Source organism: Trifolium pratense, linkage group LG5 (assembly GCF_020283565.1).
Source record: "Trifolium pratense cultivar HEN17-A07 linkage group LG5, ARS_RC_1.1, whole genome shotgun sequence".
NCBI lineage: Eukaryota > Viridiplantae > Streptophyta > Magnoliopsida > Fabales > Fabaceae > Trifolium > Trifolium pratense.
The window spans coordinates 7,215,110-7,359,288 of NC_060063.1; the positions used below are offsets into that span (position 1 = coordinate 7,215,110).

General features: G+C 33.4%; 11 protein-coding genes and 1 pseudogene across 22 annotated transcripts; 7 read left to right on the forward strand and 5 right to left on the reverse strand.

Moving 5' to 3' along the window:
- The first annotated feature begins 3,346 nt into the window (after positions 1 to 3,346).
- Positions 3,347 to 4,108, forward strand: LOC123885960 (transcription factor DIVARICATA-like). The gene is made up of 2 exons (XM_045935298.1): positions 3,347 to 3,746; positions 4,015 to 4,108. The coding sequence occupies exons 1-2, from the start codon at positions 3,385 to 3,387 to the stop codon at positions 4,106 to 4,108; spliced, it is 456 nt and encodes a 151-aa protein (XP_045791254.1). The 5' UTR covers positions 3,347 to 3,384.
- Positions 4,109 to 19,123: 15,015 nt separating this feature from the next.
- LOC123882959 (pentatricopeptide repeat-containing protein At4g13650-like) lies at positions 19,124 to 109,381 on the forward strand. Of its 4 annotated transcripts, XM_045931624.1 has the most exons (6): positions 19,410 to 19,559; positions 19,649 to 22,858; positions 23,673 to 23,914; positions 106,747 to 106,814; positions 107,044 to 107,157; positions 108,996 to 109,381. In XM_045931624.1, exons 1-2 carry the CDS (start codon positions 19,413 to 19,415, stop codon positions 22,742 to 22,744), a joined length of 3,243 nt encoding a protein of 1,080 aa, XP_045787580.1. In that variant the 5' UTR covers positions 19,410 to 19,412; the 3' UTR covers positions 22,745 to 22,858; positions 23,673 to 23,914; positions 106,747 to 106,814; positions 107,044 to 107,157; positions 108,996 to 109,381. The 4 variants fall into 4 exon arrangements, with proteins under 4 accessions (XP_045787578.1, XP_045787577.1, XP_045787580.1 ...); XM_045931622.1 differs by lacking the exons at positions 106,747 to 106,814; positions 107,044 to 107,157; positions 108,996 to 109,381 and adding exons at positions 24,673 to 24,740; positions 25,363 to 25,439 and having other exon boundaries at positions 19,124 to 19,559; positions 23,673 to 23,859; XM_045931621.1 differs by lacking the exons at positions 106,747 to 106,814; positions 107,044 to 107,157; positions 108,996 to 109,381 and adding exons at positions 24,673 to 24,740; positions 25,363 to 25,439 and having other exon boundaries at positions 19,368 to 19,559.
- LOC123882962 (receptor-like protein kinase THESEUS 1) lies at positions 36,741 to 39,225 on the reverse strand. Its single transcript, XM_045931635.1, has one exon. The coding sequence runs from the start codon at positions 38,685 to 38,687 to the stop codon at positions 37,029 to 37,031; it is 1,659 nt and encodes a 552-aa protein (XP_045787591.1). The 5' UTR covers positions 38,688 to 39,225; the 3' UTR covers positions 36,741 to 37,028.
- LOC123882963 (phytohormone-binding protein CSBP-like) lies at positions 44,337 to 45,447 on the forward strand. Its single transcript, XM_045931636.1, has 2 exons — positions 44,337 to 44,567; positions 45,031 to 45,447. The coding sequence occupies exons 1-2, from the start codon at positions 44,387 to 44,389 to the stop codon at positions 45,321 to 45,323; spliced, it is 474 nt and encodes a 157-aa protein (XP_045787592.1). The 5' UTR covers positions 44,337 to 44,386; the 3' UTR covers positions 45,324 to 45,447.
- LOC123882964 (phytohormone-binding protein) lies at positions 45,692 to 46,744 on the forward strand. Its single transcript, XM_045931637.1, has 2 exons — positions 45,692 to 46,035; positions 46,224 to 46,744. The coding sequence occupies exons 1-2, from the start codon at positions 45,855 to 45,857 to the stop codon at positions 46,508 to 46,510; spliced, it is 468 nt and encodes a 155-aa protein (XP_045787593.1). The 5' UTR covers positions 45,692 to 45,854; the 3' UTR covers positions 46,511 to 46,744.
- LOC123885961 (protein FAR1-RELATED SEQUENCE 6-like) lies at positions 58,091 to 62,245 on the reverse strand. Its single transcript, XM_045935299.1, has 6 exons — positions 62,206 to 62,245; positions 58,727 to 60,894; positions 58,583 to 58,654; positions 58,396 to 58,491; positions 58,256 to 58,312; positions 58,091 to 58,162 (listed from the first exon to the last, which is right to left on the reverse strand). Exons 1-6 carry the CDS (start codon positions 62,243 to 62,245, stop codon positions 58,091 to 58,093), a joined length of 2,505 nt encoding a protein of 834 aa, XP_045791255.1.
- Positions 87,078 to 93,101, reverse strand: LOC123885962 (annotated as a pseudogene).
- Positions 94,803 to 96,911, reverse strand: LOC123885964 (replication protein A 70 kDa DNA-binding subunit-like). The gene is made up of 8 exons (XM_045935300.1): positions 96,753 to 96,911; positions 96,363 to 96,630; positions 96,159 to 96,255; positions 95,931 to 96,052; positions 95,773 to 95,857; positions 95,402 to 95,689; positions 95,192 to 95,354; positions 94,803 to 95,081 (listed from the first exon to the last, which is right to left on the reverse strand). The coding sequence occupies exons 1-8, from the start codon at positions 96,909 to 96,911 to the stop codon at positions 94,818 to 94,820; spliced, it is 1,446 nt and encodes a 481-aa protein (XP_045791256.1). The 3' UTR covers positions 94,803 to 94,817.
- On the forward strand, positions 101,400 to 109,381 carry LOC123882960 (pentatricopeptide repeat-containing protein At4g13650-like). 9 transcript variants are annotated; one of them, XM_045931628.1, is made up of 6 exons: positions 101,400 to 101,625; positions 101,722 to 104,930; positions 105,745 to 105,986; positions 106,747 to 106,814; positions 107,044 to 107,528; positions 108,996 to 109,381. In XM_045931628.1, the coding sequence occupies exons 1-2, from the start codon at positions 101,479 to 101,481 to the stop codon at positions 104,815 to 104,817; spliced, it is 3,243 nt and encodes a 1,080-aa protein (XP_045787584.1). In that variant the 5' UTR covers positions 101,400 to 101,478; the 3' UTR covers positions 104,818 to 104,930; positions 105,745 to 105,986; positions 106,747 to 106,814; positions 107,044 to 107,528; positions 108,996 to 109,381. The 9 variants fall into 9 exon arrangements, with proteins under 9 accessions (XP_045787584.1, XP_045787590.1, XP_045787585.1 ...); XM_045931629.1 differs by having other exon boundaries at positions 101,440 to 101,625; positions 107,044 to 107,161; XM_045931625.1 differs by having other exon boundaries at positions 101,440 to 101,625; positions 107,044 to 107,157.
- A 3,318-nt stretch (positions 109,382 to 112,699) lies between these two features.
- On the forward strand, positions 112,700 to 114,281 carry LOC123882965 (NADPH-dependent aldehyde reductase-like protein, chloroplastic). The gene is made up of 2 exons (XM_045931638.1): positions 112,700 to 113,623; positions 114,082 to 114,281. Exons 1-2 carry the CDS (start codon positions 112,831 to 112,833, stop codon positions 114,147 to 114,149), a joined length of 861 nt encoding a protein of 286 aa, XP_045787594.1. The 5' UTR covers positions 112,700 to 112,830; the 3' UTR covers positions 114,150 to 114,281.
- Positions 114,282 to 122,400: 8,119 nt separating this feature from the next.
- LOC123887217 (GATA transcription factor 9-like) lies at positions 122,401 to 124,456 on the forward strand. The gene is made up of 2 exons (XM_045936499.1): positions 122,401 to 122,628; positions 123,644 to 124,456. The coding sequence occupies exons 1-2, from the start codon at positions 122,542 to 122,544 to the stop codon at positions 124,355 to 124,357; spliced, it is 801 nt and encodes a 266-aa protein (XP_045792455.1). The 5' UTR covers positions 122,401 to 122,541; the 3' UTR covers positions 124,358 to 124,456.
- A 7,575-nt stretch (positions 124,457 to 132,031) lies between these two features.
- Positions 132,032 to 136,451, reverse strand: LOC123884842 (glucan endo-1,3-beta-glucosidase 8-like). The gene is made up of 2 exons (XM_045934076.1): positions 135,220 to 136,451; positions 132,032 to 133,272 (listed from the first exon to the last, which is right to left on the reverse strand). Exons 1-2 carry the CDS (start codon positions 135,558 to 135,560, stop codon positions 132,168 to 132,170), a joined length of 1,446 nt encoding a protein of 481 aa, XP_045790032.1. The 5' UTR covers positions 135,561 to 136,451; the 3' UTR covers positions 132,032 to 132,167.
- Positions 136,452 to 144,179: the final 7,728 nt, after the last annotated feature.

Below are 144,179 nucleotides of genomic sequence, written 5' to 3' on the forward strand. Positions count from 1 at the left end.
GATATAGTGCGTTTAAGTGAAATGCAGTGCACCATAAGATATGACGCGTGCCAGTGAGTCTATAAAAAAGATTCATTAGGGTGCTGAAATTTCAAGTCATAAAATTTGGAAACCCTGGTCACTCTCTAAATCCTATCTTATCCTATTCTCTCTAAAGCTCCGCTCGATTTGACTAGCATCAGTCATTGGAGAAATTTTATTTGTGTGGACGAGTAGAGACATCCCTACACTTTCTTTGCTCGTGGTCAATCAAATCATTCAGACATCTCCTCAACACTTCAAGAGGTAAACACATGAATCCTTTAGTGAAACTTTGTGCTTACGAGGTTCATGTTAACAAGCTTATCTCGCTCTAGAGTATGATGTTTTTTTTAAGCAAAAGTATGATGTTAAAATAGTTTTAATAGTCCATCTCTAAAAAAACTGAGTTAGTATGTTTTAGGCAAAATTACAATAGACGCCATTTATCCTCTTTATATGGAACACAATAGTCATTTATCTTATTTTTTTTTTTTCCAATTAGATCTTTTATCTATCTGTAACATAAAAAAAAAGGATCTTTTATCTATCAAAATGGACACAAATTAAACTCACTTGGGTTCGCCTAATGGTATTTGCTTAGGCCCTTAGAGTATGTTCCTCTCATGATTTTGGGTTCGATTCCCAAAGTCTAATTTTAAGACTTGTTTACTACTCCCTCCGTCCCAAAAAGAATGACCCAGTTGACCGAAACACGCATGCCAATGCATAACTTTGGCGACTAATATCTTTAATTGTATAATAGTAAAAATTATAAAAAATTGATATTTTGAAAATACTCATCGAGACGAATCTAACAACATCTTATATGTTAATATTTATTTTTATTTATTAGTAGAAAAATATGGTCAAAACAATATATATGAATAGTGCATATATTCAAAATGGGTCATTCTTTTTGGGACGGAGGGAGTATATTTAGTTCTTTAACCGGTGTCTTAAAATATTACTCCCTCCGGTTCTATATATAAGGAACACAGTGAGAAAAACATACATACCAATTAAGCTTATTTTTTTATTAAATTCTAAAATGTTAGTTATTCCAAAACTAACCTTTGGGAATGTGTCTGTGTAATTAATATATAACATTGAAATATGTTGCATTTTATACAATTTAATAAGAGTAGACAAGGAATTATCTATTTAATAGAGAATAAATTTAAAGAGTGTTTCTTATAAAAAAAACCAATTTTTTTTCCAAAGTGTTCATTATATATAGGACCGGAGAAAGTATTTCACATTTTTCTTAACTATAAATCAGTTTAACGTGCTTGCTAAGTGACCTTAATTATACATATCCTTACTTGGTTTTTTTTTACCGCTCTTTGGTTCGGAAGCGGTTTCCCTCCTTTGTAAGATTTGGTTTTAAGATTTGAATTTTGAAACATAAGAAACAAAATGTTACTGTACCATTGGGATTGCGACATGCATGTGACATAGAGATATGGGAGGTCATAAATATTTTGTCTTGGCCTTAAATAAATGCATTGTTTATTTCTTTCTATTCACAATTCTTTCTATTCAAATACATTAGAAACTCAATAAATTAGGAATGACAATTTGACACATATTCAGAGAATATCCGTAAAAATTGCCCACAACGAGTAGGTAAAAACCCGCATTTTTGGTACGGGCACGGATATGCGTAATTACCCGCAAAAATAAAAGGGTATGAGTGCGGGTACGAGTACCTTATTACCATACCCGCATAATATATATTTATTTATTTTATTTATATTAGTATATTATAATATATGTAAATCAATTTTAAAACAATACAACTCTACTAAATTATGACATATTTTTAAGGCTAAATTGTAGTTTTGGTCGCCCACGTTTCCTAATTGTGCGATTTTAGTCCCCCTAGTTTCAAACGAGCGATTTTAGTCCCCACGTTTGCCCCCTTTTGCATTTCTTGGTCCCTTTGACTATTTTGACCAAAAAATTGACGACATGGAATTTTGGTGACACAGTAGGTTTGTTAACACAGTTCAGTGTAAATACACCTACTTTGAGGGATACCAATCCAGGAGGAATCCACTATGATAGCCCTAGTTCTAAGCCCTCATCAAACTTCCAAGTTTACGACTTATCAACTAGCAAATACCCGTGATATATTATACCTAGGAACTCCAAGATATGAGACCCCGTCTCACTCCCTTTCACTACCACACAACCTGTGATAGTATACAAACAGTAACGATGGCGGAGTCACCCTTCAAGACACAAACGATCTATACCCGTACTTAGAAGCTTAAGGTAATGATCACAAACTACCTAACATCCTTGCTTAAAAGCTTTGGAGTTAGTACACAACTTACAACTCAAACCCTAGTCCTAAGCTTGCATCAACGTGACACAAGAAAGACTCACAATTAAGAATAAACACTCTAAACCCTAAAACTCACGCTTTGGTAAACACGATTTAGATTACATGAATAAAACAAGGTTTAGACCTTCGTATTTATAGCCTTGAATAATCTTGATGCCTAAGTTAGGTCTTAAGAATAATTTGCTTAAATCTTCAATGGACATCTCACAAGATTTGTATTAAAATAATTTTTCAACAAACTCTTTATTCCCAAAAATATTTCTTTGAGAAAAGATTTACTCCAATTTTTTTTTCTTCAACAAAAAGATTTGATACAAAAATATTGAAACAAAAAATTTTCTTCAACAAAAAGATTTGATACAAAAATTTCAAAAATATTGAAACAAAATTTTTTCTTCAAAAAAAATATTTGATACAAAAAATTTTCTTCAACAAAAGATTTGATACAAAAATTATGATTTTAACTATGTTTTGATCTTCAATAATGTGTGTTTATGTTATATGATTTCAAAATTAGTATTTGAATTTAGAAAAAATAAATATAAAAAAACTTGTAATATTTTGAAAAACGATTTTAAAAAATCTATTTTCAAAAATAAAAGAAAAAATCTATATTTTTAAAGATGAAACAAACAGCCCTTTATCAACACTCAATAGAAATCTACCAAAAAAAAATTAATCTACCAAAAACACTCAATAGAATCAATGATTCTCAAAAGAAATAAAAACACTCAATAGAATCAATGATTAATTGTAAATTATTTTCCAAAAATAGGTGAAACCGTGTGTTCCAAATCACCATGCACCGTACTGGACACTACAACTTCACAGAGTATACAAGATACACCAAATATGCTTCAAAAAAAAAAAAAAAATACACCAAATATTTTGTTTGTTTTTAATTTTTTTTCTCTCTCCTATAAATATAAATATTAGGCGTGTTATTCTTCAAATCATTCACCAAAAGTCCAAAAGCATAAGCAAAAAAAAATTCCTACAAAGCGACAACAACAATGTATCAGAATACAATTGATATGGCTACCGCTGCCACAACGCGGTCTCCAACTCAATGGAGTCGTGAAGACGCAAAGATTTTCGAAAGAGCTCTTTTGATGGTACCGGAGAATTCACCTAACCGGTGGGAGAAGATGGCTGAAAAAGTTCCCGGTAAGTCGGCTGCAGAAGTGAAGGATTACTATCAAGATTTGGTTCATGAAATTTCGGAAATTGAATCGGGTCGGGTTGAGATTCCGATTTATCCTGATGACTTGGATGAAAGTGATGACTTGGATGAAAGTGATGACTTGGCTGAAAGTGGTGGCAGTGGATTGTTTGATTCGATGAAAGAAACACCATGGACCGAAGAAGAACAAAGGTATCTTCTGGTACTCTTTATTTTATTTTTTTGAAATTTCTCTTGTATTATTTTCGTTTCAATTTTATATATAATATATTTGCCCTAAAAATCAAAAAGAAAAGAGGAACACAGGCACTCCCTCAACATATTATGGACCAGATACATTAAATATACAATGAATGTATTTTTGCTTATAAAATATTATAAAATATTACGGAGGGAGTATCTCAAAATGTGATTGAACATACTGATCGGGAAGTTTTTGTTTCATGGTTTCTGATCTTAGGTTGTTTCTTGCTGAGCTTGAGAAATATGAGAAAGAAGATTGGTTCAAGAAGCGTATCAAGATATTATCTTGGGACAAGAACACACACGGGTAGCAAGTCATATATGCTCAGAATTACTTTAATCACCTGAAAGAAAAGAAGAATAAAGATAGAAAAATATCAAGTATTCATGACATTACATTTTAGGAATTTATTTATTGAGTTTATGATGTTCGATAATTGAATTATTAGTGGTTCTAGTTACTTTTTTAGGAATTTATATGTCTGATTCGATTAACTACTTTGTTCTTATTTAACTTAGGGGTGTATTGGATTGAGATTTTATGAGACAATTTTGGCAAAAAAAGTCTTGATGATTTTATGAGATTTTGTTGGACTATATTGATTTTGTGAGATTTTAAAGATTTTTTTAGAAAGACTTTTTTACAATCAAGATTTTTAACACATGATTTGAAGAGAAATTCTTAGGTGAGTCTACACCTAAACATTAATGATTAGACACAACCAATTAAATTATTACAAGTCATTAATAATTAAAAATAAGTAATAGAATATTAATAAAACAAATCTTTACAAAATCTGAAAAATAAGGAAATAAATTCTCTTGTATAGTTTTGTTAAGGCTTAATTAGTCTATTGGTCCCTTAAAGACATATATGTTTGCCATATTGGTCATTTTCGTTAAATTTTAACTCCAAATATAACAAAAAATTCCACTAGTTAAAATTTTAAAAATTAATAAGGTTTTTGGTGGACCACTTACACTTAATGACATCCACAATTCAATCAACTAAAACTAACGTTTTTTATAAAAAATTGACGGAAATGACCAATTGAGAAACATATGTGTCTTTAAGGGACCAATCCAAACTTTTTTTTCTTTAAGGGACCATTGCGAAACCTAAAATATCTTTAAGAACCAAAAGACTAATTAGGCCTTTTGTTAAAAAAAGAAATGTATTGTTTTTACGTGCAAATTTTTTGCTTATAGCATATTATTTTTCCTCCCAAATTTTTATTTGAAAAAAATTAAATACGAATTAATTATATTTTATTTTTATGTCATTTCATATTTATAAACTAATTCAATCGTTAATTTTATTTTATTTTTGACAGAATCATTCGTTAATTTTATTAAACACTACAAATTGAATCAAATATATATAAGTTCATCCGTTATAAGCTAACTTATCAAAACTATCCGCTATTTTTTTTTATCAAATCGAACCACTTTCTATAAAAAAAATCAAATTCAACCATAATAGTTTCAATAGCCCCAACGTTTCAAGAAATATAAGACTGAAAAAAATTATTGATTTTCTAAAAAGAAATATCAGCGTTTGCAACACATTGAAAAAATTGGGAGGGAACATAAATTAATAACTGAAGTAGCAAAGTTTTTTCACAAGGAAGGGGGGGTTTGAATTGTGAACCTTTTAAAATTAAACTTAAGTCACAAAATAAATGGTTAGTAATAAAATTAATTTTGTGCTCAGTGAGATCGTTCTAAGAATGATTTGTGTTGTGTAAAAACAGATGCAGAAAATAAAAGTTAAAGGGAAAGAAGATAAACACAAAGAGTTATCCTGGTTCACCCCTAATCTTTGGGTTACGTCCAATCCCCACCACCTGTGAGTTTGTCCACTAGAATCACTTAAATGTTACAGATCCAAGACTTACACATTCACCTTGATCTTGACCTAAGATCAACAACTTACTAAAGCTCCTAGAGCTTTGAACTTTCCTAGTCAACTTGACCAATCAACACTCAATCAATAGTCACGTATTGACTTGAACAATTACAATATGGATAATTTGTTTCTAAGCTTAATTTCAGTCTCACTATAAAAGAGAAGCTTAGATGAAAGCACTCTAAAGAGGTTTGTACTCAGATTTACAAAAGAGTGACTTAAAAAGGACTTTGAGCTAAAGAGATTGAATGAGATTTATATCACTTGAATTGCTTGAAAACTCTTGCTCTTTCCCTTGGACTTGATTGCCTTTTATAGATGCTTGCTTGAGATTGAAGCTTTGCCTTCAAGTATATCAGTTAGAGAGTAAAATAGAGCTGTTACTCAGTGCTCTATATGCAGCAGACAACTTCTGCATAATGTGCAGATTCTCTGTTCAGTCTTGGAACAGTCTTGATTTCCTTTTGCCTTTGATCCATAAGATCCAAATATGTGTGAGCTGTTACCAAGTACATATGAGTTGTTTCTTACTTCCTTCCACTGTCATGTATCAGATATAACCGTTTGGATGCTCAGAAAAGGACTCATGACAGTTGGGAATGGTTTTGAAAAACTGTGTGCAAGATCAGTCTTGCATCAGTCTTGAAACAGTCTTGACTGCACCAGCAAATAAGATGAACCTTCATCCTTCCTCTCTTGTGGTATGCAGCTGTAATATAGCTCTAAGGGCTGATCAGTAGTAGCCTTAGCTTGAGAATAAAACCAGCTGGAATAGTACATGAGCATATGAGACAAAAAGTACTTCTATGACACCACATTGAAGAATGTTCCCAAAATGGTCCTTTAGCAAGTACATCACAACTCATACTTAAAAATGTGTTGTTGCATTCTGATTGGTCTAGGATATGTGATCAGATGTTTTTATTGGATGATCAATACCATAAAAGATCATGAGAGATCAATGCTTGTGATTCATCACATGACTAGGAAAGCATATACTTAAATTCCATCACATGTTGTTGATCCCAAAAGAGATTATCTCCTGTAGTGATTTGGTCCATAAGTCCATTGTAAAGTGCTTATTTGTTTTGTTCTTAGTTGACTTGAAAAACCAGAAAGCACTTATTCCAAAACGTGCTTGTTGTCAAAACTGCAGCCTGTCTGCTAAGAATGTTCTTAGAATGGTCTTGAAACAGCTTTGCAGGATTTTTACTTTGCAAGTGGTTTGTTAGAATCTATTTAATCTTATGCCACTCAAAAGCACTTGTTAGATAACAAAATGATCAGAATCATTTAAAATATAATTAAAGATGTTTGTAATCTTTAAAACATCAAAAGTGGATTTTGCCTCAACAATCTCCCCCTTTTTGATGATGACAAACTTCTTTAATTTAGATTTTTAAAAATGATTTCTGATTTAATCAAATGATAAATGTACTAGTGTTTTTATCAAAAAGCTCCCCCTCAATTTATGCATTCAATTTCAAATTATCAAGATAAAATTGAGCAAGATAAAAGTTCTTGAATCATAACACATCCTTAATCATTTAAACTTCAAATAAGCATTACAAATCATGTGTTCAGCAGGATTAGGACCAAAAGATGATTCAGAACAACAAGAAACAAACACCTAAGACTTAGATTACATAATGCTAGAAGTTCTATCCTAAGATTAAAACTTCCTACAATATCTAGTCATCAAAAGTTTTCAAAATATAAACACAGTACACAAAACAAACACAATACATAAGCAGAAATATTAAAAATCCTAGCATTCTTGAAACAAGCTTCTTCTTCTTTTTCTCCCCCTTTTGTCATCACAAAAAGTGGAGGGACTGCAAAGGTTTTTAAGGAGACACAGTAGGGCTGGAAGCATCAGATGATGAATCATTCTCTGGCTGAGGAAATTCAGGGATGTGTGGAGGAGGATGAGCTGGAGGATGAGGAATATTGAGAAGAGGACAAACATGGTCACAGAGCCAGGTGCGATAGTTTTGTTGTTCAAGCATGATATGCATAAGCAGATTGTTCTGCTGCATCATAGCTTCCAAAATCTTGGTGGTTTCTCTCTTGGTTTTGGAAACATCCTTCTCCATTTTGGTTCTCTTAGGTCTGGTGCTAGGACCAGCAGCAGCAGGATTATCAGCATGTGGAGCAGCATCTTTAATGTTTTGACCAGAGGAGCAAAAGGATTTTAGTGAGCCAAAGTGTGGTGGAAAGGAGGGTAATGAATTACCAGCAGAGTACAAGGGAATTTGAAGTTGGGGAGGTTCAGGACTTGGAATTTTAAGCAGGCTCTTAAGAAAATCAGAGCTGGATTGAGAATCATAGAATGGTGGAGAGAAAAGAGCTTTGTTGGTGAACCTTGGATTGATGGATAATCCTTCAAGGACATGTGCAGCATTTTGGGAAAGAGTGGGTTGGTTGCTTAATCCAAAGCTTGAGTCAAAGCCAAGTGAGACATCAAGATTAACAAAAGGAACAGAAATTGTTGGAGTAGGTTCCAAGCTGTGATTTGCAGAGGAAGCAAGGTTGAGAACGTTCTCAGACTGTTCTACAATACCAGTAGCAGTTAAATTTTTGTCAGCTTCAAAAACTTCTCTCTTTCTTTTCTCACCTACAGTAGGTTCATCAGCTGCTTTCTTCATGTGAGATAAGTTTTTCAAATCAAACACTTTAGAGTTGTTAAAACTCTTTTCCTTCTTGAGCTCTACCTTGCATTCTCTAAAAACCTTAGTCAGATGCATTCCATAGGGTAGAGTGATTTTCTTAGAACCAGAAGATGTAGCCTCTATCATGTTGTGAATGATAACATAGGGTAGGTTCAACTTTTTCCCAGTTCCCAGATGATGCATAACCATTAAATCTCCATCATAAACTTTCTCTCGTGTACCTATTCTTGGAAAGATATGGTTTTGGACCATATTGAATAGCACCTTGTATTCAGTCTTTAGGTAAGAAGCAGGTGGTTGAGGTAATTTTGTACCTTCAGCAACAAACATCTCCTGAATTAAATCCTCCTTTTTAACTTGAGCTTCAGAGTACCAAGTGTCTCCAATCAACTTGGCTCCATCAATGGGTAGATTGAGATACTTTCCTAAGATCTCAGGGGTTAGTTTGATTTCAACATTCCTAAGGGTTGACTTAATTAGATCATTCTCAGGATCAACTTTGGCATTGAAATAGAAAGCTTGAACTACTCTAGGGTATACAGTTTCTCTCATTCTAAACAGGTGAGTCCAACCCTGTGATTCGGTAAGCTTCATCACATCAATACCCCCACTAGCTAGGTTTGCAAAGTCATAATACCTACAGCTAGGGACAGGTTTCCCATTCCAGAATAAATCAAAATCTTCTCTTTCAGAGTAGTGAATGAGAGGGATTACCATGTTCTTGGGTAGCAGTTGAGTTAGAGTTGGTTCTTCAAATTCTGGAGATTTCCCTTTTTCTCCATCATCAACTGAGTTCTTCTCAGCTTCTTCTTCTTCAGAGCTTGATGTTTTTCCCTTTTCAGCAACATACTTCTCCAAATGATCAAGGAAAGCTTTGCTTGGAGTTCTTGTTTTGACAGGAGCAGATTTGGTGGTTTGAGTTGATTTTGAAGGTTCAACAATCTGGGAAAGAGGTTTGGTGTGTCGAGTGAGAGAAGTGGTTTCCATTTCTTCAGAGTCACTGTCATTGACTTCATAAATAGTGTTGTCTATGACAGGTTTTTTGGTTCCAGTACCAGATAGGAGTCTAGCAGATCTTCTTACTTGAGGAAATTTGGTTGATTTGGATTTGGATTTTGTGTAAACCATGAAGGGTTTTGGAACAAGATTAGAGGGTTGAGGAAAAGATTTTGACACATCTTCCTGAGAAAGTTTCATGATTGTTTCAGCAATAATCTTTTCAGTGTTTCCTAATTCTACTGAGGAATTTGTTGGATTTTGTTGGTTAATCTCTGTATCAGAGTTGGGAGCGGTTGTGAATCGTTCAAAGATGTTTTCAGAGGTTGGAGAAGGCGGTGGAACAGGTGGTAGAGATGGTGATTGATTTTCAGCAGTTGGTGGAGGAATGGGAGTTGGGATACGGCCGGTGTTCTTGGTTCTTGCCATTGAGAATGAAGGAAGAGCGACGGTTTTGGGAGGAAGGATGAGAAAGAATGAGCAGTTATTGATTTGATTTAAAGAGGGAAGATAAGAAGAGTTTTGTCCAATGAAAAAGAAGTAGGTGTACTTGAATGTACTATTTGTCTTGGAACTCTAAACTACAACTTACTTAATCTATTTTAAAAGTACTCATCTATTAATATATGCATAATAACCTAGGCCTTAATAGGATAGACAACTTATTTAAGATTACTTAATTTTTTGAAAAGTATGTTTTTAAGTACAGAGAAGGTCGTGACTTCTGACTGATTTCAAGAACGTTCTAAGACTGTTCTTTAAACAGGGTTTTTTATTACTTTTAATTTTTCTTTAATAAAATTAAAACGTTCTTCTACCAATGGCTTAGTGAAAATGTCTGCTAATTGATTCTCAGTATCCACAAAGGTTAATTCAACTTCCTTTTTATTAACATGATCTCTAATGAAATGGTGTTTTATTTCAATATGTTTTGATCTTGAATGCTGAATAGGGTTTTTTGATAAATTGATAGCACTAGTATTATCACATAAAATTTTAATATTTGTGTACCTTAATGAGAAGTCTTCAAGTTGGTTTTTGATCCAAATCACTTGAGAGCAACAATTTGCAGCAGACACATATTCTGCTTCAGTTGTTGAAAGTGCTATGGTATTTTGTTTTCTGCAACACCAACTTACAAGTGCTTCTCCAAGAAATTGACATGCTCCACTTGTGCTTTTTCTTTCTAGTTTATCCCCAGCATAGTCAGCATCACAATATGCTATAAGATCAAAATGTGAACCCTTTTTGTACCATAAACCAGTATCAGGTGTTCCCACCAAGTATCTAAAAATTCTCTTGACAGCAGTAAGATGTGATTCTTTTGGAGATGATTGAAACCTTGCACATAATCCTACTGAGAAGACAATGTCTGGTCTACTTGCAGTCAAATAAAGGAGTGATCCAATCATTCCTCTATATTCCTTTTCAGATACATCCTTTCCTTTTTCATCTTTGTCCAAGCTTGTTGATGGATGCATTGGTGTAGGCATAATCTTAGCCTCATTCATTTTAAACTTTTTGAGGAGATCTTTGACATATTTTTCTTGACTTATAAAGATTCCTTCTTCAAGTTGTTTGATTTGAAGACCCAAAAAGAACCTAAGTTCTCCCATCATACTCATCTCAAATTCACTTTTCATGAGGGTTGAGAATTCTTCACACATTTTCTTCATTTGTAGCTCCAAAGATGATATCATCAACATAAACTTGAACTACTAAAAGATCATTTTGGTTTTCCTTTCTAAAAAGTGTGGTATCTATTTTTCCTCTAGAAAAACCATTGTTTAAAAGGAAAGTGCTTAATCTTTCATACCATGCTCTTGGAGCTTGCTTAAGCCCATAAAGAGCTTTAGTTAGCTTAAAAACATGATCTGGTCTATGTTGGTTAATAAAACCAGGTGGTTGATGAACATAGACTTCTTCATTTAAAAATCCATTTAGAAAAGCACTTTTGACATCCATTTGAAAAAGTTTTAAACATTTATGAGATGCATATGCAAGTAGTATTCTAATTGCTTCTAACCTGGCCACTGGTGCAAAAGTTTCATCATAGTCAATACCTTCTTGTTGATTATATCCTTGAGCCACAAGTCTTGCCTTGTTTCTTATGACTTTTCCTTCTTCATCAAGTTTATTCCTAAAAACCCATTTAGTACCAATGATTGAACTCTCTTGAGGTTTAGGTACTAGCTTCCAAACTTCATTTCTCTCAAATTGCAGAAGCTCTTCTTTCATAGCTTCAATCCATGATTCATCTATGATTGCTTCATTTATGGATTTTGGTTCAATTTGAGAAATCATAGCTAAATTATTTTCTTTGTTTTGAGAGGCTCTTCTTGTTCTTACACCATCTGCTGTACTTCCAATGATTTGATCTTGTGGATGATAATTTACCATTTTCCATGTTCTTGGAGGAGCTTGTGAGGATTCTTCTAGTTCATCAGTTTTCTTTTTCTGATTTGTATTTTCTTCTTCCTCATCAACAATTATGGTTGTTTGTTCTTCAAACTCATCAAACTTTACATGCATACTTTCTTCTATGGTTTGAATTCTTAAGTTATAGATTCTATATGCTTTAGAAGTTAAAGAATATACTAAGAATATTCCTTTGTCTGATTTTGAATCAAACTTTCCCAGATTATCTCTAATGTTAAGAATGTAACAGTAACAACCAAAGATATGAAAATATGATATGTTAGGTTTTTTGTTCTTCCAGATTTCATAAGGTGTTTTATTCAAAACTTTCCTAATAGTTACTCTATTCAAAATATAGCAAGCAGTGTTTATGGCTTCAGCCCAAAAATACTTTTCCACATTTGATTCATTTATCATAGTTCTTGCCATTTCCTGTAAAGTTCTATTTTTTCTTTCTACAACTCCATTTTGTTGTGGAGTTCTAGGACAAGAAAAATTATGAGAGATACCATTTTCATTAAAAAATGTTTCAAACAAAGAATTTTCAAATTCACCTCCATGATCACTTCTTATGGAGATAATTTTTGTTTCTCTTTCATTTTGAACTTTTAAGCAAAATTTTTTGAAAGCTTCAAAAGAGTCATCTTTATGTTTTAAAAATAACACCCATGTAAATCTGGAATAATCATCTACAATAACAAAACCATAATTCTTACCTCCAAGACTTGTGGTTCTGACTGGTCCAAACAAGTCTATGTGAAGTAGTTCAAGAGGTCTTTTGGTTGAAATAAATTCCTTTAGTTTAAAACTACTTTTTACCTGTTTTCCTCTTGCACATGATTCACATAACTTATCATTATCAAAGCTTATTTTTGGTAATCCTCTTACTAGATCAAGTTTAGAAAGTTTTGAAATGGTTTTCATACTTATATGTCCTGCCCTTTTGTGCCAAATCCACTTGTCTTTTTCAAGAGACACAAAACATGATTCATCAGGGAGTTCATCTAAGTATATGATATAAACATTTTTCTTTCTTGATCCATTGAAAAGAATTTTGTCAGAAGATGAGTGTTTGATTTCACATGTATCAGGTTTAAATATAACCTCAAAACCATTGTCACATAATTGACTAATGCTTATTAAGTTATGTTTAAGACCTTCTACATAATGGACATTTTCAATTTTAGCAGAGTTTATCTTACCAATTGTACCTTTACCTTTGATGGTAGCTGTCTCATTATTGCCAAAAGTAACTGATCCTCCTTCTTTCTTTTCAAAGGAAAGAAAGCTTTGTCTATCTCCAGTCATATGTCTGGAGCAACCACTGTCCAAGTACCATGGCTTCTTCTTGACTGTGAGAAGACATTCCTGCATTTATTTTTAGCATGTTTTTAGGTACCCATATTTTTCTGGGTCCTTGATGGTTAGTGTTATAATGATTTTTCTTCTGTTGGTAAGAAGAATTCCTATATGTTTGTTTAAGGGTTGATTTTTTAAGATTGTTCTGAGAACGTTCTAAAAAATATTTCCTATGATAATTTTGTTGTCTAGATTTTCTAAAACAAAAGGGTTCAAGATGTCCTTCCTTATGACAGTATGAACATTTGTATATGGGTTTATTTGGAACAAAAAGTTTCTTGTATAATTTTTGATTGTTGTAATTTTCAAAACCTAGGCCTGTTTTGCTAGAACTGCATTTTTGGGATCCTAGAATATTTTCAAAGGTTTTAGTAGACTTTACAAATTTGTTTATGTCATTTTCAAGTTTTGAAATATTTTCCTTTAGTATTCTATTTTCTATTTGTATGTTAGGGTTGATTTGTTCCTTCTGATTTTCTCTAAGTTCTTCTAATTTTCTATTATGAGCAATTTCCATGTTTTTGATTATCTCTTTTAATGTCTCATTTTCAGTTTTATATTCATCCTTTTCTTTGGAAATTTTGGTTACTTCTTCCTGAAGCTGATCATATTTTTTATTTAGACTTAAGCTATCATAAAATAAATTATCAAACAGATGTTCAGTTTTTTGACAAGAAGAACAAGTTTCAGCATTTACCTCGTGTGTTTCTGATCTTGTCATAAGGCATACATTTGCTTCTTGTTCCTTTTCTTCTTCTGGGAGTTCATCTAATTCATCCCAGGTTGCCATCATTGATTTCTTTGCAAAAGGTTTTTTGAGTTTTGGACAATCACTTTTGTAGTGTCCAAATTGATTGTATTCATAGCATTGAATTTTGCTCATGTCAACTTCAGATTTTGCACTATTTCTCTTATTTGGAAATGTTCTTCTCATTTGATTTCTTCTCATCATGAGTCTTTGAATTCTCCTTGAGAGTAGAGCAAATTCTTCTTCATTATCTTCATCAAGCAAGTCTTTGCTGAAAAGAATTTCTTTCTGCTGAAGACATTCTTTTGTTTGAGAGTCCAGAGCAATCATCTTTTTCTTTGGAGATCTATCCTCTTGAAGTATTGCTTCATGAGCTTTAAGAGAACCAATTAAGTCCTCCATTTTAACTTCAGAGAGAGTTTTTGACTCTGTGATGGCTGTTACTATATGCCTCCATTCTTTAGGTAGACATCTTAGTACCTTCCTTACTCTTTCATGTGTGGTATATGTTTTTCCAAGAGAGTTGAGTTCATTTATGATGATGGTGAATCGTCCATACATCTGATCAATGGACTCATCTTCTTTCATCTCAAATAACTCAAACTTTCTTACACCAATATCAATTCTTGTCTCCTTGACACGACTGGTTCCTTCATGGTGAGTTTTGAGAGTTTCCCACATTTCTTTAGCATTTTTGCATTGCATGATTCTATCATATTCTTCCCTGCACAAAGCACTTTTAATAAATAATTGAGCTTTAGTATTTAAGAGTACCCTATCTGCTTCAGTGGTTGTCCATTCAGCTTGAGGCTTTGGAGTGATTGAGTCTTTTGCCAAAGGTGTGTATTCTCCATTTTCAACCACTGACCACATGTAATTGTCTTGTGATCTTAGGAACAGCTCCATTTTGTCTTTCCAATAGTAGTAGTCATTCCCTTCAAATAGTGGTGGCCTAGTTGATGATCCACCTTCTGAAATAAACTTTGCAGGTTTTGACATACTTCCTTCCTGAATCTTTTTCCTCTAAGCACTTGTTAGATGCTCAACCTTTAGAGGCAGAGCTCTGATGCCAATTGAAGTAGCAAAGTTTTTTCACAAGGAAGGGGGGGTTTGAATTGTGAACCTTTTAAAATTAAACTTAAGTCACAAAATAAATGGTTAGTAATAAAATTAATTTTGTGCTCAGTGAGATCGTTCTAAGAATGATCTGTGCTGTGTAAAAACAGATGCAGAAAATAAAAGTTAAAGGGAAAGAAGATAAACACAAAGAGTTATCCTGGTTCACCCCTAATCTTTGGGTTACGTCCAGTCCCCACCACCTGTGAGTTTGTCCACTAGAATCACTTAAATGTTACAGATCCAAGACTTACACATTCACCTTGATCTTGACCTAAGATCAACAACTTACTAAAGCTCCTAGAGCTTTGAACTTTCCTAGTCAACTTGACCAATCAACACTCAATCAATAGTCACGTATTGACTTGAGCAATTACAATATGGATAATTTGTTTCTAAGCTTAATTTCAGTCTCACTATAAAAGAGAAGCTTAGATGAAAGCACTCTAAAGAGGTTTGTACTCAGATTTACAAAAGAGTGACTTAAAAAGGACTTTGAGCTAAAGAGATTGAATGAGATTTATATCACTTGAATTGCTTGAAAACTCTTGCTCTTTCCCTTGGACTTGATTGCCTTTTATAGATGCTTGCTTGAGATTGAAGCTTTGCCTTCAAGTATATCAGTTAGAGAGTAAAATAGAGCTGTTACTCAGTGCTCTATATGCAGCAGACAACTTCTGCATAATGTGCAGATTCTCTGTTCAGTCTTGGAACAGTCTTGATTTCCTTTTGGCTTTGATCCATAAGATCCAAATATGTGTGAGCTGTTACCAAGTACATATGAGTTGTTTCTTACTTCCTTCCACTGTCATGTATCAGATATAGCCGTTTGGATGCTCAGAAAAGGACTCATGACAGTTGGGAATGGTTTTGAAAAACTGTGTGCAGGATCAGTCTTGCATCAGTCTTGAAACAGTCTTGACTGCACCAGCAAATAAGATGAACCTTCATCCTTCCTCTCTTGTGGTATGCAGCTGTAATATAGCTCTAAGGGCTGATCAGTAGTAGCCTTAGCTTGAGAATAAAACCAGCTGGAATAGTACATGAGCATATGAGACAAAAAGTACTTCTATGACACCACATTGAAGAATGTTCCCAAAATGGTCCTTTAGCAAGTACATCACAACTCATACTTAAAAATGTGTTGTTGCATTCTGATTGGTCTAGGATATGTGATCAGATGTTTTTATTGGATGATCAATACCATAAAAGATCATGAGAGATCAATGCTTGTGATTCATCACATGACTAGGAAAGCATATACTTAAATTCCATCACATGTTGTTGATCCCAAAAGAGATTATCTCCTGTAGTGATTTGGTCCATAAGTCCATTGTAAAGTGCTTATTTGTTTTGTTCTTAGTTGACTTGAAAAACCAGAAAGCACTTATTCCAAAACGTGCTTGTTGTCAAAACTGCAGTCTGTCTGCTAAGAATGTTCTTAGAATGGTCTTGAAACAGCTTTGCAGGATTTTTACTTTGCAAGTGGTTTGTTAGAATCTATTTAATCTTATGCCACTCAAAAGCACTTGTTAGATAACAAAATGATCAGAATCATTTAAAATATAATTAAAGATGTTTGTAATCTTTAAAACATCAAAAGTGGATTTTGCCTCAACAATAACAATCTGGAAGAAGAAAAAAAATATATAACACATGACTTTTTTTTCTTCCTATTTTTCTAGATTTGGTTTAGATTTTGTTTTATTAATATTCAATTAATTATTTTTAATTATTTAATATGTTAATGAGTTGTAATGATTTAATTGGTTGTGCCCAATCATTAATGGATAGGTGAAGACTCACCTAAGAATTTCTCTGATTGGAATGAATTTTGAAAGATTTTTTTAAAAAAACTTTTAATAATCAAGATTTCATAATACTTTATATATTAGGAAACTTTTGTATATTAGGAAAATTTTAAAAGAATCAATAAATTTTAATAAAAGAAATTATATTTTTTTTGGAATAAAAACAACAACAATAATAATCAAAATAATTTTTTTTTGAATCAAAATAATAATAACACAATAACAATTAACAAAAAAAATTGAAGAAAAAACAACAACAATATGAATCGATTTTATAAAAACCATATGAATCAGCCATATACACAGAAAAAATTACTATGAATCATTTTGTAAATTGCAGAATCGTGTTGCTATAAGCTTGTTGCATATAGTCTTCAACCCTATATTCATCCTATATATGTGATTCAAATAAAAAAAATCAGCATATCATATATATATATATATATATGAATGGTGTTGCTGCATATCCTAATTTTGTTTGAATTGTGTGGCTATATAGCATAAACAATATAATATTGATTCAAGTTAGATGAGAGCAGTTCTCTACGTGGCCAATATACATAAAAAAATCGATTGAAATTGTAAGAAAGAACATGAGGGTAGTCCTACAGGCAAAAGAAAAAAGTCTTGAAAGTATTGAGGGTTTGATTGAGATTGTTAGATGAGTGTTTTGTGTATTTTTAATTAAAAAGTCTCTCAAAATCCACTATGCAAAAGAATCCATCAAAATTTGTGGATTTTTGAATACCAAGAGCCATTTCATAAGTTTAGAGAAATCTCAATTGAATACCTACGGATTTTGTTTCCTTGAAAAAAAATCTTTGTCTCAATTAAATACCATAAGACTTATTTAGATTTCATAAAAGTCTTGATTGAATACCACAAGATTTTTTAATCATAAAAAAGTTTTTTAAAATCCATCCAAATCCCAATTGAGTTTAATTTAGTATTTAACCATTGTTGGCTCAATGAAACTATGAAAGTAAAGTACTGCATGCCACTTTAGTTTCACTGATCGAGTTTGCCCACGCTGTATATCTTGAATTTATAATTTTTATATCTCTCGTTAATTCTTTCTTCTCATATTAAGCATGTTAATTAAGTAATTAATCAAAGATTTTTTATGGGAATAATTTTTTACCTGACTTTTTTAATTTCACGGCCGAACTCTGGATTGTCGGGACTCTTTGTCCATGAAAATATCTTAACACAATGTTCGTCAGCTTTTGATGAAGGTACTCTCAAGCTTTGTTGGAATTTTGTTGCATTTGATCTTACTTGGACTCGAATCATGAGACATAGAATTTTGAGTTAAGATAGACCTATCAATTATCATATATTTTCTTCAATTTGGAGTGACATTAAAAACTTTCAACGTGGTTACAATAAATGATATAAAATTTGCAACGTCGTTAAATATACTAAAGATAAATTAATAAATTTGGTGGTAAGGTAATCAATTTTAATATATTAGTAATAGATATCAAGAGTATCCCAAAAACATTTGTTAACATTCCTGGTATTTAAAAAATGTTTTATAAGCACGACGCTTCAACATTTTTAAATAGTTAGCTCCCACTAAGAGCTAATAAAAAAAATCTAGTTCTTAGCTAGAATTCAGAAAACAATTTCTAACATATCAATCTCAACAACTAATCGCTGAAATACAATTTAAGAAACCTAATTCCTTATAGAAATGTTAAGTCTCAATTAAGAAATTAGTTTTTTTTCAATTTAAATGGTATGTCTCACCTAATTGACAATTTTCAAGAAAAGAGATGTTATCGAGTTCGATTTGAGAACAATTTTTAATCTGATTTTACTTAGGAACACTTAATTTTTCATAATGTGTAGTAGGGTTGATCACAGACCCGTGACCCGGCTCGAAACTGATATAACTGATAACACATTGAAGTATTTGGTCGGGTGTGAGTCGGGTTTCGGGTCAACAATTGCTGAAAATTGGACATGAATAGTTGCATATGGCGAGTGCGGGTATCTATAATTCTTTCTCTTCGTAACCGAAACCGACAAAACAATCATTAAGATGCAAATTAATTTTTTTCCTTCTCTTCCTCTCTCTCAATCCCGTATATCCTTCGTTTTGTTGTTTTTATCCATCTTTGATATATGAAAGAAATGTTATATTTTACTAGCTTATAATATGTTGATGATTGAGATGCAAAATATATATTTATTCTTCTCTTCTACTTGATCAATTATCGTCCGTAGATTACAAATTTGAAATAATGTAACATCATCTCACCCTCTTTATTTTTTTGATTTAGTTCTTCTATACTTTGTTACATTTTGTACAAAATTTTGAACTATTTAAAAATTAAGAATTTTTGGATAGTGACGTTTTAGATGTAAACAAAATTTCAATCTAACATGTAATAACCGATCTGTTCTATCCGCCATCTGTATAGGCTGCCACCCAAACAAACCAAAGATATAGACGGTCAAAATTTTATTAAAATTAAATGATTGCAGTTTTTATCGATTATGTTATTTTCGACTTCGACCTGAACCCGGCCAAACCTAAGGTTTAGAACAGCACGAACTAACGGTTTCCACACAAATGAGATGTTATCCCGCCACCAACCTATGCTTTATTTTTCTCCATTTTCTCTTCGTCCATTCTTCTCCATATTTCCCAATTTCTACTCTCAACTACCATGCAAATTCAACCATCTCAATTTCCTCACCAAACCCATTTTCAACAATCACAAGGTAATTCTAAACAACAACATACTATGTTATCTTCATGCTTCTTGTTCTGTTCCACTAACAAAACAACTTTGTGTTTTTTCTCTGTGCAGTTACTTTCTGCAAATTTGAGTTTTTCTGCATTACACTATGCACACAGTAATGATGAACTTCCGGAGAAGGCGAATGAAAGGGATGATGCAAATGCAAGTGGATTTAGTTTCTTGTATCTCATGGAACAACGCGGTGTTCGTGCAAATTCTCAAACTTTTTTGTGGTTATTAGATGACTGTTTGAATTCCGGGTCGTCGTTTTCTGATGGTTTGAAGCTTCATGGGAAGATTCTTAAGATGGGTTTTGTTGATGAAGTGGTTTTGTGTGAACGTCTTATGGAATTTTATCTTGCATTTGGTGATTTGAATTGTGCAGTTAAGGTGTTTGATGAAATGCCTGTTAGAACTTTGTCTTGTTGGAATAGGATTTTAGAGAGGTTGGTTGTGGAGAGGTTGATGGGTCGTGTTCCGGGTTTGTTTCAGCGGATGATTAAGGAAAAGGTGGAGCCTAATGAGAAGATTTTTTCTGTGGTTTTGAGGGGTTGTAGTGGTAATGTAGTTCCTTTTCACTTTGTGGAGCAAATTCATGCTATGATTGTAACTCGTGGTTTTGAAAGTAGTCCTTTTATATGTAATCCTTTGATTGATCTCTATTTTAAAAATGGTTTCCTGAATTCTGCTAAGAAGGTTTTTGGAAATTTAAGGGCGAGGGATAGTGTTTCTTGGGTGGCTATGATATCTGGCTTATCGCAAAATGGGTATCAAGAAGAAGCAATGCTTCTGTTTTGTCAGATGCACACGTCAGGAATCTGCCCCACCCCGTATATTTTTTCGAGTGTGCTAAGTGCCTGTACAAAAGTAGAGTTTTTTAAGCTTGGGAAGCAGCTCCATGGACTTATTTTGAAGCAGGGATTCTCTTCCGAAACATATTCAGTTTACAATGCACTTGTGACATTATATTCACGTTCGGGTAATTTGGTATCTGCAGTGCAGGTTTTTAATTCAATGTCGCAGAGGGATAGCGTTTCCTATAACTCACTCATTTCGGGTCTAGCTCAACAAGGATATAGTGATAGAGCTTTAGCGTTGTTTAAGAAAATGCATCTTGATTGCCAAAAGCCTGACTGTGTTACGATTGCAAGTCTTTTGAGTGCCTGTGCATCAGCTACAGCTCTTCTGAGTGGAAAGCAATTTCACTCGTATGCAATAAAGGCCGGAATGACTTCAGACATCGTCGTTGAAGGTTCACTTCTTGATCTTTATGTAAAATGCTCGGATATAAAAGCCGCCCATGATTTTTTCCTTGCATCTGAAACTGAAAATGTGGTGATGTGGAATATGATGCTTGTAGCTTATGGTCAGTTAGACAATTTAGACAAATTATTTGAAATATTTACACAGATGCAGATTGAAGGAATTGTACCTAATCAATTCACCTATCCACGTATTTTGAAAACTTGCACTACTTTGGGAGCTCTTGATCTAGGAGAACAGATTCATACTCAAGTACTGAAAACTGGATTTCAGTTCAATGTGTATGTCTCTAGTGTGCTTATTGACATGTATGCTAAACATGGAAAACTAGATACTGCCCTGAAAATTTTTAGAAGACTAAAAGAAAATGATGTTGTTTCGTGGACAGCTATGATTGCTGGGTATACACTACATGATAAGTTTGCTGAAGCTCTTAACCTCTTTAAAGAAATGCAAGATCAAGGGATACAATCTGATAATATAGGATTCGCAAGTGCAATAAGTGCATGCGCAGGTATCCAAGCACTTGATCAAGGACGGCAGATTCACGCACAGTCATATCTATCTGGTTATTCAGATGATCTTTCAATTGGTAATGCACTTGTTAGTCTTTATGCTAGGTGCGGGAATGTACGAGAAGCATACTTTGCTTTTGATCAAATATTTGCCAAAGATAATATATCATGGAACTCATTGATATCTGGTTTTGCACAAAGTGGACATTTTGAGGAAGCACTGAATATATTCTCTCAAATGAATAAAGCTGGAATAGAAGTTAATTCATTCACTTTTGGCTCTGCTGTTAGTGCTGCTGCCAATGCTGCTAATGTTAGACTAGGGAAGCAGATTCATGCCATGATTAGAAAAACTGGCTATGATTACGAAACCGAGGTTTCTAATGCTTTGATCACTCTATACGCAAAATGTGGTTGTATTGATGATGCCGAGAGACAATTCTTTGAAATGCCTGACAAAAATGAAATTTCTTGGAATGCCATGATTACTGGTTATTCCCAGCACGGTCGTGGATTTGAAGCACTAAGGCTTTTTGAGGATATGAAACAGCTTGGTTTATTGCCAAACCATGTCACATTTGTGGGAGTTTTATCAGCATGTAGCCATGTCGGTTTGGTGGATGAGGGAATTAGCTACTTCCAATCAATGACTGAAGCTCATAACTTGGTGCCAAAACCTGAACATTATGCATGCGTTGTGGATCTTCTTGGACGGTCCGGTCTTTTAAGTCGTGCAAGGAGATTTGTTGAGGAAATGCCAATTCAACCAGATGCAATGGTGTGGAGGACCCTTTTAAGTGCTTGTAATGTTCATAAGAATCTTGATATTGGAGAGTTTGCTGCAAGTCATCTTCTGGAACTGGAACCAAAAGATTCAGCAACATATGTTCTGCTTTCAAATATGTATGCAGTGTCTGGAAAATGGGGTTGTAGGGATCGGACGAGGCAAATGATGAGAGATCAAGGTGTTAAGAAAGAGCCTGGCCGTAGCTGGATTGAGGTTAATAATTCAGTTCATGCTTTTTTTGCTGGTGATCAAAATCATCCATGCGCGGATATGATATATGAATATATCAGAGATCTGGATTTTCGGGCAGCTGAAAAAGGTTATGTACCACAGTTCAACAGCCTTCTCAGTGATGCAGAAATACGTCAGAAGGATCCAAAAGAGACCATTCATAGTGAGAAACTGGCTATTGCTTTTGGGTTGCTCAGTTTGTCTAGCTCAACTCCTATTTATGTTTTTAAAAATCTTCGTGTTTGTGGGGATTGCCACAACTGGATTAAGCATGTCTCTGAGATATCAAATCGAGCAATCATAGTGAGAGATTCATATCGCTTTCATCATTTCAAAGTCGGTATTTGTTCGTGTAAAGATTATTGGTAAGATGGAAGAAGGTTGGCCAAAATGAATGGATCCCTCAAGACTTGTGGAGTGGATCATAATTTGTGACAAGCGTGGAAGATGGTTTTTATTGGTCGGCCATGCCTGTGCCCCACGGTAAGATCTCTAACATGAAGTTATTGGATACATTTTTGGATAGGATAGTGTCATGATGCTTATGCAATAATGTTAATCAAAATGTATGTACATGGTAATATGTCCTACCTTGACTTTTCTGCAAGGTGTCGTCTATGGTTTGACACCAAACACGTGATACACCAATGTGCCATATTTATTATTCATTAGATATATTACTAACAACTTGTTTGTTTCCACGGTTACAATATTTTAGACGTGTGTTGTATCAAAAGCTACAATTTGTAGTTTTCAGAAACCATTGTGCAAATTGTCTTGGAATGCAAGAATTGAAAGTTGAACGCAGTTCCAAACATAAGCTAAAATAATGAGTAACTGAGATTACTGACTGTGACCTGGTAATGTTAGTGATTGCAAAAATTGCTTTGGGGTCTACTAAAGTTTGAAATTTTCAAAATTGCATATGGAAACTGTTAAGTTACTCTGAACAGCCACATGCAGAAAGAGAATTATTTGTCCGAGTTTATTGTTAACAGAAAAGAAAGATTATACAAATGAGCTATTCTCCCCTCACACTGGATAAATCAGTTAAAACTCAACGAATGATTATAAAAGAGATCCTAAAACAGAATTAGGGACTTCTATATATGGATCCCCCAAAACTGAAAGATAGCCGAAATAACAACCTAACCCACTAACCTTGCAACTACCGCTGCCTCTCATTCTATACATCCAGAGGCCTAATTTTTATTTCTAAACTTCTTCCTATAGTAAACTCTTAAAACCTTTTCAGTGGTTACAGTAACATCTTGTCTAACATAAACCATCATTCCAGTGAACATAGATGAGCACCGGCTTTCAAGGGAGTTACAATGTCACCATTAACATGCAACAGCTTGACGCAGTCTGGTTTGGTGTTGGTTAGTGCGAGGGAGTCTAAAGGTGACAAGATGGACAGTGCAATTCGGAAGGAACGGCAAGAATGATGGATTTGTGCTACCTTGTAACGAGAGTAACCTCTGGTAGCTCATTTTTGTAAAGCTTCAATGGGTCTTTTTCAGCATGCCTATGTATAATGTATCTTTCTACTCAATTGCTAGAATTTATTTTCATTTTGGTTTGAGTTGGAATATTATTTTCTTTATAGCTTTTTAGTTCCATAGAAGTTTCAAACTGGTCATTAATAACTTATTTTGGTACAGAGTAAGCAAGGTTCTACAACACAAGAATCTATGAGAACAGTTTAATTTTAGTTGCATCTGGGGATGAGCAGATCTAATAGAATGAAATGTTTGATTTCCTTTATGTCATATGTGTGCATTATTTGACTCCACTTATCTTATTGCATTACCAATATTAAACTCACTGGCCTCTGCATGAAAGACATGATCTGTCAATTGATGTTTGAAGGTCATGTGCACGTTGTGTTTTGTTTTCTTTATAAGCAGCAGCGGTATGGATTAATGTTTTTCGGTCATATGAAAGAAATGTGCTCAGAACATCCAATCAAGGGATTGCAAGAAATTGAGTATAATCAAGTTTTGTATAGTTTTGACTTTTGTCCTATACACTTGCCTAACCTTTTAAAATCTTTGGTTGAACACATGTGGGGTGCTTTTACATTTTAGAAATTTTACATATTCTTAATCCTTACAAAACCTCATAAAAAATGTTATGTATTTTTCCTGTGGATGCCTAATATGGTTACCATATATAGATTTGTTTTATCAACTATTATATCTTTTTTTTCTTTAATGAAAAAATATATATTCTCTGCTATTTCCTTGTAGATATATGGTATAGATAACATTTACTTTGACATTTATGTTTTGCAGCCATGATATTATACGTTTTCCTGTGTTATGGTTGAAGACAATGGTGGTTGGTGAAAAGACAGAGAAAGGTGGGAATCTATTCCTGAGTTTTTTATATTGGGAGGAATACATGCATGGTCACCAACATTTGGATACTCAATTTGATCACGCACACATAATTGAGAAAAAGTAGAAAGAGAAATGAATTAAATAATAAGTATTTTAAAAACAATTAAATATGTATTGTTTTTTTATTGGTCAAGTAGCCTAGTGATTAGAAATTCCACCCTTAAGGTGCATAAGTGGGGTGTCCGGGGTTCGAACCCTGGCCCCTGCGTATATAATGCAATGTCTCTACCAACTGAGCTAAGCGGCTGACGGGGACAATGATATGTATTGTTATGTCTGTGTCTAAATTAAATGTCCAAATATTTGTGACCAAGCAAGTATTTTTCTGGTGCATAAATTTCATATACAATACTATAACTATCTTTCCCCAAACTTCAATTAAATATAAGACCTAATTTCATTTTTAGTTCTTCTACTATAACTAATGTATAAACATGGTAAATTAGTAAAGCTCCAGATATGAACTAAATATGTGCTAAGCGTCAAGATGCTTCATTGTTGCATTAGAGAAGCTGCAATGAGGCTTCTTTTGGTTTTATAATTTTAATTTAATATTAATAGTATGGTTTGATGATTTTTTAGGAAAGTTTCAAGCTTGTACATGTGATGCGTTTTCATTCTAAAGGATCCCAACAACAGCAGCAGAAGAATGAACAAAATGGAAAAAAAGTAAAAACGGGTAATGTTAATACAATAGTGTTTGACTTGCTGAAGATATATGTTTGTGGTTTGATTTCGACCGGATCATTTTCTTATGTTCTTTCATGATTTATGTAACTAGGGATGATATGGGAGACCTTTTCATTTTTCACGGGGCTGAAAACAGATAGACATCTCTTAATTGACCTCCAGATTGCTGCCGAGTATTTTGGTGATTCCTGTGAAGAGTTGATTTGTAAGTAAGGAAAAGCTTATAAAATATCTGACAAGTATTTTCCATTCTCAAATGTATTTTGGTCACAGAGATCAGAGATAAAAGAGAGAGCTACATAGGTGACTTCTTTCCAAATGTACTGAAAATTAATTAATTAATAATTCTCTTATACAACTGAATTAACATACAAGCTATTTAAACTGTGTAAAAGTTACCTAACTAACCAACTAACATAGTCATAATTATGATCCTTTATCCAGTAATGAATCATGATGTAGATTTATCCATGTCTTTTGATGTTTATCTTATTAATGAAGTTATTTTCTTCATGTGTTTTTCTTAACGAGTTATTTTCTTCATGTTTTGATGCTGTAAATTTCGTGTTTCTGCATTGCAATGCAGAGGCAAGCAGACATTGAAATGGTAAGATAAACTGTTTTTCTTGTTAATGAAATCGTGTATTCATTTTTTGGCTATGAATTTCAAGAGCAACACATATGACCCAAACCACATTTCTAATTTGGAAGATGAGCCTTTGCTGATATAAAAAGTTTGCTAAATTAATATGCAATCTTTTTCCTTCTTCAAAAAAAATATGCAATCTTTTTCTTGATGGAATTTTATAGTATTTTGAAGAGTGAAGTCTCATTCTCTGTCTTGTAGAAAAAACACAGGAATTTAGGTTAGCCTTTTTTAGTAAAAATACAATTTTTAGTCTATGACAAAAATTAACCTGAGTTTTGTTAGTCCCTCCGTCATCCGTCATGTTTTCAACACAATTTTTTTGTTGAGATTTTCTTCACTGAGTTTTCATTAAGATATTTTATAAGTGCATTTCATTTTGTTTTTACCTTATTTTATATAGCCCATGTTGTAAAATTAAACCATTGAAATAGGAAGTCAAAGGGGAGTATTAAGATGTACACTTAGTGAATAGGGTTTTCCAATTAAAAATTAGTTAAGTTAGAGCTATCAAAATGGGCTAGCTCGCATGGGCTGGCCCGCCAAGCCCATGAAAACGTAGGACTTGGGCCTTAAAATTTCCAACCAAATTTTTTGGGGTTTTTTACCCAGCCCGTTTAAAATATGGGATCACCAAGTCCAACAAGCAACACAATTACACAAACAACACATTTGGAAAGGAGAACACAATCATGATGCAAAAGAACATGGAATCGAAAACCTAAGTCCTCTGTTGGTCTCCGTCGCGCTGCCGACATCCTCCGTTCGTCGTTCTGATTCCTCGTCCGTTCGCTGTTCTATTATCTAACATCATTTGAAACTCTGTCACAAGAAGAACAATGGAGGTCTGTCTGCTGTTGACAATAGTGTTCATTTGCAATATAATCCTTTATTTGTTGACAAAATTGTAATGGCTGGATCTGGAAACCAGACCTGCCAGCAGAAATGAATATCATAAGTTGGAACTGTCGCAGAATAGGTAGTCCGCGTACAGTTCCTAGTTTAAGTTACCTCGTTCTGCAAAAGCAGCGGTTGAGGCGATGACGAAGATTCTGGCGAAGGAGTTGAAGGGAACAGGGATTACGGCGAATTGTGTGGCTCCGGGACCGATTGCGACGGAGCTGTTTTTCGGAGGGAGGACGGAGGAGCAAGTGAAGAAGATTATCGATGAGTCGCCGTTGGGGAGATTGGGTGAGACTAAGGATGTTGCTCCTTTGGTAGGGTTTTTGGCTTCTGATGCTGGTGAATGGGTTAACGGTCAGATTATTCGGATTAACGGCGGTTACGTTTAGTAAGATTTTAAATTGTAGTTACGATTACTATATGATCTTTGGAATAGTGTGAAATTGCATATAAATTGATTGATGCAGTCATGATACCGTGTGAAACTTGATGCTTGACACCATAGCCATAGGCTCAAAACATGCTTAAGCAAGAAACGGTTAAGCAAGAAGAAGAAAAGGAAATTTTACTATGCACAAATCTAATTGAGTTTCTGATACAAGTATCACTTATATACAAACTATATATCTCTAAGATAGAATTCTATAACCAACTAACAGAATCCTAACCAACTCAGTTAGTTACAAAACCAAAATTCTAACTAACTTGTAATAATAGCAACTGTTTCCTTCACTTGGCTTTTTATCATTAACAGGGGTTTTGTTAGAAAACTTAACAAGTTTCTACTAAGTGAGAAATATCAGATGATTATTCCTTAGGCTATTGCCAATTACATACAAGTTACTGTACAAGCTAATCACAGGACCTAAATTATAGCTCCCTGGGTGTGGTGTTAGCTAGTTTCATTCCATTCCTTTATATTTAATTATTTTTATTTTTATTTTTAATAATTAGGTGGCAAAAGAAGTTGACGTGACAGCTAAATCACTTAAGTGATCTGTCACATCAACATTAACTTGGTCGAAATCGAGCTTTTGCAAAATGAGGTAAAGATAGGGACCAAAAGTGCTATTTTAAAATTAGGGTGTCAAAATTACAACTTTATGAAACTTAGAGAGCCAAAAATGCAATTTAGTCAAAAATTAAAGGAAAAAAATGCATTTTTTGTGTTTGATTTGGTTTCATTTTTGAAAAACACCAAAAACCGAAACAATTGAGACTTTATTTGTTCGGACACATTTTTAATCAAAATCTGATCCAAACTCGTGCAATCACACCCTTGGAAATACCAAGCTTCATAGTATGTGTTTGGTTCTGTGACGGATAGAATTGATTTTGATAGAATTGAGTTTGACATAATTGAGTTTGATTAAAAGTGAGTTGAACAAAATTGATTTATGTTTGGTTACATTAATGTAGAAGTGATTCTCAAAATTTGATGTTGTTTAGACAATTTGAACCAAAATTGCTTTTGTATGTATAATTATCATATTGGGTTTTAATATCTATATTTTCATAAAACATAAAACTAAATTACTAATAGTTAAATATTTAAATATAATCAGACCCTTATAAATAATAAGTAGAGACATATCTTCGTAAGTATAGCTCAATTGACAAGGGACATTGCAAATTATTACAGGGACTAGAGTTCGAATCATGATATTCCTACTAATTCACCTTAAAAGGTAAAATTCTAGCCACAAGACAAATTAATAAAAAAAAAATAAAGACATCGAAGCGGTCCACAAAAATTACATATTGTACAAAATTATGCAACACTTATTTTTGGCGTTCCGTATATATACGGCGCCCTATTATATATTTAATTTTATACCGGTCTCTGTTTATCTTGTGCAGAGATCTCATTAATATATATTTTTTTTGACGAACTCATTAATAATATATTTTTCGTTAAAAAAAATTATACAAAACTTATTTTTCTTTTGAAAATAATTATGCAACACTTATTAATCCACAAATATTACGTAAAAAAAAATTAATAATGCATTAATAGTCATACTAATTATTGTAAAAAAGTACTCATTTATTCAAGCTATATATAACACATCAAAGGTCAACAAATACTTTAGGAGAAATAAGCAATATGCATTGAAGATATTGAGGATAATTACGGAATAAAGGAAATATAGATGTCCCACACACCAATAAATTTATTGGAATCGATTGTAAATGATGCAGAAGCTCCATATTCCAGCTTCACTAAGAATCACGTTTTGAGCTATAGAATTGCTTTAAATTTTGCAAACCAAACAACTTTATAAATGAGTAAAATCACGTTAAGCCCGTAGACGCACGTTTGATGTGTTCAAAAGCTCATCCAAACAAGCACATAGAGTACCTATGTATATGATTGGGTGATTATGTGAGAAAAGTAACGGTAAATAACTTAATTTAATTTTTAAAAATGTTAAAGAGTGCCCCGAGACAATAGTTAAGAAAGTAAAAATAGTAATATAATATTAAAAATAGTGTATTTAATGTCCTGAAATTTTAAAAAAGAACATTTTTTATTCAAAACTTTTGTTTTTATTTCTATTGTAGTTTCCTTAACTATTGCCCCAGGTAGAATCGAGTATATAGGACAAGGTCCACGGACCGACCCGTTTAACTCGCAGCCTGCATGAACTTAAGACCAATTATTTTTGGCCCGTTTATATCTTTGCTCGTGTGGATTGGACATTAAAAACAGATTCGTGAGTTGTACCGTTTAACATGACCCTTTAATTTTTTATAAAGAACCTATATTTGTTTTTTGGTGGTAGGAAATAAGTAACAATTTTGGAAATTCAAATAAAATCTCATAAGGTTGATCTCACACTTCAGTAGCTGTTAAAACACTATTCTTCTCTCTCTCTCTCTCTCTCTCTCTCTAACCATCAAGAACCACTACAACAACAAATATCATAGTTTCTTCGTAATCTTCTTTTCCACTTCCATACAAATCTTCTTCCAATTTCATCCTTCCGTAAACCCATTTCTTCAAACCCAAAGTCCAATCTTCAAAACATTCACCCAATCCATTCAATCAAACCCTAAAACCCCATTAATCACTGCAACAAATTTTGTACTTTGCGACACCAGATCTGTGACGGTTCGCTCAAGAACTTAAGGTATATAAAACCTCTATTTCTCTCTAAATCTTGTTTACAAATAATTTAGAAATTTAGTTCAAATAGAAAACGGATTTATATGTTTTTCGTTGATTGTTGTTTTGATTGTTTGCTCATATCAATGTTTTTGGATTTTGTTGGGATTGGTAGTGGTTGAGAAAACCTCGGATAAGTTGTGTTATTGATAGATAGGATAGGATGTAATTAGGACTTGTTTAATCTTTTCCATTGAAAATATAATTATTTATTTTTGCAAGAAATAATATGCAAGGTTTAAATAATTATTAATTAGGATATAATCAACCTGCCATTGAATTTACAAACTTGGTGCAGTGCAGGCAGTCATTCACTACACATCTGCTACAACTAATGACATTTCGGGCTGTTGTTGATGATGTTTGGTACTTAGAGCCGCAAAATCTAAAGCCATGATAGACACCTTTATGGACTTAGTTTACAAATGTAGACCCCACACCAGGGAATGAATTGAGAACTGATAAAGGGATCATATAACTTTGCATGCATCCAACGAGGCTACGTACACAGATCAGATCAGATGGTTGAGGATGCAAATACTGTCATTTTCACATTTGATTCTTTAAATGGTAGTATGGAACCTATAGTGAATGTTCAATATTCTTTTAAAGTATCACTGTATAATGGTCATTTTTATAACTTTAAATATTCTTTTTTCTGCATTTGTTTATATTCTAATTTGTATCTTTATCACTCTAACTCTGCAGGGTGATATAAATGATCATGAATCTATTGTTAAGGCAATTAAATAAGTTGATATTGTGATATGTTCTGCTGGTAGACTACTAATTGAGGATCAGGTCAATATTATTAAAGCAATTAAAGAAGCTGGAAACATTAAGGTCAGCAAATATGTCCCTTTTAAATAATAACAACTTGTTCAAAATTAGACATGGTTTATGTAGAGTATTAATCAATATAATTAAGTACTTAAATTCATAGTTATATTTAAGTAGAAATTTCTTGAAAATGAAAGTTACAGGGTACTTTGATATTTATATCCAATGCGATAAGGTGGTGCTAAACCTACACCCCTGTAACTAACTCTATTAGCTGTATAACAGTCTCCTATTACCAAATGCCATCTGGCAACACAAGGAATATTCTAGAATAGTAAAGCAGAAATACACTTTAGATAAATTCAGAGATGATTATATGATATCTCGATAGCTCTTCACTTTTAAATCCAATTGCTATTGAATCTATAAATTCCGAGATGGTTAAGTTTTGAACAAGTTATTATTGGATTAAAGGGCCATCGAGGCAACAATGTTGACCTTCTTTCCCCTTCCATTCATATGGTAGGATTGAATCAAATTTTATCAAGGACATTGTTGAAGATGTTCTTAAAAAATTGAGTCCTAAACTCCCATTTGAAGTTAATAAGGAAATTGTTGGAATTGTGAAAAAGTATAAAGAGATTGAATTGTTACTGAAAATTGGGTCAGCTGATGTTAGAATCCTTGGCTTGGCTTATGGGGCATGGGTGGCATAGGAAATACCACTCTAACTGAATATGCATATTCTAAACTGACGTTTCAATTTGAACGTCGTTGTTTGCTGGAAAATGTAAGAGAAGTATCTAACAAGTGCGGACTGTCAGCTGTACATAAACTTTGTCTTTCTAAATTGTTTGAGCTTCCACTTAATGCACCTTATGTAGAAACCCCTATTTTAGAAATAAGACTTGCATGTGAAAAAAGTTTAATTGTGTTGGATGATGTGGCAACTTTACAGCAAGCAGAAAATCTTAACATAGTTAATAAGTGCTTGGGACCGGGTAATAGAATCATTGTCACAACTAGAGACAAGCAAATATGTTGTCAGTTTGATGAATGTAAAATTTATGAGGAAGAAATATGTGATTGCTATATATAAATATAATAACAATTTAATCCAATTGTTATTGCTATATATAAATACTAAGATAGATATATGTTGCCTTCAATGACCCTTAAATCAAATCGTGAGATGTTATATGTTGCCTTCGATGACTCTTAAATCAAATTGTTATCGGATATATAAATGTAGATATGGTTAATTATTGTTTCGATGACACTTTAAGTCCAATTGCTATTGGCTATATAAATACTGAGATGGATATATGTTGCCTTCCATGACCCTTAAATTAAATTGTTATTTGATATATAAATTCAGAGATGGTTAACTGTTGCCTCAATGATTCTTAAGTCCAATTGTTATTGGCTATATATACTGAGATGGATATATAATGTCTTCCATGACCTTTAAATTCTGAGATGGTTATATGTTGCATTCGATGACCTTAAATCAAATTGTTATCGGATTTATAAATTCAGAGATGGTTAACTGTTGCCTCAATGACCCTTAAATCCAATTGTTATTGGCTATATAAACATTGAGATGGATATATGTTGCCTTCGATTAACCATAGATTAAATTGTTATTGGATATATAAATTCACATATGCTTAATTATTGCCTCGATAACCCATAACTCCAATTGTTATTGGCTATATAAATACTGAGATGGATATATGATGCCTTCGGTGACCCTTAAATCAAATTCTGAGATGGTTATATGTTGCCTTCGATGAACCTTAAATCAAATTGTTATTGGACATATAAAATTCAAAGATTCTTAACTGTTGCCTCGATGACGATGGATATGTTCTGCCTTCGATGACCCTTAAATCAACTTATTATTGGATATATAAATTCAGAGATGGTTAATTTTTGTCTCGATGACCCTTAAGTCCAATTGTCATTGGCTATATAAATACTGAAATGGATATATGATGCCTTCGATGACCGTTAAATTTTGAGATGGTTGTATGTTGTCTTCGATGACCCTTAAATCAAAATGTAATTGGATATATAAATTCAGAGATGGTTAACTGTTGCCTCGATGATCCTTAATTAAGTCCAATTGTCATTGGCTATATAAACATTGAGATGGATATATGTTGCCTTCTATTACCCGTAAATTAAATTATTTTTGGATATATAAACACAAAGATGCTTAATTGTTGCCTCGATGACCCTTAAGTCCAATTGTTATTGACTATATAAATATTGAGATGGATATATGATGCCTTCGTTGACCCTTAAATCAAATTCTGAGATGGTTATATGTTGCCTTCGATGACCTTTAAATTATGAGATGGTTATATGTTGCACTCGGTGACCTTCTGATCAAATTGTTATTGGATATATAAATTCAGAGATTGTTAACGGTTGCGTCAATGACCCTTAAATCCAATTGTTATTGGCTATATAAACATTGAGATGGATATATGTTGCCTTCGATGACCCGTATATTAAATTTTTATTGGATATATAAATTCGAAGATGCTTAATTGTTGTCTCGATGACCCATAAGTCCAATTGTTATTGGCTATATAAATACTGAGATGGATATATGATGCCTTAGATGACCCTTAAAACAAATTCTGAGATGGTTAAATGTTGCCTTCGATGAACCTTAAACCAAATTGTTATTGGATATATAAATTCAAAAGGTTTAACTGTTGTCTCGATGACGAATGGATATATGCTCCCTTCGGTGACCCTTAAATCAAATCCTGAGATGTTATATGTTTCCTCGATTACCCTTAAATCAAATTGTTATTGGATATATAAATTCAGAGGATGTTAATTGTTGTCTCGATGACCCTTAAATCCAATTGTCATTGGCTATAAATACTGAGATGGATATATGATGCCTTCAATGATCCTTAAATTCTGAGATGGTTATATGTTGCCTTCGATGACCCTTAAATCAAAATGTTATTGGATATATAGATTCAGAGATGGTTAACCATTGCCTCGATGATCCTTAATTAAGTCCAATTGTTATTGGCTATATAAACACTGAGATGGATATATGTTGCATTCGATTACCCGTAAATTAAATTGTTTTTGGATATATAAATTCAAAGATGCTTAATTGTTGCCTCGATGACCCTTAAGTCCAATTGTTATTGGCTATATAAATACTGAGATGGATATATGATGCCTTCATTGACCCTTAAATCAAATTCTGAGATGGTTATATGTTGCCTTCGATGACTCTTAAATTGCTATTGATGACCTTCCACCTAAATGCTATTGCAACGTGAATTCTTTATTCATAATTGAGATTGTAAAGTATAGCCCCAATGATCCCAAAATACAATATCTATTCAAAATATAATTTTTCTTGGGATGGCACTGCTTTGATGAAATGCAATTCATAATGCAAAATTGAGATATGCTTGAGCTTGTTCATCTGCAATATGGATTATTTATATGTAGCCCTTTAAAAGGAAGGATTGTTAAACACTTTGGTTTTCAACGATTTGATGGGAACATAAACATAAGAATACAGTCTTTTAAAATCATGTAGAAAATAGCTTGCAGAACGGAGATGCTGAAATTAAATTTATTGCACTAGATCATTGTGTCGTCTTGGTTTATCAATTTGATTCTATGACATGACAATAATTAGATGCTATTGTTTACTTCTTGAAGATTAACTTTTTGGAAGAACCATCATATTCTGACATGACTATAAATGAATCATCTGTTTGTTGGTTAAATTAATGACATTATGGTTGTTTATCAAATTGGTTTGGTGATAGTTGAGATGCTTGCTTTCCTTAAGTCTGGTTGTTAGTTAACTTAATGGTTTCCATTATTTGGTATAGCCAATTTTCTTTCCCATTTTACCCTCAACTACACAGTTGTTTTCAAAAATAAGAAAGTGGCAGTTTTTTTTTTCTTTTAATTATGCCGTTTGATTGTTTCAAATGTTGCCGGTTGAACAGTTTTTGTTGGATTGGCCATATTCTAAGGACAAAAAATGGAAACACAAATTATCTAGACACCATTCTCTCTACAATCTGCATATTCTTCTAATAACATTCACGAAGGTAACTAATTTGGCCAGATTTTAATTTGCTTACCATTCTGCTTTGACCTTTCATTTCATCTATGCCATTATAGATCTTGTTTCCAGAGCTTCAAGATTACAATCGCTGCCAAGAAGTGAGTTCGGTTCTCATCAGTCTGTTGGTTGGTTCCATCTCAATTTCCATTTTTAAAATTTCTACATTCTGAATTGATCAAGTAAGCGTTTCTCATTACTTTTGATAATGAAGTTTTGCTTTGTTCTAATACAAAAATGCACATATTGATGTTTTTTATTATTGTTCTCAATAATTAAAATTACAATATAATGCAAAGTTGTTTGATTTTGTACTGATGTTACAATTTAGTTGAAGTGTTTGAATTGAATTCATTGGTTCTTTTGTTAGGATAACTTTAGAAAAATTGATGTTGAATAAGTTTGTTTGTATATCAAATCTGATGTCAATCTTTGTTGAGTGTGATTTTGTGGCTGCTTGATGTTTGAATTGCTGGGTCAATTGTCTGAATTTTTTCATGTGGGTTAATTTAATAAGTGTTAGATAAAATTAAACTTAACGAAGTAAAGTACCAAATATTTCTAGAAACCAATCTGAAAACAAAAGAAAATATAACCCGACGTACCATTGGCTGCTTGATCATTTGGTACTGATGTTGAAAAAAATGTGTTTGGATTACATGCAAAATTAGGTCTTTGGTTATTGAAAAATCAAATCTAATAAATCATCTTTGCTGAGTGTGATTTTCTAATTGTGTTGTTGTTTGTTTGAATTGCTGAATCAATGTTTGGATTTTTTCATGTTGGTTTGTTTAATATTAAGAGTCATATAAAAAAGATGACACCGTCCAAAATTATCACATATTTCAAGATGTAGTAATTAAAACCAAACTGAAAACAAAAGAAAATATAATCCAACCGACCGGATGTCACTTGTCTCAGAGCTTTTCTCACCAGCTGGCTTCTAAGCAGGTGGTGACATTTAGCATTGGGAAGTGAAGTCTTTTCCCACCACCATGGACAAATTAGTTTTTAACAGTTAGATCAACTATGGTACACAGCTTTAAAGACTTCAATTCCCCATGCTAAATGCCACCCACTAAGCAAGACAAAACATACTCTGTAATCTCCCTCTTCATATCCGGCCAACTAAACACTTTCAAATTTGGATACATCTTGGTGGCTCCCGGATGAAAACTCTTTTTTGTTTCACCTTCCTCGATCAGGAACATATAACTTGCCTCCAAATCTCAACACTATTACGGTCGTTGACCATTGTGAACTTATAAATAGTGCCTCAAAAATTAATCATCAAAGAAAATATCATTGCTGCCAACTCTAGGTCATGATGAGTAGTGTAGTTCCTCTCATAGATCCTCAACTATTTCGAAGCATAGGCTACTACGTGGCCTCCCAGAAGTAAGACACATCCCACCCAAACCCTAATAAGATGAGTCGCAGTACACCTTAAATTGATCTAAAATATAAGACAAGATCAATACTGGCAATGTGGCAATCCTCCTCTTCAACTCCAGTAAACTTGTCTCAGATTCATCTAACCACACAAAAAGATCTCCACTTACTCGTCAATGTGTACTATTTGACAAACACTCTTCAACCTCTTATATTCTCCTACCAAACTAAGGTAGGAAACTACATATCTAACCTACTGTGTTAGGGATCTTCCACATCAAAACTGCTTCGACTTTAAACGAATCTCTATCTATATTGATCACGTGCCCCAATAATTAAAATTCACAAAAATAGTTCTAAAATGCTTCATAAATATTTGTTACACATTCATATTTTGGTCAAAATTTCAATCCTAAAAGTTTATATATTATATTATATTATAAATAGATAAATAGATTTACTCTAAAAACTTTTTGGTTCCTACAATACAAAACACTTATGAGACCTTTATAATAACCACAAGGAGTCTATGGTTTCAAATTTCAAACAACAGCTTCTATATCATCACTAAATTCAATGTCATTGTCATTCAAAACATGTGAAGCCAACTCAAGATGGAGAGCCTCTTCTAGTTGACATAATACATACCCCATTGATGGTCTGTTAACCCGACGCTCCTCCAAACACTTCCATGCCAACTCTAAAACCTTGTTTAGAGAATCCATATTAACTTTTCCAATCAAATATGGATCTACCATTTCATTGAAAGTACCTTTTTTATGGCAGCTTAATGCCCACAGTGCCAAATTCATCTCCTGTGTCGTACGGGTATCATCTAAAGCAGGCTTCCCACATATAACTTCAATCAACACCACCCCAAATGAGTAAACATCTGATTTCTTAGTGAGATACTTAGTCCAAAAATATTCTGGATCAACATAGCCAAAACTACCCTTTACATTGGTTGTAACATGGCTTTTATCAAGAAGAGGACCCCTTTTTGATATGCCAAAATCAGCAACTTTTGGCACAAACTTTTCATCCAAGAGAATGTTTGTTGTCTTGACATCACAGTGAATTATGCTCTGTTTAGCTCCAGTGTGAAGATATAAAAGCCCCTTTGTAGCCCCTAAACATATCACAAGGCGTTGTTTCCAAGACAGAGGAACAAAGTCCCTCCCATATAAATGACTACTGAGAGATCCATTTGCCATGTAGTTGTACACCACAATCAGTTTAGAGTCTTCATTACAACAACCTACAAGGGAGACAAGGTTTTGATGACGAAGACCATACAACAACTCAATCTCGTTATAGAATTCATCGAGACCTTGTCTAGATTCAGGAATGGCTACTTTTATGGCTACTATTTTCCCATTATCAAGTGTTCCTTTGTACACCTTTCCAAATCCTCCTACTCCAATAAGCAGCTCAGCATCAAAACCATTTGTTGCGTGTTGGATCTCATGTAAAGTAAAATGCCTCAGAAATTCGCAAGCATTTACTGAATTTTTCTTCAACCTGCAGGATTTTAAGTAACAAAATGATAGTCCAAGAAATGCTAGAAATATTACAACAAAGACGCCACATCCAATTATAATGACCAATTTTGATGTCTTGCTTAGTTCTGAAGTTTTTGTTAGAACATTGTTAACTCTGTTTTCTTTTTTTGACGCATCAACTTTGTTAATGAACTTCATTATCTCTATCCCATTCATCGTTGCATTTCGTATACTAGACATTGTAGCAGGACCAACACTTACTGTGAGTGTTTCCTCTGTGTTTTTCAACACAAAGTCTTTGTAATACGGCTCAGCAAGGTCACCAGAAACTCTTAACAGGTCAAGACTTTGAAAAGCAATGTATCCATTCATAAATAGATCCAAAACCATAGAGTTAGTAGAGCTGCTAATCATGTCACAAAAATGCACACGAACAAAGTACAAAAAATTTGGGCTTACACGGAATTCCCAGCTTAAATTGTAACCCCCTGAGAGACTTCCCAAGGATTTAGCAATAATATAAACCATTGGTGGAGCTGTAAATTCTATGAAATCAGGATGCTTGATAGTAGAAATGTTTGTTGAAATATTCATACCAGTGGTGGTGGACTGAAAGTAAGTTTCATCGCTCTCCCAATTCCTACTGAGTGTATCATTTTGAGCACTGATATCTGCGCCTCCCACATTCAATCGATACATTGTTTCAAGGGTGAATTCTGTGAAAGGGGTGAATTCAATCGATACATTTTGAGCACTGATGTTTGTTGAATTTTGAATTTAAATGATGCCTTTTCCAAGAAGAGTTGAGCTGAGTTATAGAGTGGTGAAAGTGTACTGTTGAATTTAGAGGTAACTTCAATTTTTTTGTTGGCTATTATTTGAAGGTTTGAATGTTTAAATTTAAATTCAGGTATGAAAGTTCGACCCTGAAAATTGATATCGTGGGAAGAACCACAAGCGACCAAATAATTATCAATTGGAATGAATGATGAGGAAAATGATTCGTTAGACACCGCGATTAGTAAAAGAATTAGAAAAAAATGTGTATATTTTGGAACTTTTTTTGGCATTACCATGATTGTTCCTTTTATAGAGTATATATTGATGAAATGAAACAAAATAGTTTTGCTAAAACCACAGTAGTAAAGTCTGTAATCTACAATAGCATTGATTGAAAGTTGAAACCCAACTTCTAAGTTATTTAGCTACCAATGCTCTTGTTATATCTAAGCTTTGTTTGAACCTATTCCTTTAATACACTACTAGGAAGATAGATTCAACATTGTTTATTGTTTTAGTAGTACAGCACTAAAAAACATGAAAATATGTTTTAGTAGTAATTGTGGGGTTGTGATTACGCTATAAATCTTGCTATTGTATCTTAAAGTCTCACATCGGTTCTGAGATAACCTTAAAATATCTTTAGTGGGACAATTTTCATTTTATAAGTCGGTTGAATTAACTCAATTCTCAATTCTAAAATGATATCAAAATCTTCTTTCTGATCTGTTGAGTCATCTACTAGAGTTTCGCATCGGTTGAGAAAGTGATAATTGTGACTACAGACAGACTATGTATAGTAGTATTTTGAATTCCAATTCCAATTTTCAAATATTTGGAAGATTTGAAAACCAGTTCAATCCAAAGAAACATTATACACACACACGTTATATATGTCGTACGTTAGAAAATGGGATCCAATTCCACACAAAGTTAGGTTGCTTTCAGTCTTAGTCAGACTTTAATCGTTGTCGAAGCAGCTGGCATGATTTGATATAATCTCTATATTATGTGTAAGATTAACTTCACTAATAACAATTTCTTTAGTACGATTTAAATTCAAATTTTCAGAATTTAAAGTTAAGAAACAAACTTTAGAAAATAAAATTAATAAACTAATAATAATAATAGAAGATTTTTTTTTAATTTTATAAACACGGAGGAAATTTTTTTAATCCAAGTGACACCGTGGGTGTTTGATCTGCAAAATGATAGTTACTGGACAGAACAGTACTAGACAAGTGTTTATGTTACGGGACAACTTGTATTTATGTTACAGGACAACTTTTTGTACTGCACTCTGTTTGATGATCACTGCACAAGACAAGCAATTTTGTACTGTACCTTGTTTGATCTGTTAAGTACATGAACAAAATAATATAAAATTTACTGGAATATCCTTTTATGTGCAATGATTAAACAATTAAATTGATCAAACCGTGAATGAATTGATTATACGGTGTGATGAATTGATCATACGGTGAATTGATCAAATGCTAAATGAATCAAAGAGGAATATAAATGTGTGTGTTGTGATCGTGACATGGATATGAAGACAAAAGATAGTAAACAGGATAAATAATATAAAATTATTGGAAATAGAAAGATGAAAAGCAAAGCATGAAATTAAACAAAAAGTAATCGAAAAGATTACTTGATATAGTGTTGAGGAATACAGCTTTGGCAGAATTACAGCAGAAGCAACTTGGGGAGAATTAGGAGAAAGATGACGCGAGCGAGAAAAGGCCAAGGCTACAAGGATAAAATTCTATTTTTCAATCTGTTATCCGCTGGACAAAATTTTGGGCTAATGCTAAGTGGTCCACCGTAGACAAGTGATCTACCGAATATGAATTTTACGAAATTTACTGTTGGATTTAAAGTTTATATCGTATAGATCATCCATAAATTTTTTAAAATTTTTTGAAAATCATTTGATATATTATTGAGATCCATCAAGATTTACATTATTTAATAAACCGTTAATCTTGATGTGTCTCGATAACATATCAAATGATTTTCAATTTTTCTAAATTTTTCTATGGATGATCTATATGATATAAACTTTCAATCCAACGGTGGATTTTATAAAATTCGTATTCGTTATAATGTTATTCATGACTGGTCCACCATGAACTACTTGATGAAGTGATCCATATTAGAATTTACCCAAAATTTTGTCCCCCTCTGAATTGTTTTTCTTTCCTTTTCATTCAAATAAGTGATTATTCACATAGATTTGTTTTTTCATTTTTGTTTTTTAAGTTTGTCGTCGTCTTGTGTGGCGTTGTGTTTGGCGTCGTCTTGTGCGGCGTTTGTTGGTGGTTCATTTTAGTACGGTATTTCGTTGATTCAAATTGACATATCTACTTCAACTCATTACAGATCTGATGAAGACTTGGACGTCAACGTTGCAGATCGGGGAGTATGAAGATTCTGGTTACTTTTATGTTGTCATATTTGTAGGCACTTTCATGATGCCGTTGTATGCTATTAACCTAGGTGCTGCAAGATTGTTTGTAGATTCACCTTTTTCAGTTTTTAGCAATCTTGAATTTATAATGATCGATGTAACTTCAATTTGAGTGAATGAATCCATATTTTTTAGTCAAAAAAAGGGTCACTTGTGCTGTCCATCAACATTTATTTTGTGCTGTCCTTGATTGTTTTTGACATCAAACGCTGGACAATTATTTTTGTCTTGTCCCTCATTTTTTAGCAAATCAAACGCACCTTATAGATTATTTTACAAAGCAATACTTATATGGGCACAACCATAAATAAGTATTTCTAAGGGCACACTCACATTAAGCTAAAAAAATTAATAGTCATGTTAACATGTGCCCTAAAGACACATGATAAGATATCTCAATATAGCATTGAACTAACACCTTAAATGTTTTTTTAGTCAAGTAGTCTAGTGGTTAGAATTTCACCTTTTAAGGTAAATAAATGAGAGTATAGAGTTCGAACTTGGATCTCTACATATTATATTATATATGTTATTTTTTTTTGTTTACAATAGAGCTTAGATCGTAGGATCGAACCCAGAACCTCTAGCATACTACCCAAACTCCCTGGACTAATGACTTTTATATATGTCATTTCTACTGTTATTTATACAAACTCTAAAAAAAATTTCTCCAAATTAAAACCCACAACTTCTATCTTTGTGAGCATAATTTAGTTGGTAACCATATTGTAAATAATTAATATATTATATACATGGACCGGAGTTCGAACCTTGATACTCCCACGTTAAATGCCAGCGACTAAATTACTTGGAAAAAAAAAAAACACCACTTCTTTTGAAAATGTGAGAAGATCCGAACTCCATATTTTACATCAAACTTTTGATTCCACTACTATTTAGTGGCCCAGAGTTAGTATATATAAGGCTTAATTACTTAAATGGTCCCTTAAAGACATTTTAGGTTTCACAATGGTCCCTTAAAGAAAAAAATGTCCAAATTGGTCCCTTAAAGATTTTTGGCTAAATTGCACTTTTGGCACATTAAGTTTCAGAAAATTGCGATTTTGGTCCCCTATATTTCAAAATAGCACTTTTGCCCCCCTAAGTTTCAGGAAGTTGCAATTTTGACCCCCTATGTTTCAAAATAGCACTTTTGGCCCCCTAAATTTCAAAAAGTTGCGATTTTGACCTCCTATGTTTCAAAATAGCAATTTTGGCCCCCCTATGTTTACCCCTTTTGCAAAATGGAAGTTCAAGACACTTTTCTAAATCAAAATGACATAACAAATCAAGTTATTACATATATGAAGTCATTACATAATTAAAAAGACATAACAAAAAGCACGAAGAGTTTTCAATTTCCATTGTTTCCTATTTTTGGATTTGGAATTAGGTTTTTTTTTTTTACGTATAGTGAAAAATCCTTTTGAATAAACGTCACGAAGTATTTGGTTAATTCTTTAGGATTTGAGATTATATATGTGTGTTAGTGAAAGAATAAATTTAAAGCATGTGACTTCTTCCTTTTATTTTTTTATTCTTTTAATTATAAGATAACAAAAAAATGTTGACGTGGCAGCTGAGTCACTTAAGTGACTTGCCACATCAACTTTGACTCGATCAAAATTGACCTTTTGCAAAAGGGGTAGAGATAGGGGCCAAAAGTGCTATTTTGAAACATAGGTGGCCAAAATCGCAACTACTGAAACTTAGGGGGCCAAAATTGCTATTTTGAAACATAGGGGGCCAAAATCGCAACTTTTTGAAACTTAGGGGGCTAGAAGTGCTATTTTGTAACATAAGGGGTCAAAATTGCAAGTTTCTGAAACTTAGGGGGCCAAAAATGCAATTTAGCCAAGATTTTTCTGTTAGTTATTTTGGTCCTTTCCGTTAATTTTTTCAAAAAAACGTTAGTTTTCCATGGATCCACTGTTACTAATGGTGTACCACCAACATTCAATTTTGTTTTCCTTCTTCATCTTCTCCTTCATTTGTTCTTCATCTTCATGAACATTTACATAAACTTCAACAAAAAAATTCAAAATCTTTAAACAAACTCAAAATAGACACTTCAACCTAGAGAATTAAAATCCAAAACCACATAAATTAAACAAATACATGTCCAGAAATCCAGAAAAGAAAGAAGAAAAATAAAACAGTTAGGGAAGAAAAAATCCAGAAAAAAAAAAAAAACTAGATTAAATCCAAATCAAACAACAAATCCATTATGATCTGTAAACAAAAATATCACAAAAATAAAGTTCAAATCTCAAATCTCAAAACCCACTAGAAAAAGAAAACCTTCAATCCAAGAACATATCAGATCTAGTGGATCACATAACATATCGCAATGAAACCATGAGAGAGAGAACGACGATGGAGTGGAGGTTGCGTGCGGCTGTCGACAGAGATGGAGGTAGCGGAGGGGGAGCGGCTCGGTGGTGTGCAGTGGTGGTTGATGATGATTTGCAAAGAGAGATGAAGATGCTTGTTCCTGCATTTTTTTCCTTTTTCTACTTTTCCTATTTGTTCTATTTCTTTGTTGTGTTATGTGTTGGTTATTTTGGTGAGAGTGTGAGTTTGTTGGTGATTTTATGAAGATGTTGTTGTAATTTATGATGATGTTGATGAATATTTTCAAGGAATATTTTTTATTGAGATTTTTAAATTTTTTGGGTTAAATTTTTTTTTTTCTTCTGGATTTTATTTTGGAGTTTATGAGTTTTGTTTGAAGGTGTGATGAAGATGATGATGAATCTGGAAAAGAAGTTAGGGATGATGATGAAGGAATAGAAAATAAAATTAGTTGATAATGGTATACTATTAGATAGAGTGGTCATTCACAATCTAATGGCTATTTTTTTTCAATAAGATCAAACGACTTAAATTAAAACATTTAGTGAGATCTATGGTGGATCACATACAATATTGGTCCACCTAATACATTTGGTGTTAAAAACTAACGGAAAGGACCAAAATGACTAACGAAAATATCTTTAAGGGACCAATCCGATCCTTTTTTTTTTTAAGGGACCATTGTGAAACCTAAAATGTCTTTAAGGGACCATTTAAGTAATTAAGCCTATATATAACCTTTGGTTTGTTTTGTTTTCCAATTAATTAAGTCAAAGTGTGAACAGTTATCATGACAAAGGAATTCAATCAGCAAGCAGAGGTCTGTTTGGGGTTAGAAACTTTGTGGCAAGCTCTGTCCAAGGATTTGATTGTAACAATTCCAAAGATTATACCAAACATTGTGAAAGATGTCAAATTAATTGAAGGAAATGGAGGAATTGGTACCATCTTTCATTTTACTTTCTTCTCAGGTTAGTGTTGCATTTTTTTTTTTTAATTATTACAAAGTTTCAAGTTCTTTCTAATTCAATTTTTGCTATAACATATTTTGATTTATCAATTTAAGCTTAATTTTCAAGCATGGTCGGTTTAAAATGTTGGGATTGGATTTCACTTGACGCAGTTACAACTCTCAACCGTCTAGTCTAACTCTGACTCTGAATAGACGGTTGAATTGTTTTCCTGTGTAAGTGATCTAGACCGTTCCGATATCAAATCAACAGTCCAAATACCGCCTGAAACTGCATGAATAGCATACAGCAGACAATCCTAGTCCATATCAGGAATTTATACTATCAACAAATCACAACAAATCATGTCGTATGACTTTAGAAAATGAAAGTCAATGTTTCTAATAATTTGACGGTTATAATTGATTACAAGGTGTAAATAGTATGAAATCAATATTGCTAACTATAGGGAGTTGAATCTTAGGTGTAACCCCGGTAAGTTACCAGAAGGAGAAGATCATAGAGCTTGATGAGTCTTGTAATGAAATTGGATTGCAAGTGGTTGAAGGAGGATATTTGAATAAAGGTTTTTCATACTACAAAACAAGTTTCAAGCTATCTGCTGTAGGAGAGGATAAGACTTTGGTTAATGTGAAGATTTCTTATGATTATGAGTTGGAAATTGAAGAAAGTAGCATTCCAATGAAAACATTAGAATCTGCTTTACACTTTCTTAGATGCTTAGAAAAGTATGTGTTGAATGATGCTTCAGAATAATTTTATTGTATCTGTTGTTATTGTCTTCAAGAATGTTTGAAATGGTACCTTTTAGTGCCAAAATAAAAAGAATAATAGAATTTCTGTTTTTTTATTTTTATTTTATTTTTATATGTAAACAATCATGTTGTCATTATATATTTGGATGCAACTTTGCTCTGCAATATGCCAATAATCTAAAAATTCATCCAAATCTTATCTTTGTATAAGTTTATTAATATGGCTAGTTGGCCTCTATCGGAAACAAGAATCAACTACGCACTCTATTGTTTTTATTCCACCAAAGTTATCTTTTTTTTTTTTATGGTATCAAATCCTGACAATATATCTACATCTACCTTTTATAAAACTATATACAATTTTTATGTAAGGAATCAAAATCCAAAAAAGCATATTTCATGCTTGTAAGTCAATGACATAGTGAAAGATGCCGTTTCGTGTTCTCAATTTTAAAAGACTTACTATATTCTCTAGTTCATATATATATATATATATATGATGAAACTTAGTTGAACCACACATTAAAGAGCCATGGTTAAGGAATTTAAAACCCAAACAACACTCAATGTAGGGTTGGAGACCCTCTGGGCAGCTCAGTCTAAAGATTTCATTCTCATTGCTCCAAAAGTTCTACCAAATATTGTGAAAGATGTGCAAGTAATTGAAGGGGATGGAGGGGTTGGTACAGTCCTCATCTTTAATTTTTTGCCCGGTAAGTGACTTTTCTCTCTTTCAGGCATGACCCTCGACGGTTTGAGACTACATCGGCCGTTTTTACTGCGATTCTTTGCAATATATAAATATCGCGATTCTTATTTCAACTTCTATTTCAAGCCTTGGATGTTATTACAATTTAATATTGTGAATTAATCAAATTCTTATGGAAATGAATAATCTCAGGTATATCCCCAGTAAATTATCAGAGGGAGGTGATAACTGAGTTTGATGAGATATCCCATGAAATTGGGCTTCAAGTGGTTGAAGGAGGCTATCTAAATCAAGGTTTGTCATACTACAAGACAACTTTTCAATTTTCAGCAATAACAGAGAACAAGACTTTAGTCAACGTCAAGATCTCTTATGATCATGAATCCGACATAGATGAAAAAGTCAAACCTACAAAGACATCACAGTCCACTCTATTCTATCTTGGCCGCCTAGAAAACTATCTCTTGAATGATGCTTGAAGATAATATTTCACATACATATCTTTGGTGTTAAAAATTATTTTTCTTTTTTGTTAAGTAGCCTAGCTAGTTGTCAGCATTTCTGTTCGGATTCAAATTTCAATTTCTGTATACGTCTCTACTTTCTACTCTACTAATTGAGTTATGTTTATAGAGATGTGTTGAAAATGTTTCATATTTATTAAACATCAAGATATAAGAAAAATAACAACACCTATATTAGCTCATTGATATGAAAATCAAGTTGCTAGTTCCTAGACATTGATATGATCCAATTGTAGGATACATTTAGTTTATATGGATTTGTCAAGTAATTTAATAGTTAGAAATTTCATCTTAAAAGTGAATAAGTGTCCTGTTGGATATGCCTTGAAATCTCAGTTACAAGAAGTCAGAAAAATCTTTGTTGAATCTTTTTGCATCTTTGATGTTTTGAAGATTTTTTGGGAAAAAATATATTTTCTTGGAAGATACTCTGACTTGGATTTGTTTTATTTTAAAACAGATTTGTTACTAATTTTTTGGCATATATTTTTCTATAAATAGGGAGTGCTTTATTCATAGAAAAATTGAGAAAGAGAGTAGAGATGTAGAGGCAAGGATTAGGGTTTGCCACCACACAAGGGCTAGAGTCTTAGAGAGGAAAAAGGGTTTTTTCTCTTGGTACAACTCTAGGGTGGGCGAACTATCTTTGTGGTACATCTTGGGAAACACTTATCAAATTGAGTCTCTTGGCCACAGAAAGAGATTCGGGTTTTGGGTAGAATTAGGATTAATTCTTGTAACCCAATTTGGGAATTTCTTGTAAAGTTACTAATTGATATAGTGGAACGGAGGGGATGCTCTCTCCCCCAGACTAGGTCATTATTGGACCGAACTGGGTAAACAAATTATCGTGTTCTTTCTTCTCCTTTATCTCGTTTATCGGTTGTTATTATTATTGCTTATTCCGCCTAATTATATGGTTGCCGTTCTATTGCTCCACACATCAAGTTTTCATTGGTGTGATTTTAAGACGAATTCACAACAATTGGCGCCCACCGTGGGGCAATTGGAACAATTTGAAGTGAGCACCATGGGTTCTAAGTCGGATATCGAGGGACTTTCCGAAAGCAATTTGGAATTGTGGAAAGTGAAGATGGAAGCAATTTTAATGTTCGGGATGACGGGTAAAACATGGAGTGTTGTTATCCGGTGCCTCGAAGATAAAAGGTTAATGGAGATGGCGAAGAAGGTCGTCCTGGAGAGGCGGTGGTAATAATACTCGAGTTACTTCTGATACAACAACTTTATTATGTGGAGGTTCTAGTGGAAGTTGAGATTCAATGGAGTGTTGAGTCATGGACGTTGGATGCTCCTTTCACATGTGTTCAAAGAATGAATACTTTGAGACTCTAGAGTTAGTTCAAGGTGGAGTTGTTCATCTTGAAAACGGAAAGTTTGAAGGTTCAAGGTATGGGTTCAGTTTGTCTTACGAAGTTTGACAATCGTGAGTAGACAATCAACATTAGCTCTTGGCTATCTAATCGGAGATAGGGAGGAGAGTGGTATTGTTGAACCAAAGGGGATGACCATGGAGACCTTGTGGGTTATGTTTCAATTGTGGCTGAAGAAGTGCAAGACCTTGAGATGATCTTCAGGGAGGCAATTAAAAGCAACAGGTGATCAGACTTGGTAACTTGTGAGACTGTTGGAGGTAGTTGGATACAAGGAGAGTTTGATGTTGCAGCTTGTGGAACCACTTAAAATTCCAAGGTTGGTTTGGAGCCAAGCAAAACTTCGAGAGTACGGAAGGCATTCCGGGGTCGAAGTGTGGTGAAGGCTTGTAGGGCTATCGCAAAATCCCAAGGATAGTCAGAGGCAAGCGATTCTTCAGGAGGACGGAAAAGGCACAATCCGGGGGCTGAAGAGGGATGGTGGAGCTTGTTGAGCTATCTAAAATTCCGATGATAGTTGGGAGCAAGCGTTTCTTTAGGGAGGTACGAAGTTGACCACTTCGGAGTCTGAAGAGGGTGCGGTGAATCTTGTGGGGCTACCTAAAATCCTATGGTAGTGGGATGCAAGATCTTCATGAGAGCGGAAGGCATTCCGAGGATGAAGAGGGAGGTACGATCCGGTGATCTTGAATAGAGGTTCAAGATGGAGAGAGCAGCACGGTGGTTGATGGGATCACCATTGATTTAAAGGCAAGGTGGAGAATTGTTGGATATGCCTTGAAATCTCAGTTACAAGAAGTCAGAAAAATCTTTGTTGAATCTTTTTGCATCTTTGATGTTTTGAAGATTTTTTGGGAAAAAATATATTTTCTTGGAAGATACTCTGACTTGGATTTGTTTTATTTTAAAACAGATTTGTTACTAATTTTTTGGCATATATTTTTCTATAAATAGGGAGTGCTTTATTCATAGAAAAATTGAGAAAGAGAGTAGAGATGTAGAGACAAGGATTAGGGTTTGCCACCACACAAGGGCTAGAGTCTTAGAGAGGAAAAATGGTTTTTTTTTCTCTTGGTACAACTCTAGGGTGGGCGAACTATCTTTGTGGTACACCTTGGGAAACACTTATCAAATTGAGTCTCTTGGCCACGGGAAGAGATTTGGGTTTTGGGTAGAATTAGGATTAATTCTTGTAACCCAATTTGGGAATTTCTTGTAAAGTTACTCATTGATATAGTGGAACGGAGGGGCTACTCTCTCCCCCAGACTAGGTCATTATTGGACCGAACTGGGTAAACAAATTATCGTGTTCTTTCTTCTCCTTTATCTCGTTTATCGGTTGTTATTATTATTGCTTATTCCGCTTAATTATATGGTTGTCGTTCTATTGCTCCACACATCAAGTTTTCATTGGTGTGATTTTAAGACGAATTCACAACTTGTCCATATTCCAACTCCGACTCCTGTATATATAGTACGATGTCTTTACTAACTGAACTGTTAAGAAGATCCACATCGTTTGCAAGACAGCCTGAATATGTGTTTATAAAGTAGAGACAATCCGCGCCCAAGCCGGTTTTGTAGGGTTAAGTTAGGTCCAACTCTCAATTCTAAGATAGTATCAAAGCCTCCTCCACGATTCGCTTGGCCGCCTGCCATCAGGTTTCTGATCGAGTCATTCACCATTTATATCCGTGCAACAAGCCCAACAATGTTGAGCGCGAAAGAGTGTGTTAAGAAGTCTCAGATAGGTTGCCAGATGACATGAATATATGTTTATAAAGCAGAGGTAATTCTGACCTTACAAGCCGATTTTGTTAAGATAAATTATGCTCAATACTCAATTCTAACATGAACAAAACTCTTAGGGACAATTTCTGTTTTTGACAGGAGGGACAATTTCTATGGATCATTTTATTGACTCTTTTAAGTAATGAGAATATTATTGAGAGATAATGGAATAAACAGTGAAAGATGCGTCTTTATGAAAGCAAATGACGCAAGCAAACTTCCTTTGATGAAGAAAGGGCAAGGTAATTAAAACCGGACCGGATTGGCCGGTTCAATCGGTCCGGCCAGGAACCTGTAACATAAATGGCTCTCGGTTGATTACCAAAATCGCTAAGTATAAGAACCGGACAAAAAAAGATAAATCAGAGAAAACTGGCCAAAAACCGGTGAACCGGTGGTTCTCGCAGTTGAACCACTAAATTTTTGTTTAAAAAAAAAGGAGTTTAACAGTTTTTTTTAACATAATAAACGAGCGCTCAAGTTGAATGAAATACTCAAACCTCTGGACATTTATAGGATGGTTACCATGTTTGCTCAAAATCTGTCCGATGTGGAACTTTGGCATAAGATATAATAGTAGAGGGATATGGTGATTCAAAACTAACAATTGACTCTACTGTGAAATACCTGCAACTTGCTAATAGCCTTTTTTCACAAGCTGAAGTATTTCATTTATGATTTTCATAGACAACTTGTAAATGGATTTCAATCTCTAACTACAGAGTTATGAGATCACATTCCTGTCATTACTTTTTTTTTTTTTTTTTTATAATACTCCTTCCATTCTCTTACACTTCCATGAATATTTGCTTTGTTATATTGCTTCATGTGTTCATGTATATACCGTTATTGTTTTCTTTAAAAAAAAAGAAGATAAATAAATAAATTATATATTAATTCATATGTAATTACTAATTTTTAAAAAGTATGAGAATCGTTGAATGGATTTAATTAGTAGTGTACGTAAAATATGAACATTATATTTTTTTCTTGTGTATTACAGTATTTCTTTAAATAATTATAAAAATAGATATTTAATTAAAAATGGTTCGACCCGATTGAATTCCGGTCCGACTTGTTGAACCTTAAATCGATAAACAGTCCGGTTTAATCTTCGGTCTTGTTTTTTGGTGTAATCCGGATTGATTACCTTGATCAACACACATAATAAAAAAAATCAACACTTAAGGTCTATTTGGTTCCGGAGTTTTGGATGGGAGGGAAGGTGAGGAAATATTTTAAGTTTTTTGTGTTTGGTTCAATTTTTTTTTTTTTGGAGGGGAGGGGAGAGGAGAGGAGAGGAGCAAAATCCCTCGTAAACTCAATTTTTGCTTCCCCACAAATTGGGGGATTTGGAGGGGAGGGGAGGTGAGGCAATATATTTTATTAAAATTTGAATTATATTGACATAATTACCCTCATATTTATTTTAAAATACCAAAATCATCCTTACTTACAAATTTCTTATTTGAGGAATGCTAATTTCACACCCTTTAACACACTCTTTTAGACGCACCTACACATTTGAAGTCATGTCATCACTTATTTTAATCTTTTTTCTCGGCTACCAGTATCAATATCAAGGCCAAACTTCTTTTTATTTTATTTTTAGATTTAACTATTCATCTTCTGGGTCTCGCAAGTTTCTTCACCGTTCACTGGACTCTCTGTCAAATTCTCACAAGTTACAAGCAAGTTAACTACGATCAAACATGATCTATCAATCTATTGGAATTTGATTTAAGGATGCCACTTTACAGAATTTGAAACAAGCCCACTGCAAAAAATTCCAAACAAACCCATCGAACAGTCCAGCATAAGAGTTTTGGATAGGGGTGTGCAAAATATCCAAGTATCTTTAACCAAATCATATCCAAAATTAATAACCAAATCCATTTTAAAAAAAAATCACACCAATCCAATACAAAAAAACTAATTCTAAACCATATCCAATTTTTTATAATTGGTTTCTAAATTGAGGCCCAATAAGAAAAAAGCCCAATAGATTTTTTTGTTAAAAAAACCAATTTTCCAAATTCAATTAATTATATAATTTAATAAATAAATAATTAATAAGGTGGTGGAGGGAATTGGTTAACGTGGCGGTCAACGCCGGACCACCGGCGGCGGACAACGATTTTCCGACGCTCCGGCGGCCGGTGCGGTGGTTGGCTGCGGCGCTCCGGCGGCCGGCCACCGTCACCCACCCTTTAATATTTAATTATTTTTTATTTAACAAAATTTATTTTGATGGTTTTATTATTTAAAAAAATCTATATTTTAATTATTTTGGGCTTAAAAAAATCTGATTTTTTGGGCTTAGTTTGAAATATGTTTGGGCTTAGAAAAAAAACTTTTTATGAATTGATTATAAACCAATAATTCATAAAATTAAAGAAAAATTATGTTTTTTTTATAAACAATAATTATTAAATATGTTCTTTTAATCAATTAAACAAAAAAAATTGGCTTAATTATTGTAAAAAAAAAAGTTTAAATATATAGGAATTAAAAGTTATAATAATGCATTTTTAAAAAAAATAAAAAATAAAATAAAATTTAAGATGAACCGGTTATAAATAAGTAACCTATTTTTTTATTATAAACCGGTTATAAATTGGTTCCGAACCGATTATAAACCATATCCAAATTAGTTTTGCAAAATAACTAATTTTTCATTAAAATGGTTTTGGATCTAAACCAAAACCATAAATATGGTTTGGTGTGGTGTGGTTTTTAAACCATGCACACCCCTCAAAGCTGATTCGGAATTTCAGTAGTTCAAGGCATAACTTGTCTAATATTCGCCGGGAGTTGCCTCCCAGAAATATAATATAGCCCTCTCACCTCTTATGTCAATCCCACAAGCCTCTTATCTATTCTCAATTGGATCTTGTCATCAAAATCGAAAAATGTTTAGTGTTCAAAGTTGAGAGTACCGCTTGCAGTTAATTCTTACAATCAAAGATTGGGAATTGATGGTGCGTTTGGTATCTTGTTTGTCTTATAATTTACAAATAAAGAAGTGCACGTCTCTATATTAATTAACTGACGTGCCTAATAAAGTCGTGTTAGTGTAGATCCATACAAGTATTTAGTGGATTGCATTCACACTTATAATGGTAAACATGTGACGATTATAAGGATTTATTATTTTTTAATATTGATCGTCAGTGTTTGATCATTGTCATGAAATACCACTAGCAATTGATGTTATTTTTTAAGGGCTTGACATCAATGGTGCATTATGTATTTTGGTGAGTAATTTTTTAGTTCTCTATAAACTAATATAGTTTATGTATTTGCAAAATCATGTTAGAATTTTATTCTAGCTCTTAGAAATAAAGGAAGAACATTGTGTTCTTGGATCTAAACTTATGTCAAGATGGAAAAACTCAAATTCTCTCACTATTCGGTAACTTTAAAGTGAGACTCAAGTATAAAAGGCGAGTATACTCCGAATGACATAGGTCATGATCATAAAGTTTTGAATTCCAGAGACATTTGAGGTATTATTTAAGATGACATAATTTTTTGTCATGTTTTCTTTGCTTAAATTACAATGCTTCTAAAGCAATAAAGCGAAAAATAAGCTCTCGTCGGAGAGATAATATTTCATTCGGACTATTAAGCAAAGAAAATCTCAAGAGCACATTAGGTAACTATTTAATCTTGATAAAGTGATATAATTTTGACAATCAAGTTACTTTGTCGAAAATTTAGCATATAATGTTCTATTTGCACAATTAGTCTTATAACTATTAAAGTTAGAAATGATTCTTTAATAGAATCATTTCATAAAGTGTGCAATAAAGAAACAGTTGAAGCAAGAGAAAATAAAATAGTGCTCATTATGTAAATACCTCAAAGGATAAAGGCAAATAAAGAATAATAAGAAAATTTGATCTAAACTGACAAATTTCCAATGATGTTGAAAGACACATCAATCTGGCGGGGAAATAAGTCGGTGAAGATTGATGGTTTTTCAACTTTTTCTTAGATTGTTGTTATTAACTTATATTTGTATTTAAAAGACAATTTGGTGAATCATTATGTGAATTAAGTTTAGTTTTATTGTTATAAATTCTTTAATATTATTTTTAATCGATGGATTCAGTTTGTCTTTTAAATACAAATATTATTATAGTCAATTCAGTTATGACTTGTGACAATCTATAACTGTTTAAAATTTTGAGAAATATAAACTTCGGTCCCATGTTAATGAACATTATGAGACGAAAATTGCAAAGTCTCTTGAAGATATTGAGTTTGGGGGAGAGATATGGTAAAAGAAAAAAATTGAGTGAGAAAGAATTGGTTCTAAATCAATTCATATAGCTACTATTTATATAGTAAATTTGGATCCTCATAAGGATATTAGTGTTCTTTCTCTCAATTAAGTTAAGAGATTAATTCATAAAGATCAAACTCAATACCTTCAAGAATTAAAGTATGAAGTGTCATAAAGTATTGACTGAAAAGAGAATTCATATTCGTTTTGTTTTGAAAACTCTATTAGGACAATCACGACACTTGTTACTTATTATAGTTTTTAGAGCTAAATAAGATGGATATCAAGATAGTGTTTCTTAATGACAATATTAAGAAACACAATAAAGTGCAATCAGATGAAACTTATGTCAATAGACACAAAGTAGATAATGTGCAAACAAAAGAAATCCATTTATTTGTTAAGAAAGTTGTCTCATTATTGATACCACAAAAGTCTCATAAGGTGATTGTCTCATTTGATTTTGAGATGTATATTATGGAGAATTGTGGATTATACAGGTTCAGTGGGAGTATGTTTATATTCTAAAGTTAATGTGTTGAATTTATTTTATTTAGTCAATAATGATATATGATTGTTGTGCAAAATCAAGAAATCACTAACAAAAGTTTAGTGACGAAAGATCTTGGGCACATCTCTTTTGTATTAGGCATTTCGATACTTAGAAATCATTCTCAATGTATCATTCGGGTATAACAAAAGAGTCGTATCAATAAAGTTAAAAATAAATTCGACATGAAAGTCAATAAACTAAGGAATTGCCTTAATTATAAAGGGAGACTATCTAGTCTCAATCATTGTTCAAAAGAAAAAAATCTGGAAATTTAGAAAATAAAGTATTTTCATATATGCTTCAGCTTTGAGAAACTTATGTACGATCTTACTTATACGCATCCGGAAATAGTGTATATAATAAGATCATTTGGTAGATACTTGAGCAATTCAAAATTTGAATTGTTAAAATGAGGTAACCATAAAGATTGTTGTAGAGAACAATAATTTGTGCTCACATATCGGAGATCTAACAATTTGGAGATCATCAAGATGTTTTAATCTGATCCTTTTGGATGTCTATATATAATGGACATTTTAACTCAAAAACTGACTGTAAGTATTTATGTCACTTGGTTGCATAAAGTAAAAGTTTTTGAAAGACAACTCAAGTTATATTGTGTCATAAGTCAGTCGGATAATGTTTCAACAACTATTTTATAAAGTTTGTCGACTTATTAGTTGTTGTTGGGTGATAGAACATATAGAGATAAAGTTTATGCTAGCTGACTCACTAATCAAAGATGTGACACCTAAGGTCTTTCATATTATTTTTGTCACTAAGGATGTCTTGGGTTAGTGGGAGTCTTTAATTTGTTGTGTTCTAACTTTGGTTTTAATACTGATACAGATTTTGTTCAAGTTTTCTGCAGAAATAAAGTTTGAGGTTATTATTATTATAACCGATTCTGTATCTTTTGTGCAAATATTGAATTTGCAAACTTCAGTTTGATCTCACTAAAGTTTTCAGTTGGACCAGTTGGAAATAGGCATGATATAGAGATCATATTGCATGAAATTTCCATGCCACTCATCCATATCAGATCTATGTCGTCAAGTACATTGATGTGGTGGCCGTCGGGTTTACGTTACGTTATACATCAGTGACGACAGCCGCGGTGGTCCCATTATTGATATATGAGATGGACCAGATTGTAAGGCTGAAATCTAAAGATAAATAGCATTCGGATGCGCGCCTAAGGAATAATGATATAATTATTACGATATGTAGCCCAAGTGGGAGATTGTTGGAATATTTTATGATATTCCAATAATTTTATGTGGGCAAATATCTTTATATAATTATATTAGCTATTTATCAATTGGGAGCCTTAATTGATTAAGTGATCAAATAAAGTTAAAAGACTAATTAGATTTCTATTTAGAATTAATTAAGTAATTAATTAATTGGATATGGGCTCAATATGAGTGGATGTCAGAATGACCCATTTCGGAATAATGGGAACCCTAATCGGCCATCACACTATATATAGGCTATGGTCCCCAATATACCGGACACATTGCATATCGACTCTTCTCCCCATCTGAAGAGTTCTAAGGGCATAAGGAGTCTGGTTGAGGAAGAACCATACAAGCCAACGGATGCTCGTCATCTGTCTCTCTCTTTGTGTTTCAGATACTCTGCGGTTAGTTCATCTGATGGATTCGTCATCCAGGTATTCCTAATACTAATTCTTGATAAATCAACATGTCGTAGATCCTGTTTTATATACATGTTCATGTTTATTAAGCTTCTGCACTAAAGTAAGATTATGATTTTAATCTTTGTTATTGAGAGCATGTATATTATTAATATTAAATTAATTCCAACAAGTGGTATCAGAGCGGATGTTCGTGTTTGGTTTATTGCGATTGGTTACGGTTTGTTTGTGTGTTTGTTCATAGCCAGTTCTTAGTTCTTCGCCTTTTGCATGAATATTCTTTTAAATTATTTTAAGGGACTTCGGTTGTTATCCCCAAATCTCGTGAACCATAAATTATTTTATTTATAAGTTAAAAAGAATATGATTTCATGTATTTAGTGTGTATGGCGTATGACAAAATCTGAATTGCACTAAATTAGCAAATTATCTTGGTTGCAATTGTCCATTCAAGTATGATCTCAAGTTTTGTCCATTCATGTTTAATCGGGAATTGCAACGCATGCGTTATCTACTTTCATGGTATCCAGTTTTTTATATAATTTATATGTATATAGCCATAATTGGTATTTAAAACCTCAAGATTAGTCCTTTTTGGCAATATATTTGTTATACCTACGTGACTCTAAGGATAGTTTGGATATTGTAAGTGATATAAGTTTGTTTCTTGATTAACTTGAAACGTGGCTAATTTGGAGAACTGAGTATTTTCTTAGAAATGATTGAAGAACTGAGTAATCTGTCGAGACAACAATTGAGAAGAGAAATGGTTGATTTTTTTTCCTCTGTTTTTTTATTTATTATTCTTTCTCTCATGTGATGATGGGAACTATTGAATAGAGGAGTTACTCCGTTAAGCAGAGAAGTTGTTTGATGAAATGCTTCAAAGAGGGATGAAACCTATTGTCATTACATTGATAACAGAGAAAGAGGGATGAAACCTAGTCCTTCAGTTCAGACCAAGCTTTTCTACTCGTTTGAATCCTATAGCTTGTCTCTGATGTGTGGAGAATTGAGTATGGCGAGGGAAGCAGGTCGTATCGGTTTTGGATTGGTTGCTTCCTGGTGTAGGAGTTTACTGTCCAGAATTTCATAATTGTTTTGTGTAATAGCAGTACAATTTCTACTACCTGTAGTATCAATGCAGTTGTACGGTTGTAACATGAGATTGAAAGGTAGAAGGAAAAATGATTCATTATTCTCAATTGTTGTGTGGTACATAGTTCACATATATAGGCATATGAAAGGGTAAAGTAGCTATTACAAGATACATTGACTAGTAATTTGTGTACTAAGTAACAGTTAAGCTAGTGTTAGGACTAGTGTTAGTTTTAACTAATCCTTCTGACTTTGATTTTAGCAGTAGCTTGGTGTAATAGGTTGATGTTGCGATCTCTTGTATATGTATAATAGTTTCTAGTAGTTTGTTAATTTCATCATGCTAAACATACCAAGCTAACCATTGGAGTTTTTAATTGTTTATGGTTGGCTTTGGTGTAAATATTTTTTTAAGACTTTGGTGTATATCTTGTAACTACAATATCAGACTATGATCTATCGTTAATTTCATCAAGCTAAATATTTGAATTTTGACTCAGCCTGTGATTCTTGTGATATGCTTATATATCATTTATAATTTTCTTCACTTAAATTTGAAATCTCCACTGCTTTCAACAAGTAGAAACATAAAAAAGTTAAATTGCCACATAGCTGTTATTGTTATTGTGCTTAAGATTGAAATTCACTACTTCATTTTTTGGTACAAAATAGTTAAAAAGCAATCCTATGCTAAAGGCATACAATTAATATTTCAAAAGCAATGCTTTGCTTCTAACTAATATCAAAATGACTAATCATTCACTTCGCCTCTGTATGATTCGCGTGGTGTTGACGATGACGGATCATTTACATGGTGTTGTGCCTACAAAAAGAACACATTCACAAAAATTGATTATTTTATATCAAAATGGGTAATTAAAAAATAAGATTTGTTATTATAATTATGATCTAGTACCTGTAGTAATTCAAAATAGGATACACCATGATTCATGACTTGAGAATAAAATGGAACCTAAATAACATCAAGTAAACTTATTAGCTCCCATAATATAAGTGTTGCAGGAAACTAAAGAGCACCAGGGTTCATGCTTGTACCTGATTTACTTGACTAATAAGTACTGAGTTTGGATTGAAGGGAGCTAAATTATTTGTACCACCTTGTCCATTCCACCCAAAACTACTTTGCTCACACTAAAAACATACATGTATCAAACATAGACAATTAGTATGTAATGATCGTTTAAAACAGAAGTTGATAGTGAAAACAATGAATTTCACTTACTTGAATGCTCTCTCGTGTGTCAATTCCATCAATTACTTGAACACTCTCTTGTACTCTAGATGAACACAAGTTCTGCCATCAAATATTGCAAAATTAGACATATTCAAAATTAAAACTCAAGATGTACACAAATCTTAAAATTACCTCTTTTTGACCTTGATCTTTTCCCTTTTTTTTGCTTCTTTTTTGGGTCCTCTTTCTTGCAAGTTTCTTCACAATTTGATCAACTTTAGAAGACTTTCTATTCGAAGGAGGACGACCTTTACATCGAGTCTTTACAGGGTCAAGAATTTTAGTCACTTGATTTTGTTCTGAACCATCTTCTTCTACAATGCTTGTTGGGGATGTTTCTTTAGAGGCAAATTCATCTTTTATGTCCTTGATCCAATTCATCATTTTTAAAAAATCATGATCACTATTTATCACCTTAGAAGCCACTTCATAAAAGGCAGCACAAGCTTTATCAACTCTTTGCAATTCAACATTTCCAACAAAATGATCAAAACCACATTTAATATGGGTATGCCTTCGCCTTATATCCTTCCTCCACTGTGAGAAAATATAATAAGATGGTATTGACTCTGTTTTCCCTATTAGCTTAAGCACACAAAGGATGTGTCTACATAAAATACCTTTGAATTGAAACAAACAACACATACATTGTATCTCAAAGTCTTTCTCATTGAAGGATACCTTGAACAATATGTCATTTATTTTGTCAAATTTTTTCTTGCTTTTTATAACAGAATATATAGAATTCAGTCCATCTAATCTCTCAATGAAAGTATGACAATGAATCATAGCAGTAACCTCATCTTGAAATTCTTTGAATTTTGCATTGGTGAATGCTTTCTGAAATTGAGACTCAAAGCCATAATGACTTAAACAAGCTATCGATGTATTAAATGAACCAAAATCAGCCAAATTTTCCTTTTCAATTTTATCTCTCAGTGCATTGTCATATTGTTCAACAAATTGCTTCAATGTTGTTTTTGAATTTACATAGCCATCAAAAAATGAGTTCATACTTTCGCTTCTTTGTGTTGTTGACATTCCTGCCCAAAATGTGTCTCTCAAAAATACAGGAACCCAACGATTTCTTTCATCAAATAAGCCCTTCAACCATTCGTTATCCTGAAGTTTAAAATCTTCAATCATTTTTTCCCACTTTTCCATGAAATCACTTTTACTCAAAGAGTCATATACAACATAATGTAAAAGTTCTTTGATAGACTCATAATCAGAGCGTCTACCTAACTTTTCTGGAACCTTTTTCATTATATGCCACAAACACCATCGATGACGAGCTTTTGGAAATACAACCTCAATTGCATTTTTCATGGCTTTGTCTTGATCAATAATTATGGCATTTGGAGTGTGTCCATGCATGCTATCTAACCATGTACTGAACAACCAAGTAAATGTCTCGGTATCCTCATTCGATAATAAAGCACAACCCAACAACACAGATTGACCGTGATGATTTACTCCAACAAAAGGAGCAAAAGGCATGTCATATTTATTTGTTAGGTAAGTTGTGTCAAATGTAACAACTTCACCAAAATATTCATATGCAACCCTACATCTTGCATCAACCCAAAACACATTTCGAAGACGACTATTATCATCAATGTCTACTACATAATAGAATTGGCTATTTTTCTTTTGCATTCTAACAAAATAGTTTTGAATCGCATCAGCATCTCCTGTCCCAAGTCTCAATCTCCTTACTTTATCTATGTAGTTTCTACAATCCTTTTCGCCAAATGTCAAATTATCATATCCACCCGCTTCAATAACCAAAGATCGAAAATTTCTGCTTACATTTATTCCAGCTTGATCGTTGAGTTTTAACCTCTTTTTTAAATGAGGCTCCAACTTCTTACTACTTCTAAAATAGCGTGCTTTAGTAGGACTTACGTCATGATTATGCTCAAGAACAATTCTTGAAATAGTAACGGTTCCATCTAAACCAATGCATCCATTCAATCTAGCCTTACACTGAGTTTTTGTTATAGGATTTGGCTTCAAAAGATTCTTTGATTTGCTCACATATTTTGTTCCACGACTACATGCTAGGGTAAAATATTTTTTTCCATCATCTCCATTTTTGCTACTACGTTTAGTAACTCCAAAACCCATAGACTGACCATATCTTTTGTAATACTCTGTAAGTTCATCTATAGAGCTAAATATCATTCCAACATGAGGTTTTTCACCTTCATGAACAATATTTGCTTCTAAACTATCCTCGCATGTATTATTTTCTTCATTGATTTCCTCTCCATCGGAAGATACAACTACTTCTTCCACTAATGCAATAAATTAAAAAGAGAAAAAACTTATGTTAGTCTACTAAAAATATAAGTGATATGGGAAGAATAGTGGATTAAACTTTAAATAGAAATGAGGGCCAATTGATATAAAAGTTCAAAATCATATTTGATTTAATTTCAATTGCATCACAAAAAGGTATTCATTCATCCTTTCTATCAATGTATTCAAATAGATTTAATCATTGCCTAAAGACGGCTGGAAGTGATGGGTTAATTTAGAGGAGTAAACTTACTTGATAAATTTTTCTGCTACTGATGTTAGCTCTCTTTGAGTTAGGTTTTTGCTTGCTTCTCTATCACAACAACACGCATGAAAAAAACAGAGGAATAACTGCTGCTTGTAAACTGTCGGCAGGTCTCTGTTTTTTCTTTAGGTTAAATATTAGCAGGTAAGTAGCGCAGCTATTTTTACCAATTCTTTTGGGGCCCAGGCTCATAATACATATTCCATCCACGTTTTAAATAAAAAGAGAAACAGTGTGCCACACATGCTTTCGGTAGAAATTCGGTAAAAGCATTTCGGTGCATATAGCACCGCTGTAAAATTTTGGTTTCCTTCGGTTTAAGAACATACAATTATAGAATTTTATTTATTCATTTAAAGAATTATTAAGTATATGTGAATCAACTGAAGCATGAAACTTTTTGATATATATAAAGATTTAATTTTTATTTAAAATTAAATATTTGGTTTATAGCATGATTATGATGTTTGAGTTTATTGTTATAAGTTTCTACAATAATTTTCTTTTAGCATGCTCTTCGGATATATTTCATGCTAATTTAGTTTGCTTGTGAGTTTGTTCTCACACTAAGGGATGTCATTTAATCTTTTGATTATCAGGTGACATCATAATGAATAAGGTCTACATTTTGTGAGTAGTGCCTTGTAAATTTAAGACTTTTCCCATTTGATTTAATAAATTGTTAGGTGATTTTGACTGAGTTGGTTGAAACAACATGTTGCAAAAGTAACCTCTGTTGCGTAGATTTGATTCAGTTAAAATCACATAAGGATGTATAAAATTATTCATACAAACTATTTTGGTCTACCAAAAGCTAGACACAGTTCGGCCGAATAATTACATGCATATATATTCAATTTATTTATTAAATTGTCTAGTAATTTTGATTGAGTTTGTCGAAACAAAAAGTTGCATAAAGCAACCTCCGGTGCGTAGATTAGATTCAATTGAAATTATAATAGATGTAGTATGAGATTATTCATGCGAGCTGTTACAGTCGGCCAAAAGGAAGACATGCAGTTTGGCCGAATAATATACATACCTGTGATGGTAAATGTGTAGTAATTATTAAGTTTATCCATGTGGATAATGGTTGGTGTCAAAGACGCACATTATTTGACAGGACTTATTACTAACATTTGATCATTGCGTTGAGAGTACCGCTTGCAGTTAATTCTTACAATCAAAGATTGGGAATTGATGGTGCGTTTGGTATCTTGTTTGTCTTATAATTTACAAATAAAGAAGTGCACGTCTCTATATTAATTAACTGACGTGCCTAATAAAGTCGTGTTAGTGTAGATCCATACAAGTATTTAGTGGATTGCATTCACACTTATAATGGTAAACATGTGACGATTATAAGGATTTATTATTTTTTAATATTGATCGTCAGTGTTTGATCATTGTCATGAAATACCACTAGCAATTGATGTTATTTTTTAAGGGCTTGACATCAATGGTGCATTATGTATTTTGGTGAGTAATTTTTTAGTTCTCTATAAACTAATATAGTTTATGTATTTGCAAAATCATGTTAGAATTTTATTCTAGCTCTTAGAAATAAAGGAAGAACATTGTGTTCTTGGATCTAAACTTATGTCAAGATGGAAAAACTCAAATTCTCTCACTATTCGGTAACTTTAAAGTGAGACTCAAGTATAAAAGGCGAGTATACTCCGAATGACATAGGTCATGATCATAAAGTTTTGAATTCCAGAGACATTTGAGGTATTATTTAAGATGACATAATTTTTTGTCATGTTTTCTTTGCTTAAATTACAATGCTTCTAAAGCAATAAAGCGAAAAATAAGCTCTCGTCGGAGAGATAATATTTCATTCGGACTATTAAGCAAAGAAAATCTCAAGAGCACATTAGGTAACTATTTAATCTTGATAAAGTGATATAATTTTGACAATCAAGTTACTTTGTCGAAAATTTAGCATATAATGTTCTATTTGCACAATTAGTCTTATAACTATTAAAGTTAGAAATGATTCTTTAATAGAATCATTTCATAAAGTGTGCAATAAAGAAACAGTTGAAGCAAGAGAAAATAAAATAGTGCTCATTATGTAAATACCTCAAAGGATAAAGGCAAATAAAGAATAATAAGAAAATTTGATCTAAACTGACAAATTTCCAATGATGTTGAAAGACACATCAATCTGGCGGGGAAATAAGTCGGTGAAGATTGATGGTTTTTCAACTTTTTCTTAGATTGTTGTTATTAACTTATATTTGTATTTAAAAGACAATTTGGTGAATCATTATGTGAATTAAGTTTAGTTTTATTGTTATAAATTCTTTAATATTATTTTTAATCGATGGATTCAGTTTGTCTTTTAAATACAAATATTATTATAGTCAATTCAGTTATGACTTGTGACAATCTATAACTGTTTAAAATTTTGAGAAATATAAACTTCGGTCCCATGTTAATGAACATTATGAGACGAAAATTGCAAAGTCTCTTGAAGATATTGAGTTTGGGGGAGAGATATGGTAAAAGAAAAAAATTGAGTGAGAAAGAATTGGTTCTAAATCAATTCATATAGCTACTATTTATATAGTAAATTTGGATCCTCATAAGGATATTAGTGTTCTTTCTCTCAATTAAGTTAAGAGATTAATTCATAAAGATCAAACTCAATACCTTCAAGAATTAAAGTATGAAGTGTCATAAAGTATTGACTGAAAAGAGAATTCATATTCGTTTTGTTTTGAAAACTCTATTAGGACAATCACGACACTTGTTACTTATTATAGTTTTTAGAGCTAAATAAGATGGATATCAAGATAGTGTTTCTTAATGACAATATTAAGAAACACAATAAAGTGCAATCAGATGAAACTTATGTCAATAGACACAAAGTAGATAATGTGCAAACAAAAGAAATCCATTTATTTGTTAAGAAAGTTGTCTCATTATTGATACCACAAAAGTCTCATAAGGTGATTGTCTCATTTGATTTTGAGATGTATATTATGGAGAATTGTGGATTATACAGGTTCAGTGGGAGTATGTTTATATTCTAAAGTTAATGTGTTGAATTTATTTTATTTAGTCAATAATGATATATGATTGTTGTGCAAAATCAAGAAATCACTAACAAAAGTTTAGTGACGAAAGATCTTGGGCACATCTCTTTTGTATTAGGCATTTCGATACTTAGAAATCATTCTCAATGTATCATTCGGGTATAACAAAAGAGTCGTATCAATAAAGTTAAAAATAAATTCGACATGAAAGTCAATAAACTAAGGAATTGCCTTAATTATAAAGGGAGACTATCTAGTCTCAATCATTGTTCAAAAGAAAAAAATCTGGAAATTTAGAAAATAAAGTATTTTCATATATGCTTCAGCTTTGAGAAACTTATGTACGATCTTACTTATACGCATCCGGAAATAGTGTATATAATAAGATCATTTGGTAGATACTTGAGCAATTCAAAATTTGAATTGTTAAAATGAGGTAACCATAAAGATTGTTGTAGAGAACAATAATTTGTGCTCACATATCGGAGATCTAACAATTTGGAGATCATCAAGATGTTTTAATCTGATCCTTTTGGATGTCTATATATAATGGACATTTTAACTCAAAAACTGACTGTAAGTATTTATGTCACTTGGTTGCATAAAGTAAAAGTTTTTGAAAGACAACTCAAGTTATATTGTGTCATAAGTCAGTCGGATAATGTTTCAACAACTATTTTATAAAGTTTGTCGACTTATTAGTTGTTGTTGGGTGATAGAACATATAGAGATAAAGTTTATGCTAGCTGACTCACTAATCAAAGATGTGACACCTAAGGTCTTTCATATTATTTTTGTCACTAAGGATGTCTTGGGTTAGTGGGAGTCTTTAATTTGTTGTGTTCTAACTTTGGTTTTAATACTGATACAGATTTTGTTCAAGTTTTCTGCAGAAATAAAGTTTGAGGTTATTATTATTATAACCGATTCTGTATCTTTTGTGCAAATATTGAATTTGCAAACTTCAGTTTGATCTCACTAAAGTTTTCAGTTGGACCAGTTGGAAATAGGCATGATATAGAGATCATATTGCATGAAATTTCCATGCCACTCATCCATATCAGATCTATGTCGTCAAGTACATTGATGTGGTGGCCGTCGGGTTTACGTTACGTTATACATCAGTGACGACAGCCGCGGTGGTCCCATTATTGATATATGAGATGGACCAGATTGTAAGGCTGAAATCTAAAGATAAATAGCATTCGGATGCGCGCCTAAGGAATAATGATATAATTATTACGATATGTAGCCCAAGTGGGAGATTGTTGGAATATTTTATGATATTCCAATAATTTTATGTGGGCAAATATCTTTATATAATTATATTAGCTATTTATCAATTGGGAGCCTTAATTGATTAAGTGATCAAATAAAGTTAAAAGACTAATTAGATTTCTATTTAGAATTAATTAAGTAATTAATTAATTGGATATGGGCTCAATATGAGTGGATGTCAGAATGACCCATTTCGGAATAATGGGAACCCTAATCGGCCATCACACTATATATAGGCTATGGTCCCCAATATACCGGACACATCGCATATCGACTCTTCTCCCCATCTGAAGAGTTCTAAGGGTATAAGGAGTCCTGGTTGAGGAAGAACCATACAAGCCAACGGATGCTCGTCATCTGTCTCTCTCTTTGTGTTTCAGATACTCTGCGGTTAGTTCATCTGATGGATTCGTCATCCAGGTATTCCTAATACTAATTCTTGATAAATCAACATGTCGTAGATCCTGTTTTATATACATGTTCAGCTTCTGCACTAAAGTAAGATTATGGTTTCAATCTTTGTTATTGAGAGGATGTATCTATATATAATTGTAAAGCAAACTTTTTTTTGCTGATGTGGCAGCCTAAGAAAGCTCTTCCCTTTTGTCTTTTTTCTAAGCTCAAGTTGGTGCTTATGTGTCATCCTTATTTTTATTTAATAATAATATAATAATAATAATTATATATATATATATTTAAACATTGTCCCCACCAACTATTTAGCTTCCCATGTAATTTATGGAAGAAAAAAAACAGTTTTTTCTTTTCTAATTTCATTGTCTAAATAGATCGATAATGTAGAGTTGAATATCAAGAGATAATATTATGTAACTAAATGTCATCATTATTCACACAAGAAAAACGTATGCATTAATAATTCCTACCCTAATGACTTTAAAAAACAATCCTAACATACAAATGATTTATGCTATAAATTCTTGCCATGAAATACATCAAATCCTAAGGAGATGTTTTTTTGCTCTTCTTCTCCTTTAATTTGCTATGGGCCGGTTAGTTCTTCTTTCTTCTCTTTTGTTCCTAAATTTATTTTTCAATTGACCAATTTATATATTATTTCTAAAAAAAAGTTTATTGTTTTCTTAAATTGATGCTTCTTTTTTTTGCAATTTTGCAATTGTAAAGCAAACTTTTTTTTGCTGATGTGGCAGCCTAAGAAAGCTCTTCCCTTTTGTATTTTTTCTAAGCTCAAGTTGGTGCTTATGTGTCATCCTTATTTTTATTTATTAATAATATAATAATAATAATTATATATATATATTTAAACATTGTCCCCACCAACTATTTAGCTTCCCATGTAATTTATGGAAGAAAAAAAACAGTTTTTTCTTTTCTAATTTCATTGTCTAAATAGATCGATAATGTAGAGTTGAATATCAAGAGATAATATTATGTAACTAAATGTCATCATTATTCACACAAGAAAAACGTATGCATTAATAATTCCTACCCTAATGACTTTAAAAAACAATCCTAACATACAAATGATTTATGCTATAAATTCTTGCCATGAAATACATCAAATCCTAAGGAGATGTTTTTTTGCTCTTCTTCTCCTTTAATTTGCTATGGGCCGGTTAGTTCTTCTTTCTTCTCTTTTGTTCCTAAATTTATTTTTCAATTGACCAATTTATATATTATTTCTAAAAAAAAGTTTATTGTTTTCTTAAATTGATGCTTCTTTTTTTTGCAATTTTGCACTCAAATTTTCTGCATAACAATTAGGATCAAGAGAATTTGATATTTACATAAAAAAAATTGATATTTTTTGTGTGTTTGCAGATAACAAAATGCATCAATCCTAAGGAGATGTTTTTTGCTCTTCTTCTCCTTTAATTTGCTATGGGTCAAGTAGTTCTTCTTTCTTCTCTTTTGTTCCTGGATTTATTTTTCAATTGACCAATCTATATATTATTTCTAATAAAAAGTTTATTGTTTTCTTAAATTGATGCTTCTTTTTTTTGCAATTTTGCACTGAAATTTTCAGCATAACAATTAGGATCAAGAGAATTTGATATTTACATAAAAAAATTGATATTTTTTTTGTGTGTTTGCAGGTTACAAATTCGACCTTTGTGTCTGAATCAACATACAAGGAAAAAGGTTATTCATTGTGCTATTTTTTTAATCATTCATTATACTATTTTTTTTCTTAATTTATCCAAAAATAATAGGTTAAATTTAAGAAATATGAGCTGAGTTTTTTTTATAAAATTAGACATTTGATAATCTCTACTATTTATTTATATATCACTCCAATTTTTTGATAATGTCTACTATTTGATAATGCGTTACTACTTTATAATTGTTTTTGTGTAGTTATATAGCTAAAAATTATATTAAAAAACGTTAATTAATATTTTGAACCAGCGTGATTTTATATAAATCATATATATTAGAGGGCAATCATGTTTTGTTTTAAGACAAAAATAGAAGAACAAAAACACTTTCGACTGCAAATAAGAGTTATAACGTAAACTAATAATGAGCTATAATGTATAATTAATTGATATAAATAAGAATAAGCTAACTATTATATATTTATACAAATAAAGTCGGTCTTTTTGGATGCATAGATTGATCTCTCTTCTCAAACATATCTATACCCAAATCATATGCATCTTTTTCCCCAGCACATACTAAAATATAAAATAGAAAATATTTTACATTATTCTATTATGTAGATTGTCAAATATTTAAGCTCATGTTTTTATTGATATAACATTTGTTTATCTAATTTTTTACCCTTATTTCATGATTTCTTTTAATGATAAATGTGAATATGTCTATTTATTTTAGGTGAATGAGGAGATCTATAATAGGATATAAAGAATTCTATTTCACAAGGTGTATGTGAACCGCTTGGATCTTAAGAGAATGATAGAAACAAAAAAAAAGTTGAAAATAAATTTTTTGAATGCTTTTACTCATGTGACGTCATTGTTAATTATAATTGTAATTGTAATTGTAATTGTAATATATAATATACATGAAAAGTACTGGTGTAACTTGACTAAGAGGTTGTCAAAATAGATTAATTTCCATACATGTATCATCTATAGTTTAAACATAGTTGATTGAGTAAAGTTTATATATGCACTTTATATTGATCGACGAACAATTTGTGTTCTTCTTTTGAAGTCTAGCTCTAATATAAAATTTGACAAAATTTATTCCAAAGCTCTTTAAATGTCTATTTTTTGTTTTATCAAATAAGAATACTATTTACATAAAAACATTAATTGAGTTTATAAAGGTCAAGATAAGTGTCTAACATTTTTTTTATAATAATAATAATAATATTATTAATAAAGAGATTGAAATATAAATAAGATAAAGTTAGAGAGAATTGAGAGAGAAAATGCGATAAACATAAAGAGAATAATGGATATAAGTCGATGTCGATCCTTAAAATATATTAGTAGACTATAGTTTTTATGATAAGTTTTCTTCCTCATGCTTAGTGAACTTATGATGTGAACCGTAAGCTTCCAAAATAATGTCAAACCGATAAAATTAAAATGAACAAGATATTCATTTTTAATGCATTTTTTTTAAGTCTCCTTTCACATACATAGCGGACTCATAATCTCATCATTTTGTTTTAGCAATATGACAAATTTATTCAAGCACAATGACAATGAAATGTTTTGGTAATATTGTGACTTTGGTATGAAGATTAAATATTTCATTTTAATAATGTTTTGACTTTAATTTGAAATATATATAGAGGGTTAAAAATATATTTAATAACCCTATAAAATACTACTTAACACTGCACATACATGACAAAGTTGTTTCGAAAGCTCTTTGAATATTTAGTCTAATAGAAAAAACCTCTTTGAAGTATAAAATAATTATTACTTTAAAAAAATTTACGATTAATTAACATGTCATCTCATTTTTATAAAGGTCGAGACAAGTATTTACAATTTTTTCATATAAAATAATAATAAGGATATTGGAGTATAATTAGGATAAAGATAGAAAGAATTGAGAGATACAGAGAATGATAGATGTAGATAATATAATAAAATAATCCACTATTTTTTTCATAAAAACAAAAAATATATTAAAACAAAAATTACACTAATTTGAAGATATATAAATCAAACCCATAAAAAAGAAGATTAATAAAACAATTTTTTAATATAATACACTAATCTCTGCACTTTTATTGTTTTTTATATACACCTAAATAACACATTGTCTATCTTAAAAGTAATTTTTATCTACCTATATATATATTATAGATTCACTTGACGAGAAAAAAAGATTAAAAATATTTTAAAAGTCACTTTTATAATTAAAGAATAATTCAACAACACATCTAAAAAAAAATATTATTTTTAATACAACTTATTATAAAACATAATTTTTTTTAAAAAATATTCTAATCAAACCCGTGCAACGCACGGGTTGAATACCTAGTATTATTAATATTAAATTAATTCCAACAAGTGCTTCATGGAGTACAATTGCAAACAATGAGACAAAGGGCGCCAAATTTTTGCATTGCAAATGTAGTTATTGTTGTGTACCATTGCTTTAGTTAATGGTAGTTATGTTTAGCAAGGTTTTAAATTGTGACTGTTGTTACGGTGAATCACAATCTTTGATGTTGTGGCAAATTGCAGATACTATGGCTGATGCGGCCACAATTACAGAAGTAGATTTTCCGAAAACCTTTGCATTGCAATTGTAAATGTGATTGTGGACCTATAATTTAAAACCTTGTATTGTTTAGGTTACCAAGTGATGAAACTCAAACTTGTATCAAAGCTGTTTATATTCTTGTCACCAAATTCTCAAATCAAATAATTGATATTTTGGGAATGTTTTGCATCAATAGCCATTCTTAAGAATGTGATGCTGAATTTATAGGAAAAGCATCTACTTTTCATTGTTTGATTTGAGTACTTGATATATAATAAGAATATAAGGAATTTGATGTATATGTTTTGTCCTTAGGAAGTGTGTTCTCTCAAATGTTGTTTTCGCATTGTGGTTGATCTGTTGCAATATCCAGGAAATATAAAAGACACAGTAGGTTTGTTAACACAGTTCAGTGTAAACACACTATACCAATCCAGGAGGAATCCATTGTAATAGCCCTAGTTCTAAGCCCTCATCAAACTTCCAAGTTTACGACTTATCACCTAGCAAATACCCGTGATATATTCTACCTAGGAACTCCTAGATATGAGACCCCGTCTCACTCCCTTTCACTACCACACAACCTGTGATAGTATACAAACAGTAACGATGGCGGAGTCACCCTTCAAGACACAAACGATCTATACCCGTACTTAGAAGCTTAAGGTAACGATCACAAACTACTAACATCCTTGCTTAAAAGCTTTGGAGTTAGTACATAACTTACAACTCAAACCCTAGTCCTAAGCTTGCATCAACGTGACACAAGAAAGACTCACAATTAACAATAAACACTCTAAACCCTAAAACTCACGCTTTGGTAAACACGATTTAGATTACATGAATAAAACAAGGTTTAAGCCTTCGTATTTATAGCCTTGAATAATCTTGATGCCTAAGTTAGGTCTTAAGAATAATTTGCTTAAATCTTCAATGGACATCTCACAAGATTTGTATGAAAATAATTTTTCAACAAACTCTTCATTCCCAAAAATATTTCTTTGAGAAAAGATTTACTCCAATTTTTTTTTTCTTCAACAAAAAGATTTGATACAAAAATATTGAAACAAAAAATTTTCTTCAACAAAAAGATTTGATACAAAATTTCAAAAATATTGAAACAAAATTTTTTCTTCAAAAAAAATATTTGATACAAAAAATTTTCTTCAACAAAAGATTTGATACAAAAATTATGATTTTAACTATGTTTTGATCTTCAATAATGTGTGTTTATGTTATATGATGTCAAAATTAGTATTTGAATTTAGAAAAAATAAATATAAAAATACTTGTAATATTTTGAAAAACAATTTTAAAAAATCTATTTTCAAAAATAAAAGAAAAAATCTATTTTTTTAAAGATGAAACAAACAGCCCTTTATCAACACTCAATAGAAATCTACGGAAAAAAAAATTAATCTACCAAAAACACTCAATAGAATCAATGATTCTCAAAAGAAATAAAAACACTCAATAGAATCAATGATTAATTGTAAATTATTTTCCAAAAATAGGTGAATCCGTGTGTTCCAAAAATCGGTGAAAAAAAAAAAAGATACAACTTAGGCGTGTTATTCTTCAAATCATTCACAGAGTATACAAGATACACCAAATATGCTTAAAAAAAAAAAAAGATACACTAAATATCTTGTTTGTTTTTAATTTTTTTCTCTCTCCCATAAATATAAATATTAGGCGTGTTATTCTTCAAATCATTCACCAAAAGTCCAAAAGCATAAGCAAAAAAAATTCCTACAAAGCGACAACAACAATGTATCAGAATACAATTGATATGGCTACCGCTGCCACAACGCGGTCTCCAACTCAATGGAGTCGTGAAGACGCAAAGATTTTCGAAAGAGCTCTTTTGATGGTACCGGAGAATTCACCTAACCGGTGGGAGAAGATGGCTGAAAAAGTTCCCGGTAAGTCGGCTGCAGAAGTGAAGGATTACTATCAAGATTTGGTTCATGAAATTTCGGAAATTGAATCGGGTCGGGTTGAGATTCCGATTTATCCTGATGACTTGGATGAAAGTGATGACTTGGCTGAAAGTGGTGGCAGTGGATTGTTTGATTCGTTGAAAGAAACACCATGGACTAAAGAAGAACAAAGGTATCTTCTGGTACTCTTTATTTTATTTTTTTGAAATTTCTCTTGTATTATTTTCGTTTCAATTTTATATATAATATATTTGCCCTAAAATTCAAAAAGAAAAGAGGAACACAGGTGTTCTGGTAAAAAACAAGGGGGTTTGTATTATTGATCAAATGGTGTGATTACACTCAATTTAATCCCAACAACCCTGGGAGTTTTATAAGTCAGAATCCGATCCCCTTTTACAGATGGAAATATGAAACTATTTATAGACCATTGAAGCCTTCTTCTCCAAGCTTGGGTTCCTACAAATCCGGTCTTCAGCGCCTTTTCCGGTGATGCAGCGTGAAAGTAGGAATAAAAAACCTTGGTCTCCAAGCCATGGCAGTTTCAAGGAGTTGTTTTCTTCATTCCCAAGTTAATCGCTAGGGAAGGATGAAGATATTTCTTTCTCGTGGGTAAATCCATCTTATGGGCGGTATCCTTCATTGTCTACCTCGCCCAGGCCTTATATCGCCAAATGGACACCTAGAGTTTAATTATTTTGGGCCTGTTTCCTTTCTCATATTAATTTGGGCTAGTTTGATTTTGCCTTTAAGCCCATTGCCCAGTCCACAGCCCCCCAAGCATGAGAGCCGTAGGAATGAAATGCTTAAGTACAATTCGAATTTCCCTCCATAATTCTTGGCGCGAAGTTACATCCTCTCCCACTCCCTAGCGCACGTTCCTCTGTTCGTGTATAATCCTCCTCAACCGTCTCCCCACTAGCTATTGCCACGATGAGATTTCTTTGTCTATAAATGAAGCGTTCAATGCCCTGATTAACTCATTCCTTGTTGTTCGCTAACCTTTTAGACTTCTCTTCCGCATTATGTCTCCCAAAAATCCTCCTTTTGAATGCGGTCAGTCTCCCGCCTCTCCGGTTATCAAGCGGCTCCGTCGCATGCTGACCATCAATACTGAAGACTTGATGGAAGATTTTGGCGAATTTTCTGAATTCGTCAAGGAGCTTAACGACTACTGCTGGAGGTTGACCAAAGAAGAGAAACGCTTTCTCGATAGTGTGCTTCGTCTGGAGAAGGAATTGAAGGATAGTGCATCCTTTGTGATCGCTGTGGAAAATGTGAAGGAGTGCCACGCCGAAGTCACTGAAGCTGTTGACAGCCAGATAGAGATTACGAAGGAGACTATGGGTGTGCAAGAGGAGATCTTGGGGATATGCTTCAATGAGGAGCGCAGAGTGGATGATCGTTTGGCGATGCTGAATAAGGAGATGAAGCCGCTGGTGAAGAGAAAAAGGGCTCTTCAAGGCGAGATTAGGGATGACATTGCTAAGTTGATTTCCCGGCGTCATTCTTTGGTGGACCTTCTGGACAAACAAAGCGAACTAAGGGAGGATCTGAAGCCTATTGACGAGAATATGGTGAAGGCGAAGAGGGTGAAACGGGCATTGGAGGAAATGCACCGTATCGCCGTTGCCGATGCTGGTGAATTGGGGGGTTCTACCATGCCCTGAAGCCTTTTGTTTGCTCATCTTTCCGTTTTGTGTTTTTCTTTCTAGTATTTGTAATTTGCTTTCGGATTTTGGGATCTTTGTTATTTTGCTTCTGTTTTCTTTGCTCCCGTTGTATTTCCTTTGTATGAATTTGAATATTTAAGCAATTTCCTTTCTTTCTATGTTGCTCTTCTGTTCCTTTTAGTACCGTCTCTTTTTGCGGTCTTTCATAACTAAAATGGGTCAAATTTTGACCTCTGGGAAACGTAAAAATGGCATTTTTCGAGATAGTCAAAACTAGGTGGTTGCAACCGTCCAAGCATTTGCTGCTATCGTTAATAACGATGTTAAGCTAAACACTGACTATAAATATCGCCTGCTGAAAACTCGAATTTTTATCCTCTTGTTTTGAATCTTGATGATGGAGAATAATAATGCGAAAAAACCTGTTGCCAGAGATACTCCGCCTCAGCGGAGGAAGAAAAGAGTTGAGGTTTCAACCTCTAATTCCACTCGCTCCCGAAGGTCTAAGGATGTCAAAAAGGTGGAGGTTATCGTTCTTTCCTCGGATACCTCCGATTCTGGTAGTGGTGACGAGGATTACGTTTCATTTCTGGAGACCTACGTTCCTCCTGAGCTTCGTGCTTCTTCGTCTAGTGAAGAAGAGGGGTCTCGGGTCACCGTGGAAACCAAGATGACTTTCCCTGAGCCTGCGCCCAAAGATTCCGAGTCCGAGTGATAGGACTTTTAAGATTAGTTTTTCTTTGTAATTTTGCTTCCTGTCGTTGTACCTTTATTTTTCGAAATTAATAAAGATTTTTGGTCTAGGGCTGAATTTATTGTTCTTGTGTTTTGCTTCCTCCTCAATCTTGAATTTTTCTCTTTTTGAGCGTTTTTCCTGTTAATTTATATTATGCTCAAAAAAGGCGAGGTTTGTACTTTTGGCGTGGTCATTCCAGAGGCGCATTGTGTTTCGAGGCGACTTCATGTTCGCCTTTTAGGGTGATAACTATTTGACGATAAATCTTCCAAAACTTATTCTCGGGATACACGCTTTTTGACGCGTATTTAATCCGACGGCGCACTTGGTACTTCTTACTTCGACCTCTGGACTTCAACCAAAACGAAAAGATCTCCTTCTTTATAAGTAGTATCTCCGTTTCTTCTTTCCCTTTACTTATTTCTTCTCGCGAATCAGCATTCTCTTTCGCATATCCTTCTTCGATCCAGCAAGCCTTTGTTCAACGATTAGAACGCTTCCAGTTTATTTCTCCAAGCTTTGTCAATTCCTTTGAGGTATTCTTTCTTTTATACCTTACTCCTTTTTGCCGATTTGGTCTGTCTTGAGTGGGAACCCTAATTTTTTAATTAGGTTTAGAAAAAATGGTTATTTTGAGGGAGTTAGATGAGAATGATGGTGGGAGAGTTCCTATTTCTTCTCCTAGTTATCTCGAGTGGGCGCAACAAGTTCAAGCCCACTATACTAGGGCTAACGGCGTTCTTAATAGCCGGGGGTTTTATTCGGAATTATGGGGTTTTGATGTTGGGAGTAGTAGTAGTGATAGTGATAGTAGTGATAGTAGTAATGACAGTGATTGCGTCATAATCTCCCCTTCCTCTTTCACAGGAAAGCGGAAGAACCCCTGCCGAGACCTGGTGGTTGCCGACTACGCTCCAGTCACCATGGAAGTTTCTTCAAAGTATACTAGTGTGGAAATGGTGAGGAGCTTTAGGAAAGCTGTCAAACTCTCTGATTCCCTTCTTCGTGAAGATTTGATTATAACCGAGCCCGTCAGGGAGGGCGAGTTCGTGTTTCTCCAGAATGTTACCCCGCCAGATTATTTCTATCTTTATACTGGCGTGATCCAGCCCCTCAACATTTGGTTGCCTTTCACCTCTTTCGAGGCTGAGATGTTGAGGGTTCTTAATGTCGCCCCCACCCAACTTCATCCTAATAGTTGGGCCTTTATAAAAGCTTTCGAGGTAATGTGTTCAGGTTTTAACCTAGACCCTTCTGTTGGTGTTTTCTTCTCTTTTTACCAAATAAAGAACCTAAAACCTCAATCTCTAGTTTCCCTTAGTAGTCAACCCAACCGTCGTCTCCTAAGCTTATATGCCTCCAATTTCAAAAACTTCAAAGATTCTTTCCTTCGGGTTCGCCATGATGAGAAATTTCCTGACCTGATGTATGATGAGGTTGAGGATCCTTTATTTCCTTTCTATTGGACCAAAAACCCTAGGCTTATCAAGGGAGCCGTCTTTGAGGCTCTGAGCGACTTTGAGCAAGAGACCGTCAACTTCCTTGATTCCTATGCCCTTATGGATACCTCTGACGTTCTTAGATGTGAGGGTAATAGTGGCGCCTTGGAAGAATATTTGCGTAAGTGATAAATTTGTATCTTTTATTTGTTTAATGCTGATCTCGCCTCGTTACTAACTTGTATTTCTTTGCCTCTTTTTACTTTTGCAGAGAGAATGAGGACTATTTCTAATGAGGAGAGACTGGCATTCTTGGCTAAAGCTCGCCAGCAAAGAGCCACTCCTGTTGTCGAGGTGACTGATCCCCTGAAAAAGCTGCAAGTGGAGGAAGCTGCTATGAAGGAAGGGCGGAGCAAGAAGAAGCATGAAGGGCGGATCCGTGTTGAGATCCCTGGAAAGACAGCTGCTGAAGCGGAGGGAAACGGGGGTGCTGCTCCTCCTCCTCCCAAAAAACAAAAGATAGAGAAAACTATTCAAAATGCTGGGGGTGCCGACAAGGGCAAAGGTGCGGCTTCCAGTTCTTCTCAGCCTCCTTCTCAAGATGCTGAAACCGCTGCGCCCCTTTCCTGGAGCTCCTTCGATCCTCTGGAGTTCATTGAGAGAGGAGTAACCATGGTGGGTGACATGACTCGCTTCACCAACACTTCGACGGAAGATCTGAGGAAGAAAGCCTTAGAGTATGAAGTCAAGGGTACTCTTCTCAATTATCTGTTGACAAACCGCCAGGAGCAAGAGGTTATGGAGGCGAGGCAGAAGGTGAAGATGGTTGATGATAACCTCGCTGATATTGAGAAGAGGTATTCTGAAACCAAGGCGAAGCTGGAGGATGACATTAAAAAGTTGAAGGAAGAAAGGGAGGGCGAGACGGAGAGACTGAAGAAAGAGTATGAAGAAAAGCTGTCTAAAGTTAAAGAAAGCTATGCCGCCTCGGAGGCTAAGCTCAAGAAGAATGCTGCTGCCCAGGCTGAGGAACTCTCTAAACTATCCAAGGAGAAGGATGAAGCGGTACAGTCTATTGGGACCTTAGCTGATGAGAAAGTTAGATTGGAGAGTGATGTCACAGAGCTTCAGCTCTATGCCGCCAACCAATATGACGAGGGCTTTTCTTTTGCTATAGAACAGGTCAAGCTTCTCTTCCCGGATCTCGATGCTAAGCGCCTTGGCGAAGCTGATGCAATGAATCAAATTGTTGACGGCAAGCTCGTTCCCTATGTCCCTCCTCAATGAATGATCTCTTTGTAATGATCTTGTTTCTGCCCTTCTGTGGCTTTTTGTAATTATTTTGTATGCCCTTTTGTGGCTTTGAACAATTTTGCCCCTTGGCTGGGTCCTTTATAAAGTTCTTTATTTGCCTGATTTCTTCTTTTCATAACTTTACGAATTATTTTTGCATTACGTTGTGAGGTAACGCCTTCTGTCGTCTTTGTCTAGGAAACTTCGTCCTTGCACCTGTGACATCTTCTACTTTTTATAATAATTGTCAATCAATAAAAATAACTTTATACCTGTTGTCTTTTGGCGTTACAATGAATCGCCTTGCTTTGGTTGTGTATAAGCTTCTTCTGGCGGTATTGATAATCTCGCCTTTCTTTGCTGTATCTTTTTCTGGCGTACCCAACTCGTAAGACTTACAGGTAACGCCAAGGCACTGTAACCCTTGTCTAATAATATATTTTTTTTTTTCTGACGTACCCAACTCGTAGGTGACGCCAAGGCACTGTAACCCTTGTTTAATAATATTTTTTTTCTGACGTACCCGACTCGTAGGTGACGCCAAGGCACTGTAACCCTTGTTTAATAGTTTTTTTTTTTTTTCTGACGTACCCAACTCGTAGGTGACGCCAAGGCACTGTAACCCTTGTTTAATAATATATTTTTTTTTTTCTGACGTACCCGACTCGTAGGTGACGCCAAGGCACTGTAACCCTTGTTTAATAATTTTTTTTTTTTTTCTGACGTACCCAACTCGTAGGTGACGCCAAGGCACTGTAACCCTTGTTTAATAATATTTTTTTTTCTGACGTACCCGACTCGTAGGTGACGCCAAGGCACTGTAACCCTTGTTTAATAGTTTTTTTTTTTCTGACGTACCCAACTCGTAGGTGACGCCAAGGCACTGTAACCCTTGTTTAATAATATTTTTTTTTCTGACGTACCCGACTCGTAGGTGACGCCAAGGCACTGTAACCCTTGTTTTTGGTTCAGCGCTCACATCTGAGTTGATCTTTAAGTAAAGATTCAGAGCTCAAGTTTGAGATAACCATTTTTGTTGGTTCAGAGCCCGTAACTTAATCAGGTTGACCTTTATTGACGCAAATATTTTGGGATATGCAGGAAGATATAAACTATTAGAATTTTGAAATACAATGAGCCTCGATAAAAACCCCCGTTGAAACAGGGGAAAAGAGTGTCTCATTGTTTTTTTTTTTTTATTCATTTATGAAAACGGTTCTTACACATCTTTTAAAAATACTGCTAAAAGAAGAGAATGGTTTTACTTATTCTTCCACCGATAAAGTGATGCTCCGTGATTAGCTATAGTAGAACTTTAGGTTTGCTACGTTCCATGTCCTTGGGAGGATTTTTCCTTCCATGGTCTCTAGGCGATATGCTCCTCCTTCGAAAGCTTCTTGCACCCGAAAGGGGCCTTCCCAGTTTGCTGCGAACTTTCCTCCTTTATCCTTTCCCATAGGTCTTTTCAGCACCAGGTCGCCTTCTTGAAAACTCCTTTGTTTGACTCTCGTATTATAACGCCTAGCGGCTCTTTGCTTTATGGCGAACTCCCTGAAATGCGCTCTTTCTCTTCTTTCCTCGATCATGTCTAGGTTCTCTTCCAGAGCTCTGTCGTTTTCTTCCTGCGTTGTGGTTTCTCTGCGCCAACTAGGAGGATTTATTTCCACCGGGATCATCGCGTCCGAACCATAGACCATTGTAAATGGCGCTTCTCCTGTCGAGGATTGGGGAGTGGTGTGATACGACCAGAGGATGGGTGAGATGTGGGCTACCCAAGCTTCGCCTTTACTATCTAGCCTTCTTTTTAAAGCTCTTAGTATCACCTTATTTGCTGACTCTGCTTGTCCGTTAGCTTGTGGATGCTCTACTGATATAAAGGTGTTTTTGATTCCTTTGCTTCGACAGAATTCAACGACCTTTTCGCTGGCGAACTGTGTACCGTTGTCGGATACGATGTATTTGGGCAATCCAAATCTGCAGATGATTTTCTTCCAATAAAAGATTTTTACCTGTTCCGCCGAGATGCTGGATACCGGCTCTGCTTCAATCCATTTTGTAAAGTAGTCTACGGCGACGATGATCCATCGCGCTTGTTTATAGCCAACCGGAAATGGACCAACGATATCTACACCCCACATGAAAAAGGGCAAGGGGATAATACTGACTTTAGTGGCTCCCCCGGAACGTGATGCAGGTTGGCGTGTCTTTGGCATTTGTCACAGTTTCTTACATACATGGCGGTATCATCATGTATATCTGGCCAATAAAATCCTGCTCTCAAAATCTTTCCTGCTAATGCTCTTGAACCGATATGACTACCACATGATCCTTCGTGTACTTCGTTCATGATGCGCTTGGCTTCTTCAGTACTGACGCATAAAAGGAGGGGGGACGCGAATCCTCTTTTATATAGCTTATCTCCTATCATTGAATACCATGCCGCCATTTTCCTTAATTTAAAAGCTTTTTCCCTTTCTTTCGGGAGCTCGTCCTTTTGGAGGTACCGAATAATGGGCGATCTCCAGTCTTCTTCTTCTATTACCATCATTACCTCTTCCCCGTTGATGCTGGGAGTTTTTATGGTTTCTTGGATAACGGTTCTATGGCTTCCTGGTTTTTTGGTGCTCGCCAATTTTGACAATAGATCTGCTCTCATGTTTTGTTCGCGGGGAACGTAAACTAATTCGAACGAATCGAAATGCTTAGCTAGGTTCTGCACCTTCTCCACGTATTTGATTAACTGCGGCTCTTTCGTTTGAAACTTCCCAGATACTTGGTTGGTTACCAGCTGGGAATCACTCATGGCCTTTAGCTCTTTTACCTCCATATCGCTTGCCAACTTCATTCCTGCTATCAAAGCCTCGTATTCCGCTTGGTTGTTGCTAGCTTTGAAGGCGAAACGTAGTGATTGTTCTATCATCACGCCATCCGGTCCTTCCAGTACTATTCCGGCTCCACTTCCTCGCACATTGGAGGCCCCGTCAACTGAGAGTGTCCAAAACGCCGTTTTCTCTGTTGTTGGCGGAGTAGACATCTCCAATACAAAATCAGCTAGTCTTTGTGACTTAATGGCCCCTCTAGGTGAGAAGGTGATGTCAAATTCCGATAATTCCACGGACCACGCCACCATCCTTCCTGCCAAGTCTGGCTTTCGGAGGACGTTCTTGATAGGGTAATCTGTTTTAACAACTACCTGGTGGCTTTGAAAATACTGCCTTAACTTTCTTGCTGTGACAACTACCGCGAGAGATAACCTCTCTATTCTTTGATACCTTGTTTCTGCTCCCCTTAAGGTTCTACTTACAAAATATATGGGCTTTTCTTCGCCCTCTATTTCTTGAACTAGAGCTGAACTCAAAGCTCTATCCGAGACTGCGAGATATAGGTAAAGGGTGTTACCTGGTAATGGGCGTGTCAAGATGGGCGGTGATGCCAAGAACTCTTTTAGTTGTTTGAAGGCTTCTTCGCATTCTGGCGTCCAAGAAAATCTCTCATTTTTCCTAAGAGATGCGAAGAAGTGGAAACCCTTTTCGCCCGCACATGATAGGAATCTGGATAGTGCGGCTATTCTGCCTGTCAAGGTTTGTACTTCTTTCACGGATGTAGGGCTCCTCATGTCTATGATGGCTTGGCATTTTTCGGGGTTAGCCTCTATTCCTCTGCTGGTGAGCATAAACCCTAAGAATTTTCCGGCTTGTACCCCAAAGGAACACTTTGCTGGGTTTAGTCTCATGTTGTACTTTCTTACTGATCCCATGATATCCAATAGATCGTCATCATGGCGACTTCCCTCGGAAGTTTTTACTACCATGTCGTCGATATATACTTCTAAATTCTTCCCTATTTGCTCAGCGAAAACCCTGTCCATCAACCTTTGGTATGTTGCTCCCGCATTCTTCAGTCCAAAAGGCATGACGTTGTAAAAGTAGTTGCAGGTATTCGACATAAAGGCTGTATGGCGGGCGTCGGAGGGGTTCATCTTTATTTGATTGTATCCGGAGTAGGCGTCCATAAAACTCAGCATCTTACACCCCGAGGCGCCATCAATTAACCTGTCTATGTTAGGTAGGGGATATGGATCTTTGGGACACGCCTTGTTTAAGTCTGTGAAGTCCACGCACATTCTCCACTTCCCGTTGGCCTTTTTCACCATGACGACATTTGCCAACCACGAGGGGTATTTTATTTCTTCGATGAATCCTGCTTCCTTTAGTTTCTCTACTTCCTCTGCTATAGCGACTCGTCTTTCTTCTCCCACCTTCCTTTTTCTTTGGGAAACTGGTTTTGTGCTGGGTGATATTGAGAGTTTATGTGTTATTACCCCTTCGTCAATCCCTGGCATATCTGAAGGTTTCCATGCGAATAGGTCAGCGTTATCCTTCAAGATTTTGATGATTCGTCTCCTCTCCTCGCTGGGCAACGCTGTTCCCAAGCTAGTTGTCTGGTGAGGGTAATCGCCAATTTGAACCTGCTCCAGGTCTTCTATAGGGCTTACCCTTCGATCTTGGAATTCCTCCCTTGGATCCATATCTGCGCTCTCTATCATGTTTATGCCGCCTGGAGTTGCGGCTCGTCTTCTTTCGAATTTCCCGCTTGCGCTGGAAGTTCGGTGTCGTATCTTTAAGCTAGACTCGTAGCACTTCTTGGCGAGAATCTGATCGCCCCTTACTGTTCCTACTCCCCCATTCTCGAGGGGGTATTTTATTGCTAGGTATAAAGTGGACATGGCCGCCCCTAATGCGTTAAAGGCGGGTCTTCCTATAATAATATTATAGGAGGTAAAAGGAGTTTTAACTACCAGATATCGCACTTTGATAGTTTTGGCGTTGCTGCCTTCTCCAAACGTGGTAAGAAGGGAGGCGTAACCCATTACGTCCACTTGTTCGCCAGAGAACCCAACCAGGGTTCCGGAGTATGGTTGCAATTGCTCTTCTGCTAATTGCATGGCCTTGAAAGCTTCCCAGTACATAATGTCCGCTGAACTCCCCGAGTCTATCAGTACTCTTTTTACATCACAGTTCAAAATTTGGACTTGTATCACTAAGGGATCATCGTCATGGGGTGCTACCTCCAAACCATCCTTTGCCGTGAATGCCAAATCCGGTATGTCTAATGGCTGAGGTTGACTTACGAGGTATGTCTCCGAGATGGCTCGGCGTACATACCTTTTCCTTGCTGAGCTTGATTCGCCCCCGCCTGAGAATCCCCCCGCTATTGTATTCACGGAGATTCTCCCTTTGGGAGGCTCTCTGTTTGGTCCAGGAGGGTCTCGTGGCTCCTGCCGGGGAACTTTTGGCACGACAACCCGCCCTTGGGCGGCGTCGTCAATAAATTTGCGAAGGTGTCCGCTTTTGATTAGTTCTTCGATTAAATCTCTTAAGCGGAAGCATTTCTCCGTGGAGTGACCTCTACACCTGTGATATGCGCACCAGGCGTTATCGTCCAGTCCCATGGGGATGTTACTGGTCCTCCTTGGGGGGAGGTTTGCCAAACCAGTGGCCAGAATCTCATTTAAGACGTAGACCTTTGAGGCGTTTAATGGCGTGAAGTCTTCGTTGGCGGGATGATTCCTGAATTCTCTTCTGGGCGGTTGGCGGTAGGGCTTCCCATGGTGCCTCTGCCATGGGTCTCCTTGGTGGCCCCCCGATTTTGGTCGTGGGTGTTCGGGCGCTCTAGTGGCACGGCCCACGTATTCCTTCTCCTTAACGTCTCTTTGCCTTTTCTCGGCGTTACTTTCTTCGCCCCTAATATAACACTCCGCCCTCTTGTTTACCTCTTGCATCGACGAGGCTGGCTTTTGGGCTAAAGACTCATTGAAATGTCCCGCTCTTAGCCCATTGTGGAAGGCTGCCACAAACATCTCCTGATTTGGATTTGAGACTTTGATGGTGGCTTCGCTAAATCTGGCGAGGAAATTACGCAATGACTCGCCAGGGTTTTGGCGGATAGAGAAAAGACTGGTTGATGTGACTTTCACGTGTTTCGATCCAGCGAACTGGTGAATAAATTTTTTATGAAAGTCAGCATAACTTTCAATTGAGTTTCTTGGAAGGTTCATGTACCAACGCAGGGCGACATCCTTGAGGGTGCCGGCTAGTAATTTACACTTTAGATGTTCCGGAGCATTGATTATGGCAGTTTGTGTCCCAATTGCCATCAGGTGCTCCCTTGGATCCGTCTTTCCGTCGAAGGTAGGAAGGTGAGGAACCTTGATTGTTTCCACCACCTGGGCATCCCACAGGTGCTGTGCTAAGGGTTGTACGTCCATGACGCCCTCTCCCTCCTCCTCCTCCAAAATCAATTTCGCTTTTTCTTTCTCATTAGTTCTTTCGGCTTCTATGGCCGCAATCTGAGTTTGTAAGCGCCGAATCTCTACGACGGCGGCTTGCAGGGTGTTAACGTTAGAGTTGTCGTGGTTTTCGTGTTCTCCAGCCATGTGAAGATGTTTGATTTTTCGTCTAGTTGCTGTGATAGGCTGGGATCAAATGATTTTACCGCAGCCCCACGGTGGGCGCCAAAATGTTCTGGTAAAAAACAAGGGGGTTTGTATTATTGATCAAATGGTGTGATTACACTCAATTTAATCCCAACAACCCTGGGAGTTTTATAAGTCAGAATCCGATCCCCTTTTACAGATGGAAATATGAAACTATTTATAGACCATTGAAGCCTTCTTCTCCAAGCTTGGGTTCCTACAAATCCGGTCTTCAGCGCCTTTTCCGGTGATGCAGCGTGAAAGTAGGAATAAAAAACCTTGGTCTCCAAGCCATGGCAGTTTCAAGGAGTTGTTTTCTTCATTCCCAAGTTAATCGCTAGGGAAGGATGAAGATATTTCTTTCTCGTGGGTAAATCCATCTTATGGGCGGTATCCTTCATTGTCTACCTCGCCCAGGCCTTATATCGCCAAATGGACACCTAGAGTTTAATTATTTTGGGCCTGTTTCCTTTCTCATATTAATTTGGGCTAGTTTGATTTTGCCTTTAAGCCCATTGCCCAGTCCAACAGGCAGTCCCTCAACATATTATGGACCAGATACATTAAATATACAATGAATGTATTTTTGCTTATAAAATATTATAAAATATTACGGAGGGAGTATCTCAAAATGTGATTGAACATACTGATCGGGAAGTTTTTGTTTCATGGTTTCTGATCTTAGGTTGATTCTTGCTGAGCTTGAGAAATGTGAGAAAGAAGATTGGTTCAAGAAGGGTATCAAGATATTATCTTGGGACAAGAACACACACAGGTAGCAAGTCATATATGCTCAGAAGTACTTTAATCACCAGAAAGAAAAGAAGAATAAAGATAGAAAAATATCAAGTATTCATGACATTACATTTTAGGAATTTATTTATTGAGTTTATGATGTTCGATAATTGAATTATTAGTGGTTCTAGTTACTTTTTTAGGAATTTATATGTCTAATTCGATTAACTACTTTGTTCTTATTCAACTTAGGGGTGTATTGGATTGAGATTTTATGAGACAATTTTGGCAAAAAAAGTCTTGATGATTTTATGAGATTTTGTTGGACTATATTGATTTTGTGAGATTTTAAAGACTTTTTTAGAAAGACTTTTTTACAATCAAGATTTTTAACACATGATTTGAAGAGAAATTCTTAGGTGAGTCTACACCTAAACATTAATGATTAGACACAACCAATTAAATTATTACAAGTCATTAATAATTAAAAATAAGTAATAGAATATTAATAAAACAAATCTTTACAAAATCTGAAAAATAAGGAAATAAATTCTCTTGTATAGTTTTGTTAAGGCTTAATTAGTCTATTCGTCCCTTAAAGACATATATGTTTGCCATATTGGTCATTTTCGTTAAATTTTAACTCCAAATATAACAAAAAATTCCACTGGTTAAAATTTTAAAAATTAATAAGGTTTTTGGTGGACCACTTACACTTAATGACATCCACAACTCAGTCAACGAAAACTAACGTTTTTTATAAAAAATTGACGGAAAGGACCAATTGAGAAACATATGTGTCTTTAAGGGACCAATCCAGACCTTTTTTTCTTTAAGGGACCATTGCAAAACCAAAAATATCTTTAAGAACCAAAAGACTAATTAGGCCTTTTGTTAAAAAAAGAAATGTATTGTTTTTACGTGCAAATTTTTTGCTTATAGCATATTATTTTTCCTCCCAAATTTTTATTTGAAAAAAATTAAATATGAATTAATTATATTTTATTTTTATGTCATTTCATATCTATAAACTAATTCAATCGTTAATTTTATTTTATTTTTGACAGGATCATTCGTTAATTTTATTATACACTACAAATTTAATCAAATATATATAAGTTCATCCGTTATAAGCTAACTTATCAAAACTATCCGCTATTTTTTTTTTATCAAATCGGACCACTTTCTATAAAAAAAAAAAAATCAAATTCAACCATAATAGTTTCAATAACCCCAACGTTTCAAGAAATATAAGACTGAAAAAAATTATTGATTTTCTAAAAAGAAATATCAGTGTTTGCAACACATTGAAAAAATTGGGAGGGAACATAAATTAATAACAATCTGGAAGAAGAAAAAAAATATAACACATGACTTTTTTTTTCTTCCTATTTTTCTAGATTTGGTTTAGATTTTGTTTTATTAATATTCAATTAATTATTTTTAATTATTTAATATGTTAATGAGTTGTAATGATTTAATTGGTTGTGCCCAATAATTAATGTATAGGTGAAGACTCACCTAAGAATTTCTCTGATGAGAATGGATTTTGAGAGATTTTTTTCAAAAAACTTTTAACAATCAAGATTTCATAATACTTTATATATTAGGAAACTTTTGTATATTAGGAAAATTTTAAAAGAATCAATAAATTTTAATAAAAGAAATTATATTTTTTTTTGGAATAAAAACAACAACAATAATAATCAAAATAATTTTTTTTGAATCAAAATAATAGTGTTGCTATAAGCTTGTTGCATATAGTCTTCAACCCTATATTCATCCTATATATGTGATTCAAATAAAAAAAAATCAGCATATCATATATATATATATATATATATATATATATGAATGGTGTTGCTGCATATCCTAATTTTGTTTGAATTGTGTGGCTACTAGTGTTTTTTCACCCGTGCAATGCACGGTTTTTTTTTTTTTAAAAAAAAAAAAAAAAAATTTTTTTAAAAAAAAAAAAATTTCCATTAAGCAAGATCCTACGCTTAGCGTGTTTTTGATTTTTTCATTCCGTAACCCTAACTGAAGCAAAAGCTCTTCATTTTTTCTTTCTTCATACGATGTCGTTTTCCCCAACATTCGGCGTAAGATTCTCCTATCTTGACCAACAAAACATCATTTTAACTATTTTTCTTATTGATTAAAACTATTTTTCTTGTTTTGTCAAAAAGAATAACTTGTAGACTTATAAAGGGGAGACAGTTCAAGTAAAAAACGTGTATTATTATTTTGGTGCGAGATTCACATATGGGGGGTGAAAAGAATGAGTTGATGTAGACTTGTAAATAGGACACGGTTCAAGTAATATTCTCCTCAAAGGATGACTTTACGAAAAAATTTGAATTGAAAAAACGAAGAAAAAAAAAATTGTATTATGAGAGACAATGTTGATATGTAAATTAATGTGCAATCCTTCGAGAATTTATATAGAAAGGAATTGAATATAAAAATATAACATTAGTCAATAAAAATTTACATATAAATTGGCATGAGTACACTGCACTTTAAAATTTCAATTTAAAACAACAACACAAACATGTTTAACAATACAATAATATTTGTCAACAAAAAAAAATACAATAATAAAAATCTAAGAAATTGGATGGTCATCTACAAATTCTTTGAAAAACTTCAGGATAAACAACATTAATGGTACTTGTTTTGGCTAGACCATCATCACCGACTATAAGAATCTTCAAACCTGCTCTAGTTTTAACACGAGAAACAGCAACATATAACTGACCATGAGTAAAAACTGGTCTCGAAAGATATAAACCAACGTGAGACAATGTTTGTCCTTGACTCTTGTTAATTGTCATGGCAAAACAAACACAGAAGGGGAATTGGCGCCGTCTAAAACTTATTGAAACATTGGCATCTGATGGTACCAAACTCATTCGGGAGATATAAACAATATCACCAATATTAGTTCCTGTTACGATTTTAGCACCAATGACAATGTTCCCCATGTAGAAAACAATAAGACGTGTGCCGTTACATAGCCCAGACGAAACATCAATATTCCTTAAAAGCATAATGACAGCTCCAACTTTGATAATGAGTTTATGATTTGGCATTCCAGAACACTTAATTTCATTCAAAAACTCAGTTGTAATCCATCTAAGATCCACACCAACATCATCATCACCTTTTGAGATTGAGTCACAACTGAGATACTCTTTCGCATCACCGGGCATGAGAGCAAGTACATAATCATTTATTTCTTCAACAACATCCAATGTTGGAGCAAGAATAGCCCTATCTTGAAAGAAATCTGGAACATATATATTTTCAAGCAAATTTGGATAAATTGCCTCAACAATATCACCTATTGGGTTCAGAGAACTCTTAACTAAAATATCTTGAGGAATTTCAACAATTGACTCACCATCTTCAGTAATACCTATCTTACCATCTCCAATATCAAGTATCCAGCTGGCAAACTCTCGTAATTGCTCATTTTCAACTGAATTGGATGAAAATTGTAAGCGCATATTTTTTGTTAATCTCAAAACTTTGCATTTGCGCCAAAGGTATGATGAATTAATTGTTGCATGAACAATGTCAGCGCGAGATCCTTTAGGAATAACAGGCAAAATTTGCCTAAAGTCTCCACCAAAAACGACAGTTTTCCCCCCGAATGGCAGAGATTTATTCTTAACATCAACTTCACTCATTATATCCCGAAGAGTTCTTTCAAAAGCTTCAAAAGCCCACTTATTAATCATAGGAGCCTCATCCCAAATAATTAAGCTAGTCATAATCAGCAACTGTGCCTTTTTACTACCTTTATCAATTTGGCAACAAGATTCTTTGGTAAGAACTAAAGGAATTCCAAACTGTGAATGGGCAGTTTTACCACCAGGAAGTAGGATAGAAGCTATACCACTAGATGCAACATTTACTACTATTTTTCCCTCCGAACGAAGTCTGTAAGAAAGAGTTTTCCACAAGAACGTCTTCCCAGTCCCACCGTATCCATCAACAAAAAACATAGATCCAAGTCCATTATCAACAGCCTTATAAATATCTTCATATGCAAACAATTGCTCTGAATTTAAGTTACCAACATGTTCATTGTGAAGAATCCTCATATCATCATAGTCATAATTAAATTCATTCTCGAGCAAAATGTTATTGAAAATACCATTATTTTGTTCTTTTAACTTCGGCATGCATTCATAGTCCTCCAGAGATTTTCCATTTGCCCGCAAATAATTGTCAATCTCAATGAGACATGATTCTTTTAAATCCTCGTGGGACATAACAAAATCTGAAGAAAAAAACTATTAAATAAAATATAAATCAAAAAAACATAAATAAACTGTTAAGAGATAGAAGTTCACCTGGCAAATTCAACTCACGACGCTTTTGATACAATATTCCATCGGCCAGAATTTCCCATAACTGTTCCCAAACATTAAAAGGGTCACTCATTGAGTTAGACATCAAAAAACAGGAAAACATCTTTCGAATAGAATATCCAGATCCAATATTTGCAACTTCAACAATAGCATTGATAAAATCTTGATCATCTTCCAATAACCTTAAATCAGCACAAGCTTCCCTAAATGAATCATGGACATGACCATTTACAGTACGAAGATCCTCAAAACTGGTGCATCCAACTTGGGCGGTCAACAACAATCTTAAATAAAAAAGCTCACGGGAACCATGTGGAATGTAGGTCAAGCGACCCACCGAACCACCACTTTTCCTCGGTTTCCAGAACCGACCATCAGAATCATAAGTGAATAAGGTTGGAAATTGAGCATATGTTAGGTGACGACCTTGAGGATATTGCCTGTTTGCAGCCATCCAAGCTAAAAACATGGTACCCTTTTCACTATTGGACTTTAGAACCTTCTCTAGATTAGAACTATCATTGAAGACCACTCTCTGGTTACCTTGGGTATGGAAAGTTAATCTAGTGACTGGAGGCCACCTAAAATGAATCTTATAAGCAAAGATCCTCCAAATAGATTCTGATGGAGACAAAAACCGGCAGTCATAGTACTGTTGTATCTCATCAACACATTCATCATCACTTTTATGTAAAGTAGCAGTCACTCTATCAACTCCTTTGTTAATATACTTAAACAAATATTTAATGCAATTTGATTTGTTACAATATTCTATATTAACATGCGCTTGATATTTCATCATGAGTTTCAGATTGTACGGAACAACACTTCGATTATCTAGAATCGCTTCCTTTTTAATCACAGTGTGCCCAGAGTCTCTGCGCCTATAAATAGGATATCCACTTGGATCAAAAGAGGTATGCGACACAAATTTTTTTGGATAAAATTTAGAACAACGATGATGATCTTTCATGCACGGAGATTCGGTAAAACCATTCCCACATGGTCCATGAATCATGAAATTTGTTACAGTTGAATAAAGTTTAGGGAACAACTTTTTATCAGGTAATTCAGCACAAATCACCGAGTCAATTGCAGCCGCTGTAGTCAATTTATCTTGAGGATCTAACCACAATAAAATGTGTGCATGAGGCAATCCTCTCTTTTGAAATTCAATAGTATACATACCTTGTAAAAGTTGATCAATGATGAATATTAAGAAGCAGTTTTAACAATAGAACAATAAAAAGACAAAAAAATACTAAGGCAAAACATAATAAATAACTTCACAATAAAATAGAGAAGATTACTTACTTGCAACAACCCTACCGAAAAATTGACCCTTTCGAAAATCTGCCATCATTAGATTTAATTTCATTTGAAATACACGACAGGTAATATCAGGTCTGTATACTGAATAGTTACCAGATTTAGCCATGTGGCGTTGTATTTCCGGCCATTTTGGGTTGCAGGTGAAAGTAAGAAATAAATCAGGATAACCGAATTTTTTGCAAATGGCCATAGCATCTTGACAATTATTGAACATGTAGCGCCTCCCACCAGTAAAAGAAGACGGTAGAACGATTCGAGACCCAATGGAAGATGCAACAAAATCACCACGACTAACAGCTTCTTCTATTCCCGCAAGAAAATCAGATCGAATTTCCTCTTGATTAGACCTTACCCAGGATAACCTTTGAGATTCAATCATCGAATAAAGGTCAACTACAAACTGCTGGAATAATCTTCTACTCCTAAGAATAATAGAATCTTCGTTCATTCTCTCTTGAAGACGAAAAGCTATAAACGCACGCATTGGAACACGAATTCTTTTTTTTTTTACTTGTTGACGCTGTCAAACGGTTAAGTGGGATTTTCTCTTGGTACTGATCTTCACCAAAAGGAAACAACAACGGGTATTGCAACGGAATATACTTTGCATGAGTTTCATGAATTCTCTTCAAATATCCATTTTTTTTGCGTACGACGATATCTCTTCCATCCTCATCGTCTCCAATATCACCAACAACCAATGCAGCCACTTCATCAAGCCGAGGTACATTATAAACTCGGGGATCTCTTTGTCGATCACGAAATAAACGTAAACTTACAGAGACACTTTGATCAGCATCAAGGTAATCCCTAACCATACGAAAACATTTCACCAACAAATTGTGTTCATCCATGACAGCCAAAATATCTGCCACCAACAATGGATCAAGTGCTTTCTTAGAATCCAGGGAACTACGAAAGAACACAAATCACATGTTATATGCCACCAAAATTAAATTATCTATTTTACAATTTATCAATGAAAACAATAAGATAATTGAAATATATTGAATTGAATAAATAATTACCTGAAATGGGATAATCGATTTGAAACCTCATTTTGAGTATCATATATATATAACTGAGCAAATTTTGGAGATTCACCATGTTTAGGAAGTAAGCTACCAATTCGGTGGTAATTTTGCCCAGCAATAACAAAATGAGGAGGACCATGTCCCTCATTAGATGCAGTATCAACTCTTCCTCCGAGTGAAGTAAAAGAAAACATGTTATTGTAAGATCTTATATTTCCAAAAAAATGAGAACTTTTTGGGTGAAATCCATTGAAAAGAGATCTTATTAGAGGTGGTGGTTCCTCCAAATATGGAATCAAGATTTTGCCCTTTTTACAACAGAAAGAAACTCTAACCGCATTGCTCCCATGATCCTTTTTAGCTCTCTCGTAATACCAAATCATTGCGCCACAATCCGGACACACAATATCCATATCACCAATATCCATATACTCTGTAATTTGACAATTACATTATAAAAAACTAAAATTACAACCATTAATTAAATGCAAAATATACAATAAGAATCTATTAATTAGTTTGTAATCGTACCTACTACTTCACTTGATCGAAATTTCCTAATGTTTGTAAAATCAGGCTGTAGAGCATTTTCATCCTCGTATGAACAACCAGCACGACCTGTGTAAAAAATTCAATGAAATTACAAAAAATTCCGAGGATAATCACCGGAAGAACAAATTCCATTGCCAATCAGAACTCACTTAACAAACCAAACACGAATAACAATCTTCAGGTGCAATTCGAACCAAATATTGGATGAACAACATACAAACTTCTCTTTCCCCTTTGTAGATTTGAATTAATCAAGCATTAAAACCAACTGATCTCCATAAAGGTATAATGTTCTTTTTTTCAGTAAAAACCAGAAGGATTTCGCCCCAAAAATTGAAGATTTTCAACACCAACAAATAAGAACAATCTTATGGTTTTTTTTTTTTTTTTTCAACTGGAAGGTGATAGTTACTTTCAGTTTCACTAAAGGGATGAAATTTCTGGGCTTTTTTTTGTTTTAAGTCTTTAGTGTTGATTTCGATTTGCATTTTTTTTATTACTAATGGGTTGCCTTTTTATTTTTATTTTTTCATATATTTTTAAATGTGTGAGTTGTTTTTTTATTTTTTAATTTTAATTAAAACCAACTTAATTTTAGGTAAATGATCATGAATCAATTGTTAAAAAAAAAAAAAAAAATACTCAATTTTAGGAAGGCCCAGGTGTAAATAGTGAAAATGATTCACAAAAATTGCTTCAAACTACCATATTTAGGATTTACTGAGGGTTTTTTTTTTTAACAAAGAAGACTTGCTAAAACTTACTTTATGAATAATAAAAATAAAAAAATTTCATATATTTTACTCCTCTTACAAATTAACTGAAAATAAAAAATCTATAAAAATATATAAAAGGATATGAGAGTTTGGACAAATTTTTTTTTTGTCACAAATATTATACGAAAATCAAATATCTATAAGAAACCCACAATAACACAAGACATATATATCTATCTATTTATCTATCTATCTATCTATCTATATATATATATATATATATATATATATATATTTGGTTGTGCTCTAAGTAATATTAAGTATTATTACATGATGAAGAATAATTGTTAGAAGAATTTGAAATTTGTTGCTCCAACAAAAGCATTCCAGCCCTTGACCAACACACTGGTAAAAATAATATGAAAATTGTTACACAAAAAGAAAAAAACTTCGTACCATATTAAATAACTACTAAGCAAAGTTAAAAAATTATAGAGAATAAACTTACATCCACGTCTAATACTAATTTTTTTAATAACTCGAGTTCCTTGCAGACGTTTAAGTTTCATTTTTTCTATACGAATGCGTCGCATCAACCTGCTTAAATTACAAAGCCCTGTTGAATTAACCATCATTATCTAAATTATGAACAAACTTGTAAAATAATTGTGCAATACTAAAATGAACTAAAGAGCTTGTATGTTCTCAAATTACAATGAAATGAGACAAACACAATTAAGCATTTATAAGAAAAAAAAGGATAAATGAAACAACATAAAGGACAAATTGGGAATTTAGAGATCCAATAATTGAACCACAAAAAAGACAAAATACATTATTTAACATCAATATAAATAATAATATATAAAATAGCCTAGCTTAAGCTAAATTTAACTATGGCTGAAGACAAATAGGCTATAAATAAATACTCAATAGGTCACTTAATATAATTTTTTTTTTCAATTTGTCAAATTAACTAAATAAGTTAATATTCCCTCCGGTCCTTATCATAAGAAACAATTTGAAAAAAGCAAACATACCAAGAAACCTTATCTTTCTTAATAAAAATTCTAAAATTTTACAATCTATTCCAAAAATAACCTTGGTGTATTAATTTATCCTTAGAGAATATATCACTCTAATTAATGCATAACTTTGGAATGGATACAATTTAATAAGGATAAAAATGGAATTGTAAGAATAAATTTAATGATTGTTTCTTATAAAAAGGGCCAGAATTTTTTTTCAAATTGTTCCTTATAAAAAGGACTGGAGAGAGTATTATGATATATGTGTATTTTTTGAGAATTACAATTAGGATATTGTCATTTAAAATAATGCTTATAATAAGAGACGGAATAGTAGATTTTGGCAGAATTGATTTTGTAAAATTGATTCTGGCCAAAATTGATTTTAAGGTGAAGTGGTTTGTGTTTGGATATATTCATGAAAAAGTGAGTTGAACAAAAAATTTGAGTGTAAAAATCAATTTTAGAATCAAAAGCTACGATTTATAGCTTCAAGTAGAATCAATTCTGGAGGCAGAATAAATTCTACTTTTGAGAAACCAAACAAGTCAGAATCAATTCTACACGTCCAGAATCAATTCTGGATGCTCCAGAATTGAAACCAAACATACACTTAATCAATTGAAACTAATTCAATAATGCATCTTTCCTAGAGCTAGTCTATAGTCTCACTCAATAATGCATATTAGCTGTAGCTATGGCATATAGATAACAGAGGGAATAGTAAGCTAGTGAATGACTAACAAAAACAAAGCGTGACAACTTGATATCAAAGGAAAAAAAAATCAAAATACATTTGAATATATAAATTTTAATAAGGAGCACTTCATCAAATAGTTTACGATAAATCAGTTATGAATAAAATTATGGCGAATACAAATTAAACAAAATCCACCGTCGATGACTCTTGATAACCCATCAAATAATTTTCAAAAAAAATTTAATCAATAATTTATACGATATAAATTTTTAATCAAATAATGTATACTACATAATTAGCCATCAAATAATTATCCTTGTTAATCCTCATATAAAATGAAAAAATACAACACATTAATCAATTGTCTATTCATAACCAAAAGAGAAACCAGTGAATAATTTTAGCTACTAAATAACTATACTCTACTTTGGGAAGACATAGATTCTTAATTAAAAACACACAAACTAAGTCAATACAATTATATTTTTAATCATAGTCCAAGAGAAATAAAAACACCATTAGTTAAAAACTCTGATACAACACAACCACAAGAGCCCAAGAAATAAATCAAAACGAATAACACTAAATTCATTACACCCATAAGAAAATCAACATATTAACTAACGTGAACGACGGCGACGACGCAGGATCTGGACTTCGATAACATTATCACCGGTGGTGGCATTGAAGATAACCTTATCTCTGAACTTCAACTTGTTCTCAGTCACAAATTGCTTCCAACAAGAGTAAACAAATTTGTTTTCTTTATTTTGACCTGAAGTAAAAATCTTTGAATTGTAAACTCTTCCAGATGCAACATCAATAAGATAGATCTTCCTATCAGAGTTCATTAAACAATTTCTGGTGTATTCCCTGGGAAAATTCTACAACCAAAAATAACAAAACACAATATTAGAACATCACAGCAAAGCCAGAAAAGATCGATGTTAAGTAATAAGCTTAACAACGAAAACAAATCAATTAAAAACTATACCAGGACATTTCTACCCCTAGAGATTGAGGAAGTAACGACCAATTCCCACTTGTATGAGGATCGAAATTGCATTCTTATGGAACCGCTGCACATAGTTTTGGGATCGATTAATAACCAAAGACAAGGTAAAACACATGAAATAAAACGAAATCCAACCAAAAAACTGCAAAACATTACTAAATTACACACCATACATTTCATTTATTTTACCTTGGAACAACTTGAAAAACATGTTTGTTGCATCCATTGCAAAAGTAAGCCCCAGAATCAGCAATAACAGACTTATGACACTTGCATGCAGGATACCACCAATCCTCCCCACGAACAATAGAACTAACCACCCCAAAAACAGCAAAAACCCCTTCCTCTTCCATTTCACTTAGTTCAGATACAGTTTTTTTTGGATACATCCTCAGAAATTCTTCATCCATAGCAGGTTTGGCACGAGGCCCAATCACAGAAACAGTGGCATCCAACATAATACCATGCACACCAATGCTGGATAAGAAAAAAACTTTTCACCATTGACATATAATACAAACAAACAATATGCAAAATAAATCACAATAAACTAAGCAAACCTATCCTTAAATGCATCAGCTTCAGGGATATCAGGATTCACAAAAATCTTTGTAGTGTTGATGACATTTTGAATGGATGCTTGGTCTACAAAAAAAATCAAAATAACTTCAAACTATATTCACAAATATAATTAACAAATTCCAAATTTGAACATTACCTCTAAATATCTTAACCTTTGCAAACTGAATTACGACCACAGGGAGACCACCAGATGTCTTGCCCAGTTTCTTGTTTAACTCATCAACATAATCCCCAAACAAAGCACATTCACATTTCCCACTATAAAAAACAAAACAATAAACAATACAGCTTAAACTCAAACAACAAATACAAAAAGAAATAAACAAACCAATGAAAGAGTATCAATAGACAAATTAAACAATACCTAGTATCAGTCAACTCCAACACAACCATCTTTGTAACATTTCCATCCCTAACATATTCCCTCTCAGCAGAAATTCCAGATAACAAACCCATAACATCTGGCAAAAATAAAATTTGTTTCTTACATCAAAACGACAAGCAGATTAACAATGAACCAACATAAACAATGAACAAAACTTTTAAAAAAACATAATGTAACACATACCAACTAAAAATTCATAATCATGGACATGACTACAAACTTCAGCCAAACTTGTCAATGTGAGACCATGATGAGATATATCAGAGCTCTTAACAGCAACAACCTTTGTCTTAATTTGGAATAATAGCTTGTATGGATGTAGAGTAGTTCTGTAGAAACCAGTCTGAGGAACAACAGAAAAATAGGACATCTGATACACTTGTCCTTCTTCAATTTTAGACTCAAACATATATAAAAACTGCTTCCTAATAGAGGCATGAATCTTTCCACCCTATTGTAAAAAATTAACATAAATTAATTTAATAAATCACAACAATACAAAATCCCAATTCAATTCTTAAGAGAGTAAATTATCATCAACACAAAAATAGAATCGCTAGCACTAGCACTAACCTTTTCATCAACCAAAACCATCTCAATTGAATTGACTTCAGAAGGATTAAGGAACGAAGACATCTTCCAGATACGAAGAACACGCACCTTGATTCGAACACAATCCTTGTTTGGTAAAATCTCAGAAACACTGTCAAACTTCTTACAAACTTTGGCCATAATGATTAAATCGGGTTGTATTTCAGGTGAGATAGAGATTTTGATGATTAGAGGTTTACACACAACACATATTTATACCCAAACAATGATTAGATTTGAAATTCAAAAACCCAGAAATTTTACGGATAAAGGGGGAAAATAATTGAACTCATCAATAATTGAAAAGATGAAACCCTAAAGGAGAATAACTAAGATTGGCGCCCACACTAAACGCAAATACGACAAAAAAACAAAAACCCTTTCCCAAATAAACCCTAACCTGAATAGAACCTGACAGCATGAGAGAATTTTTCGTCCACCTAGGCAAATGGGAAAAACGGCCAAAGGGATGGAAAAACGCGACCCACCAATTTTGGTGAATCTACAGTGGAAAATTTTAGACACTTATTGTCAAGATTATAGATATAGCATAAACAATATAATATTGATTCAAGTTAGATGAGAGCAGTTCTCTATGTGGCCAATATACATAAAAAAATCGATTGAAATTGTAAGAAAGAACATGAGGGTAGTCCGCAAAAGAAAAAAGTCTTGAAAGTCTTGAGGGTTTGATTGATATTGTTAGATGAGTGTTTTTCTAACTTAGACCCTAGTTAGGTCTAAGTTAGCAAGGTGCACCTTTTCAATTGGACCAAAATACCCATTCTTTTTAATTAATTAACCAAAATACCCATTAGTAGACGCAGATCCAGTGTCGCGCGCGTACCGAAGGACCATGGTTACAGACCGTTGATTTCCATCAGACAGCCAAGATCTGATCTCATCAAGACTGTCTGATCAATCAGACAGCTCAGATCATCCTGATCCATCAGATTCCAGCGCCTGCACCACACTGGATTACAACCTGGAGAGAGAAAAATTTGCTTTTTAAAAGTAGGACACGTGTCACACAATGGTTGGCTGGGCGTGATTTTTGTTCATTTAATACTTTGAACTCAATTATTTCGTTGTAAATTAATTTTTTATTTTTTTATTTTTATACCAAAATTCATAATTTTTTTTTGTCTACAAATAGAGACTTGGTTCGTTTGATTTGGACACCGAAAAAAAAACGCAATTTTTCACTACCTTAATCTCATTTTTTGTCTACTAAATACGTTACTTGTGTGTTGTAATTTAACACGCACCACTCAACCAACTCACTGAAACCATTATACCAGGAAAATAGTAGATAATATTCTGGAACTTTTGGTATATTTTATGAAATTTTTGGAGACCTGAAACTATTTTTAGTTAATTAAATGAGATAAAACGGTAATTAAAAACTAATGTTTGCTTCTGAAACCATTTTACTGGTAGAATGGTTGCACATAGTTATATTCTGAAACCATTTTACTGGTAGAATGGTTTCAATGAGTAATTTATTAATTGTGTTTGCTTCTGAAACCATTTATCTGGTACAATGGTTTCAGAGAGTTGTAATCTGAAACCATTTTGCTGTTAGAATGGTTTCAGTAAGTTGATTATTAGTTATTTGCTTCTGAAACCATTTAGCTTGTAGAATGGTTGCACATAGTTGTATTCTGAAACCATTTTACTGGTACAATGGTTTCAGTGAGTAATTTATTAATTGTGTTTGCTTCTGAAACCATTTATCTGGTACAATGGTTTCAGAGAGTTGTAATCTGAAACCATTTTGCTGGTAGAATGGTTTCAGTGAGTTGATGTAAGGTAGTGAAAAATGAGATTAAGGTAGTGAAAAATTGGGTTTTTTTTTCTGTGTCCAAATCAAACGAACCAAGTCTCTATTTGTAGAGAAAAAAAAATTATGAATTTTGGTATAAAAAAAATAAATAAAAAATTAATTTACAACGAAATAATTGAGTTCAAAATATTAAATGGAAAAAAATCACGCCCAGCCAATCAGACAGCGACACGTGTCCTGCTTTTAAAAAGTAGATTCTTCTCTCCAGGGTGTAATCCAGTGTGGTGCACGCGCTGGAATCTGATGGATTCGGATGATCTGGGCTGTCTGATTGATCAGACAGTCTTGATGAGATCAGATCTTGGCTGTCTGATGGAAATCAACAGCCTGTAACCATGGTACTGCGGTACGCGCGCGACACTGGATCCGCGTCCATTGATGGTAATTTGGTTAATTAATTAAAAAGAATGGGTATTTTGGTCAAACTGAAAAGGTGCACTTTGCTAACTTAGACCCAACTGGGTCTAAGTTAGCAGCCCCCATATATATATATATATATATATATATATATATATATATATATATATATATATATATATATATGAATGGTGTTGCTGCATATCCTAATTTTGTTTGAATTGTGTGGCTATATAGCATAAACAATATAATATTGATTCAAGTTAGATGAGAGCAGTTCTCTACGTGGCCAATATACATAAAAAAATCGATTGAAATTGTAAGAAAGAACATGAGGGTAGTCCGCAAAAGAAAAAAGTCTTGAAAGTCTTGAGGGTTTGATTGATATTGTTAGATGAGTGTTTTGTGTATTTTTAATTAAAAAGTCTCTCAAAATCCACTATGCAAAAGAATCCATCAAAATTTGTGGATTTTTGAATACCAAGAGTCATTTCATAAGTTTAGAGAAATCTCAATTGAATACCACGGATTTTGTTTCCTTGAAAAAAAATCTTTGTCTCAATTGAATATCATAAGACTTATTTAGATTTCATAAAAGCCTTGATTGAATACCACAAGATTTTTTAATCATAAAAAAGTTTTTTAAAATCCATCCAAATCCCAATTGAGTTTAATTAATTTAGTATTTAACCATTGTTGGCTCAATGAAACTATGAAAGTAAAGTATTGCATGCCACTTTAGTTTCACTGATCGAGTTTGCCCACGCTGTATATCTTGAATTTATAATTTTTATATCTCTCGTTAATTCTTTCTTCTCATATTAAGCATGTTAATTAAGTAATTAATCAAAGATTTTTTATGGGAATAATTTTTTACCTGACTTTTTTAATTTCACGGTTGAACTCTGGATTGTCGGGACTCTTTGTCCATGAAAATATCTTAACACAATGTTCGTCAGCTTTTGATGAAGGTACTCTCAAGCTTTTTTGGAATTTTGTTGCATTTGATCTTACTTGGACTCAAATCATGAGACATAGAATTTTGAGTTAAGTTAGACCTATCAATTATCATATATTTTCTTCAATTTGGAGTGACATTAAAAACTTTCAACGTGGTTACAATAAATGATATAAAATTTGCAATGTCGTTAAATATACTAAAGATAGATTAATAAATTTGGTGGTAAGGTAATCAATTTTAATATATTAGTAATAGATATCAAGAGTATCCCAAAAACATTTGTTAACATTCGTGGTATTTAAAAAATGTTTTATAAGCACGACGCTTCAACATTTTTAAATAGTTAGCTCCCACTAAGAGCTAATAAAAAAAATCTAGTTCTTAGCTAGAATTCAGAAAACAATTTCTAACATATCAATCTCAACAACTAATCGGCTGAAATACAATTTAAGAAACCTAATTCCTTATAGAAATGTTAAGTCTCAATTAAGAAATTAGTTTTTTTCAATTTAAATGTTATGTCTCACCTAATTGACAATTTTCAAGAAAAGAGATGTTATCGAGTTCGATTTGAGAACAATTTTTAATCTGATTTTACTTAGGAACACTTAATTTTTCATAATGTTTAGTAGGGTTGATCACAGACCCGTGACCCGGCTGGAAACTGATATAACTGATAACACATTGAAGTATCTGGTCCGGTGTGAGTCGGGTTTCGGGTCAACAATTGCTGAAAATTGGACATGAATAGTTGCATATGGCGAGTGCGGGTATCTATAATTCTTTCTCTTCGTAACCGAAACCGACAAAACAATCATTAAGATGCAAATTAATTTTTTTCCTTCTCTTCCTCTCTCTCAATCCCGTATATTCTTCGTTTTGTTGTTTTTATCCATCTTTGATATATGAAAGAAATGTTATATTTTACTAGCTTATAATATGTTGATGAATGAAATGCAAAATATATATTTATTTTTCTCTTCTACTTGATCAATTATCGTCCGTAGATTACAAATTTGAAATAATGTAACAACATCTCACCCTCTTTATTTTTTTCATTTAGTTCTTCTATACTTTGTTACATTTTGTACAAAATTTTGAATTGGAAAATGTTATGTAGACACATATCTTTGACAAATATACAACAAATATATTTTTTCATTTTTTTAATATTATTTGTATATCTCGATATGCATGCTTGTGAGGGGAGAGAAAATACATGTCAACTTTGTGTCTTGAATTTGTGTTGAAATAGCATGTCTCTTTTGAATTATTTAAAAATTAAGAATTTTTGGATAGTGACGTTTTAGATGTAAATAAAGTTTCATTCTTTTTTTTTTTTAAAATGTAATAACCAATCTGTTCTATCTGCCATCTGTATAGTCCGCCACCCAAACAAACCAAAGATATAGACGGTCAAAATTTTGTTAAAATTAAATGATTACAGTTTTTATCGATTATGTTATTTTCGACTTCGACCTGAACCCGGATGCCCAAACCTAAGGTTTAGAACAGCACGAACTAACGGTTTCCACACAAATGAGATGTTATCCCGCCACCAACCTATGCTTTCTTTTTCTCCATTTTCTCTTCGTCCATTCTTCTCCATATTTCCCAATTTCTACTCTCAACTACCATGCAAATTCAACCATCTCAATTTCCTCACCAAACCCATTTTCAACAATCACAAGGTAATTCTAAACAACAACATACTATGTTATCTTCATGCTTCTTGTTCTGTTCCACTAACAAAACAACTTTGTGTTTTTTCTTTTTTCTCTGTGCAGTTACTTTCTGCAAATTTGAGTTTTTCTGCATTACACTATGCACACAGTAATGATGAACTTCCGGAGAAGGCGAATGAAAGGGATGATGCAAATGCAAGTGGAATTAGTTTCTTGTATCTCATGGAACAACGCGGTGTTCGTGCAAATTCTCAAACTTTTTTGTGGTTATTAGATGACTGTTTGAATTCCAGGTCGTCGTTTTCTGATGGTTTGAAGCTTCATGGGAAGATTCTTAAGATGGGTTTTGTTGATGAAGTGGTTTTGTGTGAACGTCTTATGGAATTTTATCTTGCATTTGGTGATTTGAATTGTGCAGTTAAGGTGTTTGATGAAATGCCTGTTAGAACTTTGTCTTGTTGGAATAGGATTTTAGAGAGGTTGGTTGTGGAGAGGTTGATGGGTCGTATTCCGGGTTTGTTTCAGCGGATGATTAAGGAAAAGGTGGAGCCTAATGAGAAGATTTTTTCTATGGTTTTGAGGGGTTGTAGTGGTAATGTAGTTCCTTTTCACTTTGTGGAGCAAATTCATGCTATGATTGTAACTCGTGGTTTTGAAAGTAGTCCTTTTATATGTAATCCTTTGATTGATCTCTATTTTAAAAATGGTTTCCTGAATTCTGCTAAGAAGGTTTTTGGAAATTTAAAGGCGAGGGATAGTGTTTCTTGGGTGGCTATGATATCTGGCTTATCGCAAAATGGGTATCAAGAAGAAGCAATGCTTCTGTTTTGTCAGATGCACACGTCAGGAATCTGCCCCACCCCGTATATTTTTTCGAGTGTGCTAAGTGCCTGTACAAAAGTAGAGTTTTTTAAGCTTGGGAAGCAGCTCCATGGACTTATTTTGAAGCAGGGATTCTCTTCCGAAACATATTCAGTTTACAATGCACTTGTGACATTATATTCACGTTCGGGTAATTTGATATCTGCAGTGCAGGTTTTTAATTCAATGTCGCAGAGGGATAGCGTTTCCTATAACTCACTCATTTCGGGTCTAGCTCAACAAGGATATAGTGATAGAGCTTTAGCGTTGTTTAAGAAAATGCATCTTGATTGCCAAAAGCCTGACTGTGTTACGATTGCAAGTCTTTTGAGTGCCTGTGCATCAGCTACAGCTCTTCTGAGTGGAAAGCAATTCCACTCGTATGCAATAAAGGCTGGAATGACTTCAGACATCGTCGTTGAAGGTTCACTTCTTGATCTTTATGTAAAATGCTCGGATATAAAAGCCGCCCATGATTTTTTCCTTGCATCTGAAACTGAAAATGTGGTGATGTGGAATATGATACTTGTAGCTTATGGTCAGTTAGAGAATTTAGACAAATTATTTGAAATATTTACACAGATGCAGATTGAAGGCATTGTACCTAATCAATTCACCTATCCACGTATTTTGAAAACTTGCACTACTTTGGGAGCTCTTGATCTAGGAGAACAGATTCATACTCAAGTACTGAAAACTGGATTTCAGTTCAATGTGTATGTCTCTAGTGTGCTTATTGACATGTATGCTAAACATGGAAAACTAGATGCTGCCCTGAAAATTTTTAGAAGACTAAAAGAAAATGATGTTGTTTCGTGGACAGCTATGATTGCTGGGTATACACTACATGATAAGTTTGCTGAAGCTCTTAACCTTTTTAAAGAAATGCAAGATCAAGGGATACAATCTGATAATATAGGATTCGCAAGTGCAATAAGTGCATGCGCAGGTATCCAAGCACTTGATCAAGGACGGCAGATTCACGCACAGTCATATCTATCTGGTTATTCAGATGATCTTTCAATTGGTAATGCACTTGTTAGTCTTTATGCTAGGTGTGGGAAAGTACGAGAAGCCTACTTTGCTTTTGATCAAATATTTGCCAAAGATAATATATCATGGAACTCATTGATATCTGGTTTTGCACAAAGTGGACATTTTGAGGAATCACTGAATATATTCACTCAAATGAATAAAGCTGGAATAGAAGTTAATTCATTCACTTTTGGCTCTGCTATTAGTGCTGCTGCCAATGTTGCTAATGTTAGACTAGGGAAGCAGATTCATGCCATGATTAGAAAAACTGGCTATGATTACGAAACCGAGGTTTCTAATGCTTTGATCACTCTATATGCAAAATGTGGTTGTATTGATGATGCCGAGAGACAATTCTTTGAAATGCCTGACAAAAATGAAATTTCTTGGAATGCCATGATTACTGGTTATTCCCAGCACGGCCGTGGATTTGAAGCACTAAGGCTTTTTGAGGATATGAAACAGCTTGGTTTATTGCCAAACCATGTCACATTTGTGGGAGTTTTATCAGCATGTAGCCATGTCGGTTTGGTGGATGAGGGAATTAGCTACTTCCAATCAATGACTGAAGCTCATAACTTGGTGCCAAAACCTGAACATTATGCATGCGTTGTGGATCTTCTTGGACGGTCCGGTCTTTTAAGTCGTGCAAGGAGATTTGTTGAGGAAATGCCAATTCAACCAGATGCAATGGTGTGGAGGACCCTTTTAAGTGCTTGTAATGTTCATAAGAATCTTGATATTGGAGAGTTTGCTGCAAGTCATCTTCTGGAATTGGAACCAAAAGATTCAGCAACATATGTTCTGCTTTCAAATATGTATGCAGTGTCTGGGAAATGGGGTTGTAGGGATCGGACGAGGCAAATGATGAGAGATCAAGGTGTTAAGAAAGAGCCTGGCCGTAGCTGGATTGAGGTTAATAATTCAGTTCATGCTTTTTTTGCTGGTGATCAAAATCATCCACGCGCGGATATGATATATGAATATATCAGAGATCTGGATTTTCGGGCAGCTGAAAAAGGTTATGTACCACAGTACAACAGCCTTCTCAGTGATGCAGAAATACGTCAGAAGGATCCAAAAGAGACCATTCATAGTGAGAAACTGGCTATTGCTTTTGGGTTGCTCAGTTTGTCTAGCTCAACTCCTATTTATGTTTTTAAAAATCTTCGTGTTTGTGGGGATTGCCACAATTGGATTAAGCATGTCTCTGAAATATCAAATCGAGCAATCATAGTGAGAGATTCATATCGCTTTCATCATTTCAAAGTCGGTATTTGTTCGTGTAAAGATTATTGGTAAGATGGAAGAAGGTTGGCCAAAATGAATGGATCCCTCAAGACTTGTGGTGTGGACCATAATTTGTGACAAGCGTGGAAGATGGTTTTATTGGTCAGCCATGCCTGTGCCCCACGGTAAGATCTCTAACATGAAGTTATTGGATACATTTTTGGATAAGATAGTGTCATGATGCTTATGCAATAATGTTAATCAAAATGTATGTACATGGTAATATGTCCTACCTTGACTTTTCTGCAAGGTGTCGTCTATGGTTTGACACCAAACACGTGATACACCAATGTGCCATATTTATTATTCATTATATATATTACTAACAACTTGTTTGTTTCCACGGTTACAATATTTTAGACGTGTGTTGTATCAAAAGCTACAATTTGTAGTTTTCAGAAACCATTGTGCCAATTGTCTTGGAATGCAAGAATTGAAAGTTGAACGCAGTTCCAAACATAAGCTAAAATAATTTGTAACTGAGATTACTGACTGTGACCTGGTAATGTTAGTGATTGCAAAAATTGCTTTGGGGTCTACTAAAGTTTGAAATTTTCAAAATTGCATATGGAAACTGTTAAGTTACTCTGAACAGCCACATGCAGAAAGAGAATTATTTGTCCGAGTTTATTGATAACAGAAAAGAAAGATTATACAAATGAGCTATTCTCCCCTCACACTGGATAAATCAGTTAAAACTCAACGAATGATTATAAAAGAGATCCTAAAACAGAATTAGGGACTTCTATATATGGATCCCCCAAAACTGAAAGATAGCCGAAATAACAACCTAACCCACTAACCTTGCAACTACCGCTGCCTCTCATTCTATACATCCAGAGGCCTAATTTTTATTTCTAAACTTCTTCCTATAGTAAACTCTTAAAACCTTTTCAGTGGTTACAGTAACATCTTGTCTAACATAAACCATCATTCCAGTGAACATAGATGAGCACCGGCTTTGAAGGGAGTTACAATGTCACCATTAACATGCAACAGCTTGACGCAGTCTGGTTTGGTGTTGGTTAGTGCGAGGGACTCTAAAGGTGACAAGATGGACAGTGCAATTCGGAAGGAACGGAAAGAATGATGGATTTGTGCTACCTTGTAACGAGAGTAACCTCTGGTTGCTCATTTCTGTAAAGCTTCAATAGGTCTTTTTCAGCATGCCTATGTATAATGTATCTTTCTACTCAATTGCTAGAATTTTTTTTCATTTTGGTTTGAGTTGGAATATTATTTTCTTTATAGCTTTTTAGTTCCATAGAAGTTTCAAATTGGTCATTAATAACTTATTTTGGTACAGAGTAAGCAAGGTTCTACAACACAAGAATCTATGAGAACAGTTTAATTTTAGTTGCATCTGGGGATGAGCAGATCCAATAGAATGAAATGCTTGATTTCCTTTATGTCATATGTGTGCATTATTTGACTCCACTTATCTTATTGCATTACCAATATTAAAAACTCACTGGCCTCTGCATGAAAGACATGATCTGTCAATTGATGTTTGAAGGTCATGTGCACGTTGTGTTTTGTTTTCTTTATAAGCAGCAGCGGTATGGATTAATGTTTTTCGGTCATATGAAAGAAATGTGCTCAGAACATCCAATCAAGGGATTGCAAGAAATTGAGTATAATCAAGTTTTGTATAGTTTTGACTTTTGTCCTATACACTTGCCTAACCTTTTAAAATCTTTGGTTGAACACATGTAGGGTGCTTTTACATTTCAGAAATTTTACATATTCTTAATCCTTACAAAACCTCATAAAAAATGTTATGCATTTTTCCTGTGGATGCCTAATATGGTTACCATACATAGATTTGTTTTATCAACTATTATATATTTTTTTTCTTTAATGAAAAAATATATATTCTCTGCTATTTCCTTGTAGATATATGGTATAGATAACATTTACTTTGACATTTATGTTTTGCAGCCATGATATTATACCTTTTCCTGTGTTATGGTTGAAGACAATGGTGGTTGGTGAAAAGACAGAGAAAGGTGAGAATCTATTCCTGAGTTTTTTATATTGGGAGGAATGCATGCATTGTCACCAACATTTGGATACTCAATTTGATCACGCACACATAATTGAGAAAAAGTAGAAAGAGAAATGAATTAAATAATAAGTATTTTAAAAACAATTAAATATGTATTGTTTTTTTATATGTTTGTGGTTTGATTTCGACCGGATCATTTTCTTATGTTCTTTCATGATTTATGTAACTAGGGATGATATGGGAGACCTTTTCATTTTTCACGGGGCTGAAAAAAGATAGACATCTCTTAATTGACCTCCAGATTGCTGCCGAGTATTTTGGTGATTCCTGTGAAGAGTTGATTTGTAAGTAAGGAAAAGCTTATAAATTATCTGACAAGTATTTTTCCATTCTCAAATGTATTTTGGTCACAGAGATCAGAGATAAAAGAGAGCTACATAGGTGACTTCTTTCCAAATGTACTGAAAATTAATTAATTAATAATTCTCTTATACAACTGAATTAACATACAAGCTATTTAAACTGTGTAAAAGCTACCTAACTAACCAACTAACATAGTCATAATTATGATCCTTTATCCAGTAATGAATCATGGTGTAGATTTATCCATGTCTTTTGATGTTTATCTTATTAATGAAGTTATTTTCTTCATGTTTTGATGCTGTAAATTTCGTGTTTCTGCATTGCAATGCAGAGGCAAGCAGACATTGAAATGGTAAGATAAACTGTTTTTCTTGTTAATGAAATCGTGTATTCATTTTTTGGCTATGAATTTCAAGAGCAACACATATGACCCAAACCACATTTCTAATTTGGAAGATGAACCTTTGCTGATATAAAAAGTTTGCTAAATTAATATGCAATCTTTTTCCTTCTTCAAAAAAAATATGCAATCTTTTTCTTGATGGAATTTTATAGTATTTTGAAGAGTGAAGTCTCATTCTCTGTCTTGTAGAAAAAACACAGGAATTTAGGTTAGCCTTTTTTAGTAAAAATACAATTTTTAGTCTATGACAAAAATTAACCTGAGTTTTGTTAGTCCCTCCGTCATCCGTCATGTTTTCAACACAATTTTTTTGTTGAGATTTTCTTCACTGAGTTTTCATTAAGATATTTTATAAGTGCATTTCATTTCATTTTGTTTTTACCTTATTTTATATAGCCCATGTTGTAAAATTAAACCATTGAAATAGGAAGTCAAAGGGGAGTATTAAGATGTACACTTAGTGAATAGGGTTTTCCAATTAAAAATTAGTTAAGTAAGTCAGAGCTATCAAAATAGGCTAGCTCGCATGGGCCGGCCCGCCAAGCCCATGAAAACGTAGGACTTGGGCCTTAAAATTTCCACCCAAATTTTTTGGGGTTTTTTACCCAGTCCGTTTAAAATATGGGATCACCAAGTCCAACAAGCAACATAATTACACAAACAATACATTTGGAAAGGAGAACACAATCATGATGCAAAAGAACATGGAATTGAAAACCTAAGTCCTCTGTTGGTCTCCGTCGCGCTGCCGACATCCTCCGTTCGTCGTTCTGATTCCTCGTCCGTTTGCTGTTCTATTATCTAACATCATTTGAAACTCTGTCACAAGAAGAACAATGGAGGTCTGTCTGCTGTTGACAATAGTGTTCATTTGCAATATAATCCTTTATTTGTTGACAAAATTGTAATGGCTGGATCTGGAAACCAGACCCGCCAGCAGAAATGAATATCATAAGTTGGAACTGTCGCAGAATAGGTAGTCCGCGTACAGTTCCTAGTTTAAGTTACCTCGTCCGTGTCTATAAACCGGATGTTTTATTTCTATGTGAAACTTTATGTGATTCTAAACTAGGACGAGGTAACTTAAACTAGGAACTGTACGCGGGCTACCTATTCTGCGACAGTTCCAACTTATGATATTCATTTTTGCTGGCGGGTCTGGTTTCCAGATCCCGCCATTACAATTTTGTCAACAAATAAAGGATTAGACTGCAAATGAACACTATTGTCAACAGCAGACAGGCCTCCATTGTTCTCATCTTCTAGCATTTCCTGCAATGTCTCAAGTATATGTTAGAGAGGAAACAAAAATGGAATTATAATTATGTTTGGTTCATGCTCATTTATGTTGTTTTGTATGATGTTTGGATTATAATGATTGATATTATATATTTTTTTGGAATTATAATCATGTAGGAATTACTATTTGTTTGTGCTTGCAATATGAAAAATAGTCATAGTCTTGAAATGTCTGATAATGAGGAAGAGGAAATTGTTAGTCAAGCTAGGGAAATTCCACCGGCACCACTATTTGCTCAAAATGCACAAGAACTAGAAGTGTCATCTAAACCAAAGGCAAATGGCGAGAAGCATAAGGATAAGGATAAGGAGGGTGAGCGTAAGTCTAAGGCCCTAACATCTTACATGTGGCTATATTTTGTTAAGGTTGGTATTGTAGATGGAAAAAGAATGTTGTAAATGTAATGGATGTGGAAAATTACTGAGTTGTAAATCATCTGGTGGAACTACTCATTTACAATGTCATAAAGATAGTTATAGGAAGATTGCTAAATATTGTGATATGAGTGATATAATGATTGCTACTGAAGGAAAATTAAGAAATAAAAAATTTGACTCTAAGTATAATCCTGAAATTTTTGCTAAAATGGTGATTACACATATGTGCACCATATAATATAGTTGAGTGGAAGGTCTTTAGAGAATACCAAAAGTTTTTGAATGATGATTGCATTTTTGTTATTAGAAATACTATTTCCAAAGATGTTTTGTAAGTTTATGTTGATGAGAAACAAAAGTTGAAATCACAATTAGCTCAAATTTGTGGGAGAGTTTGCTTGACTTCTGATTGTTGGACTGCATGCAGTGATGAAAGTTTTATTTCTTTAACGGTTCGTCATGTTGATTTGAACTTGAATTTGCAAAATAAGATTCTTGAATTTGCTAACATGGAACCTCCACATACTTGGTGTGAATTAGCACTGAAGGTGCAAAAAATGTTAAGTGATTGGGGCATGGCAAAGAAAGTTTTCTCAATCACTTCGGATAATGCCTCTGCAAATGACACTATGCAAGATTTTTTGAAAGAACACTTGGGAATTTCAAATAGCTTGTTTCTTAATGGAGAGTTCTTTCATATAAGATGCTCTGCTATGTCTTGAAACTCATTGTTCAAGATGTGTTGAAGACAGTTAGTAATGCATTGCATAAGATTAGACAAAGTGTAACTTATGTAAGGGTAACAGAAAGAAGAACACTACAATTTTTTGAATGTGTTAAGAATATTGGTGATATTGACACAATAATTGGACTGAGATCAGACCATGTTACTAGATGGCTCGGTGATAATTAATCGCACTCTGAAGCATTATAAAGGTGGAGTTTCATCTAGTAACATAGTCTGATCTCATTCCAATTGTTGTGTCAATATCACCAATATTCTTAACACATCCAAAAAAAATGAAGAGTTTTAATTTCTGTCACCCTTACATAAGTTACACTTTGCCGAATCTTATGCAATGCATCACAAACCGTCTTCAATCCATCTTGAAGAATGAGGTTCAAGACATAAGATTTTATATGAAAGAACTCTCCATTAAGTAACAGGCTATTTGAAATTCTCAAGTGTTCTTTCAAAAAGTTTTTCACAGTGTCATTTGCAAAGGCATTATCCAATGTGATAGAGAAAACTTTCTTTTCTATGCTCCAATCACTTTTTCAGCACCTTTAATGTTAATTCTTGCCAAGTATGTGGAGGTTCCATGTGAGCAAATTCAAAGAATCTTATTTTGCAAATTCCAGTTCAAATCAACATGACGAACCGTTAAAGAAATAAAACTTTCATTAGTGCATGCAGTCCAACAATCAGAAATTAAGCAAACTCTCCCACAAATTTAAGTTAATTGTGATTTCAACTTTTGTTTCTCATCACCATAAACTTTCAAAAACATCTTTGGAAATACTGAAATAGTACGTCAGAAAAATGCAACCATCATTCAAAAAATTTTGGTATTCTCTAAAGACCTTCTACTCAACTATATTATATGGTGCACATATGTGTAATCACCATTTTAACTAAAATTTCACGATTATCCTTAGAGTCAAACTTTTTATTTCTTAATTTTCCTTCAGTAATCGTTATATCACCCATATCACAATATTTAGCGGTCTTCCTGCAACTATCTTTATGACGTTGTAAATGAGGAGTTCCAATGGATGATTTACAACTCAGTAATTTTCCACATCCATTACATTTACAACATTCTTTTTCTATCAACAATACACCCTCCTTTATCCTTACCCTTACGCTTCTTGCCTTTTGCCTTTGGTTTAGAAGACATTTCTAGTTCTTGTGCATTTTGAGAAAATAGTAGTACCGGTGAAATTTCCCTAGCTTGACTAATATTTTCCTCTTCCTCGTTATTAGTATCAGACATTTCAAGACTATGATTATTTTCCATATTGCAAGTACAAATAAATAGTAATTCCTAAGTATCGAGTATACCTAAATGGTTAATCTCTATGATGTCTCTTAATGCTCTTAATTTACCTAAAAAGTATACCTAAAAGGTGGAGTAAGATGTTGTATTTTATGATTGGGGTACTGAATCGATTTGCATGGACATAGATTATAAACAATGATGGATCATGGATGTTTTGAGACCGGTTGCGATAAAAATATTGATTGATTCAGGTCATAAGAAAGAATTGCATAAAAAAAAATTGTACAAAAGAACGTGATAGTTGTAAGAAAGAAGATTATAAAAAGTCTCGAGTATTTGAGTGAGATTGTTGGAATAGTATTTTATGTGTATTTTTAACTAAAAAGTTCATCAAAATCCATTGCAAAGAAAAGTACATCAAAATTCATAGATTTTTGAATACCAATAGATATTTTAAAAGTGTTAGGAAATCTCAATTGAATACCAGCAGATTTTGTTGCCTTGAAAAAAAAATCTTAGTTGTCTTAATTGAATATCACGAGATTTATTTAACTTTTGTAAAAGTCTTGATTGAATACTATAAGATTTTTTTATTATAAAAAAGTCTTTGGCTTTAATGCCACGTCATCAGTGAGCATGACACATAAGCATGACACAATGCCACGTCATCAGTGAGCATGACACATAAGCAAAAGTTTGACCAAATTGAGGTGGAGGACTAAAACTAACAAAAAACTAAAATAGGGGGATCAAAAGTGCTGAGTTTTAAAATAGGGGGATCAAAAGTTCAGGTTTTTCAAAATAGGGGGATCAAAACTGCATTAAAGCCAAAGTCTTTTAAAATCTTATGAAATCCTAATCCAATACATCTTCCTTAGACTAAAAATTTCGGCATTTTTGTCGATTAAACTGAAACTCATAGACATTTGATATTTAGGCTTTGGCTAATATGAACAAGTCCATCATGTCTTTCATGGTGCACAAGTTGATGATATCGTTATAACGAATACGAATTTTGTAAAATCCATCGTTGGATTGATAGTTTACGCTATATAGATCATCCATGTCAAATTTTAAAGAAATTAAAAATCATATGATATATGATATGTCACTGAGATCCATCAAAGTTAACGGTATTTAATAAAAACTTATAAACCGTTAATCTTATGAATCTCAATGACATATCATATGATTTTCAATTTCTTTAAAATTTGACATGAACGATCTATATGATATAAACTATCAATTCAAACGTGAATTTTTTGTAAAATTCGTATTCGTTATAACAATACCATGAACTTGTGCACCATGAAAGACATGATGCACTTGTGCATGTTAGAATTGACCATTTATTTAAGCCTTAATTAATCCAAAAAGTTTACCTCGTGTAACATGCATAATAATTTTTTAATTTTGTATTCAATTTTATTTTTTAAATTTTGATATGATAAACGATTTAGTTTTTGTTCTTTCAAATTCAAGTTGAAGCTTAAAAAAAAATTCAGTGTCTTCGCTGTTCAACAAGCAAGGCAAAAATCTGTAACCGTAACTGTAACCGTAACTGTAACTGAATGGCTACAACACCACAACAACTTAACGCTTCCACCGAGTCACTTCCTCTTCAAGACCGAGTCGCAATCGTTACCGGTTCGTCCCGCGGAATCGGTCGTCAACTCGCTCTTCACCTGAGTTCACTCGGCGCTAAACTTGTCATTAACTACTCCTCCTCCAACTCATCTCCAGCCGATTCACTCGCCGCCGACCTCAACGCCGGCTCCCTCCCTCCTCGAGCTATCGTCGTTCGCGCTGATATCTCCGATCAAGCTCAAGTCCAATCTCTCTTCGACTCCGCCGAACGCGCCTTCGACTCACCGGTTCATATCCTGGTCAACACTGCCGGAGTCCTCGACAGCACCTATCCCTCCGTCGCAAATACTACAATCGAAAGTTTCGACCGCGTTTTCGCGGTTAACGCGCGTGGTGCATTTCTATGCGCGCGTGAGGCAGCGAATCGGTTGAAACGTGGTGGCGGTGGGAGGATTATATTGTTTTCGTCGTCTCAGGTTGCGGCGTTCAGGCCTGGATTTGCGGCGTATACGGCTGCAAAAGCAGCGGTTGAGGCGATGACGAAGATTCTGGCGAAGGAGTTGAAGGGAACAGGGATTACGGCGAATTGTGTGGCTCCGGGACCGATTGCGACGGAGCTGTTTTTCGGAGGGAGGACGGAGGAGCAGGTTAAGAAGATTATCGATGAGTCGCCGTTGGGGAGATTGGGTGAGACTAAGGATGTTGCTCCTTTGGTAGGGTTTTTGGCTTCTGATGCTGGTGAATGGGTTAATGGTCAGATTATTCGGATTAATGGCGGTTATGTTTAGTAAGATTTTAAATTGTGGTCGCGGTTACGATTATGATATGATCTTTGGAATTGTGTGAAATTGCATATAAATTGATTGATGCAGCCATAGTCACGACACTTTAGATCAATATCGTGTTCGGTGTTCGACAAATGTCTGTGTCTGACACAGACATGACACTAACACATGTGATTATTTTAATTACTTCATATTTATTTGTCAAATAATTATCAATGTCTACGTGTTATGTCTAGTGTCTAGATCGCATGTTATGTGTTGGTGTCTGTGTCGGTGCTTCATGGGGTACAATTGCAAACAATGAGACAAAGGGCGCCAAATTTTTGCATTGCAAATGTAGTTATTGTTGTGTACCATTGCTTTAGTTAATGGTAGTTATGTTTAGCAAGGTTTTAAATTGTGACCGTTGTTACGTTGAATCACAATCTTTGATGTTGTGGCAAATTGCAGATACCATGGCTGATGCGGCCACAATTGCAGAAGTAGATTTTCCGAAAACCTTTGCATTGCAATTGTAAATGTGATTGTGGACCTATAATTTAAAACCTTGTATTGTTTAGGTTACCAAGTGATGAAACTCAAACTTGTATCAAAGCTGTTTATATTCTTGTCACCAAATTCTCAAATCAAATAATTGATATTTTGGGAATGTTTTGCATCAATAGCCATTCTTAAGAATGTGATGCTGAATTTATAGGAAAAGCATCTACTTTTCATTGTTTGATTTGAGTACTTGATATATAATAAGATATAAGGAATTTGATGTATATGTTTTGTCCTTAGGAAGTGTGTTCTCTCAAATGTTGTTTTCGCATTGTGGTTGATCTGTTGCAATATCAACGATCTCATTTATTGTGGTAGAAACTGCAATTTTTGGTGAACAAAGATGATTCATTCAACTTGTGCTATACCAAGATGTGAACTGTATTCTGAATTCTTTGATTAGGATATTACAGCATGTCCATTTTGCAATAACAGAACAGAACTTTGAAAAAGAATATGTTATTAACTTTCTTCAAGTTTCATCTTGGATGCACCAACTTCCAGCTTGTGATAGTTTCTGTACAGAGATTAGATAGTTGCAGTTAGTGGGGATTGGTTTATGACTTATGAGTCCTGATGAAGTATGAGAGCTTTGCAGAAAAGTTATCTCACATAATTTTGTTAAAAAATGAGTTGTCGAATTAAATTTTGATTTACATTACTAACTGTTAAGAAATTTGTGCTGAAATTCGAAATTTTCATTTTATGGTTCCTAAAGGATTCACAAGTTTGTTTCAGATATGGCTTGAAAGAAGGTTCAACAATTCTAGGGTTTGAAAGTTGAAGAATATTGTTGTCATCACTATCAATACTACATATTTGCTATTTCTGTTGTCGCCATCTCTGTTGTGTATTCTGTCATTTTATTATCCTAGAACCGTCGAGTCACTCTAGGTTTGTTGTGTTGTTTGTATTTCTATTAGGATTCTAAAATTGATGCCCTCACGTATTCTTCGAACCGGTTTCGTTCAACTGTGCAAGCATATCCCGAACCACTATTTGAACAAGTTTCTTGCACATTCACTGAATAGAGAAACTGTCCTATTTGATAAAATTTCTTTATTTATCAAATGGCTTGAGTAGCAATTTAAATATTTTTATGGCCTTAAAAAACTTATGTAGGAGTATTTGTTTCTGTTCTCAAAACTTTTTTGTATTTTGATAATTAAGAATCTTAATTGTTATTATTCCTTTCCCAAAGGACTATAAAAATGCTGACAGTAATCAAGGTCCTATTTGGGACTATAAAACCGCAGAAACAATAAACTTGCCGATGAATCTGTAGCTCAATCAACAGCAAACCAAGTCTTCAAACCTCTACATGACGATGAACACAAGTTTATTGATTCTGCAATAGGTAAATGAATTTTGGAATCTGTAGGCTTGAGAATGAAAAACATATTTTTTTTAAAAGAAAAAGAAAATTTGAGATAATTATAAAGTATACAAATATATTAAACCCAATTATATCACAAAGTTTGAGTATGACTAAAAGTAACATTGCTTTAGAGTTGTATCTTCTGTTAAACAAAAATGAAGAAAAAAGTTCCCTACAAAAGTTTTTGCATACAGAGGTATTTGATTAATGTTATGATGCTATGTGTATATGTTGACATGGAAATGATGTGGAAAAAATGTGCAAAGAGTAATATGGGAGTGCTAAAGCAACTTTAAGCACTTTTGGTGGATCATGAAAACAGACTCAATCATATACATATATCCCTTAGAATAAGTGGATGTTTCTTTTACCACATTATTGTTTATTCACATGCTTTCATTGAATTTCTAGTCACTCTCATGCCTCATCCTATGAAATTCAAATTATTACTACAAAAGTCACTTTTCTTTTAGGATCTTCAACACTTTTCTTCAGCCACACATTTATGTGCCCTTATCTAGTCTTATTCCAACCAGGGTATGTTTCCTTCATAATTTAGTTGTTACCCTTTTCTTCCTTCATAATTTCAGCCATAAAATAGAGAAAGGAGAGACACAATTCTTAGCATACAAAAAAGTTAATTACTAAGTTGAGGATTGAAGTGTTAGCTATGGTCGAAACTCGCTTAAAACATCAATGATGATGAGAGTCGTCACCTCTAAGTAGAAGTTTAACGTCCTTCATATCTTTACAATTGAGAAAATGACATGATCGATGTTAATTCAATAAAAATGTGAAAAAATAAATATAATTTGAATTTTGAGACATCAATATATATTTTTTCATATGTTTTTATCGAACCAACATTGGTTACGTCACTGTTTTAGTTGTGAGAACGAGTTTTTTTTTTTTTTTTTTTTTCTGAATGGCAAACAATGTAGTGAGAATGAGTAATACCATTTGTTTCTACTTACGAAGATCATCATCGATCTTGTTAGAATTTCGAGCAATTTTCAACCATTGATCTACCGTAAATTATGTGCGACATTTTGCCACCATCATCATTGATTGATTGATTGAAACAAACAAGGGGAACATGTGGCATGATTTTAGGAACTTCTGGGGATAATGTTTGAAGTTGTGAGGATTGTCGTATGGTTCTATGAGATTTAGTAAATGTTGTGATTAGGACATAGTTTGTATGTATCACTTGATTACAATAAAATTTTGGTTATTATTGTATATTGTTGACATGAGATTCAATTTTTGAATTAGACAGCACAATAATGGTTTATAAGAGACCAAAGGCTTTTCTTTCGACTATGTGCAATGCATATAATTAATGGGAATGACTGTTACAAAAAAAAAAAAAAGGGAGTGAGGACAAGACACAAAGGTCAAATAATTACTATATATAGGAATAAATATGTTTCTTTGTGCAAGTGTGTTTCTTTAAGCTTTAAAAAAAATAATTTTTTAGATATTTTTTTAGAGATTTTTTAAAAAAATTAAAAGCTATTTTCTGTTTGTATACTATCACAAATTTTTTTTTTTTTTTAAATCAACAATGAATGTATTAATACACATGGATAGTTTAGTAATAGTAACACATTTTTTTGACAAAATTATTACTCCAACAACTTGTCTTAATAACTTTGTAGGCTATTACTTGGGTATGCAGCTCACGTGGAGAAATGGTTTTCACCACCTTCAGGTGGAAAATGACTCAAAAATCTTGGTAGACATGATAATGGGGAACGTCAAATCAATGGTAAACCGCCTATTTTGGTGTGTCGCATTCAAGAGCTTTTGAAGTTGAATTGGCAGGTGCAGTTCAAACATACATGGCGGGAGGGAAATAGAAGTGCAGATTGACTGGCTAATTTTAGCTTTTCTATAAATTCTTTCCAAATTCATGTAATGGAGACTCCTCCTAGTGGGATCTCAAATCTCCTTTTTGATGACATTTCTGAGACTTGCATGCCTAGGAACATTCGTGTAATCATATAATTTTCTTTTTCTTTTTGGGCTTCAGCCCTCTTTCTCTACTAAAAAAAAAAAACTTTGTAGGCTACATGCTAACATGAATGACACCACAATATTATTAATTAGGGGGACAAATGGATGACCAAGTGACTTTTCACTCTTAAAAATTGTGTTTTTGTTGCAGATTTGAACTAAATTTTTTATATGAAACACATTTCCTCCTGGGAATTTTTAAAAAAATTTTGTTTCTCAACTAATACCTTTGTAGATAGATAATTATTTCCTGCAGATCTTAAGGTGCTTGGGAAATTTTTTTGCTTATTGCCAAAAATGAGAACAAATTTGGAGAAAACTTTCCTACAAAAAATCTGCAGGTAATCCTACCGTAAATACCAGAGGAAATTACTCAGGAAACTTGACTCGCATGTAAATTCGCAAGATGGGAACAAAACTCATAATCATCTGAATATTCATAATATAATCTATTTTTAACTACAGACTAACGCATGACGAACTCAGATCAACATATCACAACTCACTAATATTTTATACAGATAAACCGTTCTATAATTCGTTTAACGTAGGATGTCAACGGGGCGGGGAATGTGCGGAGGAAGCTTCCCCGTTCCCCGCCCCAAAGTTTCTGTGGGGGGAGTTTTTACCTCCATCCCCATCCCCACGGAGGAATATTTGTCTCTATCCCCATCCCCATAGATCCCCACGGTATCCGCGGAGATCCACGGATATCGAATATTAACAAAATTTCTATATTTTTCGGTCAAAATTATGACAGTAGTACTATGTTATTTTTTTCCTGTTTTATTTAAAAAAACAAATTAAATACTACTTTGCATCTTTCTTGTTTTAAAAAATAAAAACAACGCATAATGCTTTCAGAACCAAAAGAACGTTGCAAAAATATTTGGCTACTAATAATCATACAAAACCTAATGACCAAAATATTTCATAATGTATAGCAAAGTATGCATAATCATACAAAAAATCATAACCAAAATATCTCAAAATTGTTGATAATTGGTAAATATCCAACAAAATTAGACAAATAAAGTTATTTTTGACAAGATATTAAGCAATAATAATATAGTTAAGTATATATGGACGGATTCGGGGAATCCGTTGAGACGGATGCTTCGTCCCCGATCCCCGCCCCGAAGTGCCTGCAGGGGAGTTTTTGCCTCCATTCCCGTCCCCACAGGAAAAAAATCATTGTTTTCGGAGCTCCGAACGGGACAATCTCCGCGGAGATCCGCTCTGACGGATGCAAATTGACATCCTAATTTAACACGCAAATTAAACGGTGCGAGCCAAACCTAATGTCTCATGCCCACTCTAGTAAATAGTAATAATGAGTCCCAACCAAAATTTGAAGCGCACAATTCAAATGATAAAAAGTGGGGGGCAGCAAGCTTTCAAAGAATCTAAAGACTGCCAATACGTACCCCTCCCGTCTGTGCTTCTCATTGCTGCCTGATTCATCTTTTGAGAAAGATCATCACTAAATTAAAGTGCAAAGTAAATACTAATATTATTATTATAAAATATATAATATAATACTACCAATAATTTCAAAGTTTTTTCTTTCTTTTGCATTATTCTTGTACCGTATAAGAATTACCATTATTCTTGTTTGGTTCTAAGCTTGTGTCTAGCCTCGTAATACTTTCATAAAGCGCGCACACAGGCTTAAAAAGCCTTTTCATCCTTAATTTATTTTAGGAATTTTTCTTTTTTACAACGGAGGAGAGGATCGAACTCAGGACCTCATGCATACTACAAAAATCCCCTAGTGACTTAATTTATTTTAGGATTTTAGTATCTACGAATATGTTTCATTTTGATTTTGGTATCTGTAAAAAAAAATATTAATTTTAATCTCTGGAAAATGGTCCATGAACGGGATATTTTGCTGATATATCAAATTTCTGATGATTTGGCAGATGTTGAGTAGACTTCATTTGTTGATATGGATATTTTAATAATATTTTCATTTAAAATTTTCATTTTAAAATTAAATTATCATTTTTTCATAAAACACAATTAGTAAAAAAAAATTGAATTTGGTCGGTTTAAAATAAAAACCGTAAATGAAAAATTAGGGTTTAGTGTTTGTTAAAAAAAGAAGTGCGAATGTCAGCAAAAAAAGTCTACTCGACATCTGCCAAATTATTAGAAATTTGATTTGTTAGCAAAAAATCTAGCTCATGGACCATTTTAAAAGTTTTGAGATTTTGCAAGGACTAAAATCAAAATTATTTTTATATGAGACCAAAATTAAAATGAGGTATATTTAGCTATATTTTAAATGCTCTGTTTTGTCCTTTAACCTAGTTGAGGATCAAATTGCAGTAACCTATATAAGTTAATAGACGAAATTGACTATTTTAAAATTAAGAGACCAAGTTTTGTCAAAATAAAAAATAAAAAATTAAGAGACCAACTTGCTTAATTTAGATAAGTTAGAACCAAATTGGCCGATTTTAAAGTTAAGGACAATTGCACACATAAGTTAAGACCCAATTAAATAGTTTTGAAGTTTTTTAAAATAAATTAAAGGACCAAAAAGTAAATGAGTGTCATCTGCAAAATGCAAATGAGTCACCCCCAAAAAAAGGATTATCACCAAATTGGAAGAAGAAAAAAAAATCCGCCTAAACATATGCATACATCATAAAATTTAAACTTTTAGCCGCTATAAAAAATAAAAAAGGTGAAAGAGGATCACGCTCACTCAAGTCCCATTTGAACTTAACGTCATCAGTCGAACTCCCATTAACGAAAATCAAAGTTGTAGTAGAACTAACACACTCCACAATCCACCACCTTTTTTCATTTGAAAAATTCACTTTAAACTGATTAGAAATCACGAATGCCCACCCCATCGAATTATAAACCTTTTTAAAATCTACTTTAAACAAAATTAAGTCTTTCTTCATTTTCTTTTTCACTTCATCAACCACCTCAATGGATATTAAAATACCATTAAACACAAATTATGATTAACAACTATAATATGTATTTGTAAACTTGAAAACTATGTATATTTAAACACATGTCAAATGCATCATGAGAGTTTTAAGTTTAATGTCTTTTAAATTTTACATTTCTAACAAATTGTTTCTTTTAGTTTTTCTATGTTTCAAATTGGTCCTTTAATTTTATAAGAGATTACACTGTTACTCTTCTAATGACCATCTGTTACAAAAATACTTATGGTTTTGTTACCCTTCAACAACTGTTATTGCTACTGATAGCATTTGATCATTTGAATGACTACCAATAGCTACAAGTATCATACCACCATAATACCAATTTAAAAAGTATTCATCAAGCTCAATGAATAGTTTGCGTTTTAGAAAACTATGTTCACAACTTTCAAGACACATATAGATTCTCGATAGCAGATTCTCTTCATTACATGAGGAATATAGTTAAATCTTGACCTTTAATTCAAAAATTAAAAACTAAAAAAATATGGAGAAATTGAATTTTAAAGGTGCAGTTAATTTCTCGCCCCCCCCCCCTCTCTCTCTCTATCTCTCTCTCTCTCTCTCTATATATATATATATATATATATATATATATATATATATATATATATATATATATATATATATATATATATATATATATATATATATATATACCCAATAAACGACCACATTAGTATTTTTGTAATGAATGATCATTAAAAAGATAACGGTGTAATCAGTTACAAAATTAAAAGATCAATTTATAATTTAAAAAATTAAAAGGACTAATCTATTACAAATGTTAAACTTAAAAGACTTTTAAATACACTTGAGTTGAAACATAATTTAGAAGATCATTTCTACCGAAAAAAATAATTATTTAGAAGATCATGGTTAATGAGGCTTGAATCATGGTTAATTACATTTATTAATTAAAACCAGTCATAACATTCATTTATCAAAAACTATACTGAATTAAATATATGTTAACCAAGTAATTGAGCTTGTGAGGTTAATGAATTTTCTTTAGAATGAATCATTTGGGAGAATCCTTGTCGGATTTTGGGTGGAAATAATTTTTGACCAGACTTTACTTACCGTGCGATCGAACTCTAGATTACTAGGGCCTCATTCTCCGAATAACTAGAAGGTCAATAAAAAAACATATGTTTAACCTTACACCCTAAACCGTCCAAAAAAATTCAAATTGTTAAGAAGTCTCACATCGGTTGTGAGATTGTCTGAATATATGTTTATAAAGTAGAGATAATTCTAACCTTACAAACTGTTAAAACTATCCTCAATATATTTTATAATTCCCATAGAGACAATTCTAACCTTACAAGCTGGTTTTGTATGGTTGAATTAGACCCAACTCCTTATTCTAAGATGGTATCAGAGCCTTTTCACAGTCTGCTGGGCTGCCTGCTATAAGGTTTCTAATGGGGCCATCCAAAATTTACATCACCACCCAAACACAATAGTGCTGGACGTGAGATGATGTGTTAAGAAATCTTATATATGTTGCAAGATGACTTGAATATATGTTTATAAAGTAGAGACAATTTTCATCTTACAAGTCGATTTTATAAGGTCATGTTAGACCCAACTCACAATTCTAAGACAAATTATTGTCAAAAAATCCTTTATGTAATTTTTTGGGGTCCTTAATGTGATTAGTGGTAATTATAATTACATGACCAAGGATCATGGAATAAAAGCTGGATAACACAAATGGTTACAAAGGTACACCAATTTTTTTATTTATTTATAATGTAAAATGATGTTGATTGGTGAGTGGCAACATGAGACATATAGATGTTAACTTTTCTCATCAATTTAATTAACATTATTCATTTGTTTTCTTTTAACTTTTATCTGCCGACAAAAAATTCAGAGTACCATAAAAGAAAAATACTTTAAGACTTGTGACATGTAACACCAAACTTGGTTATTTGTGTTCATATTCACTCTTTCTCTGTTCTTCTTCACTCACTCTCTTTTACTATAGACATGGATATTTGCAACAATGTATCAGTTTCAGGAGAGTTTCAACAAGAGTTTTCTTCCCTTGATGACCTTTTTGCAACTCACAACAAGGTTAGTCTAATCATTCTTGTTAAATTTTTTATTTTTTTTTATCCTTTATTTTTTTTGTTGACATTGTTCTTGATGAAACCCCTTTCACTTCTTGTTCTTTTTTAAGTTTTACAAGTTTTTGTTTTCTAATAGCATCCTTCTCTATTTGATTTTAGACTAATGAAAAAAGGGTTGTTTATTTATTAACTAAAAATGGGTTCTTGCATGCATGTATGTATTTTGTTAGTACTTTATGTCAAGGAAAGTTTGTAGGGAATACCAAAGTGTTTGATGTAAGTCGTTAATGAATTCTCTTTAGGATGAACCGTTCGGTTGAACCTGAGTTCGATTATTGGAAGGAATTATTATTTACTAGACCTTATATACCTTTCGGTTTAACTCTGGATTATTGAGTCTTCTTTCCATGTACCAGAAAAAAAAAGTTGTAGGGAATTATTTTTGTATGAATAGTATTTGGTAACACTTTAAGTTCAGAAAGATTGTAGTTTTTTTTTTTTTTTTTTTGTATAAAGAAAGATTTTTAATCATTTTGGTGAGTGAATGTTTATATATAAGTTTCTATTACTTTATAAAGTCTAGTTTTAATAATTCTTGTTGTATTATATTCAATGAAATGTAAATGCTCTGTTGTGTGTTTTTTTCCTGACAAAATGTGAGTTTCTTTTATTGTTGCTACTAAATAAATTTTGATTTTTTTTGGCAAGGAGAATAGAGTGTCCGTTTGGTATCACAAGGAATATGACAGAATCATAAGATTTTTCAAATGTTACACTCTAGTTTCTGCAAAATCACAGTGAATCACCGTGATTCTGACATATTCATTATGATATCAAACATACTCAATTTGCTAGTACTTTATGTTACATATGTTAGAAGTGTTTGTAGAGTTTAATTTATGTATTTTTAACTTTATAAAGTCTATAGCTTTGATAATTTTTGTTTTATTGTATATTATGTAAGTGTTAATGTATTCCTAATAATAGATTTTAATTTTTTTTTGGCAATATGTTTTTAGGAAGTGGATATTGGGATGGAGTGGCTATCAGTGTTTGTTGAAGAATGTTTTTCAAGCAAACCAAGTTGTGTCATAGCACCTTCTAGTTCTAATGTTCAAATTCAAACAACTACATGTACCAACACAAAACCTTCAAACACAATGCAAAAACCTCAACAACAAGAACAAAATCAATCTTATTTACAAAATTTTGTTGTTCCTGGAAAAGCAAGAAGCAAAAGGAAAAGACTTTCAGCTCCTAGAACCAAAATTTGGTCACATAATTCACATCTTTTAAGTGATGCTATGTCTTTAGATCCACCTTTGTTGAAACAAAGTTATTGGTTAGCTGATAGTGAACTCATTGTTCCTAAAAGGAAAACCGAGCAAAAAGTCGTTGCAGTTGCACGCAGAGACACCTCGATTTACCAGAAGAAAAAAAGGGTAAAGCTTGAAATTAAGATTGAAAATAGTGATGATAAAAATAATTGTGATGATGTTGATGAACATGTTCCAAATGCAAGAAGGTGCACTCATTGTTTGTCTCAAAGGACCCCACAATGGAGGGCAGGACCATTGGGACCAAAGACATTATGCAATGCATGTGGTGTGAGGTACAAGTCTGGTAGGTTGTTGCCAGAGTATAGGCCAGCAAAGAGTCCTACTTTTGTTAGCTACTTGCATTCAAATTCACACAAGAAAGTTTTGGAGATGAGAATGCAATCTATTAATTAATTAGTACTTAATTAGTAGTGATTAGTGAAGTAGTTTTTAGTATATGTTATTTTCATGTAGATCAAAGTTGGGAATTAAGGAACTATGTGTTTTGCAAAATGTTTTTTTTTTTCCTTCATGAAAAGTATAAGTAGCATGTTTAGAACAATTTTAGGAGGAAGTATCATCCATGGCTTGATATTTGAAATCATGTTGAAATATAATTAGATGATATTTTAGAAAATGTTTTTCTCTAAAAATAAATAAATTATAGCCCCATCAACACAAGTGAACTCTACCTAACACCGAACACAACCGGACAATAATGACTTGTGTCAGCATTGTGTCAATGTCTTAAGCACGTTTTTAATATGAATTGTTGGTGTTATATAAATGATGATTAGTAGTACATGAAATCTTAACTTGAAATTAGCCATTGGTTTTAACTCTAACATGGGATGTTGGGATGTTGATGAGGAGGTTTTAAAGTGCATTTTTTATTGTACAACCAACATTTTTATGCCTAATATGCTTATGCTTCATCTAATTTAACAACTTTTCAATCCAATTTTGCTCAAAGAAATTAAAATGTATTTTAAGAATTGATTCCTCTTTCAAACAAAAGGCTTAAGAATTTATTGCTTATACAAGAATGATTCTTATGTATGTCTCCAAGCTGATTTTTTTAAAAAAATAAAATAAGAAACCTTTTAAACAACAAGAAATTATTATCTTGTGATTTTTTTTTGGTATTTCAATATAATTTGTAGCAAACAAAGCTACTGTTCTGTTTGTTGGGTTTAGATATGGGCCCAATGGCCATGCCCATGAGAGCTGCAACAATAGTGGGTTTATATAGAGTTTCTTTTGCCGTCCTACGAGTTTCTCACGCGCTTTATTTTTACACATCAGTTACTTAAGTAATGAATGACTAAAAAAGAGAAATTTGAGGAAAAAATGTCGTCTGCTACTTAAGTAGTGTATGATGTTTGAGAAAATAGTAGGACGACAAAAGAAACTCTCTTACCAAGTTTTTTTTTTTGTTTTCACCCTCTGGTTCTTAGGGGAAGGGGCCCCTAGTAGTCCAGAGTTCGGGGTGAGTTATGGCATCAAGTGCTTCCAGTCCCCTCCCAAATACAGTTGCGGGGGATCGAACCGTGATCCTCCCTACCAAGTTCAGCGCCAATCACCACTGAACCAACTAACATTTGATAATTCTCTTACCAAGTTTAGAGTGTAACATTTGAACAACGATAACTTCTTTTCCCACTCTCTATGATTCTTAATAATTAATTACTTTCAACTGTTGGGGGACTTAAAACAAGAGCCTTATGTGTCTCCTCTTTAGATCGAACTTGACTTTTTTTTTCTTTCTTTTATTAAGTAAATGAGGTGGAGATGGATTCGCGAAACTCAAATTAAAATAAATAAAAGAAAAGAGTACAAAAACACTTTAAATATAAATATTAAACAATTTAATTAGGGAGAGTCTTTTTTTGTTTTGTTTAGTATATCCTAGTTGTTAGAATCACATTATAAGTGTGAATAAATGGAGAATTATATTCATAATTCGAACCTCAATCCCTCTAATAATGTTCATAGTATCTACCAACCGAACTACAATTAGGGAAACACTATTCACCTAAAAATCTTTATATATACATACTGAAATAAAATTTTGGTATCGTTTAAAATTACACTTCTGAAAAAATTGTGTCACCCGAAAGCATACTAAAAAAGTTCCCAAATAATTGTACCGGGTAACCTGGTTACACCTATTATTTTGTTGAAAATTATTAAAGTAGAAAAACAACTAAAGTATATAATAGATCCATACACTTCTGTCAAAAAAATAAAAAAAATCCATACTAAATGTGAAAGTAAAATAGATCCATTCTGCGAAAAATAAATGTGTGGATATGTAACTCCACCTTGGACTTTGAAATTCAAATAGTATGGTTCAAATTAATTCCCTTCTCAATCCCATACTCAAATAAATTTCCGTGGCACACCATACAATCTCTTAACATTAACTTTAACTTTTTCATCAAATGTGGAACTCTTAACTTACTTGAAATATCAACAATCTCTCCTTCAAGTGTGAGTCCATTCATTTTTAATGGATATGCTCTCCCTCAAACGAAATCTTTTTCATCTATTTGTACCACCATTGGGTATCGATCAACGAAATACACCACCTAAACACCTTGGTCAGAAAAACTTTCGATACAAAAAGTCCGTTCTACCAGACTCTGACACCATTGTTGAGTCATGAAGGTCCAGAGTGTTGTGAATTCGGATCGAAAACCACACCAATAATACCTTTGATGTGTGGGACAAATGAATTGAAGCAACCAAATCAAAATGGATGAGCAATAATCAATAAATCAACAATAAACTATGAAAACGATAAAGAACACGATGAAAATTGTTTACCCAGTTCAGTCAAAACCGACCTACTCTGGGGGAGAGAGAGACCCTCCAATCCACTATCAAACTTCCTTCTTGATTACAAAGATTCACTACAAAAGAGTTACAAGAATTAGACTTCAACCCTAATTCTACCTTTTTCCCAAATCTCTTCCCGTGACCAAGAGATTTCAATGATAAGTGATTACAAGGTGTTAGAAACACTTCTCCAACCCTAGAATATACCCAAAAGGAACCCCTTTTGATCCTAGATTGATGTTGGATGAAGAAACCCTAAAAACCTCACATTTTCTCTCACTTACGGCTGCCAAAAACGTGACATATATATATTACTGTGCAGTTTTCGCCTGAGGCACCACTTTTTTCGCCTGGGGCGAAAAGTTTCGCCTGAGGCACCAGTTTTTTCGCCTGGGGCGAAAACAGAACAGAGAGCCCCCTTTTCCTGCTTCAAATTTCGCCCGGGGCACGGGTTTTTTTCGCCCGGGGCGAAAAACAGCAGATTAGTGTTTTTTCCACGTTTTCAAGGCAATTCCCAACAATCTCCACCTTGCCTTTAAAACGATGGTGATGTCAACTTCCCATCAACCACCGTGCTGCTCCACCTTGAACTACCATCCAAGACACCAGATCAAATCCAAGTCCCACTCGAATCTTGATCTTGACACCAACCTTCACTTGCTTCCAACAACCATTGCTAGACTCACAAGCTTCCCGGTTTGAACCTCCTTCCTTCATCCCTCGGAACGCCTTCCGCCCTCATGAAGTTCTTGCTTCCCACTACCATAGGATTTTAGGTAGCTTCACAAGTTTACACCATCCCCTCTTCGAACCCCGGAATGTTCCTTTCCGTACTCCCGAAGAAACGCTTGCTTCCGACTATCCATGGAATTTTAGAATAATCCTACAAGCCTCACCACCCTCTTCGAACCCCGGAATGCCTTCCGTCCTCTCGAAGATTTGCTTGCCTCCAACCAACCTTGGAATTTTAGGTGGTTCCACAAGCCGCAACCTCAAACTCTCCTCGTATCCAACTACCTCCAATAGTCCTACAAGTTACCAAGTTTGATCACCATTGCTTCGAATTGCCTCCCCGAAGATATTTCAAGTTTTGCACTTCTTCGGCCACAATCAAAACATAACCCACAAGGTCACCATAGCCATACCACTTTGGTGTACCGCCACCTCAAACCGAGATTCCTCCACCAAATCCTTAAACCGGTATATCCACTATGTCTTCCACCTTGTACAAAAATTCAACTACTCCGAAACACACTTCAAGTAATTGTTAGTCTCCAACACTTCCAATTTAGTTTCAACCACCTAGTAAACTTCATTTTACTAGAATTACTAAATCCATGTCACTGACAAATACCAACCCGAAGTTTCACAACTCAACCATATCATGAGAAACACAACTAGTAACAAATGCATATCCAATAGTAGAACCAACTATCTTTGCATCAAAAGTTCAAGAATATACCTCACATCATGTAATAAAGAAACAACCATACCTTGAACCTCACAAGCTTTCCTGTCTCCATGATGAACTACTCCACCTTCAACTAGCTCTAGGATTCAAAAATACTCCTTCTTCAAACACATGTGATCAGAGCATCCAAAGTCCACGACTTAAGCTCCACCAATTCCCAACTTCACCACACTAGCATCTCCGCATTCTCACAATAGTAATGTTGTTGTTTCAAAACGTAGCCCCGAGTATTATTCCACCGCCTCTCCAGGCCGATGCCGAGTATTGTTCCACCGCCTCTCCAGGCCGGAGTCGAGTATTATTACCACCGCCTCTCCAGGCTGATACTGAGTATTGTTACCACCGCCTCTCCAGGCTGACCCTGTTCTTCACCATCGCGATCTCCATTAGCTTTTTACCTCCGAGGCACCGGATAACAACACACCATGTTTTATCCATCATCCCAGACATTGAAATTGCTCTTGCTCTTATCTTCACTTTCCACAATTCCCAATTGTTTCCGGAAAGTCCCTCGATAACCCATCTTGAATCCATGGTACTTAATCCGTTTAACCCTTTGCCCCACGGTGGGCGCCAATTGTTGTGAATTCGGATCGAAAACCACACCAATAATACCTTTGATGTGTGGGACAAATGAATTGAAGCAACCAAATCAAAATGGATGAGCAATAATCAATAAATCAACAATAAACTATGAAAACGATAAAGAACACGATGAAAATTGTTTACCCAGTTCAGTCAAAACCGACCTACTCTGGGGGAGAGAGAGACCCTCCAATCCACTATCAAACTTCCTTCTTGATTACAAAGATTCACTACAAAAGAGTTACAAGAATTAGACTTCAACCCTAATTCTACCTTTTTCCCAAATCTCTTCCCGTGACCAAGAGATTTCAATGATAAGTGATTACAAGGTGTTAGAAACACTTCTCCAACCCTAGAATATACCCAAAAGGAACCCCTTTTGATCCTAGATTGATGTTGGATGAAGAAACCCTAAAAACCTCACATTTTCTCTCACTTACGGCTGCCAAAAACGTGACATATATATATTACTGTGCAGTTTTCGCCTGAGGCACCACTTTTTTCGCCTGGGGCGAAAAGTTTCGCCTGAGGCACCAGTTTTTTCGCCTGGGGCGAAAACAGAACAGAGAGCCCCCTTTTCCTGCTTCAAATTTCGCCCGGGGCACGGGTTTTTTCGCCCGGGGCGAAAAACAGCAGATTAGTGTTTTTTCCACGTTTTCAAGGCAATTCCCAACACAGAGATCATCAAATTGGACATTGAGCAACCACATAAGTGAGTTTGAGAAATTAATGAGTTCTTTCTAAGAACAAATTATTTAAGAGAACATGAATTCGATTCTTAAGAAAAATAGTGTAGATATTTTTTGGATGATGAAAGGGTATGGGATCATTGCATCGAATATTGAGCAACCACATAAGTGAGTTTGACACTAAATTTTAATCCAAAATCTTAGGTGTGTGAGTCATTTCACTTATATAGTGTCGAACATTCAGTTTTCCATCTAACGTGGCTCAACTTTCATTTGAAATATCAACAATCTCTCCCTCAAGTGCGAGTCCATCTATTTTTCTGGGTATGCTCCCCTCAAATGAAACTTTTTAATCCACTTGCACCATCGTTGGAGAGAGTTATCATCGAAACACGCCACCTGAACACCTTGGTCAGGAAAACTTTCGATACAAATAGTCATTTCAACCGGACTCTAGTACCACTATTGAGTCATGAGAGGGTCCAAAGATCATATCATTGAACATTGAGCAACCACATAAGTGAGTTTTAGAGATTAATGAGTTCTTCCTAAGAACATATTACTTGAAAGAACTTGAGTTCGATTTATTCTTGAGAAGAATAGTTATTGGTTATTACAATATATTTCTTTGAGAATTACTCTCTCTGTCCTAAAATATAAGGAAAAATTAGGTAAAAAAGAGTTGATGTATTTAGTCCAAATTTTTAACTAAATACATCAATTTTCTATGACAAACTTTTCCTTATATTTTGGGATAGAGGGAGTAGAGTGTAAAAAAAAAGTAGTGTATATGTTTTTTTAGAGGCCGTTTGTTATAGCTTATTTTAGAAAAAAAATCACTTTTTTTATAAAAATAAGGGTAAATAGTGTTATACCCCCTTGCAAAATAGGCGAGTTTTGCGTTACCCCCCTGCAAAATATTTTTGTGAGATTACCCCCCTGCAATGTCAAGATTCTTTGCGTTACCCCCCTGGCTTAACAAGTGGGCATATGACATGGAAGAATCTTGACGTGGCATGACACGTGGAAATTAATTTATTTTTTTATTTATTTTTAATTGCCAACTCATTAATTAATGTGAGTTTTTAATTAAAAAAATGAAAAAAAAACTTAAAAGTTGTTATATTTTTATGAACTTACTTAAAAGAAAGTTTTGTTTTTTTTTTTTGACTAAAAGTTGTTATTATATATAAAAAAATTCTTATATATATATATATATATATATATATATATATATATATATATATATATATATATATATATATATATATATATATATATATATATATATATATATATATATATAATAACTAATAATAGAGTAACAAAAAAAAAAACGAAGATGAAAAAAAACTAATAATAATAGTAACCAAAAAACTAATAATAATAATAATAACTAATATTATTATTAGTTAAAATATGTGGTTGCAGTTTTTTTTTTGGTTACTCTATTATTATTAGTTATTATTATTATTATTATTATTATTATTATTATTAGTTTTTTTGTTACTATTATTATTATTAGTTTTTTTTCATCTTCATTTTTTTTTGGTTACTCTATTATTAGTTATTATATATATATATATATATATATATATATATATATATATATATATATATATATATATATATATATAAAAGAATTTTTTTTATATATAATAACAACTTTTAGTCAAAAAAAAAACAAAACTTTCTTTTAAGTAAATTCATAAAAATATAACAACTTTAAGGTTTTTTTTTTCATTTTTTTAATTGAAAACCCACATTAATTAATGAGTTGGCAATTAAAAATAAATAAAAAATAAATTAATTTCCACGTGTCATGCCACGTCAAGATTCTTCCATGTCATATGCTCACTTGTTAAGCCAGGGGGGTAACGCAAAGAATCTTGACATTGCAGGGGGGTAATCTCAAAAAAATATTTTGCAGGGGGTAACGCAAAACTCGTCTATTTTGCAGGGGGGTATAACACTATTTACCCTAAAAATAATCACTTTTAATTATTTTGCTTCTGTTTGTTACAGATTTTTAAAATAACCAGAAGCTAAAAATAATCAGAAAACAGCTAAAAATGAGAAGTTACTAAGAGTAGCTTATAAAATAATAGATTTTTTTTAGAGGAGAGAGAAAAGAAATGTTAAAAGAAGAAAGTTATTTGTAATTAAAAAAATCACTTTTATAAGTTGTATCCAAACAAACTAAAGAAAAAAATGATTTTTATTATAGTAAACAAACACAAAGTAAATTCAACTTTTCTAAAAATCTCTAAAAAGTAATTTCTAAATTATTTTAGATCAAAATCACTATTTTTTTAATCAGTAACTAAAGGAGGGAATCATGCAGGACTATTATTTAATGTCAAATATCCCAATATGGTGAGATCCCTATACATGTGGAGACTATAAATTGTAGATCACAAAATCACAAGTCAAATGCATAAAAGGGCGCAATTTCTTGCCCATACAAACACATCATAAGTTTATATTATGAGAAATAATATATACTAAACTCTACAAAACTATTTATTAAATAAATCTTCCACACTATATCCAAAGTACAAGATCTCATCAACATATATTTAACATAAGTAACATCACCAATAACATGTGTACAAGAAGAAACCTACCTAAAAAAAACCTACCACAATAAAATCATAGGTAGTATACTAAAAAACAAGAAAGCAACAAATGAAGGCAACAAAGAAGAAGATGAAGAAGGATTAATTTGAATAATAAAATCACAAGTAGGAGTTGAAATATTATTTGTAGTAATCATAGCCAACCCTTCAAAATTGCAAGCCAAGTCATTCTGATTTTGAACTTGATAATACATATTAAATGCATATGAAGCATTTCCATTAGCATCCAAATTGTTGCAAGAAGATCCATAACCAAGGGGGGTGCAATCAGCAAAAGTGCAAGCATAATTAATATTATCTGCAAGCTTGCTTAAATTATTAGTATTAGCATTAAACATGCACCATTTTGGATCAAGATAATGCATATCTCTTGCACCAACTAATAATTTATTTTGACTTGATACATGCATTGGAAATTTAGGTTTACCATCAAAACTAAAAATTCCCCAATGTCTCTCAAAATTTCCTGGCTCAATAGATTTTGCATCTTCATCAATTAATCCAAATAAATAAACTTCAATGTAACCTTGTCTTCTAGGGGTACCTTTATTTGAGGCAAGTCTAGGTAAAAGACCATTATAAAATCTTAATGCATTTTGAATATTTGCATTTTTGTCACCATCTGTGGGCCAGCCCACTTCACCAACAAAAATGGGCATGTCACCAAATCCAATTGATTTTAATGCTGAGACTAAAGTATCAAAATTTGCATCAAAAACATTTGTGTATAAAATTCCATTGTCATTTATAGGATTTGTTACTCCATCAAAAAATGCATAGTCAAATGGAAAATTGTCATTTCCATAAAGACTTAAAAAAGGGTAAATGTTGACTGTGAATGGTGCATTATTTTTGTTCAAAAATGTGACAATTTGTGTCATAAGGGTACTTAAATCAGGCCTAAATATTCCAGCTGATGGAACAGCATTGTTTGAATCTGGAGATTCATAAACATCTGCATTTAAAGGTACTGTGGCCTTAATTGAGTCACCTAATCCAACTTGGTTAAGGGCATTTTGAATGTTTTGTAGGGCAGGGAAAGTTACATTCAAGAATGAATTGTTGTAGGATTTCAAAAATGGCTCATTTCCAACTGCTACATACCTGTAAATATTACCATAGAAAAATTTAACTTTTTAATTGATGGAAAAAATTGTGTTTAACAATTGAAGGTATATTTTTTTTGGACAAATTCAACTATAGAAGAGATATATACATCTATCCAAATAAATTTAACATGATATAATAGTCAGATACTCGGATTAATAATGACATTGTGAAAATTACGTTAAAAAAAAATGACATTGTGAAAATTGGACAGATCCACATTAGGCGTGAATTGTGACACCTATATACATCTAATTGACCATCTTATTATTTAAATTAAGTGAGTCTTATAAGGTGAGGATGATCTCTTATTTATAAACCAATATTGTTCGGGTCTTATGACAACCGATGTGAAACTTCTTAACATTTTAGAATTGGAAGTTGGGTCTAACTCAACGCTACAAAACTGGCTCATGCTCAACACTATTGAGCTTGGTGCATAGATATATATAGTGGGTGACCCAATAGCGAAAACCTGATAGCAGATGACCCAATAAATCTTGGAGAGACTCTGATATATCATGTTAGAATTTAGAGTTAAATCTAACTCAACTCTATAAAATCAACTTGTAAGATAAAAATTACCTTTTACTTATAAACCTATGTCCAAACCTTTTCACAACCGGTGTGAAGAAGTTTATTTAAAAATTGTCATAAACAAAAGTTTTTTTTCAAAATATTTTAATGCTTTTGGACACTTACAAGAATCTAGTCAGTTGAATCCGCCAATTAAGATCTATTATTGGATTTTATAAAAAAGAAATACTTGAAGAACTCAAAAGAGACAAATGCAAGTACCAAAGATAAATCTAACTTCAAAAATTGTACAAACCTGGTCACTTTGCTATGTTTAAATTCATTTTCATATATTTTATTCTTTTTATTATAATTATAATAATTTTTTCTTATGTGACCGTCCATGTCAGAACAAAAACCTTACTTTCTCTAGAAAAATATTTGCTATTGGCCAGCCATATCATGAAGCCAAAAAATTGCAGAGATCCAAAGTAATTCCAAAATTTTAGTAACTCCCAAAATTTTAGTACATGACTCTTTTGAGTGCAATTTAGAAATAAAAAACAAAAAATTATAGTAATTGTTAATTAAAATACTATAAAAATTCAAAATATCACATTGATCATGTACTCATCAATTTGAAGCTTTTTAATTACCAAAATATAAAATTAAATTGAACCTTTAAATTAAAATTGGATAACTCAGTACTAGAATAGGTGACCTTCTCAGAAGTCTTTGTGTTGCACCTCTTTTTTAATTAAAAAATAAATTGGATAACTCATATTCTAGTATTTGTATTATTATACCAGAACCTGAATTATTCGAACTTAATCGGACGGTTCAATATGACGGTATGAAATCCATAATTTCCTTTGCGTATAAAATCATATTGAACTTTTTCCGATAATTATATCAACCAATCATTTCTTATCACCTATAAGAATAAATTTCATTGAGTAACTTTTATCATTTAATGTCGCTGTAAATTTAGCTCAGTTGATCGAGACTTCGTATTATATGTGTAGGAGCTAGGATTCAAATCCAGACACTCCACTTATTCACCTTTAAGACCAAATTTCTAATTACCAGACTACTTAAAAAAACTAGCTAGTATCACTTAATACTAGAACCTAAATCAATTATTGACATCCCAAAAAATATCAATAATTCACACAACTTTAACTTTTTTTTCCTTCATAATCACACAACCAAAATCAATAATTCACGCAACTTTTAATTTTTTTTCTCTTCATAATCACACAACCACGTGGCAACCATAGTTGCTTCTAATTTTATGTAATAGATATATTTGTTTATAATTTTTCATAATTTTTCATAATATCAAGAATTTAAGAAATTTTCATGATCACAAAAAATAACAATAAAAAATTTGATAATTGAAAAAATTACAAAATTAAACAAACTTACTTGATATTAACTCCACCTGATTTGTAGTTATAACTAGTAACATTCTTTCTAACCCATTGCAAAGCACGATCATAATCAACCATTTCAGCTAATTGATTATTAGGTATAGCAACCATTACTTCAATTCCTGACCCACCAAGTGCACTCATAGTTTCTTCATCAGCATCAAATAATTTAACTTTTTCAATTCCATTATCTTTCAACATTTGAACAACTGTGTCTGGCTTCAATGGATGTGTTGCTTGTGTTCCCCAATTCACACCAAGTCCTTCCACATACCAAAATATTTTACTCATCATCATAATCATAAAAACCCATCTTGAAAACCAAATTTTCTCCATTAATTTTAACCAAAAGATTAAAAAAAAATTATTGAATAAGAAAAAAAAGCTTAAAAAAAAGTAAAATTTCTATAGAAGATAAATATGACAAGACTATAATTTTATGTAAATGAAAAATATTTTATAGAAGGAAAAAAAAAAAAAACTTTTTTAATCACTCTCCTTCCCCACTTATAAAAATCACTAGAATTTAGGAGTGAAGCTTAATAAATGACTATGTTAATATATTTATACCAAATTACCAATAGTATATTAAAAGAAGATAAACAAGTAAAAAGAAGGAAAATGAAGTGGGAATATTAGAAAATTTGTCAAAGATTGAAATTAGTGATTGAAGAATATATTCCCTATGTGAGGAAAGACAAAAAGTATTGCTCAAGAATATATATACTATTTTTTTTATTGATTGAGGTGAGGAGAATCTAGAGAAAGCTATAAAAAGGTAGAACAAAGTTGAAGAAAATTTGAAGTATATATGAGAAGCTAATTAAAGAAAGAAAATATAAGTATATAAATATGTATATGGTGTGACAATAGAAATAAAGTAGAAATTTCTTAAAGAAGAACAAGAAGATCAAGAGAATAGAAAGAGATTATTAGATGGAATTTGATTGTTTAGAGATGAAGAAGGTAATGTTTGGTTTTGGATGAGTGAAGAAAGAAAAGAAATGGAAGATGGGGTGTTAACTAATGTTGAATTCTCTCCACGTGTGTGTTTTGTGGTCTACAAGGAAAGTGTGTTTATTTACTATTTCTCTAGCTTAATTAACAGTTTATTTCAATTTTCTTGGTAAAAAGAAAGGTCGGTATATCACAAAAGAGGTCGGCAACATGTCCCATTATCACTCTCTTCTTACTATAAAATAACACACTAATAGTCTGAGTAAACTTAGTCAGTTCGTAAAAATATCACATAATATATAGAAGTTAGGGTTTAAACTTTAAACACTGTCTATTTAATTTAATGGTGGAATTTTTAGCTATTGGCTACATGACCAAAAAATATTGTGGTTATACGTAGATATTAGATGCTTGTGGTATGTTTAGTGCAAATTTGTTTATTTAAATTGATTAAAAATAACTTTTTAAGTCATAACGATGAATTGATTCAAGTGGTAAAGATCTTGACCCCCTAAAAATATGTGGTTAGGTTCGATTTCTGGGTCATGTGTGAGAAAATTTGGTTTGGAGGAAAGAACTCACCTTATATATTTCATAGATTCTCCGACAAAAAGTAATCATCGCTAATGACGGTGAAAATTTTGTATTAATATCATGGTAAAATAAAAAAACTTTTTAAGTCGCTTTTGAGCCTTACTTAATTTCCAAAGTATTCATTATCTTTTTATACTGCTCAATGATAAAGATGTCAAAGAGTATGAATTCATTGAAGTTTAAGAGAAACATATCATTAATTGGGAGGGATCAAATTACACCAGTGTAATATTTAAGTAATGTTACACCGCTCAATAACGCTTTAACGAATACAAATTTTACAAAATCCACCGTTGGATTGAAAGCTTATATCGTATAGATCATCTATGTTGAATTGTATAAAAATCCAAAATCGTTTGATATGTTTTTGAGATAGATCAAGATTAACGGTATTCAATAAAAACGCATAAACCATTAATCTTCATCGGTCTCAATAATATATCAAACGATTTTAGATTTTTGTAAAATTTAACATGGATGATCTATACGATATAAGCTTCCAATCCAACGGTGGATTTTATAAATTTTGTATTTGTTAAAGCGTTATTGAGCGGTGTAACATTACTCAAATATTACACCGGTGTAATTTGATCCCTCTCTATCATTAATATTTCATCCGTCGAAAAAAAGGAAATGACAAATCACATTGGGGGCTCGGGGTTGAATAGGGAGGAATGTTTATGGTGATTTGATAAGATTTTCAGTTGTATATGTTTTTTATTTTAAAATTGTTTTGATATTGGATAAATTGAGGATCAATAAACTAAATAAAATTGAAATTATTGTCCCTCGTTAAATGATAGACAAAATTTGAGAGAAATTTCAAATTATTGTCCCTCATCAAATATCACATTATTTAGAAAAGTGAAGGTAGAACACTTTAGAGACGAAAGTTTTTGGATAAAGAAGTAGTGTTCAACTCACTTGTGTGGTAGCTCTGAGCCAAATGTGGATAATCGACAGTGATAACAGTGTCGATGGTTCGAGACGAAAGGTTCGACCTTGTGTTTAAATCGAAATTCTTCCTGACAAAGGGTGGTCAGGCGGCGAGTCCTGTTGAGCACAACGACGACGGTAGAAGTGTATGTGGCTGAAAAAACTTCCACTTGAGGGGATCATAAAGAATTGAATGACTCAAACTTGAGAGGAATATTACACCCATAAACCCAATGCCTTAAAGTTTTTGATAAAGAATTGAATGACTCAAACTTGAGGGGAAGATTACATTCGTAAACCTAATGCCTTAAGGTTTTGGATAAAAATGTGGTGGTTCAACTCGATCACTTATATGGTCCTTTAAATTTCTTAGGTAACAGTTAAGTCCTTTAAGTTTTTTAGGTAACAATTAGTCCTTAAGTTTCTAACTTGTTGTACGGTTAACCTTCCAGTTATCATCCGTTACAAAACTTGTTGTACTTTACCCTTCCAGTTACGTTGTTGCACCGTGACCGTTAAAATTGACTTCCATCATGGTGAATATTTCGATGTAAAAGACACATATGATGGAGGAAATAAACTAAAGATAATAGTGCAATGTTGAAGTACAAAAGTAAGTATGTTTTTATCGTCTCCACAGGGACTGATGCGATATCGATGCCGTTCAACAATCAATATACTTTTAAGTAAAGTGGTTTCAAGATGTTTGTTTGTGAAAAGTTACGAAAACATGAAAGTAGTAACGATGTTTAATTTGACAGAGAGATTAAATTGCTGGGATTAAATTTCAATCACTCATTCATACATATTCCCTTAATCAGTTACACATATTCAAGCTACTTATCAATATCATCACGTATTTACTCATCGAACGTTTCCGTCCCCAGATAACGTCGAGAAATCTATTAAACCTATCAAACCCCGATCCCTCGGGTGCTTAATCGGTCCAATAGCATTAAGTTCCAATACTTTAAGTGAATATTAAATCTAAGTCTATAACTAGATCTTAGCTTTTAATAGATGTTATCCTAGAGCAAGATTCAAAACATATATTCCTATACCATTTCAAATCCAAAGATGAAAACAATAACAACAAGGATAACATCAATATTGATTTGTAACTAGAATATATATAACACTATGATCAAGATAAACACATACTAATAGAGTAATTTACATTCAATCCCAACAACAAGAGAAATTAGTTACCCATATTCATGAGAACTTTACAAAAGATTAAGAAGAAAAGAGACGAACAAACATTACAATGATGATTCCTCAACTATTGTTGTGTATCCACCTCTAAAACCCCTTCAATCTGCCTCCTAGGTCTCTCCTAGACGAACTTGAGTGGTGGGAATGTTATTCTTTTTGTTTTTCTGCATCTAGTGGCCTTATATAGTGGAACTGGATTTTTAAGCTGGCCCAGCCAGCTATAGCTGGCTCAGCCAGCTACCTTACTTCATAACTGGGTTTGCTAACACGTGTCCTCTGAGTCACCTCCGCGCTCTTCTAGCTTTCTCTGGCTGGAGCCATAAATGTTTTGCTAATACAACAGGGTCTGTAGCTTTCTCTGGCTTAAGCCAGAAACTCTCTGTCAATTCAACCAGATTTCTAGCTTTCTCTGGCTTTCTCTAGCCCAGCCAACATATATTAGTTCAAACATTAATTCTTCATCAAAAATTCAACTTTAAGTACAAAAACATGTCAAAATGGTTGGGATTAAAGATAAACTAACCAAAATTGATCAACACATATATGTACAAGTTCTTGGGGACTTATATACACAAATCTTGCAAAATAAGTCAATAAGTGCATAAATTATATATGTAAAATTACCACTTTTTGACACTTATCATGCAACAAACAAGTTAGAAACTTAAAAGACCTATAAGTTAAAATATATATAAACTAAACTATAAAGAAAAAACTACTTAGAGGAGTAATTTTAATCATATTTGACATAAATCACTTATAGATTTATAGTTGAGTGCGGAGCCTTAGCAAGTTCATCTTTGCTTGTGTAACTAAGTATGCTTGGTTGGATGGTTTGTTATAAATTATAATTGAAATTGATTGAGAGAAGTGTGAACCCACCATATTCACATTATACTATTTGGTTTTATTGAAACGTGGAAAGTGATTGATGAGAGGTATAGTGTATGTATGTGTACCCAACATGCATGAGTCGGCAGCAATGTTCCCCACCATCGACGCTGCATTGTTTGTTGCATTGAAGCTACACCACCAATTATTAATTAATTTAAGTGATTAAAAATCAAAGGAACAAAAAACCTTACTACTTAATGCTATTTGAAGTATAGTTATATTGTATATAAAAAAATTAATTGTGTAATTTTTTTTTACATCTATATTAAGATTCATTTTTAAATCTCTGACCACATGTTCACAGGAACAAAAAACCTTACTACTTGATGCTACTTGAAGTATAATTATATTGTGTATAAAAAAATTGATTGTGTAAATTTTTTTTTACATCTATATTAAGATTAATTTTTAAAAATTTTCTTCGTATATTTATATGACGTGATTTGCTTAGATTTATGTGTAAAAAACTTTACACTATCAAGATTTATAAATTAAATTCATAAAAAATTGATTAGAAAGAAAGAACTTATTTTATGTGCCCACAAATTCTTCTATGCTGATTAATTTTTAAAATGAGTATCTCTAAATTTGTACACATAAAGTAAAAAATATATTATCTTTGTCCATAAATATAAAACCTATCATAGCTAGTGGTCGAGCTCGTTTACTTGTTTGGACATTGTATAACTATGTTTTCATGTTTGCTTTTCTCGATTGTTGTACATGTAAACTCTCGTAGTCTCTTTGGTTGGTTAATAGTATCTCAATTTGGCTTGTTCAAAAAAAAAAACTATTGATAAAATTACGGAGATTAAAAAAGTGAATTGTGATATTAAATTTGTTGACATTTAATGTTATTAATTTTATAATTTTATCCTTCAAGAGAAAAAATGAGTTAATGTTTTTTCTAGAGTATTTATTTCAGATTTTAAAAAAAGATACACTTTAATTGGGAGTATGTTAGTAAATAAATAATTAATGCCCTTGGAAATTTGAAAAACGCTTTATAAAAAGTGACAAAGAATAAATAGAAGAGGGTATTATATTTAGGGACGAAAATAATATAATAATATTGTTAAAATATATGACAATTTTACTAAAATAATATACCAACACATATTATTTTGAAAATAGTGTGCATCCAATTAATTAAAAAAATAAAATAAATAAATTCTACATAAAATGCATAAATGACATGTGAAGAATGAACATTGTTCATTGTGTATGCCATGAATGCAAGCTGCAGTGTGAAGCAATTGCAGAGAAAGCAGAGAAAGTATGCAGAGAAAGGATAAAGCAAAGAGGGAAAATTTTTATTCATGTAAACTTGATCAATTACAAGCACTATGATCTAAGTTATATAGTGTAAGATAAAACTAACTATCTAAGTAACTATCTAACAAACTATTACAACAAACTCCAAACAGTTTGTAACTGTCAAAACTAACTCTAAAATGCAGTTAGCTTCTAAGGCAAGTAAGATAGAATTTATTTATTTGCTTTGCCATTAACATGACATTCATTTTAAATTTTTAATTTATTAAAGTGACTTTTTTTTTACAAAATTAAAGTGACACTTTTGAAACAAAGAAATAGGGAGTCCAATGTAGTGTATGTGAGTGAGAACAAATACACATGGATTGACTAATTTTTTTTTTATAAGAAAAGTTAGTGGTTAGTATTACAATATTATGTTAGATTTTGTGTCAAAAAAAATGTTATGTTAGTTTTTTTCTCCTTTGCCAGAATTTAAACACTAAACCTCCTGCTCCTTAACCCTTAGTTCAACTATCCATCCCACTCCTCAATTTCTCAGTCAACTATGCACACGTGGATGTCATCAATAAAGAGGAAGTCTTACTTTATTTTTTTAAAGAAGTAGGAAGTCTTACTTGGACTTTCTGGATCATTTAGACATATATATTTAGCACACTAACATGATAATTTAAATAGTGCACTCGGTGCATTAGTTAAATACATAAATAAGAAAATTTTGGCTTGAAACTCGTGCATTCAATGCATTGAAAGTGTAAAAAGTTATTTTTATCAACATTTTTTTTTTTTGACAAACACAAACTTAAAACATTTCATTAATCAAAATAGTTTCAATACAAGTAGGTATCCTCTCAAGATAATAGCGACTAGCCCAAGAAATGGCCGCTCTAGCAAGCTTATGGGCAACCATGTTCGCTTGTCGCTTGGCAAACTTCACCTTAAAGTTAGAATTAAAAGACAAATAACTTTGAATATTACATATGATGGAATTAAATTCGGAAAAGCCCCTATGCAAATTTTGTATTGCATCCACTACTATTTTAGAATCGGTCTCAAATATGACGTTAGTGATGCCTCTTCTTGCTGCCTCCGTCATTGCTTCCAGCAATGCTATAGCTTCTCCTTCTATAATAGAGCACCTTCCTTGATTCCATGATGTTCCAGCCATGACGAATTGACCCGTATGATCACGAACACACCAACCTGCACTAGTTTTCATTTCCTTCTTGTGGAATGCCGCGTCGACATTGCATTTATGCCATCCGAAGGGGGGTTTTTGCCACTGTAATGAAACTTCTATCTGCTGCGTCTGATTAGCATTGTTATTACTGGAGCGTATCAGCTGAACCTCCTGCCACTCATTCCATAACACTGATGCCTTAATCCCAACACTTCGGCCCGCTTCTTTCTCACCATTCCAAACACAATTGTTTCTATTATTCCATAGCACCCAAAATACCATAGCAAACAACCCTACTACTCTTTCATTCTCATTTCTACACACCTGCATAATGACATCTTTTACATTATGGTACCTGTGAGTGTATTCCAAAATTTTTGCTTCTAATCCAGCCCCTTTCCATGCTAATATGCTATCACAACATTCAAAAAATGCATGCCAATCATCTTCATTTTGTTGTTCACATATGGGACATGTTAAAGGACAAGGCACAAACCTTTCATTTAATCGAATTCGGGTTGGCAAGCATCCCTTACAAATCCTCCATAACAAGTGTTTTGTTTTTGGTGGAGCATGTGATTTCCATAAGCTCTTCCAATCCCCTTCAGCTTGTAATGTTTCAGCCCTCCCTGTGCATTTCAACATCAAATTATAACCACTTTTAACACTATACTTACCACAAGCATCATCATTCCATACTAATCTGTCAACTTCAACCATATCATGTAAAGGTGTATTAAGGATAACTTTTGCCACGTCTCCAGGGAACAAGTTCACAATTTTTCTCCTATCCCATTCTTTCATATTAGGAAGAAATAAGTGATTAACATTCAATTGGTACACACCTTGTATTTGTGGTCCTTTTATCCTCAAGCCATCCTCCTCTCTAAGCCAAGGGTCACCCATAACTCTAATGTTGGTACCCTTGCCTATAGTCCACCTACACCCATTCATGAGTACTTGGCGTGACTTCCAAATACTACGCCAAGCATAACTTGGATTGTTACCAAGATGTGATTCAAAAAGGGATGATTTAGGAAAGTACCTTGCCTTGTAGAGTTTTGCTACTAGAGATTCCGGATGCATCATGAATTTCCACCCTTGCTTAGCTACCAAAGACATATTAAAAAGATGTAAATTACGGAATCCCATACCTCCTAGCTCTTTCGGATATGTCATTCGGTCCCAAGATAACCACCGTATCCCTTTATTTTCCGCCCCACCTCCCCACCAAAAGGAGTTAAACATCCTTTCAATGTCTCTTATCATCGTTTCCGGCAGAAGGTAGATGCTCATTACATATGATGGAATGGCTTGTAGCACCGACTTGATCATGACTTCCTTTCCAGCTTTTGACAATGGTCTCCCTCTCCATGAGTTGATTCTCTTCCAAATTCTATCTTTGACATATGCAAAAGTAGCCTTTTTACTTCTCCCCACCATGGATGGCAAGCCTAGATATGTTCCAGTCCCGAGCACATGTCGCACTCCCATAATTTTTGAAAGATCTTCTTGTGCAGCCCTGCTTAAATTCCTGCTAAAGAACACCTCCGATTTAGTCATATTTATTTCTTGACCCGATGCTTCTTGATAAGTTTTGAGGATACTCATCAGCTGTGTTGCTTCCTGTAAATTAGACCTGCAAAATAAGAAACAGTCATCGGCAAAAAGAAGGTGAGACACCGTAGGTGCCCCTCTGCAAATTTTCACGCCATGAATGTCTCCACGAGCCACTGAATGTTTAATAAGTGTTGTTAGCCCTTCAGCTATCAAGATAAAGAGGTAAGGAGACAGTGGGTCTCCTTGTCTTAAGCCTCTACCTGGAAAAATAGGACCAACCCTCTCAAAATTAATCAAAACCGAGTAGTTAACTGAGCTTACACACAACATCATCCAATGTATCC

Coding starts and splice junctions, on each gene's coding strand:
- LOC123884842 (XM_045934076.1), bottom strand. CDS start 135,560: ATGGAGAAAATTTGGTTTTCAAGATGGGTTTTTATGATTATGATGATG. Junction 133,273..135,219: donor TCAGGTGGAGTTAATATCAA/GTAAGTTTGTTT, acceptor TAATATTTACAG/GTATGTAGCAGTTGGAAATG.
- LOC123882964 (XM_045931637.1), top strand. CDS start 45,855: ATGGTTAAGGAATTTAAAACCCAAACAACACTCAATGTAGGGTTGGAG. Junction 46,036..46,223: donor CATCTTTAATTTTTTGCCCG/GTAAGTGACTTT, acceptor GAATAATCTCAG/GTATATCCCCAGTAAATTAT.
- LOC123885964 (XM_045935300.1), bottom strand. CDS start 96,911: ATGGCCAAAGTTTGTAAGAAGTTTGACAGTGTTTCTGAGATTTTACCA. Junction 96,053..96,158: donor TTGGAGTTGACTGATACTAG/GTATTGTTTAAT, acceptor TGTTTTTTATAG/TGGGAAATGTGAATGTGCTT. Junction 95,858..95,930: donor AAAGGTTAAGATATTTAGAG/GTAATGTTCAAA, acceptor TTTTTTTTGTAG/ACCAAGCATCCATTCAAAAT.
- LOC123882959 (XM_045931622.1), top strand. CDS start 19,413: ATGTTATCCCGCCACCAACCTATGCTTTATTTTTCTCCATTTTCTCTT. Junction 19,560..19,648: donor CCATTTTCAACAATCACAAG/GTAATTCTAAAC, acceptor TTCTCTGTGCAG/TTACTTTCTGCAAATTTGAG.
- LOC123882960 (XM_045931628.1), top strand. CDS start 101,479: ATGTTATCCCGCCACCAACCTATGCTTTCTTTTTCTCCATTTTCTCTT. Junction 101,626..101,721: donor CCATTTTCAACAATCACAAG/GTAATTCTAAAC, acceptor TTCTCTGTGCAG/TTACTTTCTGCAAATTTGAG.
- LOC123887217 (XM_045936499.1), top strand. CDS start 122,542: ATGGATATTTGCAACAATGTATCAGTTTCAGGAGAGTTTCAACAAGAG. Junction 122,629..123,643: donor TTTTTGCAACTCACAACAAG/GTTAGTCTAATC, acceptor ATATGTTTTTAG/GAAGTGGATATTGGGATGGA.
- LOC123885961 (XM_045935299.1), bottom strand. CDS start 62,245: ATGGATAAACTTAATAATTACTACACATTTACCATCACAG. Junction 60,895..62,205: donor CTACACATTTACCATCACAG/GTATGTATATTA, acceptor TTATTGCATTAG/TGGAAGAAGTAGTTGTATCT. Junction 58,655..58,726: donor AAGATCAAGGTCAAAAAGAG/GTAATTTTAAGA, acceptor ATTTGATGGCAG/AACTTGTGTTCATCTAGAGT.
- LOC123885960 (XM_045935298.1), top strand. CDS start 3,385: ATGTATCAGAATACAATTGATATGGCTACCGCTGCCACAACGCGGTCT. Junction 3,747..4,014: donor TGGACCGAAGAAGAACAAAG/GTATCTTCTGGT, acceptor TTCTGATCTTAG/GTTGTTTCTTGCTGAGCTTG.
- LOC123882963 (XM_045931636.1), top strand. CDS start 44,387: ATGACAAAGGAATTCAATCAGCAAGCAGAGGTCTGTTTGGGGTTAGAA. Junction 44,568..45,030: donor TCATTTTACTTTCTTCTCAG/GTTAGTGTTGCA, acceptor GTTGAATCTTAG/GTGTAACCCCGGTAAGTTAC.
- LOC123882965 (XM_045931638.1), top strand. CDS start 112,831: ATGGCTACAACACCACAACAACTTAACGCTTCCACCGAGTCACTTCCT. Junction 113,624..114,081: donor GATTATTCGGATTAATGGCG/GTTATGTTTAGT, acceptor GGCAAATTGCAG/ATACCATGGCTGATGCGGCC.
- LOC123882962 (XM_045931635.1), bottom strand. CDS start 38,687: ATGTATCGATTGAATGTGGGAGGCGCAGATATCAGTGCTCAAAATGAT.